The sequence below is a fragment of the Zalophus californianus genome, chromosome 6, assembly GCF_009762305.2.
Source record: "Zalophus californianus isolate mZalCal1 chromosome 6, mZalCal1.pri.v2, whole genome shotgun sequence".
Lineage (NCBI taxonomy): Eukaryota > Metazoa > Chordata > Mammalia > Carnivora > Otariidae > Zalophus > Zalophus californianus.
Genome location: NC_045600.1, coordinates 873,672 through 1,003,028, shown reverse-complemented (window position 1 = coordinate 1,003,028; position 129,357 = coordinate 873,672). Strand labels below are relative to the sequence as shown.

Sequence of the window (129,357 nt, the reverse complement as noted above, 5' to 3'; positions counted from 1 at the left end):
TTGGAAACTGCTTTTCTGCCATGCTGCTTCCGCCACAGGGCAGCGTCCGCCCTGGGATGTGCCATCATTTCCCAGCCTTTGGTGAAAGTCAGACTTGAACCCAAAATAGGCCATTCTGTGTTCTGCCTCCTCCCCTGAGTCACTCTCAGATGCGGGCACTGGACTCCCCACAGCTGCCTCCCTGCCCCGTTGCTGGCAGACCTCTCCTGAACCCCAGCCAGCCCAGCGCCCCCAGCTCTGTCCCCCACTCCAGAGGCCAGGGCTGTCCCTGTCCCTCAGTCCGCGTCCAAGCAGACATCAAGTCTGGCTCTGATGCTGTGGCTGGGTGTCTGGCCAGGCTGCTCAAGGAGGGGCCTTCTGAACCGGGAGAGTGAGTGCTGACTGGTCCCCTCTGGTTCAGAGGCTGCCCCTGTCACCCCGACCAGAATGTGCCCCGTCAGCTAGAAAGTCAGGGTTCAAAATAATCACAGAGCTGAGGATACCAAGGAATCTACATTAATGGAATTCAGTGCCCCCAGGGGCAGAGCGGGAGAAGGGGGACCCCAGAGACCCTCGTCCAGCTCTCGGCCTTTGCTGAGCACTGAGAGCAGGGTGCAAGGAGAGAAGGCTGATGGAAAATCCCCAAGTAGAAGCCAGCCTCTCTCAGAAGTAGGGGCCAGGGAAGCGAGAGACCCTTCTCTGAGGGGTGCTCTGGGGCTCCTGCCACCCGCTCTAGAGGCTCCGCGGGGCAGCTGGGCCCCTGCCTGGGCGCTCCAGGCCATGGCGGGCTGGAAGGACCTGGAATGGGGGCAAAGGGAGCCTCCAGTGATCTGCAAACATGGCGGCTGGGCTCTGCAAGGCAGGCTGATGTCCAGAGCCTGGCCAGGGCTCAGACCTTGGGCCCCGCTGAGCAGCAGCCCTGCAGGAACCTGGAGATGCGGGAAGCCTCCGGGAGCTGCAGCGGGGCCCGGGCCCAGCCCGACGGCGGACGAAGACTCAGCCCCTCCAGGAACCTGACGGCTCCTCGCTACAGACTTCAGTCTCTGCTGTTCTCTTACCAAATGCTTCGCAGTCAGCAAGACATGGCAAGGCCACAAAAATGCGAGAATCCCTGATCCCTGGTGGACAGGAGCAGAGGCAGAGATGGCCCAAACGGTGCAGGTCCGAGACCGTAAAATGGCGTTGGACGAAGTGGTGAGGATCCAGTGGGAAAGGAGAGCGCACACGGGAGAGACACGGAAATCACACAGGAGAACAAAACGGAAGCGCCAGGAATGAACACCATCACCCCATCCGCGAGCCATTCTTGAGAAGGGCCCGACGGCGGACCTGACACAGAACAGTCCATGAGCACGAACCGGTCAGTAGAAACCATCCGGGCAGGACGCAGAGGGACAGAAAGAGGGAGAAGACACAGAACGGGGTGCCCAGGACCCGGGGGCAGCGCCAGGCGGTGTGCCCCTGCGTCATCGGAGGCCCAGAAGCAGAAGCCCAGAGGAGAGAATGGCTAAGGACTCCCCGACGCTGGCGAGAGCCACAGACCGGCAGCCCAGAGCAGTACCCGCTGGAAGACGACCAGACCTGCGCTCTGAGCCTGCGGGAGCCCAGCCTGGAGGGACAGGGAGCTCCGCTCGCCCCAACGGCTCAGGCGCAGGCCAGCGGAGGCCTTGGCCGCCATGCAGGGCTCTGGCCCCTGGCGCCCGAAGGCTGGAGGCCGCGTCCGAGTGCCTGGACCAGCCCAGTGAGCGGCCCTGCAGGGAGGACACGGCGACGCGGGGAGGGCGCAGGCGGGCCGCCATGACCGTGGGCCGGGATCAGGGAAGGAGGCGAGCGTAAGAGCCATGAGCAAGGCTGTCACGTGTTGGCAAGAGAGAGATTTAGGTTCAAAGAAAGTAGAAGAAAGGAAATGAGGACAGCAGAAGCCAACGAGGGGAGCCAGGGCCCAGTCCTGAACGCGGAGGCCTGCAGCAACGGGCAGCCGGGACCGAACCAGCCAGATGTGCCCTGGTGGCCGGCCGCCCGCCCTCCCCCCGATTCGGCTGCGCGTGGCACCCCGCTGACAAAGTTACAGGGAAAGGACAGCTAGTGGGGACACGTGAGTATGACTGTGTGTCTGCCGGTGGGAAGAAACTGGTGTTCCTTTTCTGACCGCGACACGGGATTGCAGTCCTGAAGTTCCACACATATTTACAGGCAAAACGTTTCCACATCTCAGACCTGCGTTAAGCTTCTTTAAGGAAGAAACAACACGGTTCACAGCTGGTCACCACTGGCAACAGGCACGAGGCCGATTCCCTGGCTCTAGTGTGTCTACTCTTACAGGGGACCTTTCTCTGTGGCCAGAGGGCCCCCCCATCCTGAGAGTCATCGTGCCCCCGTCCCCGGGCTGGCCTGTGGCAAGCAGCACAAGCCCCTTAGCTGCAGGTGGGGGCCCGGTGGGCAGGGTTTCAGCAGGGCCCTTCCCCATCATCGGAGCCCCTCAAAGCCAGCCACCGGGTCTGTCTGCAAGGATGACCCAGGGCTGAAGCAGGGGCTCTGAGCACCAAGCTCCGGTGCAGGGCTTCTGAAACTCGGGGGCCCCGTGGGTGGGTACTGGGTGGGCGGGGACCAGGTGGGGAGGGCAGCCCACAGGAGGGGTGGGCGCCGGAAGGGACACTGCGTCTCAGCGGGCTCAGGCCACTAGAACAGAATGCTGCCACGTGCGAGGCTTGGACAAGCTCCTTCCCACCGTGCTGGAGGCGGGGAGTCACTGTGGGCCTCTCCTGGTTCACAGCCGGTTGCCTTCACTGGGCGTCTGCAGGGCAGAGGGCAGCCGGGAAGCAAGCTGTCACATCTCCTCTGACAGGGGCTCGAGCCCATCGTGAGGGCGCCTCCCGGAGGGCCCCTCCTCACGCCAGCACAATGAAGATAGATTCCAACATATGAATTTGGGGGACATGAACGGTCCAGTAACACATAAGCAAACCCCAAACCACCCTCAGGGAATCATTCTCTCTGTGCCTCCTCCAACAGCCACACGCACACACCCATACACGTCACGCATGCCAACCAAAGACTCCCCGGGGAGCCTTCCCTATCCCGCTGGGCAGGCCCCCACAGCAGGGTCACGGGCAGGGAGCTCACCCACATCTCTGTCCTCACCGTGAGGCCTGGGCTTTGGGCAGACAGGCGCTGGCTGAAGAACTGGGCCAGGCCCCTGACCTTGCCCCACCCCTGGACCTGGGGTGGGTGGATCCCAGGACACAGGGCAGAGAGGCGCCCCCAGCATGAGGGCGCAAGAGGCCACAGGTCACTGACTCGGGGTGCTCAGCAGCTGCTCGGGGCCACCGTCGACCCAGGCTCCCCTTGTTTTGCCCTCCCCAGGAGGGGGTTGTCCTGCATCTGGTGCCTTGGTGCTGATGACGCTCTCAGGCCAGTAGCCTAGGCGGGAAAAGAGCGAGACCCTGGCCAGGGGCTTCCTGGAGGCTGGCTTCCAGGGGTTTGGCCCCTCTAGTGCAGGGGCAGGAAGCACAGCCGGGCTTGTGCCCGGCTCTCAGCCCTGGGTCATGCGCCATCCGGTAGGTGGGGCCACCGTGGAGCTGCACCACCTTGGGCCCTGCGCCCGGCCACCCGGCTAGGCTCAGCTTAGCTGGCTCCGACATGTACAGCAGGTGCTGCCCACGGCCGGCCGTTCCGACGGTGGCCTCCGTGTAGGGGCAGTGCTCCAGGGACAAGGCCAGCGCAGGTAGAGAAGGCCACACTGCTCTGCCGGGCGACAGCCCCAGCGTCAATGACCTTCTAACGCTCCCCAAGGAGCGCCCTGCTGCAGTTTATAGACTTGGGGGCTTTTTTCCCAAAAGACTACAAAACTACAAGTACAAAATTAGCCACAAAAAGAGAACAGAACGAGAAAAGAAACAGGTTCCAAGAATTTAAAAAGGCGATTGCAAGAAACGTCACAAACTGCAGGAAAGCGGCACTCTGACTAACCACTGCCTGATCCGTCTCCATGCTCCCCCCGGGGTTCTTGGCTGCACTCCTGAACCCCCTCGCCCCGTGACAAAGCTTTCATCCTATCACTTGCTATCCAGGAAGGCAACTCCACGTACATTTACGACTGCTGGTTCAGAGGCTCTTCCAACGTAAGGCCCATCGGCGGCCACGCCGCTCGACCTTCGTGTGACCTTCGGGGCTGTCAGTCAAGGCGCGGCCCCCCTGGAATTTTTCACAGGCCGGCTGTCAACCCTGAAACCTGCTTCCCCTCCCCCCAGGCTCCGGGGGCAGCGGCGGGGCCCCCGCCCGCCCTGGGAGCCACAAGTCAAGACAGCAGGGGCAGCGGGGTGGCAGGCATGCCCGAGGCCCGTCCTGGCTGAGGAGGGCGAGCAGAGGCTCAGCCATGTTCGGGAGCAGCAGGAGACATGCACCCGAGACCCGCTGCCCTCAAGCCGGGGTTCCCCTGCCCAGAACCACAGAGCTCCCCTGCCCCACCGGAGAGGCAGCAGGAGAAATGGGGTGAGGACAGGAGCCTTAGCATGCTGTGGCCGACAGGGGCGCTTGGACGGCCGGAGTCCTGCACGTGCAGGTAGGATGCATCCCGGCAACTGGCCACCTGCCTCTGTCCCTCTCTAGAGGCGCTCACATGTTTCCAGGGCCATCCGCAGTCAGGTGCCCACCAGCCAGCCCGGCTGGGATGACAGAGGGCCTGCAGAGTTGGCCCTGCCCAGGACAGCTGGGCCACCAGGTGGGCGTGAGGCGTCCCACGGGAGGGAGCCCCTGGAATGCAAGCGGGCAGCTGGGAGACAACAGGAGAACAAAGGGGGAAAGGAAGGGCAGGAGCAGCTGTGTCAGCGAGGTGGGGACCCCCAAGCTGGAGGCCCTGCTCGGCTGGCCGTCCGGAGCGCACCGGTTCTCTGAACTGCTCCACCTCGGACAGGGGCAAGTGGGCGCTGCAGCCACTGAGACTGAAAATGTAATTTTTAAAGAAATCATATAAAGACACAAGGTACTTGTTAACCTTGAAAATAAAACTGCCAGTTATCTCACCAGCAAAAGATGGACTTATGTGGGAATAACAGTTTCAATGCAGGACAAGCAAGCTATGGAAAAACCCGAGAACGTGGCAGAGGAGGCGCCTTTCTGGGGGGCGGGGAGTGGGGCTGTTGTAATCGGAAAGCCCGTTGGAGTAAACTGGGAGCTCATAGAGGTTTCTCATTGGCTGGGCTTGGGGCAGTCTCTTATTGGCTGAGTTGGGACTGCCTCCCTTTGGATGGGCCGTGATAGTCTCTCATTGGCTAGGCTGGACCATCCGTCATTGGCTGAGCCGGGACTGTCTCCCATTGGCTGGGCCGGGACAAGCTCCCATTCGCCGGGCTGTTGCCAGGGGAGGAGGAAACCTCCCTTCCTCCTGCTGGGAAGGTAACGTAGTATCCCTGAGCAAGGGGCGTGTCTTCCCGTTGGGTCTGCAGTGGTCAGTGACGGGGGTGCAGGGAGCGCTGCTCCTGCCGACCTCCTGAGGCCATTCTAAATGAGGTGTCTTTTACTAATTTTTCAGTTTCAGGCTTGTTTATTAAGACACATAGACTTTATTTTCCACGAGGAAAAAGTACGTTCAGAATCCGAAGGAAGCCGTCCGTGGAAGTCTCAGCCTGCTGCTGGCTCCTCCAGGGCACTGTCCCTCCCCCCAGCCCCACAACTGGGGCAGAAGCAGGTGCTGAACGTCGAAGCCTGTGTGGTTGGCAAAGTGCCAATTTAACACATCCAAGTGAAACAGATAAGCCAGCTGAATTGACCTAGGAAAAAAGATCCACTCGTGGATTATGCTGTAGCTGATAATGAACACACTTCCATTTTGTTTGCTGGGTAATGTTTAATAAAGCAATGTGTACATGGTGGATATTAAAGAAAGGTCTTATGCAGGAAAGAAAACAGACTGTTTTGGCTAAAGGCTGGGTAAAGAAGAAAAAGCGCGAGAAGCAAGAGATGGGCAGGGGTGGGGCAGGGAGTGCAGGCTTACTTGTAAACCAGTGAAAAAATCAAAAAGGTGTGGGTGTTCCCAGTGTCCAGGGCAGGGTCACAGGGAGCACGCAGGGTACCCCAAAGCTCACTTCCGCGGCACTGTTCCGCCAACCCCACTGTCAACCACCCTCGGGATTGAGAAGTCATACAATGATGAGTGTCCAGATTTAATTATAGACTTCACCTCACAGTTCTGTCCCAGCACCAAAGCAAGCATGGGCACTCTCCAGTCCAGCGCCCTTTCCACACACACCTGGCACATGGCGACCTCCGTGCATGCCAGCCCGGCAAATGTGGGTCCAGCAGCTAGGCTAGTGTTGACCTTTTTACCAGTAAAATGGGTTTATTCAGGAATAACAGAATTACAACCTGCTACGGCAGAACCACACACAAGTCCAACAAATGAGAGGAACATTATTTATGGAGAAAGAAGGAAGCGGAAGGGCTGTTTGGAACGGAAGTCCACTGGAGAGAAGCGGGAGTCCTGGGTGATGAGGGCTTGTTTCTGGCTGAGGTGCTGGGGCCAGCAGTTTCTGGTGGGAGATGCAATGTGCACCTTTTCCTGTGGGGCCTGCAATTGACTCTTTCCTGTTGAGGATTCTTCTGCTGGGTCTGTGATCGACAATCCTTGATGTCCAGTGGGATGGAGTGAGAGCCCCCTCTTCAGGCCTCCCCACTCTATTTTAGTGAGGTTTCCCTTGATTAATGTCCATACCAGTCGGAGGCCCTCTACAGTGGTGAGGCATGCTGGCAGGCAGCATCTTCCCGGGAGAGGCCCATTGTGCTGGGAAAACCACACAAGAGGGGCCCCGAGAGTCAGATCCTCTGAAGGCACCACCTGAGACACCTGGGGTGCCCACAATCTGACTGACAGGATCTGACCTTTGCCTCCAACACATACACATAAATAGGCATAAATAAAACCTTCTGAAATCCCCACGTAACTCTAACGAAGACAGGGCTGGCACAGCAGATCTGGTAATGACACTCAAGAATAAAAGATGGGGCTGTGCAAGGTGCTCTAATCGTCACGGAGGACAGGAGAAGGTTCACACAAACGTCAAGTGAAAATCATGACCTAGGTACACTACATGAGTGAAGCTTCATGTAAAACAAGTCCTTACTTAAACCTTAAAAAAAGAAATACACCAACTGCAACTGTTTAGGTTATAAGTTTCTAATGTAGCAGCAGAAAATGTTTATAGAAAAAATATACTTTTAAGAAAATAGCTGAAAAAATCTAAAAAGATAAAAGTATAAAAAGTTTAAAAAATATATCTTAAGACAAAATATTGCCCAAAACATATAAAACTTAATTTAAAAAAATTCACCTATCTAAAGTTAAACCAGGCTGGATACAGAGCTGGCAACTCGAGCCCTCCACAGAGCTGCAGCAGGACAGAGGGGACGAGCGCCCAAGGCCAGCGGGATGTCAGACTGGCCCGGATGACCAGCCCGAAGGAAAACCGCCTAGCCCCCTTGGGGAGAAATGGGAGAGGGCAACTGGATGGTGTTCTGGAACATTCTCCTCATCACAGACAAACCAGGCGCTGAGCCCGCAGATGCAGGGCAGCAAGCATCACAGGCCAAGCACTCTGGATGCCTTATGAACCCATCCACGATGTGTCCCATCAGGGCACAGCTGCCCTCTCAAGTCTCCACCAGGATCTCCACCGCGTGGTCCAGCTCGCCCAGATCCGACCTGCAGCTGGAACTGGGAGGCGGGGCGGTCGCGGAGGAGAAGGCCTGGAGCCCGCTGCCGTGGCCTGACTGGGTGCTACCCACCATCCCCGTGAGCACCGCGTCCAGGTCGTAGTAGGGGCTGTCCACGTCTGCAAACAGCTCTTCCACAGAGCCAGAGGTTTTATTCTCCAGCGTTTCAAATATCTGATCCAGGGACTTCTGAAAGCCTCCTCTGTTTTCTCGAGAGCTGTCCACTTCCCAGAGGCTGCTCTGAGGGCTCCTCAGGGCCTGTGCAGATGGGACTGTGGCAAGTCCCGGAACCAGGTCTGGCGTGTGGCCATCTCCCGCGTCAGGGCCAGGGCGCTCCCCCTCCTGCTCCCGCACCGAGCGACACAGGATGTCAGTGGAGACGAGGCGGTCCAATGGCGCCCGCCCTGCCGCCTGGGGTGCCACCACACGCCAGGTCCCATCCTGGGCCATCTCTTCCTGGATCTGCCGGACTGTGTTGGCTATGAGGACCGAGCGGCAGAGGTTGGGCTCCACCAGCATGTGACACAGCTGCAGTTTGACCAGGGACATGTCCAAGAGCGACTGGCGCTGCAGGCTGTAGGAAGGCATGGCCTGGGCACCTGCCAGGCCTCCTTCCACATCCTCCCCGTCTTCGGCGCTTTTTCTCTTTAACCCCCGTGCAAACATCGTGCCCTGTGGAAAGCAAGGAGGATGCCATTTAGCACATTCCAGAGTCCCCAGCAGACCCTGCCCTGAGACTCAGTCTGCAACTGCCAAAGGCAGGTGTAGGAGGGGGACTGGCTGCGGTAACGCCACCGATGTGGTCCTGGGGGCACATGGCGCCCCAGCTTCTGGGAGGGAAGGCTCTGACACACAACAGAGCTCTAAACCACTCCCCGCCCCCATCTCCATCAGGAAAGACAAACGGACTACAAATACAGGAAATACACTTGTGAAGAGCAAGGCTGAAACTCTACACCCAAATTCTGGGCACTGGTGCCCACAAGGGAGGAGAGCATGGGGGAAGCGGGACAGGTGCTGGCCTGCCTGCCACCCCCCAGCCTGTGCCCAAGCTGATGACCGTGGGGCCCCGCCATGGGCAGCCGCTGTCCCCTCAGGGCTTTCCTGCCACAGCCCTGCCGAAATGTGCCCCTTGGGTCCAGAGGGCCCAAGTCTTCACAGCCCAGGGTCTTGGCAGCACATTCGGCTGGTGAGGGCAGGGGGAGAACGACACTTGGGCTGATTCCCTAGACAACTGTGTCCCCCCTCCTCCAAGGCACAGCTTGGACTCCGCCTCACTGGGCACAGGTGGGGACTCTGAGGCCAGCTGCCATTCCAGCCTGGAGGACCAGACACCTTGGGGCAGGTTAGGATGCACCTGGAGGCTCTGGGGTGGCACCGGTCTCATATACCATAGCAGGCTCACTAGATGTCTGCTTTCAGAAGCCAAAATAGGGGCAGACTGTTCTTTTGAACTCATTCTAGGTTGAGAGATCTCTGGAGAATTAAAAAGCAGAGCAGGAAAGGTCTGGGGCCCCAGCTTGGTACCTGCACCACCTGGCCAGGCACCAGGAGGGCTCCGGAGCCGGCTCTCAGGGCTTACCACAAGCAGCGTGTGAGGTCTACCCTTTCTAGAACAAAGGTAAGCCATAACGCATCAAGTTTCTCTCTTCTCAAGTTCGTAAAGTAGCTAAACATTTTTATTTCAAGTAACTTTTTTTTTTTAAAGATTTTATTTATTTGACAGAGAGAGACACATTGAGAGAGGGAACACAAGCAGGGGGAGTGAGAGAGGGAGAAGTAGGCTTCCCGCTGAGCAGGGAGCCCGACGTGAGGCTCGATCCCAGGACCCCGGGATCATGACCCAAGCCAAAAGCAGACACTTAACGACTGAGCCACCCAGGCGCTCTCAAGTAACTTTTTAAAAAAGATCTTATTTTTTTGACAGAAAGAGCCCAAGCAGGGGGGAGTGACAGAGGGGGAGGGAGAAGCAGGCTCCCCACCTGCCCAATGTGGGGACTTGATCCCAGGGTCCTGGGATCATGACCTGAGCCGAAGGCAGATGCTTCACCAACTGAGCCACCCAGACACCCCTTATTTCAAGTAATTAATTTGAGTTATTCATAAAGAGGATTAGTCTTTTAAATTTGTAAATTTTTAGATTTTTTTTTTTTTTAATCAATCCAGTGGCTCTCTGTGACTGCTGCTGGCCTATCTGGTGTGTGCCCAGGGCCCCCGAGAACCGTGGGAGGCGGGGCTGGTGCCTGTGCTGTCTGCACTCAGGCCCCCAAAGTTCTGCACCCCCGCCAGGAGCCCTCTGAGGACTCACTCCTGCCAGCCCCACCCTTAAATAGACAGAAAAAGGACCTCTGTCCCCAGGGTTTCCTTTCAATGTCAAAGATCTCACCCCCATACGTTTAACATTTTAAGAAATTTTTAAAATTAAGTGACCTTGGGGGCATTTATCCCAAAGAAATGAAAGCCAACATTCATGCCAAAACTTGCACAAGAATGTTCCTAGCAGCTCTACACATAATGACCCAGTGGAAACAAAGCCCAGCACCAGGGAGTGTCTGACACACTCGGGGCACCAGTCACACACTGCCACTCAGCAGGAGGGCAGCATACCCTAGAGAGACCCAAACCTGGAGGAGTCCTAGGGGAATTATGCTGAGCGAGAAAGCCCACCTCAAATTGTTGCATATGGCATACATTTCCGGAACATTCTAACACGACCTAGATAGGAAGTGGGTATAGTGCGTCCACGAAGCTCTCCATGTGCTCTGACCGCACAGAACCACGTGTGTGCACACAGGATCACTCAGCTCTGTGGTTACACGGAAGACATGTGTGTCTGCGTGTCCATTTAAATGTCAACACTGGGGAGGAGGTGTAGCTCCACATCATTTCTTTACAGTGGCCTACGCATCTGTTTACTTCAAACTAAAAAGTTTAAAATACTAAGTGACTGTAGCTTATTCCCCTCCCAGACTACTTTCCCCAGAACAGCAAACAGGTTACCAACTCTAAAGCCTGAAACCACTGCCATTTCTACCAGGACACCGGCCACACACTGACTTATCGACTATTTTTTAAACAAATGAATGAACAGGTTTACCACCACAACACATGAAAAAATTTCACTCACTACTGGTAGCAAAGGATTCAAGTTCTTTGTTGTAACTGCAAATTCAACTTTTACAGAAGCTTTTTTCTGTCAATATTTGTGTTAAAGCCACTTGCTTAAAATTGATGAGTATATTAAGAATTAATATGAGATTATGTCAAACTACAAGATACCCTGTGTTGGGGGAAAAAATTAAGTCTTCAGGGTTCCTCTGTGGCAAGTCACTTTACTTGTCTTTTAGTATCTCTTTTCAACCAAATCTAAAATCCCAACTCTGGGGGCACCTGGGTGGCTCAGTCAGTTAAGCGGCTGCCTTCAGCTCAGGTCATGATCCCAGGGTCCTGGGATCGAGCCCCGCATCGGGCTCTCTGTTCAGCGGGGAGCCTGCTTCTCCCTCTCCCTCTGCCTGCTGCTTCCCTGCTTGTGCTCTCTCATTCTGTCAAATAAATAAAATCTTTAAAAAAAGAAAATAAAATCCCAACTCTGTATGGCAACCGATTTAATTTAGAGCCCAACAAAACTCACTCAAATAACATAATGAAGCCCAAGTTACCAAGAGAATGACTCAGAGCCACCCTTTCTGCGAGCCCTGCATAGCGAGGTCGGTTAGCAACACCAGGGCCGCTGGGGGCAGCGAGAGACCCACAGCTCACATAGCTCAAGACGCCTCGCCAAGGACCCAACTCCCTGGGGCCCCATCTCCCTTTCCTCGAGGGGTCCTCAGAAAGCCCAAGACATGAGCTTATGCGTGGTCAGTGCAGTGGGAGCCTCCCACACCAAGGCTGAATTCAGTGCCTGCCACAGCTGCTCCGGTTAAAAACAGCCCAGAACAGCACTTAGGAACACAGCACATCAGGAAAAGCCTGGGGAGGGCCCCTGTTAATATCTGCTTTGAAAGAATGAATATACACAGGGTAGCAGCTAGATCCATCCAGGACGCCAACCCCTTACCTGCAGCAACCAGCCAGAAAAATTAATAAAGGCAAGCCTCACTAAAATGCAGAAGCTAGAAGGGGGAGCCAGTACCACTCATGTCAATGACAGCCCCCCCCCCCGAAATATGCACACTGCATCTCCCACAGGAAACCGACACTGCAACTCAGCCAGTGGGAAACCCTCACCACCCCGAGCTCCTACTTTTCTCCAAGGGACTTCGTTTCCTCCATCTTCCTCCTTACTCACCTTCGTTGGATTTGCCTATGGTTTCGCCGGAGCGTGCACGTTGTTAACCTTAGAAATAAACCTACCAGTTATCTCACCAGCAAAAGATGGATTTATCTGGGAACAACAGTTTCAATGCAGGACAAGCAAGCTACGGAAAAACCCGAGAACATCGCAGAGGAGGCGCTTTTCTGGGGGGCGGGGAGTGGGGCTGTTGCAATCGGAAAGCCCGTTGGAGTAAACTGGGAGCTCATAGAGGTTTCTCATTGGCTGGGCTTGGGGCAGTCTCTTATTGGCTGGGTTGGGACCTCCTCCCTTTGGAAGGGCCGTGATAGTCTCTCATTGGCTAGGCTGGACCATCTGTCATTGGCTGAGCCGGGACTGTCTCCCATTGGCTGGGCTAGGACAGGCTCCCATTGGTGGGGCCATGACGGTCTCTCATTGGCTGGGCTGTTGCCAGGGGAGGAGGAAACCTTCCTTCTTCCTGCTGGGAAGGTAACAGAGTATCCATGAGCAAGGGGCGTGTCTTCCGGTTGGGTCTGTCGTGGTCAGTGAGGGGGGTGCGGGGAGCGCTGCTCCTGCCAGCCTCCTGAGGCCATTCTAAATGAGGTGTCCTTTTACTAATTTTTCACCCAAATAAATCCATTTTCGCTAGTAAAATAACTGACTTTCATTTTTAAGGTTAACACAGACCAGGAAGTCAAGACTTGTATCTCCATGACAACCCAGGAAGCCGATGACGTCTGTAACAGTCACCCCAAGGGCCAGGGCTTCATCAATAACCGACGGCTGCCCTAATATTTGTCCCCACTTCCTAGAAAAATCCAAACGTGCTGCCCACGAAACCACAAGGGCTGCTGCCTCCCCAGCCTGCAGCCCCCATCAGGGGCCCTGGAAGCCGGTTCCAGCTGGCAGTGCTGCCACTCCCCTGCCTGTCCCCAAGTGTCTGCCCGCAAGCCAGGAGGTGGCCCACTCCCTGGCTGCAGGTGCTTCCAGTAAGCAGCCTTTGCTCTTCTCCCACAGGTGCCTTCATTGGTTTCTGCAGCTTACTGTACATAACTGGGAAGAGCATCAGAAAGTACAAGACAAAAATTACCATGGCCGACCCCTCAGAGAACCGGTTAGGACGCGGGTTCTTCCTAGCATCTCCCTAAACAGGTTCTTCTCTGTGCACGAGAGCTCACTACGGGCTCTGCTTTTCTTGCTTACACACTTTCCACCACATGCAAAAGCTGACCATCACTTCCGACAGCCTGGCGGTGACCCTCAGGTATAAACACACTACAAGGAACTGAGGCTTATTCCCTGCTTTTACACCACTCACAGTCTCCCCAGTTAGAGTGATGCTGGGTTCTGACTCTAGGTTCTGATATTGGCAGTACTTGGCTCTGCAGAGGTTCTACTAGGGCAAAGCAGGAGCATTTGTAAGGCACGTAATACACACCATCAAGTTGCTCTCTAGGAAGGCGCCATCAATTCGCCCTGCACCAGGCTTTTCTGTAGGGATTTTTTCACATTTGCTGGGAAGTTCCCCTCCACTGTAGTCATTAACCCAGCTCGATCTTCCAGGCCCCTGCCATTAACCTGTTTCATCACCCTGGATGTAAACATTATTTTCAGATTCAAAATAAGCAAGTCAAATGGGTAAGCTGGGGTGCTGACAATGGAACACCACCCAGCAAATCCACACGGACCTGTGCATCATGGACAAACCTCAGATACTATGCCTAATTACAAAGCAAAAACAAAGAAATAGGTACCATATGATTCCATTTATATGAACTTCTAGAAGAGGTAAAGCTAACCTAAGTTCTAAAATAGCAGAATGGTTACCAGCGGAGGAGTAGGGTCAGTCGAGAACTCCCCAGGATGATGGAAATTCACCCCATCTTGACAGGAGCATGGTATTTGTCAGATTCCCTGAACTGCACCACTAGTAACTGCTCATTGCATTGTATGAAATAAATGATACCTTGATTATAAAGAAAATACATAAACAAGTTGATGGGGGGAAGGCCACCACATTAGTTTAAATCTAAACCATTTTAGATATTGCCGCCCCTGCATCACTAAGTGCTTGGATCTCATTCCACATGCCAGGACAAGTATGTGTTCAAAGCCATTCTAATTATTCCCTTCAAATGTCCCGAACCCTGAGCAACTGTTAATTTTTGTTGCACTCTGTACAAGAAAATGCTGGCAGACTTAGGACTTGAGACAGAGTAGCTCAAGGGCAGCGCATCCAATCACACGAGCCCAGGTGCTGTCACCAGAGCCGTGTCGGGGTGATGCGCCAGGCTGAAGGTGGCCGGTGAGGATCACCCTCCTCAGACATTTGTGTTTGGGACAGTCAGCGCAGAGTACGGTTCTGAAGGCAGCAGAGGTGGGCACACATTCCCCCAAGCACAGCTCTTTGGGCAGCCCAGGATGGTGGTCTGGGGCGCTTGACCCTTCGAGCACAGCACACAAGACCCCACACTTCCCAGACTGTCGTAACTGCAGAGCCTGACTCACCATTCAGTTCTGAACAAAAAAGCGTTCGGTATTACGCACCTCCATCCACTTCCACAGATGGCCGGGAGGTCTTACTGAGTTAAGTCCCATCAACCCCTCAGGGTTAACAGTGTTTCGCTCAAAACCCTCCAAAGTCAGTGGACAAACAGGCCATTGGTGCTCAGCCCTTGGTCAGAGCACAAAAGCCTCCAGACCAAGGGCTGACCAAAGAAAACTGAAGAAGACAGAAAGACTGAGGGTCCCCTGTGGTGGGTGGAGCCAGGGAGGGGCACTGTCCTGTTCCCATCAGGACACCCCCAAGACAAAGGGGACCCCAGCCTGGCAGACTCCCCACGGTTCACGACAAGTGGCCTCTCCCTCTCCTTGCAGCTGCTCTCACATCCGGTGGCCAGCAAACCCCAGACTCCAAGCAGAAGACAGACTCGGCTCTGGCCTGACCTGTCACCACGATCTTCAGCCACCACCAAGCACACTCATGACACTCAGGTTTTTCAGGCAAATCCACATGAACTCTGTTTCTGTCACATGATCAGACTGTCTCTGAAATACCCCATCAAAGGAAAACGGGAAGACAGAGCAAGTGTGCCAAAGTCTTGAGAAGGGCTGCGTTGGAGTCCACCTGTGGGGGTTCATCTTCACTGTCTTGAAATTTTCCTTAAGCTATTACTAAAAAGGGCATTTCAGGTACTTTTGTTACTTGGAATGAAATACACAAACTTTCTCTGCCGGGAAACATGTTCCCTTAGGAAGCTGTAAAAAACTTCCTAGCCCTCTTTCCAAGATAAAACCTGTGATTCTTTTTAGAAAAAGATCATAACTGACTTTTCATTCTGAATTTCAACTTCAGTTGTAAAACATGGCAAAATTTGAAAATAAAGTTATGTGCAGAAAGTGTGTAAGACATTAAACTTAATTTTGTAAGCAGGCATTTTTTCTCTTTTAAAAAATTAACTCAGTCCTGCTGTCCTGTGCATGCAACGCAAGGGTCACCGGAAGAGGAAACAGAGTTGGGAAACCCTCCATTGGGACCAGAGCATCTCCCAGCAAACTATTACCTGGTAATCCTGTTTTGCAGACAATAAGCTTTTGAAAATGTGGAGTTAAGCTTGCTTCTGACTTCTGGAAGAGGTTCTGATACTTTCCCTAGTGACAGCACGGCTCCCTCCCACACACCTGAGTGGCAGGGCGGGAGGGCACAAGGAGCCCACTGAAGAGAGTTCACCAGCCAGGTCTGGGCATTCTCCTGTCCTCACTCCCCACTGCCCTCCCCGATGTCCATCTCCACTGCACTGGGCAGCTTCAGCTGGACTGCACAGGAGGCAGGCAGGGCGGGAGACCACCTAAGGCTGTCATCATTTGCTCCCCGATATTCCCTGGCCAGCTTAAAGAGAAGTTGGGTCCACTCGAGTACGGGGGACGGAAACCATTGCAAAATATCTTTAACGTTCCTTTTCAAAGCAATTAAAACCCAGAGACAAAGGAAAAGGAGCCAAAGTGAACACTCGAGAGGCCTGCAGTCCGCAGCAGAGATTGTGCGGCCCTCCAGGGTTCCAGAGAATGGTGCCCCTGGCTGGGCCATTGTGGAAGGCGTCCTAGTACCAGCAAAACCCAGCTTCGCTCAAGGACTTAGGACGCACCACGCACTGTGTCAGGAATGCAGAGCAGGACACGAAGACCCGGGAGCCCGGGCACCACAGGTCCCCGCGGAGGGGGGAGGGCGCAGAGGGCAGTGCGGGGCCCTCCGGTCGGCGCTGGAAACACCGGCCGGCCGGACGCGGGGCTCGGCGGGCGGCGCCGACCCGGGTCCCAGGTGGGGAGGCGGAGGGGCTTCCTGGGGGGCCGCGCCGCAGCCCACGGCCCCGGCTGGCGCGCTTCCCCTTCCCGGGAGCCCACAGCGCGCTTCCAGCCCGGGGCCAAGCACGGCTCTGAGCTTCAGACACAGCCGAACAGCCGAAGTCCGGGCTGCGGCGGCACGACCGGGAGTCCCCGGGCGCCGGAAGCCCCGCCAGGCCGGCCGGCCGGCCGCCCCGTGTCGCGCTCCCTCCTCCGCCGCGCCTCCTCCCCCCCCGCCGCGACCCCCGACCCCCGGGGCGCCCAGGGAGGCCAGCCTCTGCCGCACAAAGCCCGCCGCCCGCGCCGGGACGCTCACCTGGCCGCCACCGCCGTCTGCGCCCGCGTCCGCCGCCGAGGGAGGGGCGGGGCCGCGCGGGGCGGGGCGGGGCCGGGCGGCTCCGCGCCCACAAAGGGTCGCCATGGCGCCGGCCCTCCCGCCCGCCGATTGGCCGAACGTGGGGGCGGGGCCTCCGGTTCAAACCGCGGGCGGGGCCTAGCGCGCGAGTTCCCGCGCGGCCGCGTTGGCCGTTGGGCCCCGCGCCCTGGCCGCCCCGCCCCCGCCCACTCCCAGGTCTCCGCGCGCGGCCCCAGTGCGCCTGCGCAGGGCTAGCGGGGCGGGGCGTGGCGGGAGAGGATTGGGAAGGGAAGGGGGACCTCAGAGCGGTGAGCTGGAGGGGAGGGGACGGGATGGAAAGGAGGGGGAGGAAGGCAGAGGGACGCCTGGAAGAGGAGGGTGGGAGAGCGGTGGGCTGGAGGGGAGGGGACGGAGGGGGGCAAGGAAGGGGAGGGGGGAGGGATGTTAGGAAGAGGAGGGGGGTGGAAGTGAGAGCAGGGGGAGGGGAGGGGAGGGACCTTAGGAAGGGGAATCAGAACAGTGGGCTAGAGGGGAGAGGAGGAGGGGGCAGCAGCTCCCTGGGCAGCCGGGGGTCAGTACAGGGACTTCCCAGGCTTACATCCAAGGAATGAAACCATAAAAGTCCAGGGGAGGTTTCTTAGAAAATAATTTCTCCAGAGGTCTTAAGTAGAATATAGAGTCCTGACTCCGTTAATTCAAGCAACATTGCTTGAGTGCAGGCCAGGGCTGCAGTCCTAAGCAACTAGAAGCCTCTCTGCTCTGTTGTGTCATGTGCTGGGCCTCTGCACCCACCCAAGGAGTAAGTGGTGTTGGGAGAGGCCCAGGTGAGGTGGGCTCCCTGTGCAGACACCAAAGGGAAGGGACTGGGCTGGAGAGGAGGAGCCCTGGCATCCGGGGAAGGCGGCATGGCAGGGGCGGGGGATGGAGACCACTGGATGCTGGGCAGAAGAGGGGCAGGTCCTGAGCGGGGCTTGGAGAGCATGACTCTGCTAAGATCAGATGTGGGGGGTGGAGGGGGAGAAGTAGGAAGTCCACCTGGGTTCCTGCAGTGCTGGGGGTGGCACAGATGATGGGCTGTGACTCGCACAAATGTAAATGTTCGCCTGACAAACAGTGGGAAAAAGCTGGGGGAACTTTTGTTCCTAGCCATATGCCACACAGATTAAATTCCTTAACACACAGATACCCTGCAAATGAAAGCAAGATGAGCAAACCAATAGAAACTGGGCAAGGGATATTAACACAGTTCAAAGCAAAAGAGAGAAAATGCCCTTCCCTGGTGGAAGGGCCTTTGGCTGGGAAGAAGAGCCACGTGTGTTCCCGCTGTCAGACTGGCAGAAATAAAAAATATTCTCTGCAGTAAGTCTGTCTTCCAGAGCTGTCACTCTTTTTCACCCAGAATGTCCAGCATAAAATGAAATATTAACAGGCATACCGGGACACAAGACCAGAAAGGGGGGGAAAAAAACAAGGCAAAAAAACCCAAAAAACATACAGATAATAGGACAGACTCATGGGTGACCCTGACATTGGAGTTTTCAGACTTTTAAAAACAGCAATCATTTTATTCATGAGAATTAGTGACAAGGTGAATGGGAACGTGTTAAAACGACTCAAATGGAGGAAATAGCATCGAACTCTTCTCAACCAAAGGGCCAGCATAACCCCAATGGTAAAACCCAGAAAGGAGGCCAGAAGGAAGAATCGCAGGCTGACTGCTCTCACAGCCACACTTGAAACTTCCAAACAATGGTAGCAACTCCAAGTCCCACAATACACAGAAAAGAAGATAAAGCACGACCAAGTTAGGGTTGTTCCAGGAAACAGAAGGTTAACACTCCAAACCAAACCAAGTAATTCATGACATTAACAAAATGAAGAAATAGTTGGAAATCTCAACAGGTGGAGAAGTATCCCCTGGTAACATTCAACCCCCATTCATGATAAAATACTGAGCAAACTGAATATACAAGTGCAAGGTTAGGAACAGCCCACAGCACCCCCCTCACTTCTGACACCCACTGCAAGTTTGGGGCCACCAAGACCACCCTCGGTTCAATAATTCACTACAAAGACTCGTGACAACTCACACTTGCCGTCGTGGCTTGTTACTGTGAAAGTCCTGCAGGGACGAGGTCCAGGCGGCCCCCCTGCCACTGCCCCCCCGCACGGGGCTTCCACACCAAATGGCCCCTGCCAACAGTCACCCACAGGCAGGCAGGACATCCCAGGGGGTTGGGGATCCCCTCCCAGGGCCCAGGGGCAAAGACCAGACCTCCTTGGGGAAGGCTCTTTTTTTTTTTTTTTTTTTTGCTACACAACATAGGGACTCCCTTCACCTAAATAAAGTGTATTTACAAAAAACCTACAAGAAACCCTGTAGTGTGCAGTGCCATAGTGAAACCGTGCAAGCTGCCTCCAGTGATCAGGAATTAGGGGCAGATTTCTACCCAGCACCATGTGGGAGGGCCTGGGGGGCAAACAGGCAAGGAAAAGAAGTAGAAGTTACAAGGATTCAAAAGGAATTGGGATCATTATTCCCAGAAGATCAGTTTCTGAATGTAGAAAATCCAAAGAATCTTGTCCCAGCCGGCATGGTCACCCACAGATGGGTGACCTAGACCCGCCATGATTTGTTCTCTCTCTGTTCCGGAGTCTGGAAGGCCATGGGAAGGTTGTGATGTGCAGAGCAAGTGGGAGGATGAGAGAGCAGTCCCGCTCTGAAGCCAGCCGTCCCCGTGGAGCAGGGCCCACCCTAGGAGCTCTTGCAACCTCGATTACCTCCTAAAAGCCCTGCCTCCAAAGACAGTCCACCGGGGGCCAGGACTGCCACATAGGAACTGGAGGGGGACACCATTCCATCCATAGCAAATCTCCACATAAATGACTCAGATGAAGTATTAGGCATGACCATCAGATAATCCTATTTCTATATACAAGTAACAAGCCAGTATAGAATTTTAAAAAATGTTTTAATGACACCATTTGCAAAGCACCAAAAACATCAGCACCAGATGCACCTAGCTACAAATATGCACGGACTGTACCCGAAGGAGCACAAACCACCGTGGAGAGAAGTCAGGGACTGAGCTGGGGAATATGCCAGGTCCCCCACTGGAAGACCCCCCATTGTAAAGATAGCGGTTCTCTCAAACTTACCTGTAGATTCAGTGCGATCCCAATCAAAACCCTAGCTTGTTTCCTGGAAACTGACAAGTTGGTTCTAAAATCTGTGCAAATGGGACACTGGGGGGCTCAGTCGGTGAAGCATCTGCCTTCAGCTCAGGTCACGATCTCAGGGTCCTGGGATCAAGTCTGCTCAGTGGGGAGCCTGCTTCTCCTTCTACCCCTGCCCCTGCTCCTGCTCTCTTGCTCTCTGTCAAATAAATAAAATCTTTAAAAAAGGGGGCCCCTCCATTATAGCCCCAAAGTGAGAACAGCCCAAGTGCCCCAGCGGGAGAATGAGCTGGGCATATGCAAGCACGCACGCTGCTGGCTAAGAGCAGGCGTGCACATGGAGGAAGAAGACACCAGAGTGCACACCGGTTCCACGGTTACAAAGCTCCAAGCAGGTGGAGCTGTCCTGTGGAAGGGGAATGGTGGGGCAGGGGGAGGCCCGGAAAGATTTCTGGGACCCCAGGACTGTCCATACTGGATCTGAGTGCAGGGGGTTCACCTTTTTTTAATACGTTCCCATTGGGAGCATTCTCTGTTTTTGTGCTCCAAGAACTACGCTGATTGGGACATTGAAGGCAGGGTCCTCAGAAGCCCGGCCCCCAGGCCCCCAGTCTCGGGTAATGCACCGGCTGTGGTACCTCACGGTCTGTCGTAGACCCTTGGAATTACTGGACCACACGTGTGTATGACCCGGTCCAAGTGTCCAGCCTTTTCAGTAATAAAGAAAACCACACTGTGGCTCTGTGGCCTCACAGCAGAGCCCCTTCCTAGAGCCTTAGGGAGCATGTGCTCAGCCACCTCCAGGCAGGAGGAGGGGAGCCCCCACAGCCCCCACCTGCCCTGCCGCGCTCAGTGACACCTGGGCTCGCCTGGGACCACGCCCTGCAGGTCCACCTGTCTGCCCCAGTCTCGTGGGTAGAGGTGGAGTGGTGGGGTGGTGACAGGCCCAGGCATAGAGGAGACTCCGAGGCCATGGGCCAGGCGGCCTGTCCCAGAGATGCTCTAGGCCCGCCTGCTGGCGTGGACCCTTGCTGGACCCCAACCCTGAGGCCCCACCACCCTTCCTGGGATCTCCTGTCTGCTCTTAGAGGGGGTCCCACTGGGCAGGGCACACGTTTGCTGCCAAAGAAAATAGGTCAGAGGGTTTATGACCTCACCCATCTGGTGTCATCACTCAGTCCTTTGGATGTGGCCAGAGTTAGAATTACACTTTGACAAGTGGACTTTCTTTGAACATCGGGAACATTGTTGTGAACGTACCTGTGTGCCTTGTTTGGTGAACTTTTCCCATGAGACATCCTTAGGTATCCAGAATCCTGGAAGGTTCCTCATTGGACTCTGTGTTGTCTACAAAAAAACAGAATGACATTAAGAGATGCTTTCCTTTCTGTCGTTTGGTATTTGTATTAAGAGTGGCGGTCACTCACAGAGCTGCTGCCCCATGAGGGGTGAAAGCAATCTCACCTCACATCGGCTGGATCGGATCGGCTGCAGGAACACAAACCCTACCAGCTCCCTGGGGCTGGAAGAGAAGATGGGGCAGATCTGGCGGGCAGGGAGTCTGGCCTCTTCCTGGCACCCCCAGCTCACGTCTGGCCTCTGCCTGCACTGATCCCCTGCCTGGTCTCTGTCCAGGGACCATGTTGTCCTCTCCTGTACAGACCCCCCCCAGCTCCCCAGCTTCTGTGTTCCCGCCCAGGTGAACAGCCCAGACCCTCTCGGTGCCCCAAGAAACGGTCTGCCAGGGCCAGGCATCTGCCTTTGGTGCCACCAGCCCCAGCTGAGCAGGGGGACCCTCCCCTCTGTGTGGGTCCAGGCCTCAAGGGCAGGCAGAAGGGCATGGGCTGGAACCCCAAATCTGCCCATGGTTGTCCATCCCCCCAGCATAGCTTTGGGGTGCACACGGTCCCTGAACTCACAGACCACCAGACCTGGGTGCACGGCTGAGGGGGCGTCATCGGGGTCCCCTCTGGCCACCCCCCCAACACACATGGGGGCTTGCTTTCCCACGCACGACCTCCGAGGGTGAGCCCTGTAGGTAGGCGCCCTTGGAGGGCTGGGATGTGATTTTGTTGAAGGAGCCCTTGGTTTCCTTACACGGGTAGCCACTAGCTATTTCCACATGCACCGTCACCGACTGCATCAGCCACTGGGAGGGCCCCATCTACAGATTCCCTCGAGGCCTGGGGACCCACCTGCCTCTGCACCCCCTCAAGCCCCTCCTCTAGGGCCCCCTCGCTGGGTCCTCCTCTTCTCCCCCTCCAGATGTTGGGGTGCCCCAGGGCCTGGACCTCAAACCACTTCTGTCTACACCCACTCCCTGGGCTGCCTTGCCCAGCCCCTGATGAAGCACCGTCTACCCCACAGTACAGAGTTTACGATGCCCGACATCTGGTCCCCCAGTATGTTCACGTACCGCTGTGGCAGACGGGATTCCATCAGTGGCTCCCCAGGACTCCCTGCACCAACCCAGAACCTGTGACCGTGGCCGTGGCGAGATGCCTGTCCGTGGCTGCGTTGTTACGTGGCAGGGTGACCTGCATAGCCGGATTTCTGGGATGGCCTGACCGGGTCACATGAGCCCTTAAAAGAGGCTGACAGCAGAAGGGGAAGCCACAGAGGCCCAAGCAAGACAAGGATGGGGGCGCCTCCCACGCTGGTTTTGAGGAGGCAGGGGCCACATGAGAAGGCGTGTGGGCACTCCGCTCGGCAGAGAGCAGCCCCCCCCAGCAGGCCGGCAGCCGCAGGGGGTGGGGGCCTCCGTCTGACAACCAACAGTGGCAGGAATGGAGTCCAGCACCTGCTTGAGTGTGCGGCACCCCCGCTCCAGCCGAGAGGCTCCAGCCACCTGCCTGATCCGTGCCGCATGTCTGACCTACAGACGGCCGGCGGCGTCCCCCAGACCCACCCCTCCTGTCTCACTTCCCTCCGTGTCTCCCGGACGCTGGCAAACCAACAGGCCTGAAACGAAGCCTTCGCTGCACCCAGAGTGTCCTGTTTCCAGCACCGGTCCAGTCAGCCCCTCGCGGCTTTTGGCCAAAGACCTTAGGATCCTCCCAATACCCTCTTTTGCTCATATCCACCTCCAATCCTGTGCAGACCTCGTGGGCGTCATGGGCCAGCGACCCAGCCTTGGAACCTCAGTCATCCCCTGTGCATGCATGACGCGGGCCACTAGCTGGAGATCCTGGAGAGTGAGGGGCCGTGCTGGGTGTGAAGCCCGGGCGTGTGGCGGCTCGCCGCGGGGACAGGCGCCATCTGCTGTTTCCCCGGCATCTGGAACAGAGCTCCTCAGGGTCGAAGGATGGCTGGCGGAATGAAGATCCATTTTCAGCTGCGGGCACGGTGCTTGCCCGAAGGCCAGGAGCTGCAGTCAGTTCAGAAACTTACCCGAATTCAGGAAAGCCTGGCGTGGAGCTCTGGGTGGTCTGGCAGGGCCCCTGGCCCTGAGCCACCCCACCCCCACCCCCACCCCCGCCACCGTGGTGCCCAGCCCACGAGCCACGCCGATTAGGAAGAGCGACAGGCTGTAGCACCGGGAGTAATTATCCATGACAATGAAACAGCGCAGACCTGTGTGGAGGACAGTCCTCTGGGCCCCTGTGTTGTGTGTCTCCTGAGCAGAGGCCTTGCAGCTCTTTCCAGGGATGCAGTGAGCAGATCACCAGGCAGAACAGGAAGCAGCATCTTTCCCTCAAGGTGGAGGATGGATTTGCTGTCCAGGATCCTGATGACACCTCCGTCTGGGGCCAGGATGGGCAGGCTTGCCACCAGTGCCCTGGGAAGGTCGGTGTTCCCCAGACGCAGGCTCCTGCCCTGTGTGCACCGCACCCACGTGGGCCCGAGGGATGTGGCGTGAAACAGACCCGCTGCGCCGTGAGTGACGGGCTCCCGTGTCCCAGGGCTTTGGGCGGCATCCCTGACAGGGAGGCACCCCTGTCACTTGCAAGCAGGGTGAAATCTCAGACCCTTCCGCGCTTGACGCTCAGCTCCCTTTTCCGTCCTTCCCCTTCCCTCTGTGGGGACCAGCCTCTGGTAAATCCCGAGTGCATGGCAAAGGGCACTGTGTTCTCATGGGGGGAAGGGGGTGTGAGGAGAGGAAGACGCCAGGTTGGGCCGGCCTGGTGTTGGGCTGCAGCTGGAAGTCGCAGAGCACACTCAGTTTCACACACGCAGACGTAGAGAGGTACGGACGTGTGTGCGTGCGTGTTTGTGGAGGCCGGCCCCAGCGGGCATCCCCGGCGCCCAGCTCTTGCTCTCACCGCTCTTGGCAGCAAGGGGCCGGGTCTCCTTGGAGAAAAGGCTGAGCTGAGTGACCTCAGCATCCTGTACCAGCAGGTAAGGACGCATCAGAGGGACGCAGGAACTGACTGAAGGTTACAGACAGTATTCCCTCGAGCAAACCAGCAGTCCAGATGTAAGAGTGTACCCCCCCAAGACAGAAGGAAACACCAGCCTCGTCGAAGACTCTCACACTCTCTCCCCACAAACTACTTACTAACTAATGAGTATGAAATGCTCACAGCTCACCCCGCGGTGAGGGTGTCGCCAGGTGCCATCTCACCCCAGTGCCGGGACTCCACAGGAGTGGCAGCATGTGACGGGGAGGACGGGGCCTCCCCCCGAGGTGGTCCAGTAGACACGCAGAAGGCACAGGAGACTCTGCAGAGACCCCAGAGGATGTCACTGAGACAGTGCGTGTGTTAGATCAGTGGCGATTTCCCGATCTTTCAGGTTGCACCACAGTTATGCAGGAGAGAGTCCCGTGGCTCTGAAAATACTCTCTCGGGTGTTAAGGGCAACAGGCATCGTGTCTGCAACTTATTCTCAGATGGTGCAGGAATAAATTGTTATATGGAACAGAGAGTGAATATTAAGGCAAATGCCCTAAAATGCAGACAATCGGGGAATCTGTGGAAGGAGAGAGAGAAGCCAGTGTGTTTTTGCACTGAGTGTACCACTTTTCTGTAAATTGGGAATTATTCTGAAATAAAAAGTTGGATAAAAGCAAAACAATTCCACATAGTTTCCACAGGTGCCCACGTAGACAAGTGAATGTTTAGGAATAGTCTGGAGGGTTGTGGAAAGGTGTGTAACATGTGACCTCAAAGGAGAGCGGGATTGCAGGCAGTGGTGGGAGGAGCCTCAGCGGGGCCTGCGGTGTGCAAGGAGGCATCCCGGGCAGCTTGTGTGAGCCGACGTGGGGGTGACAGTAGGAAGAGGCAACAGCGGACACAGCGGGGGGTGCCGATGTGGGAGAGCCGAAGGAGGCAGGGCTGGGGGGACGGCGGCCTCGCCTTCCGAGTGGAGCAGGCCCGGGGAACAGGAGCTGGACCACAGGGGAGTGTCACTAGCCCAGACGAGGCCAAGCAGTGGAATGAGCAGCGGCAGGACACAGAGGCCTTCCCCTTCGTGCCGGCTTTCTGCTCCGACGGCTTTGCCCATAGTCTCAGAGCGGCTGCCGCAGCTCCAGACCTTGTACCTGGCCTCGCAGCAGGTCCAGGGAAAGGGAGAGCCTTCCCTCCAGGAGGCAGACTGAATCCCTGGCCCACCTCTCACTGGCCAGAACTGGATACGTGCCATTCCGATGGCACTGGGCTGAGACCAGAGGTTCTCAGTGTGTGGACTTGAATAAGGACCTCCTGGGCACCTGTTACAGATGCAAATTCTCTGACTCAGAAAGCGCAGGGCTAGTTCCCATCCCTGCTTTAACAGGAGGCCCCCTGGGTGATCTGGATGCAGGCTACGCACCCCGGGGCCACATCCAGGGGAAGAAGGGCAGACGGGGCGGGGCTGCTCCACTGCAGGCCAGTCAGGAGTGTTCATGGTCCCAGTTCTGCGCATTTCACAGAAATGGAATCCTACTGACTGTGGCCTCTCGGGTCTGCTCCTGTCACTCAGTGGTGTTCTCCGTCCGTCTGCCATGCCGCCTGTGTCCCACCGTGAGGTAGACCGCAGTTTGGCCTGTCTCCAGCCTCCGGCCTTAGTGAGTGCTGACGATCCATGTGGCTGCGTGCTTTCAGCCCCAGGCGGCACGGGGAGGGGTGCTGCTGGGGCAGGGCTGACCCCTGCGTGGCTCACTGAGGAACCACCAGGCTGTTTCCCTCTCCGTTCCCGCCAGCACCGTGGAGGGGCTCGGACACCAACACCGACACCTCTTACCCTCTGACTGGTTCTAGCGCACGAGGAGGCCCTGCCCTGAAGGAGGTGTGCAGGGGGAGCCTGAGATGCGGTGGCCGGCGGTGGGCGTTCGGAGGTGTGCTAGACGCATCCTGGGAGGGCTTCCTGCAGCCATGGCTCACTTGGCCGCCTCCACGCTGCCCTGCCCGGGAGCTCAGCCTCTGCCCTGTGGCCTCCACCCCCTCCAGGAGCCCAGTCCTGAGCTTCACCCCGCCCCTGCTGCATCTCACCAGCCGGGCAGAGGGCTGATGTCACTGCCAATAATGCCGTCACCAGGGCTCAAGGCCGCTCGCCATTCCTCTTCTTCTCAGACCCAGCTCTGGGCCCAGGGTGCTTTCGGGCTCAGCCGGCCGGCCGGGGAGGTGGCTGCGCTCCACCTGCCCTGTCCATAGGCCCCAGGAAGGTTCCTCCCCGAGATTGGGACTGGGGAGGGCCACACACCACCACCACCAGCCCCCGCCCCCCCCCCCCCCCCGCTGCGGCGGTGCTGCCCCCTGGTGTCCACGCACCACACCTCCAGGGGCCACCCCTGGGAACGCATGGCCCTTTGTCAGGAATTAACTTGGCATGTGTGCAGGACCCCAAGACCAACGTCTAACTGACTTTGAGCACACCCTCGTGTCAGGCCAGCTTAGGCCAGGGACATACACAACTCAGTGTACCCAGCAGCTCTGTGGGCAGGTACAGTGGCCAGCCCCGAAAACAGTGAGCTGTTCTCAGGAGACCTTCAGATGGTCTGGGGAGCCTAAGTGCTCCGTGCCATGTTGGGGTGCATCCCATGCCAGCGCTCCTCACTCCCTGGGCACCACTCAGGAGGACCTGCACATGGGCTGCCCCAAGGCCCTCCCCTGCAACATCCCTCCTGGGGTCAGGAGGCTTCGGGGGGGGACTTGTACCCCTTCTAGACCCACTGCAGACCACAGCAGTCCAGAACTCCCAGCTACCCCATTCTGAGTCCTCGTCCCCCCGCTGTTTGGCCTCTCCTGAAGGCTGCGCCCAGGTTGCCACCAGCTGTACCAGGAGAGTGGGGTGGGCTGAGGAGGGGTCCGGCCCTACACCTGACCAGGAGCGTCTGTCAGGGCAGGAAGCTGGAGGGCGTCTGGTCGAACGGTCCAGTAGGTTGGTTTACACGTGGGTGCTGAAATGTCGGGTGACCTGGCCGGGCTCCCCAGCTGGCATGGTGCTTGTCCATGCACACGGCCGGCTGTCCCCCAGGGTTCCTTGAGGAACAGGAAGGGGACTACCCAGGCACAGGCCCTGTCCAGGGAGCCGGGAAGGCAGCCGTGAGCCACATGAACGAGGGAGGAGCAAGGCCCAGAGTGAGTGTGTGCGTGTGAGGGCGCAGGTGGGTGGGCGAGGAAGGGTCTCACACACAGGTATCTGATCTGGTCACTAGCACTCTGCAACCCCACTGCTCACCAGAGAAGTTTCCATAAACAGCGTGAGTCAGATGAAAGGCGAAGGTCTGTGGTCAGTGAGTGAAGACAATAGCATGACTCATCAAGGAGGGGAGCACCACCAGGCAGGGGGCACTGACGCAGGCTGGGCCTGGGGTCAAGCTGGGCACTGGCGCCCAGGCCAGCCCTTGCCCACGCCCTCCCCAGCTGCCCCTGTCCAGCTGGCATTCGGACCTGGTGCCCTCTGCCTGCTGCCCCCCAGACCTTGCCCTGGGTGGCCCCGCACCCAGCATGCAGCTGGCCCATGGCATCAGGGTTCCCCTAGCAGCCGTCAGCTAAGGTAAGCGCGCCCTGCACACTGTGTACAGTGGATCGGTTGGTGTCTTAGTGCGGACACCCCAGCTGTTTGGGCCCTCAGCCCAGAGCTTCTCCTGGTCCCCAGGGGTCACTGTCCCTCCTCATACACATTTTCTCATTTCACGCGGCCCCAAGCCGTCACTGCAGACACCCTCCGAGACCGGCCGGCGAAGGAGACCCTCCAGGTCACCCCTTCTGACCTTGGAACCCCGCTCACTGTACCCTAGCCCCGCGCACCCGGCCCCAGCCACCTGATCCCGCCCACGCCGGCCCCGCCCACGCCAGGCCCCGCCCACACCGGAGGAGGCGTGCCCCGGCGGCTGGTGCGATTGGCTACCTGAGGAGGCCTCCAGCGGACCCCTTGCCCAGGGCTGGGGCCGCACGTGCCAGCGACCCCAGCCCACCTGTCGTCCTTCCCTCCTGTCCGAAAACACTGGTCCCAGGGCAGTACTGAGGCGCCGGGACCAGGTGGCTTGTGGCAGCTTCTCAGGCTGAAGCGTGGAAAGACCCAGGAAGAACCCCCAGGTGGGACACTTGTGCACCTGCCAGGGGCCCTCAGACAGCCTCGTCACCCTGGTGCCCGAGGGGCAGGCTCTGAGCTCCCCGAGGACGGAGGACAGAAAGCCTCGACAGAGCACGTCGGGCCAGACAGCTGAGAGGGCAGCAGCCCCTGCGCAGGTGTCCAGCTGGTCACTGGAGGCCGTGGGACAGAAAGGTGGGGACAGGCTCCCCAGGGAAGGGCCCGCGAAGAGGGAGGCAGAGACCGGAGGAGGGCCGGGGATGGCTGAGAGAAGAGCCGGGACTGGTCCTCCTCCAGAGCCCCCCGAAGGAACCAGCGCTGCCGACACCCTGATCTTGGACTTCCAGCCCCAGACAGAACTGGGAGAGAACAAGTTTCATGGCAAGCCCCCGGGCCTGTGTTAATTGGTTACAGCAGCCCCTGCAAACCAGCACAGGGCACCCCATGGAAGGCTCACGGGCCCCTCCCGCGGCACCCAGCTCTCTCCCTAGCGCAGAGCATTCTGGACAGTTCCCAGAAGCCACGGCACATCACTTCGAGAGCCCAGGGGCCAACACCCCTCCAAGAGAGCCCTGGAGGAAAGTGTGTGCCCGAAGAGGTAAAGGACATCATTTCATCGGAAAGGAACTTGGGACCGGCATGCATTTTTGCAACTTTATTTCCAGACTTATTTTCTAATTGTGTCTTTTCAATGTCTCTCACTGCAAGGAAGGACAGTGGACTGCCTGCTGCCTTCCAGACACGAGAACGTAACTTGGCACCATGGCCCGGCACAGCTCCTGTGAAGGGCAGGCGCCTGGGGGTGCCCGGGCCCCTCCGCGGGGCATGCAGCCTGCTGGGCTCCTATTTCAGAGTGCCTGAGCAGAGATAGTGGGTCAGCCCCCCACACTGACCCGGGAGGTGGGTGTTATTGACCCTGTTACAGGCGGGAAACCAAGGCTGCGCCGTGACCTGGGTGCGACGATGCTGGCTGGTGCAGAGCCAGGCCCCGACTCCAGGCTTCATGGTGGCGTGCTCTACCCGAACTCCATCCGCACCTTGCTGTGGGGATGGAGGCCTGGGCGTCACCTGCTCACTCCTGACCCCCCTGTTCCGAGCCCTCAGCAGCTTCCCCCCTGACAGTGAAGCCAGGAAGCCTCGATGCACAGGAATTCCAACTATTCTCCGAGGCTCTTTGGTGGCCGTGTCACCCTTCCTGGGGTGTCCGCCAGCATTCCCGGCTTGGGCACCCTCCAGAATATATGCCGGCCGCCCTGCTGGAAGCTCCACTGTAGGGTCCACAGCAGCCTGTGGCCTCAGACCCGCTCAGCACGGAGCAGCCCAGGGCCCTCAGGGCTGGGCTGCTACCCCCACCGCTCAGGCCTCAGCTGTCCCGCCGTGACCAGGCACTGTGTGAAGCTCCCAGTTTGCACGGGCACGTTGAGGCACGACACAAAGGTCCCGGGTTGTACGATCGCGGTCATCCAAGCAATGCTTTGTAGAGAAGCGCGGAAGATACAGTCATCACGGTGGATACTGACCGGGCACCTACTCCGTGCGTGGCCTGGGCCAGCTGCTGGCAGCACTAGGCGGGCACGAGGCCTCTGCCGAGGCCCTGCTGTTCGCTAATAGCCGGGTGAACCAACCAACTCGAGTGCAGAGGAGGAGACCATCCTGCCTGCCATGTGCTGCCAGGGCACCCCACAGCCTGGAGCATCGCCCTTCCCCTGGGCATGCTGCCACCTTCTGTGCGGGCCCCAGTGGGACCGCCCAGGGGTGCTGGGACCCTGAGGGGCAGGGGATTACGGAGGGCATGGCTCCAGGAATGAGAGATCGGCGGCGTGCTTTCCAGAGGGGGCTGCACAGCCAGCGCCATGAACCCTGGCTAGCAAGCTCTCAGTGGATGGGGAAGCCACAGCCCTGGCCCCTGGGCTCCCATGATGGCCATCCTGCCCTGCAGGACACTGGGCTCAGCGCGACTATTCATTCAGCCTCTCCAGAGTGTCCAGTGAGCCCCGCAGGGCCGGCTCTGACTCTGATGGGTGGACAGTCCTGGGGAATGTGGAGTCGTTTGTGAGCGACGTGGGCAGTGGCACCTCCTCTGAGTCCTTCGAACACGTGAGCTTGGTGACTTCTGCTTTTGCAGAGTACTTTTTCCATTCCTTGTGGATTCTGGACACCTCTTGCCGTGAATGGTCCGTGGCCAGCACATAGATGATGGGGTCGGCCACGCTGTTCACCGTGGACAGGCACAGGAACACCGCAGAGAGCTTGCACAGGCTGGCTTCAAAGGCATGCATGACGCCCGGGTCTCCCTTGTAGTAGGAATAGGCCACGGCTTTAGTGAGGAGCACCAGGTGGTAGGGGGCAAAGCAGACCAGGAAGAGGGTCACAACCGCTATGGCCGAGTGCTTCACCTTGGCCTTCTGGGCGTCGCTCAGGCCCGTGCTCAGCTTGATGCTCCTGAAGATGCGCTGGTTGGTGAACGCGATGATGAGCAGGGGGATGGCGAACCCCATGGTGAAGCGCAAGTAGCAGTACCCAGCGATCTTGGCGTCCATCGATGCCTCGAAGCATGTCTTCTCCTCGTCCATTTTAAACACCGGGCAGTGAGCGAGCCCGACGACAATAAAGACGGACGCGGAGATGAGGGCGGCGGTCCGCTGGTGGCGGCGGCCGCGGCTCTCCAGGGCGTACACCACCGCCGTGAAGCGGTCGCAGGAAATGCAGCACAAGAAGAGAATGCTCACGTACAGATTGCAGAAAAAGATATAGCCCGTCACCCTGCAGGCCCAGATGCCCAGAGTCCAGTAGTGCTGGTTCTGGATGTAAATGACCCAGAGGGGCAGGGTGCTGATGTAGAGCAGCTCGCAGAGCGCCAGGCAGAACAGGTAGACGGCCAGCACGTTGCCCTGGAGCACCTGCAGCAGCGTGAGCCAGGCCGTCAGGCAGTTGGCTGGCAGCCCCAGCACGAACACCGTGCTGTACACCACCACCAGGAACACTCTGCTGTCCTCGAAGGACCCGTTGCAGTTCGAGGTGACCACACCAGGGAGCACGGTCACTGGCCCAGGGCTGGTTACTGCACTGGCGTTTCCTGTGGGACAGAGACAAAGCATGAGGACAGGCCTCCCTGGGAACCACCTGGGAGAGACTTCATGGCGCTAAGAAAGGGTAAGATTCAGGCTAACTCCAGACTAGACACACCAGGTGCTTACACATCTCCAAGTGGGTTCCTTAAAATGACTCTCCGACCTCTGGTCTCCAACCCGACGGCGTTACGGACAGAATACACGGGCTGGTGCAGTACCCAGCCCTTGGGGCGGGAGGTAAGGCCGCAGAGGGAATTAAGCTTGCTAAGTGGCTGACAGAGCAACAGGGAGACTATCACGGATGACCCAGGGGCCCGATGTAAGCAGCAGCCACTGGTGACTTGGCCGAGGGAGGAAGGGGCCGCGGGCCCTGGGAAGCAGGCGAGGGAACGGATCCTCCCCTAGCGCCTCCGGAAGGAATGCAGCTCGCGCCACCCCATCTTGGCCCATCTCCCACGGCTCACCCCCAGGACGATGACGATAGTAAGTCTGCACTTTTAAGCCTCTAAGTTTGTGGGAATTTGAAGCAGCAACCACAGGAAAGAGGTCAAATTTCTGATAACGCTTTTAGCAGAAAGGCTTTTATTGCTTGAGTCAAAAATAGCTCTCTTTTGATTACTATCCATTTGGTGTGTTTTTTCCAGCCTTCTACCTCCGAACCATCTGCATCCCCATGTTTTAGATGTGACACTTAGGAGAAGCTTGTGGCTGGATTTGAAAACTGGACGCTCTGAGCTCTGTTACTGCGTGCGGTCCGTTAATATTGATACGGTTTTGTTTCCCCCTCATTTTGTGCTCTTCTGTCTGCCCTTTCTGTTCCCCTTCCGCCTTCTGTGACAGGTTGAATTGCGTTCCCCACCCCCAGAAAAATACTTGGTGAAGACCTGCCCCCAGCAGCTCAGAGCATGGCTGGAGGTGGTCAGGTTACAGGGAGGTCATTTGGGAGGGCCCTAACCCCCGGGGACATTCGAGCACAGGGACACATGCAGGGCAGACTCTGTGTGTGGGACACGGAGAAGGCGGCCATCCACAAGCCCAGGAGGGCGGCTGGAACACGTTCTTTCTTCCGCACCAGCAAACACACACCCCTTCTGGATTTGTTCAGTTCTTGAATGCTGTTTCCCCCCCACCCCAGTGGTTTGGAAATTACCATTAGGTCTATTTGTAGTCTTGCAGAGACTACCGTGGAAATGGAATGTGCAGGTTTGTAGCACCTGGAGCTCGTCAGAGCCTGCAGCCTCCTGAACGTGCAGGAGCCTCGGGCGTCGTCCATCCAGTGCCCCGACGGGCCTGTGTGCCACTCTGGCCTGGTGTGGCGGCTCGTGTGTTTGTATCCTCACACGTGGGCATGGTTGTCCGCCATGTGCAGGACGAGCCACGTGGCAGCCGGGCTCCCGCCAGCTGCCCTCCCTTAGTCTCTGGCCTCAGGACCTCCTCCGGCCGCGGAGAACAGGAGCCTGTGGGACGCCCTCTTCACGCGGTTCCAGCAGGTGGTCTCCTGGGGGTCCTGGCCTCTCAAGCCGTGAGGAGCTGTCACCCGTTGGTCTGACTTTGGACCCTCTGCATCCGAGAGCGTATAAATGCCACCGTTGTGCACAGACCCTGTGTCCGGCCCCTCGGGGCTCTGCTCTGTTTGTCTGCCACACGAGGCTCCTGGTCCTGCCCGTCGGAGCCCGTGGCCTCCGCCCTGTCCTCGACCCGCAGTGCCAGCCGGTGTCCCACGACGTCTCTCCGTCTGTGTCGGTCCAGGTTGTGCCTTTTTAGAAGTCAGTGATACACTTTCATCACCCGAGCTCGGGGGGCCAGAGGGCAGGGGTCCTGGGATTCACTCCAGAGCTGGTTTCCCGGCAGCTCTCACGCTGGGGCTGTCCTTTGGGGTCGTGTAGGCAGGTGTCCCCTTGCAGACCCCACGCCCACCCCACATGACAGCCCGGGGCTTCCCTGCCGCCCCCATCAGTTGGGAAGAGAACAGCAGTGAACCAGCACGGGAATGGAAAACAGGCTCTGGGGCATCACGTCAGTGAGCGTCCCCGTGCTGATTCTCCCTGAGTCACTGTGCGGTGCCATGTGGAGTCCAAGGCCCAGAGACGTTCAGGGCTCTGGAGTTCCGGGGACCCGAGGGGCCCCGTCAGTGCACAGCCTCGGGCACCCAGCCAGCCCAGTGCCCACGGGGAAGACAAGCTTTCACGGACCTCTGCCAACGGGTGACCCGGGCTTCAAGGGACTTCCTAGTGGGAACATGTTGAGGCTGGCTGATGGGCCACGGCGTGCCAAATGGGTGCCCCGGGGGAGTGCTCCCTGCCGTGTCCCATCCATGCCTGGACACAGGGACTCCTCCAGGCCCCACTCCAGTGCCCATTTGTCAGGGAGGACTCTGGAGGAGGGTGTGACCCGACGCCCGCCTGCCCATCACCACCCCGTCCAACAGCAAGGAGGCCCGACCCCATGCTCGCGCTGCCAGAGCCCGAGGTCGGTCCTCACCTGCCCTCCCTCCCGGGTGCTCCTGAGGGGCAGGGGACATGTGGGTGGATGAGTCATGAAGACAGAGTGCTGTGCTGCGAGGGGCGACCCCAGCGCTAAGGGTCAGGGACACGGCTGTGCCTCACGCATTGTCTGGGGACCTGCCGTGGGGAAGGAAGCTGCCACGTGCCAGGCACCGCCCGCTCCTGCCCAGCCTGCTCTCCTGGGCACCCTCTGAGCCCCCGACCTGCACCCAGAGCCTCCACGGAGCCTCTCCTCCCTCCCACCCTCCCCTGGGACCCATCATGGGGATGAGCGTCTGTGGCCTCCGAGGTGATGCGTGCTTCCCAGAGCCTGTGCCCCTGGGCTCTGCCTTTCCGTTCCTCCGGAGATGCCGCGCCATCCTAGCCCTGGACCCCACCTCTACTCCCCCGAGGTAAACATGCTCCCGAGGTCAGCAGGGAGCGTGGACAGCTGCCAGCCCAACGCCAATGCAGGCCGATGGCTCCTCTGGCCACGGCGTCCCCCCGCCCCCTGGTCTGGCCGGGCCTCGGTGAAAGCACGGAAGGGAGCTGTGGCTTCTCGTGCCCCTGAGTCACGACGCCGCGGCCTCCCCACATGGACGTCCACTGGGTTAGGAAAGCAGCACATTCCAAAGGCTAACCTCGCCGCGGGTGTCCGGCCAGGGCACCTCGCTGGGTCTCGGCAGCCTGGCCGGGCAGGGCCACTGTTGCAGAGTGCGGGCCGCCGGCGGCACCTGGCTTATTTTCCTGCTGGGGCTTCATGGTCAGGCCTCCAACAACGCGTCCCCGAGCGACAGGGTCCATCAGCCTCACGGCCGGACCCTGACGCCCGGTCATTCCACTCACGCATCTCCCCCAGTGCTCTGATTCTGGTAGAATGCACGTAATAGAAAAGTTACCGTCTTTGCATTTTTATGTGGGCAGCTCAGAGCTGTTGGCGACATTCCCGTTGCCATGCAGCCACCACCGCTGCCCCTCCACAGGACGCTTGTCATCTTGTGAGACCCATCCCCCATCCCCATGACGCCGGAGCTCCACTCGGCTGCCCGGGCGCCTGCCCCCCGCATTCCGGAGGTCCCCACGGGGGTGTTCTTGTGCCTGGCTTCTCTCCCTTGGACCATGTCCTCAAGGGCCACCCACATCCCAGCCGGCAGCACACGAGTCACAGTCCCGTGTGCTGGAGCCATCCGAACCTGTGTCCTTTGGCAGAAGGACGCCCGGCTCGTCCCCACGTCCATCTGCAGAGGGACGCCCGGCTCATCCCCAGGTCCGTCTGCAGCTTGTCCCCACGTCTGTCTGCAGTAGGGGCACCTGGCTTGTCCCTAGGTCCGTCTGGGGAGGGACACCCGGCTCGTCCCCACGTCCATCTGCAGAGGGACGCTCGGCTCATCTCCAGGTCCGTCTGTGGCTTGTCCCCACGTCTGTCTGCAGAGGGACACCCGGCTCGTTCCCACATCTGTCCGTGAGTCCTGCTGCCCGGGACATGAGGTGGAGCTTCACCTCAACACCCTGCTTTCACTTCTTTTGGGTAAATACCCAGAAGTGGAATTGCCGTGTCATAGGGAAGTTCTATATTCAGCTTTTTGAGGAACCGCCCAGGGGCTTTGCCCACAGCCGCACCGCCTTTTGCTCCCACCAACCGTGCTCGGGGTTCCAGTTCCTCCACAGCCTCGCCGACACTTGGCGACTGGATTTTTAAGAGTCGTCACTGTGATGGGGCAGGGTGGCCGTGTGGCTGACCCCCCCGGACCCCCCCTTCTGAAGGCCTTGGACAGGTGCTGCCATCCCCACGCGGAGGCAAGGGGCTGGCGCTCAGGGACGTGAGTGCAGCCAGGCCCAGTTATAGGTTCTTCCCCAAGACCGGGGTGGCAGCGGCGGGTGGAGGGGGCACAGGGGGTATGGGCCGCCGCGGATCTCAGGCAGGAGGGGAGGGCACCCTGTATTTGCTGGGGCTGCCCTGCAGGTCCACACGGGGGACCCTGACCTCCGGGGAAGAGAGCTCCTGGTTGGGGTGATGAAGCCCCGGGAGACGGGGTGAGAGGCTCCTGTGGGGCGTCTGAGACAGCTCTGGGGCTCTGCACTGCCCCAGAAATGGGAAGGGTGGGGGGCCCTGGTGCCCCCCCAGTCCTGTTCCTGCTCTTTCCTAGCACTTCAAAACAATAAAGAAACAGATGCCCCCTGATGTCTTGACGGAGAGTCTCCACCTTCACTGTTTATGACTTAGTTTTTATTTCGGTAAATCTATTTTTGCATGCTAGGTTTTGAACTAAGTATCCCCGTTTGAGGCAAAGCGCATTGTACAGAAATTCTTACAGGCTCCCTCCTAAATGTTTAAAGTCAAAGGAGACGGACGTGAAGGGAGGGCGCTCTCACCTGGCATATATGAGGGTTCCGATATCATGGTGGCTCTAAAAGAGTGCCTAGTACTCGTCATACATTCTGTCGATCCTATTGAGAAGTTTGCTCTGAGAATTTAAAATGACCTGGAGAAAGAGGAAAGTGAAATGACTTTGGGGAAATCAGATTAAATCACAAATGAAGCCATTCAACAGATGCTTAGTGAGCATTTACTTTGTGCCAAATCTTGTATTTATCCTATGGGATACAACAGCAGCTCCTTAATATATAAAGGAATATCTACAAATCAATTAAAATAAGTTTCAAAGCCAATAAGCAGATAATTCACAAAAGAAATTAAAACAGCTCCTAAAAATTCAAAAAGAAATGTTCAACTCCATTTGTAATCAAAGACACGTGAACATAAACACCAAAATGATAGTCTTTTTTTGCCTATGAGGTTGGCAAAAATAAAGAACTTTGATTCTCAGTGTTGGCAGAAGTGTGAGGAAGTGGGTGCCCTTTCCTGCTGTTGATAGGAGCATCAACGGGCACAAATGTGGTGGAGCACCGTTTTGCAACATGTATCCCAAATCCTCAACGTGCTTAACTTTCGATCATGTAAAATCCTTTCTAGGAATTTTTCCTGTTGAAATAATGAGCCAAGATGTGAAGTGCATGCGACCTGGAAGCACGTGACAGCACATCACCCCATGTGGGCAGGACCAGGACACCCAGACAGCGCCCACGATGCCTGCAGAGCGCGGAGTGTGGGCCGTTCTGAAGGCACAGCGGGTCCTGGCAGGTAAGGGGCACCGTCCAGGGTGCCTGCTTCCTCGCCTAAGCAGAGGCGCCTCGGAAACAGCCTCTGTTCTCATCAGCCAGAGTGTCCGGCGGGAGGCGAGTGCTCTAAACCCATCCTCTGACCGTGCGGACGGCACAGCAGAGCCCTGGGGGCCCGCTGGCTCCCGCCCCGGTGAGGCAGGTCGGAGGCTGGGCCCAGAGGGGCTCCTGCGCTGGCTCCCACCCCAGGCCGCATACTCAGGGGGAGACACCCATGGGGAGCCAACGGCTGCACCCTAAGAGTAGATTAGCCACCCAGCCGCCCTTGTCGCTGTTTCTCCGTTGACTAGGATGGCCGGGATATGTGCCTGAAGCTACAGAAACCTTGTTGACTTAGCAAGGACTTTCAAGGCCTACCTGGAAAATCCAGACAAAGGGGACTCTAGAAACAGTAGAAGGTTATTAACCTTCTGAGGCTGACGTTCCCAGATAGGCCGGGAGGCGCGGGCCTGGAGGGTCACTGGGCCTTGCCTGTCCCACCCCAGGTCTCAGATCTGCCCCCCGCCCCCACAACCTACGCTGGGAAGCGGGGCCACCCCTGGGCGTTCTCTGCCTGAGGTCTGTGGCCTGGCGCCGGAGGATCGCGTGCAGGACTCTGCCCCGTAAAGAGAAGGGCCAAGCTGCTCCCAGCGGTCACACAGCAGAGCCTGCGCAGGGCACACCGCAGAACAGAGACCCAGCCGGCTGGGGGGTACTGAGTGGGGTCCCCAAGGGAGGAGTGGCTGGGAGGCCACCTGTGAGGCATTCAGGTGCGTCTGAGCCCCAGGAGCATGGTTGGGATGGACACGCCAACCTCGCCCCGGGCCGGATTTCCTTCCTCAGAACGGTGAGCTGCCTGAGGCAGGGCCTCGGGGAGGTCTGCAGCGTTCTGGAAGCCGGGGTGCTGAGCGCCCCCACCCCGGGGCCTGCACTGCTCACTCTTCCCTGAAGCACACAGGAGCAGAGAGGGAGTGGTATCTCTGGAAGCCGCTTCTGCAAATGCCAGAGGAAGTGGTGGCCCAACTGAAAATGTGCGCTCTCCTCCCAAGTGAGGCCAGCTGGCAGAAGGGCCCTCTCCCAGGGCTGCCCCTGAGGCCCCAGGGGCCTGCACTCTGAGGGCACAGGTCAGGGCTGAGTGGGGCTCCCGGGGGGCCTGGGGGGCCCTGCTCACGTGGTCCATGTAATGCCAGGTGCTGATGTCCAGGTCTGGGGCCAGCCCGGCTGGACAGAAGGGACAGGGGCGGGGAAGGACCGCCAGGGAAGAGCCCGAGGGCCAGCACCAGGCCCAGGCTGGAACAGCTGGCTGCTGGGGTGGCCCGAGAGAGCAGGTCCTAGCCCTCCAGGGCGTTCTGACATCGAGCACCGCGGTCTCGCTGCTGCTCGCTGGCGCTCTAGACGCCCACCTCTCGTTCCTCAGAGCCTGTCCTGTTCCCTGCCTGACGATACACAGCTTCCAACCTCAGCCCACGGGCCTCCCAGGGTCTTCCTGTCTCCCCTACTTTTCCCTACTGCCCCTACTTTCTCCTGCTTTTCTGTGCCCCCCCCCTTCCAGGTGAGCAGGCCCCAGAGCGGGCCAGGCCTCACCCCCGCCAACCTCAGTGGGCTCTTGCATCACCCTTGCGGCTAGGACGTGGGGCAGCCGGGCCCAGATGTGGAGCCCGGGTGCTGACCACAGTGCCCAGCGCGGCCAGGGTCTTCGCTGGGCCGGGGTCTGGTGCGTCCTCCCGCGGGGCCGGAGGGTGTGTGGGAAGACGAGGGCTGAGGGGGTGGCTCTCTGTGCTCCTCCACACACAGCAGTGGGCCGTCCTGGGGACCCACAGAGGCAGGTCTCTGCGGCGGGGCCGGGGGAGTGACAGACCCCGTGGCGTGGGCCGACTCAGTGGCTGGCTGCTCCCAGCCCCAGGGCGCAAGGGAGGGGCCAGCCGGCCCCATCTGCAACGCCAGCCTGGGCCTGAACCTCAGGGGTCTCTGCGCTTGGTCTGTGCTCCGGGGAAAAGCCACGGTAGCCACAGAGCTACGGGGTGGGTGGGCGGGTCAGCCTGAAGCTTCTGTCCCCCTGCCGCTGGTCCCCTGACAGCCCTGGGCACGCCACCCCGGGGGCCCGCGGAGCCCCGCGTCCTCCTGGCCAGACCCGGCCTCTCTGCCTCCAGCTGCACCAGGTCCCCTTCCGGCCCTTCTGGTCTCGCGGCTCACAGCGTGCCTCCCACAGCGAGCCCGCGAGCCCATGGCCCACTCACAGTGCTTCTGAACCGGCCACTCTCCCCGCATTCGCCAGCACTGTGCCCGCCGTTCTGCGTCCTGGGTTTGCCATGCGTCCCTCAAGTCTTTCAAAATACATCCTCTAACTCGTATTACATAACTTTTCAAGCAGAACCAAAGCACAGCCACAGGGTGCACACGATTTTCACCCTGCCCTGGCTCCCTTGGCGTTTGTGCGTGGTTTCCCCATCCTGACACGTTGTTGAAACCCCCGGGGCCGGGATCGGCTGTACCATGGCTGGACATTCCAGGATCTTCCAAGTTCCCCACATCCTCACACCCAATGCTTGACTCCATTTCTTTTTCTTTTTTCTTTTTTTTTAAGATTTTATTTATTTGACAGAGACAGAGCACGAGCAGGGGGAGCGGCAGATGGAGCAGGAGAGGCAGACTCTCCGCTGAGCAGGGAGCCCGACATGGGGCTCGAGCCCAGGACCCTGAGATCATGACCTGAGCCGAAGGCAGGCGCTTCACTGATGAGCCCCCAGGCGCCCCCTTGACTCCATGTCTGTGTTCGTGTTTGGGGTAAACTCTGGGGACGGAGTTCCTGAGCTATTCGCCCCCACGCGTATCTCCCACGTGGGCTTCCCATGATTTTTTCTTTCCATTTTGATAGATTTTTTTTTAAGAAATCTCTAGGCCCAGCACGGGGCTTGAACTCAGGACCCTGAGATGGAGAGCCATGTGCTCTAACCCACTGAGTCAGCCAGGCGCCCCCAGCAGATTTTTAAATGCATGGTTTAAAATCTCATTTGCGTTTCTTTGATTGGTCATGAGGCTGACATCCCCCCACCGTGTCCACCCTTTCTTGTCCGGCCCCCCTCTGCCCCAGGGGGCTCTGCGTCCACCCTCTGCCTGACAGGTCCCCTCCAACATCGTCTTGTCACCCTCCTGAGCAGACATGCCTGAAAGAACAGTGCAGCCCGACTCCCCACCCTCGGTGGCCTGCCCACCCTTCTCAACAGACACAGCCCATGCCCGGCACCAGACAGCATCCTGAGAGGCCTGCCAGCCACCCAGCCCCAGGCCCATGCCCTGTGACCAGGACCGTCCCCCAGCAGAGATCACGTCACCCCCGTCCCTCCTCTTGTGCCCCTCAGCCCAATCAGTCCCTGGAGGCAAGGGAGCCAGGCCCTTTATATCTCACCCACCAAGCACCCCGAGATCCAGCCACCAGAAGGTTCCACCTCTCCACCCTGGAGAGTTTCCAGGGACGAACCTGCTCCTGAGCTCCGACTCTCTGGCCCCGGGGACTGGCAGCCGTGGTGAGAGCTTCACAGAAGGAAACCTCAGGGTAGGCAGAGACTTTTGGGTATGGACAGAAGCTGCTGCCCCTGCCACACCCACACCCACACCTTTACCACATCTGTGCACACTGACGCCCCTGGGCTCGCTCTTGGTGAAGGACCCCAGGCTGAGACCCCTGACCAAGCCCCCACCTTTACGCCAACAAATCACCTTTGCTTTCAGACCCCACCTGTCACGCACACTGCCACCCCACCACCCCACTGCCCCCCAGCACGTGGGGCCTATGACTTACTTAGGGAGGCAAACTTCACACTCACGCTCTGTAGGCCCAGCTGAGAGCTTTCAGGAAGTAGCCAGGTCCAAGTGTTTCCTTTAGAGCTCCCCTTACTGGGGCGCCTGGTGGCTGTCAAGCGGCTGCGTTCGGCTCAGGTCGTGACCCCAGGGTCCTGGGATCAAGCCCCGCATTGGGCTCCCTGCTCCGCGGGAAGCCTGCTTCTCCCTCTCCCATTCCCCCTGCTCACGTGGTCCATGTAATGCCAGGTGCTGTTCCCTCTCTAGCTGTCTCTCTCTCTCTCTCTTTCAAATAAATAAATAAAATCTTAAAAAAAAGAACTCCCCTTACCGTAAACCGCAGGCCCCAGGTTGGCCAGCCCGGCCGAGGTGTCATTTGGCTGCTGCCTTGGAACTTTCCTGGGGCAGATGCAAGAAGCCAGCCCGGACTCACTTCTCATGGCTATGCCAACACTCAGAGACAGGTTACACCATCTTCCCAGCTGGGGCCGGACCGACGGGACCAGCCCAATGAGCTGTGTGCCCAGCCTCCCCAGACAGGATAGGGCCGGGCACGGGGAGGCCCTCGGAGAGGAACTCAGCTCCTGCCCTAGGGCCCCCATTCGTCCTCCCCCAGGCAAGCCCAGCCACGTCACATGGTACCCTCCCTCCCCACTTCCCGTTCAGGGGTGGGGTCCCACCAGCGGGAAGGGGCCAACACAGTCTGTCCTTGGCTCTGCCTCTGAACCCCTAGAGCTGATAGCAGCCGGGCCCTGGGGACTCTGCAGATGAGTTTCTCTGGGAGGGGCCGCCTGGGTTCCCCGGGACACGGCATCCCTCGCCAAGGCACTGCCCAGCCCTGGCAGGCACGGCCGCTTGTCCCTCTCCCCGGCTTACAGGACCCCAGGCGAAAACATCTTGGATCCAAACACCCACCCCACTCTCCTTAGAAAATGCCCTGGGCTGTAGGCGGCCCCCTGTCTTACCAGCCACCCTCTGCCCAATGAGCTGCTTCTGGGTTTGGGGGTGAGACGAAACCACATCTCCCACCACCAAGGCCTGACTCGGTCCTGGCTCTTTTAGCCCACGGGGGCAGGGCTAGGCCCACCAACACTCGGGGTGATCTGTGCCCAACCCTGCAGCAGGGACAGTAAATGGTGGTGGACCCAGGCAGCTGCACCCTGGGCACGTTCAGGGCTGGGAAACCCCCCAGGAAGGTGCACCCCCACTCTGCTCTTTCCCCAAGACACATTCAGGTCACAGCCAGCCCCAGGGCTGTGTGCAGGGTCTTGTGGCTCTGGGCTGGTGTCCTGCTCAGCCCCACCCTGAACAGTGATTTCTCACGGGTGTGGGCGGCTGCCGAGTACCTAGAAAGCTGGGCATGGAGTATGTGTAGGTCTGAGCGTAGTGCTTACCTCAGCCTTCCAGAAACACCCGCCCGGGGTCTGGCCACTGCCCTCCCTGGGGCTCAGGCCCAGGACACCTTTTCCCAGATGGGCAGCAGCAGGCAGAGCTAAGGCTCTGGGTGGGCTTAAGACCCACCCTCCCTTGGCAGCAGCCGCCAGAGGTCCAGGGATCCATGGGAGGTAGGGCCTCCGCAGACGCAGAGCCCACATCAGGCCAGCTGGGCCAGGGGTCTCCAGGGACGCTGGGTGTCCATACTCGTGGCCCAGGCCCCCCTCTGGGACCTGCTCCCCTCTGGAGCCCTGCTCAGGAGTCTATGTTTTCTGTTGATGGATCCAGGTGTGAAGCATGGCTCCAGCCCAGACCCTTATCATCTCCGCGCCATGGTTGGTCGGTCAAGGATGGCTGCTGATTCAAGTTAGGTCAGCTGAATTCTCCCCCGGAGGCCCACCTCCACCCCCCGGGTTTTGCATCGTCTCTTCCAGTGCACGAATTCCTGAGCTGCGAAGGAGGGAGGAAGGCTCCTGGGGAGAACCAGAGATGAGCTCACCCGGCCAAGGGGTCTGGGCCCTGTGCCCAAGGGCTGGCTGCTTCCAGGCAGCGGGGAGGGGGGCCCACAGCCTCCTCACAATAGCCCTGGGGGTCACTTACCTCCTGACTTCTGCTGGGCACTTGCCCACAAAACCTGGAAGGGCTCTTCATTTATCCTGACTACAACACCACGCTCTTCCTCTCTCAAGGAGTGAAAATTATTCACCATTTCAAATAGGTCCTATGGATTTGAATTTCAGAAGGTACAAAGTGTGGGCGTTGACGGCTCTCTCCCCCCTGCCCTGCTCCTGGCTCTCTCGGGACATCTGCGTACCCAAACAAGGGTGTCCGTTCTCTTCCCAATTTCTGAAGTCTTTATAATGAGAAGGAGGGAACATAGAGCCCTCCTGCAACCACTACCTAGATTCAAACCAGTGTGTAGATCTTAGACGGGCTTCATCTAGAAACAGCCTCAAAGAGGTCTCTCCTCAACCGGAGGCCAACGACATGCCCCCGCCGGCGGTGGCGCTCTCCACGGGCAGCTAAGGACTTTGAGTCTCTCTCTCTGAATATCATCAAGGACTCATAGATTTGTGTTTTTGTTTTTATTTTGTTTTGTTCTGTAAGATTTCATTTATTCATCTGAGAGACATCCAGAGAGGGAGCACGAGTGGGGGGAGGGGCAGAGGGAGAAGCAGGCCTCCCACCGAACAGAGAGCCCGATGCGGACTCGATCCCAGGACCCTGGGACCATGACCTGAGCCGAAGGCAGACGCTTAACGACTGAGCCACCCAGGCGCCCCAGGATTTGTTTTAATGTGGTAAATTACACATAACAAAACATTTACAATTCCAACCACTTTGAAGTCTTTTAAGTGTACGGCTTGGAGGTATTAACTGCACTCACCATGTGCGGCCGCCTCGAGCATCTCCAGACTCTGTCAGCTTCCCAAATGGAAGCCCTGTCCCCATGAAGCACAAGCCCCCCTTCCCTGGCACACATCACTCTTCCGCCCGTGTCTACAGATCTGACCCCCCTGGGGACCTCATATGTGTGGGTCATGCAGGCTTTGTCCTTCTGTGTTTGGCTGATCTCACTCAGCACAGGGTCCTCAAGGTCCAGCCATGTGGGAGCAGGGGCCAGAACGCCCTTCCTTCTGACGGCGGAGTAATCGTCCATCGTGTGGATGGACCACATTTCCCTAATCCATGCTCATCAGTGGACCCCAGGCTACTGTCACCTGTTGGCTGCTGGGGAGGTGGGGGCACCGGGCTCCATGTCCTCAATGTGTCTCAGTGAACCACAGTCATTAAGCTGTCCCAAAGTGGACCCATGACCCACCCTGCCTCTGGGGGGTTAATTATATGGTTTGTCTCTTTGGATTTGTTCTCATGGTAACATTACCCATCGGTTGCCATGTCTTCCTTCCCCGACTCCGATCGGCATCTCCCCCCCTCCCTGGAGCAGGGCTGAGTCAGGGGCTGGAGGAGAGAAAAGCAGGGGGCTGCTGGGGTTTCCAGGGGCTCGGCGGTCCTCAGAAGAGGGCAGGAGTTTCCCAGGCCCCAGCCCAGAAGGGGTTTTCGGGGCAGTTCCTAAGAGAGCCGCCCTGAAAGGGAGGAGGCTGGGGGAGGAACGGGGCTTTTGAGAGCTCAGTGATTCTGAAAGTCTCTTTCTCAGGCCATGTTCCTCTGACCAGGGCACCTGCTGAGTGGGAACCGTGAGTCCTGGTTCAGCCCAGGACAGGCTGCCCCCATCGCCCCAGATAATCACCCTCCACACACAGGGGTTGTCTCTCTTGGGGCTGGCCTGGCAGCTTCCATAGCCTCGGGAAACTGGTGCCTTATCTCATGGCCCAAGAGGCTACTTGATTGGCAGCCTTCGCGTCTGTACCTCAGGTGTCGGGAAGGAAGAAAGTGGACGACAGCGGCGCCCCTCCCCTTTGAGGAGACATCCCAGAATTCCCACCCGGACCCCTGGTCCTACATCCTTGGGAATGCAGGGCTGGGACGATGCCTGGCTGCAGGGGAGGCTGGGAAATGTGATCTTTGCTGTGCCCGTCCTGCTGGGGGCTCTTCCTAAACGAGAAAGGGCGTATGGGTTATGGGGCCATGTCGTGCCTCAGGCACACGGGGTTACCAGCTTTGCTTTGACCCGCAAGGGCAGGTCCCAGGCAGGTGAGTGGGGTGCACACGGCCAGGCCCAGGGATGAAAGTGCCTCCAGATGAGGAAAGGGTCCAGAGAAGCTGGGGAGAGGAGGTCTGGGGGAGACCCCTGAAGGGTTGACGGACGAGTGGAGGCCCTGTGGAAACCACGGGAAACCCCCTGCCCTCGGACCTCTGGAAGCAGGATCACTGTGGAGAACTGAAACCATCCGCACGTGACTCCTGGCCCACCGGCATTAGCGGGAGCAGCTGCCTCTGTGTCCACCCACAGAAGTCTGTCCTTCTAGGGGGGAGAGTGATGCCGGATACCCTTGCTTCTCACCCCAGAATCTCCAGGAAGTGCCATCAGCTCGTAAGCAGGAAGTGTCAAGTGACACCTTGGGTGATATTTTGGGGATACACAGCACCAGTATCTACTGGGGGCACCCGAGGATCCCAGAGCCCTGCAGAGGGGGTCACAGCCACACCGGGTCCTGCTGGTGTGACAGGCCGCGGGCCCTGCCTGTCCGTCCCTTTAGTCCATGAGCCCCGCCGGCGGCAGGGTCCACACCCCATTTCCTTTGGTGCTTCTGAGCCCGCCATCGCCTGAGTGGATGCCCCATCAGTGGAACCCGCTCTCGGAAGGTTACGTGTAGGCCCAGCACCCTGCCATTCAGAGCCACCGCTGGGTGGGCGGAGGAGGGCGCCCAGCCCAACCTGGGGGCGGGGGAGGCATTTGGGACACAACAAGGGGCTCCTCGCGCACAGGAAACCCCGCACCAGAGGGTCACAGAGCAGGTGGGAAACGGAACTGTAAAGCTACAGAAGAAAGCAGCGGTCTTCACGCCGTGGGTGCCGCCCAGGGGCAGAGGATGGCGGGGGGCAGCGGGGGGCAGCGGGCTCTGGCAGGACGGGCAGCGGACTAACAGACCCGCTCACTGCATGTGAAGCCACAGACCCAGGAAGTACATAGAAAACTGTACTGGAGGACATTTCGGCTGCCCCGGACAAAGAAGGACCTCAGAAATCCCCCAAAGCACCCAGGAGGCCCCTTCTCCCCTGGCCACTTCAGGAAGCTCTGTCCAGGCACCCACGGGAGGCAGGGAGCCACGGAGACTCAGGGTGGCCCACCGCGTGGCCGGGCGGCCAGCTAGGCTCATGGAACACAGTGCCTCAGCGTGAGCCTTCTTTTCTGGCTCATTCCCCCAGATCCTCTGTTGCCAAGGTCAGCAGCAGACCGGAAATGAAAACCCGGTCCTTCCTGCTGGATTCCTCCTGCTGCGGGGAGACCCCTGGCCACCCCCACCCCCTTGCAGCATGGCCAGGCCAGGGCCTCGCCTGGTGGTCCCCGACCAGGGCAATGCCTCCCCCAAGGGGGCATCTGGTCTTTCTGGAGACATTCTTGGGTTTCACTGGGGGGGGTGGTCCTGATGTCAAAGGGGGTGTCTACCCATGACGCTACACAGCCCATAATGTACAGGACAACCCCTCCCCCCATGATTCATCGTGCTGCGGGGGGAGCCCTGATGGCGGGTGGGCACCAGGGAGGGTTTGGGGTCGCTCTGCACAACCCCCACCCCCATGAAGAGGCTGCCCGCTGCAGCTAGGAGGCCCCCCTGGGCCTCACACCCCCGCCCTGGGGAAACCCCGGAGCTGTGGACGTGAGGAGTTCGGCAGCAGCCAAAGCTGGGGCGGCTTGCCCTCGGGGCCCGGACAAGACCCGGCCTGCAGAGTCTTCAGCCCTGGGCTCTGGGACCCTGTGCCTGCTTCCTGCCGGTACCCTCTGCAGTACAGAAGAAAGCAGAAGTGAACTGGGGAGGGGAATGCCACAGGGTGGGGCTCCCCCTCCCCCCGACCCCTCCGCAGGCTGACGCGTCCTAGATAGCAGTCACACAGAAAAACACTGTTGGTATCTGAGCCCAGCGGAAGCAATTTGGTTTCCTCTGCAGGGTAACAGTCCTCCAGCCAACCTCAGCTCTCAACAGTCTGGGTAACACTCAGGGTGGGGGCCCAGGACGCTGGGCTGGGGGTGTTTACGGAGCACCTGCTGTATGCACCACCCTGGGCAGGTTCTGGAGGGTCGGGGACCTCCCCCGGGCCTCTGGGAGCCTGCAGCCCAAGGAGGGGGCCCCTCACGTCAGCAGAGAGAGGTCATGGGGGCCACCCGGGCGTGTGGTCCTAGGAGCACGGCCACAGTCCTGGAGGGTGACCGGAAGCACTGCAGGGCACTTGGGGTCCGGAAGGATGTCAGGGCAGAGGGACAGAGAGGAGGCTGGGAGGAGTGCATGACCCCGGGGCCCACAGGGGGGGAGAGAGGGCCAGGACTGTGCAGCCTGTCTCCCAGGGCGGCCAGTAGAACCTTCCAGTGCAGGGCTGTGCAGTCCCACGAGCTGTCCTGCCAGGTCAGGGTGAGGACAGAGCCAGAGGGCAGTGGCCAGGCCTGAGACCGCAGGGCCAGGAGACCGAGAGGAGGTAGGGGCAGGGGACCCACTGGATACAGGCAGGAGAGGCCAGAGCTGGGCACTGCCCAGGGGACAGCGATGCCAGGGGTCACAGAGGGGACTCTGGGGCCTGAGGGCCTCGGAGGCCGGTCACCTGCCCACAGTAAGATGGGAGCAGGTCAGAGGGCAGGGGGTCCCGCTGACCTGCTCAAGAGGTTATGCTCAGGGCGGGGGGAGAGGCGGGCGGGGGCTGGAGGGCAGAGGGAAGGGGTGCGTGTGGGTGTGAAGCCATGTCTCGCATCTGATGGGCTCCTGGACATCCCTCCCCTCACAGAGAATCCAGGTCAGAGGCGGGAGCAGCCTCTGCTTCCTGCCCTTCACCTGCAGCCTCCACACTCTCTGCCCGCCCCCGCCGCCTGGGCTGAGGCTTCCTTCCAGGGTGGAGGGGCGCCGCCTTCCTCCCCACCCCTGCCAGCGCCCCCTGGAGATCACGGCTTGCTCATGTTTGCCCACGCACACAGACACGTGGCTGTGCGCACGTGTCGTGCGCACACGTGTCGTGTGCGCACACGACACACACACGTGCACAGAGACGCACACTCACACACGCAGGAACCCCGCACGGGGCTCCGGGTGGGGCAGGAGCGTGGGCAGTGCTCAGGACTCCTGGACCCATCTTCCTGCTGTGTGACCCCAGCAGGCTGCCTGGCTTCTCTGGGCTGGGCTCCTCCGAGGTAAGCAGCAGGGGAGAGCAGTTCCCCGGGCGGTGGGGGGAGGGGGGGCGGATGGGATGTTGTCTGCAAAGCGCTCAGCAGCCCCGCTAGGTCCATGGGGCGGAGCAGCCCCTCGGGCAGGGGCTGTGCCGAGCTGGGGCAGGGCATCAAGCCTCACCCTGTCTGCTCCCCGTCTGGCTTCCTCCCCACACGGTCCTGCGTCTCCCGGGCCTGCACCTGCCCTTTGCCACCGCCCCTCCACTTGGTCTCTGCTGGCCGGGCTGGGGGCAGATGGGCAGGCGTCTGTCTCCACCCCAGCATCAATTCCTTTGCTGTTGGTGTCTCATGAGACTCCACGTGAATTTTAGGATGGATTTTTCTATTTCGGCAAAAAACATCACTGGGATTTTGACAGGAATTGCAGTGAGTCTGAAGGTCACTTGGGGCGGGTCTCCCATCCACGAACATGGGACATTCCTTATGTCTTCTTTCATTTCTTGCCACACACTGAGTAGGTTTTGCTATGCAAATCTGGTAGGTCCTTGGAGGCATTAACCCTTGAGTATTTTATTCTCTTTGATGCTATAGAAAAGGAAGTTGATTTCTTCCTTTCCAGTTTGCTCCTTAGCCGTGCAGGGGAGTGCAGCTGGTGTCGGTGTGCTGACTCCATATCCTGCCGTTTAACTGACTTCATTTCTTCTAATGGGTTTCTCGTGACATCTTTAGGGTTTTCTACGTATAGGATCACTTCATCTGCAGACAGAGAGAGTTTTTCTTCTTCCTTCCAGGCTGGATGCCTCAGATGGCCCACTGAGCTCGTTCTGCGCTGAGCCCTCCAGTCCTGCTCACGTGCGTGACCCCACCCAGCAAATTAGCACCCTAGCCTTATTCTGCAAAATGGCACCCCTGCTCCCCTGCAAATTGTCCTTTCTTTGTTGGAGGCTGTGCACCACTCTTGGATCCTTGGGGTCCTCACTGGCTCCCGGCACCGGCTGTCCAGCCCTGAGGCTTTCCTGCAGGGGGAGGCAATGGCCATTCTAGAAGACCCAGCCCTACTGCCACCTTCCGCCTCCGCAGGGCCTTGTCTCGCCTTTGGATGCCGGGCTGTGGTCAAACCTCCACTGGCCCCAGGCTGAGCCTCAGAAACCCTGGTCAGTGTGGTGGGGCGGGGGCGGGGGACAGGCTTCCGTCCCCAGCAGCATCCCTGGGTCCTAGCTGCGGTCTGGGCGCTGGGCTCTGGTTGGCTCCTCTCTGCTGTGGGTGCAGATTGTCCCCGGCAGACGTGGTCAGGAGAGCTGACCCTGCGCTGGCTTTGGGGCTCCGTGCTCTGACGTGGTCACCTCCACGTCCTCATTTGCAAAACGGGCCATTCCGGCCCCAAGTGCCCACATGGGACCACTTTTAAGTATTGCCTCCATTGACCTGCTGGCCATACAACTAGTCAAACTTATTAGTTCTGTTTTTCTAATAATGTTTCTGTCTCATCTATGTTTTCAGAAACACTGACATACAGTTAGTCACAGTATTCTCTCGTTAACACTTTTTTGGAATTGATTTTTTTTGCCTTTTTCAATTTTTTAATTTACATGCCGCAGAATTCACTCTGTGACATTCAGTCCTATGCGTTTTGACAGATGCACACGGCTGTGTCCCCGGCAGAGTCAGCTCTGTCACCCCCAAACTCCCTCGGGCTGCCACCCCTTGGCGGTCAGTGCTGCCCCCCACCCTGACCCCTGGCGACCCCTGCTCTGTGTCCCCTCTCTCTGCTCCTGCCGTTTCCAGGACATCTCCGTCTGCCCCCAGCCTGGCCTGCCGTTTCCAGAACACCATGAGCAGAGTTATAGAGGCTTGCGAATCCACCCTTGCCCACAGAAAGTGCATTTGAGATCCGTCCGTGGTTTGCACATGAATAGCTCCTTCCTCTTCAGTCCTGGACGGACGGTACTCATGTTGCGGACGGACAGCCGGCTGTGCATCTGTCAATTGAAGAGCCCCTGGTTTTCTCCAGTTTGGGGGATCATAAACCATATGCTGCTGTAAAGATTCACATGCAGGCTTGTGCACGAACACAAGTTTCCATTTCTCTTGAGGGAGCACCTGGGAGTGGAGTTCCTGAGTCATCACAGGGGGAGAAATGACCCAGCCGGCGCCGCGCCCACAGCGACCGCACCGGCTGGCTGCGTGCTTGGCAGCCGGGGGCCTCGAGGCTGCCTCTGCCCACAGGGCTCGTGTCCTAGCGGGGGGTGGGGGGGGGAGCCGGGGGACCCTCCTACCCCCGCCGTGCCTTTAATTTGCATTTGCCTGATGACACAGGTTGGGGACCACCCTCTCGTGTGCCACCTTCCTTCTGGATGCCTTCCTCGGCACCTCGTTCAGAACTTAGGCCCATTTTTGCCAGTCTGTGGCTTATTATCTTCTAAATCTGCAATTACAGGCTCTTGTTGATTCATGTTATTTATTGGTGTCTTTTCTTTCCTTTCCTTTCCTGTTGTTTTTATTCCTCGCAGACATTGGTCTGCTTCAGTGGGAGATGAATTTCTGGAAGAACTAACTTTTGTCTTCATCGCCGTCTACCACACCTTGTTCTTTAGTTCATTGATCGCCAATCTTGTTTTTTATCTCTGTCACCCGCCTCATTGCCTTGAGCCCCTTTACAGCCACTGCCCGCCCCCAGGCCAGCCCCCCTGGCTTCCTGAGGTGGGGTCCCAGCCTACAAAGCCCGAGGCTTCCCCCTATTCCAATATAAGTGTTTGTACTCATTCCCTGGGAGTGCCGCTCTGCTGCCCTCGAGTCTGGACATGCACTGTTTTATTATCATTCAGTTCTGGGTATTTTAAGTTTTCCATTACGATCTCGTCCTTTGCTCATTAGTTATTCAGCAGTATGAGGGCATGTCTTACAGCTCCTGTCTATAAAAATTTCTCTAACGTTGGATTGTATTTTCAGACACTCAGCACAGTTAACAGAATTGTACGGCGAAACCCCTCAAGCTCACCCTGAATACCCCACAGTTCACCTGTCCCTTCAAACATCCCTCCATCCACCCATCTGCTGGGGAGGAAATATTTTCCTCTACCCTTCAAAGGTTCTTCCAGGCGGTCTAAGAATAAAATGGACACCAGACAGATCAACAGAAGAAAAACAAATTAATTTTGTCTGTACAGGAACCACCACCCACAGGAGAGGTTCCAAGACAGAAGGGTAAAAGGAAGGATTTATGCCATCCTGAGCTATAGATTGGGACGGGGGCCCGGGCTCCAAAGTGGAGGAGGGCAGTTCACAGGGCCGTGAGAAGGAGAACCGCTGTTTGCTGATTAGATGCCTGCCCTGCCACAGAGATGGCTCATTCACATAAACTGTATCTCTGATGATAACTCTTATTCTGGCAAAGGCTCCCAATTTAGGTTCTTCTAGGTATTTAGGGAAGGGACAAAATTTTCCCTGAGCCCACGGGGTCTTAATTACCCTCAGCTCAAAATAGCCTTCATACCAAAATGGCATATCTTGGCAAGACTTGTCCTGAACCCCTTCACATCTCTCCACCCATCTATGCCTCTGTCCCCCTCCATCTGTGCCTTACCCTTCCCTCCCTCTAGCCTGAACTCCCCCCTCCATCTATCCATCTACTTATCCATCCATCCAACCAACCACCCACCCATTCTTCCACCTGCCCATCTCTCTATCTCTGCCTGCCCTCTCTCTCTACCCCACCCCCTCCCTTTTCTCCACAAACCCCACTTTCTTCCCTTGGAGGGCTGACTCCCACCGAGAGCACTGCTTCGAGGGCCTGTGCCCTGGAGAATGGGAAACCAAAGGAGAAACGTCCTGTAGTTGGGTCCTTGGGGCTGCCACAGATCACTGCTGCCTGCCGGCTACCCACCCCCAGGGCCTGTACTGCTTCTTCCTGTGCACAAATTCCTGACCAGCAAAGGGACAGGGGTCTCAGATGTTCTGAGGGCTCAGAGGTCGCCTCCTAGGTGCCAGGCAAGGGCCAAACCTGTCTTTGAGCTGTGCAGGGTGTGGACAACCCAGGCCTGCTGAGTTAACCCTACACTGCACGGTCTCCAGAATGGGTAGTCGGATGTTGAGGCCAAGCTCTGTGGGATGAGCAGAGGGAAGAGCTTGGGAAAAGCAGAGGCCCTGATGGCGGGGACACGGGGTGGGAGCGAGGTGGGCAGGAGAGGGGCAGCTGGGCAAGTCTGGGGCATTGAAGGCAGTATGCATTCTGCTGAAGTGTAGATTTGGGTTTGGATGCATCAGTTTAAGTTACTCCATAATAAATATCATTTCAGCTTACCCAGGGGTCTGCGACAACTTTTTCTGCCATCAAACATTTGTGCATTTCTCAGGATGGGGAGGCTATTAGAGTGTGTGCCCCGCCTGCGATGTCATGGGCCTGGGTCCTCGAGGCTTGACTTGGGGTGAGGGGTCATCTGTCTGCTGATCATGCTCATTAAACCAGTCTTGGGAGAGCCACCCCATGTGGCTTCCAGGGGTCACAGCAATCATTTCAGCCCAAAGTCTGAGTTGGCAAGTAGGGCACAGAGGGGCTAGAGGCAGCCCCAGAGGGCTCCCTGGGGACGAAGACCTGCCCTCTCCCCTACTTCCTGCCTCCCCACAGCTGCCAGGCCTTGTCATGGGAAAATGAGACCCCATATCCCTGCTCCCCACCTGGCCCTGAACTACCGCCAAGAACACCAGCAGAGGAGGAGAGAAGGGACCAGCATCAGCTAGTATCTAGGACCCTCTAGATACAAAGACCCCCTGGCCCTTCACCTCTCCTCTGACCCCTGATCCTGCTCCCGCATACAGGTGCTCTGGCTCTAGACACAGGTGCTGCTGCTGGTGGCCTGAAGATGGAAGGCCACTAACTCTGACCTTGTGCTGATGCTGAGTGATGGCAGGACTCTAGGGGGTCCTGCCCAACCTGCTCCTGCCTCCATGGAGCTGGGCCATGGTGGGGCACACGTCTGGGGAGAGGGTCCCCGGGAAGAAGGCTGGCAGCATCCACTGGAGGGAGAAGCCCACTTCGGGGACAGTGCCCTCAGGCTAGTACCTCAGCTAAGCTTTGATACGGGGTGGGGGGGGCCCTGCTGCAGGCTGACCCCCCACCTCCCAGGCTGCTCCCCAGACAGTAGATGGCTAATGACTCAGGCTGTGCCACCTTCTGGGAAGTTTGCTGGGAACTTTTCTTCATGATTCTTCATGGAATCCCCCAGCTGCCCTCAGATAAAAGTCTACCAGATCCTTTCTATGAAGCTATTGACCTTTCCTCAGACCACAGACTAGGAAGTGGTGCTGCGGTCAGGGTCAGTGACCCTGGTGGGCAGGAAGGTGGCCCAAGCTGGCCCGAGCACAGAGGTGTGCCCCTCTCCTGCTTTCTCTGAGCTGTGGAGAACCTCTGGTCCACAGATCCCTCCATGCCTCCTCCTGGCTAAGTGCTTGTCTATGGGGAGACAGGTCACAGTGCTTGGGCCAGGAGGGACAACATGCCTGCCAGCCCGGGGCCAGCAGGTGGGGGCATGCTCAGTGGCATCCCCATCTGTGAGTGGCCAGGCCCTGGTGGAGATGTGCCTTCCTAGCTGCTTGGTCCCAGACCCCCATGGCTGGGCCCTGATCAAAGCACCCCCAGGGTCAGGTCAGGAGCCTCTAGTCCCAGAGGACCCTCTCCTGGCCCAGGGCTCACCTTCCCCTCCTGCAGCTCAGCCTGGGTCAGCCCTCCCGGGACCCCCGCACCGACCCCCTTTTTCCTAGGAACAAGGAGGAACAGCAGCCTAGGAATTCCCCCCTCCCTGACCCCCACTGTATAGGGGAAACAAAAGCACAGGGAGCTGAGTTGCTCAAGGTCACCCCATAGAGGCGGGGGTTGGGGGGGCCTCAAGTTTCTTTCACCTAAGGTCCCCAAAGAGCCGCCTCCCTGTTGGGCTCCTGCACAGGGACTCCAGGATGAGAGGGTTGATGTCAGGGGCCTGGTTCCCCACCTGTGACCCCCCCAGGCAGGTCCCTGGAAGGGGTGCTCAGGTCTGGACACAGCCCACCTAAGAAATTGCGTTTGCTGGGCTCTGGGGCCCCAGCCTCCGTCACTCCCGGCGCTGCCCTGCCCCCTGGTGGCTGCTGCCCGCGCTGCGCCTCCGGGCCTGGCCCCGGGGGTCGCTCCACGCCGACTGCGCGGCCGCGGGCTCAACCCCCCCAGCTCCCAGCCTAGCGCCTCGGCGGGGTAGGGGACCACCCGCACAGCCCAGGCTCAGGGCTTGCTTCTCCCCTCCAGTGCCGCCCGCAGCCCCCCAGGAGCTCCTGGGGGCTCCTCAGCACCCCTGCGCTGGGCCGACGCCCTCGCCACAAACCCCCTACTCCCGCCAGATGCGCTGCAGACCTGAGGCCTCGGTTTCTCCAGCAGTGAATGGGCCTGCTGCGCCCAGAGGTACAATGGGGGGGGCACGTGTCCCGGGGGAGAGGAGGGGTCGGCGGTACCAGCGGTCCCGGAGCCCTCCCCCAGCGGATTCAGAGATTCCTTGCTCCCTCCCCTCACCCTATCCGGGCCCGGAGCCTGCCAGTCCGCGCCCCGCCCACCTCCCTGCCCCCTCCACTGCAGCCCCCCCACCACCCCAGCCTCCTGGCCTGGCCGTGGGCGTCTTCGTGCCCACGCGGCCCGGCGGGCAGGCTAGGGGCAGGCAGGGCAGGCCGGCGGCAGCGCGCACACCCACCCTGGCCCCGCGGCCGGCCCGAGCGCGCCGGAGCCTGTCGGGGCCGCGGGCAGAGCCCTGCCGGGGCGGGGAGGGGCGGGCGGGGAGGGGCCCTCGGACGTCGGCGGGCGGACGAGCCGGGGATCGAGACCTGACCCCGGAGGGCCCGCCCTGCAGCCGTTCCCCGGCGGGACCGCCCCGACGGCGCGCACGGCGCTCGCCTCCGTGGCCTCCCCGCACAGTAACTGGGGGGGCGGCGCACCCAGGCTCCAGGCACCGCCCCCCACTCACGTAGGGGTTCGCACAAGCAGGCCGGCGTTCGTGACCCCGGGGGTCCTCCCTCTGACCCGCAGGACAGGGCCTGCCCCCCAGGCGATGAGTGTGGGTCCCAAGGAATGTCCCTCCCCAGCTCCCTCCTCGGACGCAGAAACCCGCTCCCGCCAAGGCCGCTCTGGGGGTGCAGGGGCGGACCCCCAACTCCGCCCTAAGCCCTGGGGTCACCCGTCCCCTCGGGAATCCAGCGCTCCGCGCCAAACCGCCGGCTGCGGCCGTGGGGGCGAAGCCCAGCGCGCTGACACACGCGGCCGGAAGTCCCCGCGGAGCCCGCGGCCCTGGCGGCCCCAGTCAGCCCGACCACGGGAGGGCGGCTCCGCCTGCTCCCGGAGCCGGCAGGCCCCGGCCCCTCTCGCCCCCCACCCCAGCCCCACCCCAGCCCCCGCGGCTGCCCCAGGGCCCTGCGCCTGGCTCCCAGCAGCTTGGGAGGCCTGACCAAAAGGTCTGTGCCTCGGTTCCCCACTGTGCAAAGGGCGTTGCTTCCATCAAATCAGGGTCGCTGAGGATTCCCCGGATACATAACCGCGTCTGGAGCTCTGGAGAGGTGCCTGGTACCTGCTCAGTAAGGCGGTCTTGGGGCAATTACCCCGGAAGACAAACGGGGGCAGGGAGGATCCAAAGCCACAGAGCCCACTTCTCCTGCCCTCCCTGGGGTCAAGCTGGGTAGGCTCACACACGCGCGTGCACGTGTGCCCTGTGCTCCCGCCTGTGTGAAGCTGTGTGCTGGTGTGCGTGTGTGCTCGCCGAAGTGTGCACGTGCCTGTGTGTCCGCACGAGTGTGTGTGTGCGTGATTTGCCAGTCCCACTCCTTAGGTGGGGGACTGGGTAAACATCGCCCCGATGCCAGCCCCTGGAGACACCGGGCTCCCCCTCAGCCTGCCGGCTCCCCTCCCCCGGTCCACCCTCCCCTGGAGCGCTGGCTCCTCCGGGATTCCAGGGGGGACGCAGCACCCCGTGCCAGGGGAAGGCAGGCTTGTGCCCCCAGCACAGATGTTTAGCCCAGTGGTCCCAGGTGACAGCAGGGCCCAGGAAGGAGGGCCAGCCCTGGCAGCCACCCCCAGCAAGGGACAGCCGCTGACTGGCCCCAGGACCGTGGGGGGCACTCAGCAAAGGCCTCTGATCCACTGCCCCCGGGGAGGAAGTGTCCCGCTGGGGGTGGGCCGGGGGCTGTCACGGCCAAGACCACAAGTCCTAGGGTGCCGGGAGCCCCTTCCCCGCGGGATGCTGAGAATGCCCCTGGGCTGAGCAGAAGAGGCAGGTGCCTTCCCCCACAGAACCCACAGCTGCTTCTCAGACCCCTCCTGTGCCTGCCTTGCCACCCAGCCCCTGCCCTGTCTCACACCCCACTGCCCTCACAGTGAAGGGCCACAGAACGACAAGCCAAGACTTGCCCCTTTGCCCTGTGCCCAGAGGCCGGACAGGAATTGCCCCCCGCCCCAGCCTGACCCCTAGCTCAGCCCCGTGCCTGAAGGCCAGAGAGGGACTGGCCTGGCCCGTTTTGTCCCTGTGTGATGGTGAACCCCCCTGCGTGGCCCTCCCCTGGTGCTGTGGGGCCGCTGGATGACCCTGAGTCTCCCCCGCCCCCAGCTTCATCCCTCTCCCCCCAGACCCCTCAGCGCTCGGCCATCCACAGCCCACTGGCTCTGACCAGGAGGGGCAGCAGTGCCCGCGGCTGGACCCCCGGCTGGGGCAAGTGAGGAGCCGGGATGCACTGGGAGCCCCACGTGAGGCTCCTCATTCATTCATTCATCAAAGTCCCCTCCAGTCATTCACATCTCCAGCAAACACCGACTGTGGGCCTCCCGGGCCAGTGCTGGAGGCCACAGCGGACAAGGTAGGGTCAGGGTGGGCCTCTGAGGGTGGAGGGGCAAGGGGAGGCCTCCCGAGGCCACCCGAAGGGGGGCGAACGTCACCATCTCTGAGGAGGCTCCAAGGCCTGGCCTCCACTTCCCCCCGCTCGTGGCCCCGAGGCCTCAGACTGACGATGCCACAGCTGAGCACTGCCAGGGCCCGTGGGGTCATCTGCCGGGAGCCTCTCCAGCTCCCATGGGTCTCCAGTGCGGCCCCTGCCCCAGGCCCTGCCACCCCTGCAGCCCTCCTCCAGGGGACAGTGTTCCCCAGTCCTCATGGCCTTCAGCTGCCCACAGGATCTGCTCCGAACTCGCGACCTAGCACTTGCAGCCTGCCCTGCAGACGCCCCGGGGGGAGTAGCGTTCTCCCCAGGCCCTCCATCTCTTCGCGTGAACCAGCCCCCAGGGACGCCACTCCAGCCCAGCAGCCCCTCTGCCCCTTGGCCCCCACAGGTCCCCACCCCCCACCCCCTGCCCAGGCCTGTTCTCTTCCCTTCCCTTCTTCTGGTGCCTTCTGGACCACTTGGTAGAGGCCGGGCCGTCGCCAGGGGAGAGGACAGGGCCTCACACCATCGGTGGCCACCAGGGGACGCCTGCTTCAGATGCAGCCTCAGGGTGCATCCGGAGAGCTGAGCTGGGAGCTGCGAGCAGGCCTGGCAGCAGAGGAGACTGGCCCTTGGCCGGCGCCTTCTGGGCTTCTGGAGAACTCTACCAGGTGGTCACTGCGAGCCTACCTCCCAGGTGAGGAAACAGGTCAGAGAAGGGGGTGCCGCCCCCCACCCTGGGCCCTCAAGAGCACAAGGTCTGGGTCTTCAGGGTTTCTCCAAGTCCACCTTGAATCTGCTGTGTTGCTCCTACCTTGCTGTGTGACTTTGGGAAAGTCACCTGCCCTCTCTGGGCCTGTGACTGTGAAGCGGGGGTGGGAGGTGGAGAGGGCCAACTTCTGGGCAGAGAGCATGGTGGCTGGCTGGCCTCTGCCCTTTGGGGGCAGGGCTCCACCCGCACCCGGCTCAGGCTGTCTCTGAAGGCCGCCGTCTCAGCAGGCCCCTGGCCTGGCTCCCACGGCGTGGGGGTCCCAGGGCCGAGGCAGCCCTGCTCCAGCCAGCGGGGGACTGACCGTCCCGGGAGCTGTGGGGCTGCAGCAGGACAGGCAAGGCTGCTTTCCTGCCAGAGAGCAAGTGGCCATGTGTGTGCCAGGATCCTGTCGCTCCATGTGGCACCTGCCGGGCATGGTCCCCCAATAGGCCCTTCCTGCCCCTTGCCAGCCAGGGCGGGGCAGGGTCTGCCAGCCCAGCGTGCTGGTGCGGGCCAGGGCTGCATCTCCCCCGGGAAGTGAGGGGCACTCAGTCCCCACCCTCCTCAGGAATCCCCACCTCCCGGCAATGTGCACCCCTCTTGGGTCCTCCTGAGGCCCTCAAGGGAGGGCAGAAAGGGTAAAGGCCACAGCAGGGGCCGGGCAGAGGGTGCCCGCCTACCTGGGAGTTGGCAGAGGCATCGTTCCCACGCTCCGTGGTGCCAGTCTTGGCACCCCAGCCCTGCCCCACCCTTGCCTTGTGGCGACCAGGGCACCCGGAATGTGGCTGTGGATTCCGTCCCCTGGGGCCACGGATTCCTGTCTCAGTGGGCGAGGGCGGAGGGCGGCTTTCCGCCCTTTGATCCCTGCCAACTCCAGGGAGCTGGGCGCGCCCAGGCCTTGCCAGCCAGGCCACAGGGGAAGCTAGGAGGGGGGCACCCAGGCGGGTGCCCCAGGAGTTCCTGACTCCCCTCTTGCCAGCTGAGGGGTGGTCCCGGCCCCTCACCTGTGGGCCCAGGCCTGTTCCCCACCTTCAGCTCCACACAGCTCTGCCCCTCCCGTAATCTGCCCTGGGAGGCCTGGCCCTGACTCTCTGCCAGACTCCTCTACCTGCCAGGCCGAGCCCCGATCACCTCCCAGCACCCCCACATCCCCTCTTGAGACCAGCCTGGTGCTGGTCAGGGCGTCGGACCATCCAGTACCAGGAGGGACCCCGGGATGTCCTGGGCCTCATCCCAGTGTCCCACAGCCCAGCAGGCAGACCTGAAGGCCCTCACCTTCACCCTCAGATGTGCTTGTCTCCTGCCCCTCACAGCCTCTCTGAGCCCGTGACAACTGCCCACTCAGTGTACCCTGTGTTCACCACCGGGCACCCCTGACCCTGGGACAAGGGGCTACCCTCCGAGCCTGGGTTGGGGGCAGGGGGGTGTTTCTCATCAGGAGCTCCTGAGAGGCAGGACAGGAAGGCAGCTGGGCTCTGCTTTGCCTCCTCTGCCAATTTGGCCCCGGGTTCCCTCACCTGCCAGATGGAAATCAATTAGCAATTAGCACCTCCTCCCGGAGGCCTGTCTGGGACCCGCTCCACCCGCCCCATGCAGCCAAGGAGAGGGCACTCAAGCTGGGCACCCACACCTGAGGAAGGGGAGGGCCCAGACCCGGCGCAGGAGCAGCCTGGCCCTTGGGGAACCTTCCCCTGCGATGGTCTGGGCTCTGCAGCGTGTCTCGGCAGGGCGTGGGGTCTGCTCAGTTGCCCCCCCGCCACGTGTGGGCACGCTCCCCAGCCGGGCAGTCCTCTGGCCACGGGACTGCCAGAAACCTGGAGTGTCCTTTCCCGGAGGGGCGCCTCCCTCTGGGGATGTGGGAGAGGGGCGAGCCAGGCCAGGTCCTCAGGTCCACACACAGCGAGATGAGGAGGAGGCCTGTGCCCACCGAGCAGCCCCGGATGCTTTCCGGCCCAGGGGCAGGGCACGGTCCTTTGGGTGCAGGGGCGCGTTCCTGACAAAGTCTCTGCCCATGTGGAAGAATGGAGTGTGGCAGGGCCCACGGGGAGTCCGGGGCCTTCCACGAGCTCCCAGGCAGTGTGGGTGGCAGAACGCACCCCTGTGTGCCCTGTCCCAAAGTGTGTCGCCGCAAGCCCGGCGGCCCGGCCTGCTCCAACGCCCGCCCGTGGCCCGCGCCGGACCCTGCGCACATTCCTGGGGAGGCCAGGAGCAGTGGGAGGGGTCCACGGGCCGGGCTTGGGCTGCGCTGTCGTGGGCGGACGAAGGGCCCTCGGGGAAGGGGTGAAGACCTCCCGGAACAGCAGCCCCCAGATGGTGGTGACCCGAGGTCGGGGTTCCTTCCTGGCCACGGCGGGTGTTGACCCGCACGCTGGGGCTGGGACCCGAGGGGCCGGGGCGGGGGCTGTGACTCGGCTGGCCTGGGGCAGGGGGAAAGGAGGTGAGGCCGCCGGGGCCCAGTCCGCGGAGGGGTGGGGTGCCTGGGGCCAATGGCTGTTGGCAGGGGTGGGTGCAGCTGAGCCCGGAGGCCTGGGAGCAGCACTGGAGCATCGAGGCGGAGGTGCGGGCAGCCTGTGTGGTCAGAGGGGCAGGTGGGCGCTGGGCCAGGCGGGGCTGGAGGTGGGAGGTCCGAGAAGGCACCAGGGTTGCAGGGCCTGCAAGGCTGAGAAGCTGGTGTCCAGGCTGGGTGCGCCTCCACCCCTCAGCCCTGCCTCCACGCCTCTATTCGTTTAATTCAGACCTACTGGGTGCCAGCGTCCCGTCCAGCACAGCAGGACACTGGTGCCCCCTCTGCCTCAAGGGGCAGGAGTTGGGGAGTGCAGGAGAGATCCTGGGGCCCTGGGGGGCAGCGCGCACCCTCCGGGAGGACTGGGCCAGGGATCCGCTGCAGGGCTGGCTGGGCTGCCCGCTGCTTCCTCCCAGCCCGGGGCAGGCCCCCACTGCAGGGCTCCCATGCCTCCTCGCTCCCAGGTGCTCAGCTCACCTGGGCTGACACCCCAGCCCCAGCCCCAGCCCCAGGTTGGGCACTGGACACACCCACATTCCACAGAGGGACCTGATAACAGAAGGGGTGCTGGGGTGAGAGACAGAAGAGAGAGAGGCAGGAAGTGCTCAGAGGGCAGGGGGAGTGAGGAGGGGTCGGTCTTGAAAGGTACAGGAAGGGCCCCAAGGAGCAAAGCAGACCAGTAAGAAAGGCCTGGTTTCCTGCGCAGAATGCAATTGTGGACGTCAGCATGGAGGAGGAGGCTAGATAGAGGAGTCTGGGCTCCAGCATGGTCATGAGGGCAGTGGGGAGCCACGGGAGGTGTTTGAGCAAGGGCGCAGTGACATTGTCAAATGTGCGTTTCAGAAACATCACCCCAACACGGAGAAAGCATGCTACGTAGGGTTGTGGAACAGTCCATCCTTCAGGCTGGCCCAGTTTTTACTGAGTAAATCTCCTATTGTTGGATATGAAGGTGGTTTCCACATAATTCTGCAGTGAAAATCACTGTCCGTCACTGTTTGCATTTTGAGGCATTAAGACAGATTTCTAGAAGTGAGTAAAGACTCTTCATGATCATTGCCTGTCTGCTGACGGAGCCCTGCCAGCTCGAGACTCTACCCGCAGGGCCCCTGCAGGCCCACAGCTCCCTCTGGCCCTCCCCCAGCCTCCTCCGTCGCCAGGACGCAGTGCCCCTCCCGGGTTCCTCATGGAACCCCCAGGGACTCCTGATCCCTGAAGGGGCACCAGCTGGCCTCAGGACCCTCTCAAGATCCCACCCATAGGCCCCATCACTCAACACACCCTCCCACCCCCTCCTCTGTCCTCTAGCCTCCTAAACTCCGGTCTGCCGGGGGGGGGGGCAGTCTCTCCTCACCTGCCCCTGCCCTGCCCTGTCTCTGCTCCCCCGACCCCCTTCCGTCCTGGCTGGCTGCCAAGAGACATCTGGCAGGGTCCTCCCTTGCTTTAAAGCCTGCAGCAGCTCCCCAGAGACCACAGCTCACAGTGCAGCACCCAGGGGGCCCCTGCCGCACCGCACCCCACCCCACCTCTGCTCAGCTATCTGCAGAACCCCCATCCAGTGTCCATCCCCCCCTTCTGCAGCGGAACTCAAGGGTGGCCTCTTCTGCTGCTGCCCCTCCTCTGTATCCCTCCGTGCTCGCACACCCCTGGCATGCTCCCCCTACAGCCCCACACCTCTTCCCTGCCCTGGGACGGGAGGAGGTAGCTGCTCCTGGCCCAGGCTGCATCTGAATCACTGGGCCTCCCCAGGGCCTGCAGCATCGCCACATCCCACGTCAGAGCCCAGGTCAGTGGAGAACCCTCACCGAGGGTGCACAGAATGCAACCCTTGGCTAGGGCCCTTGGCTGGGATACAGCGTCCCAGAGAGGTTTAGTGACTGGCTGAGTGTCATGCAGCAAGTCCAGGGTCCAGGTGGCTGAGCAGAAAGGAGCATCCTTTGGCCTGCCCACTGCCAATCCTCCTGGAAGTTCAAGCCCCCATATCTACCCCCGCTCTTTAGGCCTAGGGAGGTACTGACTCCAGTTCTCCTACAGGGGTCCGTCCCAGGCCCCCCACGCCCATCACAAGCGTGGACACACACACACACACACACACACACACACACACACACACACACACACACACACACACACAAAGAAGCTCGGTGAGCCAGGCCGTGGATGGGCATGCTCTAGCACGCCCTGGCATTCCTGGCCTCACAAGCTGGGAAGAACTCAGGCAGGCCTGGTCACCACCCGGATGTCTCTCTCCGGAGTTCAAGGCACGAAGGTGCTGAGCAGACAATGCCAGCACAGCCCAATGACCTGTGACCAACTGTGTGGGGTAGAGGGGCCAGGATGTCTGTTCCTGGAGCCACAGAGCCCAGCATGAGAGGGGCAGCCATAGGGAAGGCCAGGTCCCAGCACCACTACTGGGTGGGCAGAGGCCCAGCCCATGGAGGCTGGTGCTGGGGGCCAGGGCAACTCAATCCCGCCATGGGCCAGCTGGGATCAAAGGCACACCCAGAAGGGCCATGATGCCAGCAGAGCAGAGAGCTGCTCGAAGCCTCCCACACGCCTCCCAACCCACAGGAATTTGGGCACTGGACCTGGCAAGCGTGGCTGAAGCAACAATGGACCAGAGTGCACTGGCATTGCCCTCACAGCCTGGCCCCACCCACAAACATGGCAGAAAGAGATCATCCATCCCAGTCTTCTGTTAAGGCCTGGAGAGAGGTTTTAGGTTTTGGGGGTTTTTGGGGGGGAGTTCCCCCCAAAAAGAACTTGTGGGTCCCAAATTAATTTTTTTAAGATTTTATTGTTAAGTTATCTCCACACCCAACTCGGGGATTGAGCTCGCAAGATGAGGAGTTGAATGTCCCACTGACTGAGCCAGCCTGGCGCCCCATACATATATTTTTTAAGTAACATCTTCCCTGTTTTTTTTCTTCCCCAGTGACTTAGGGAAACTCTATTGATTTTCGTATCAGCAACCCTTTTGAACTCAGATTACTACCAGTAGTTAATCTGTTGATTATTTTGGCATTTCAGTGTAAGTTAGCATGTTATCTGAAAATACATGATATTACAACTTGGTCTCTTTTCATCTAGTTCCTAAACCACTGATTTCTTTTTCTTCTCTTATTGCATTGGACGTCCAGAATAACACCGAACAGAAACTGTGAGAATGAACATCCTTACATTAAATGTAACGTGTTTCTCTCACACCTGCCAGGTTTGAAGGAGGCAGTGCTCACCACATTAAGGAAATTCCCTCTGGTTCTTATTTTCTAAGTTTTTTTTAAATCATGGGTATGTATTAAACTTTGTCAAATACTTTAATCTGCATCAGTGTAAGAATGATCTTACTTTCCTTCTTTAACCTGGTGAATTGCTGTGTTTAATCTTCCAGTTTGAACTATGCTTATGTTCCTGAGATACACTTTGTGTGACCTTAACACACTGTTGGATTTGACTTAGCTAATACTTTAAAAACTCATGCTCATACAGAAAACTGGTTTAGAATTCAGCGATATAATGCTTCCTATTCTATCTCTATACTGGCTTCGCAAGATGGGTTGGACCACTTTCTCCCTATTTCTCCTTTTCTGGAACACTTATACATCATACGAGTTATCTGCCCCCAAGGGTTTGGTGGATCTCACCCATGACGTCCACGGGATGAGGGGCTTTGGGAAACGTGTTTGTGCTGGGAGAGAGGTTTGATTACTATTATAATTTTTTAATGATTATTAAACCCTTGTGGCTATTTTTTCTTGTCCCAATTTCAGTGTTTTTAATTTTCTATAATCTGTGTTTTGCCTGGGTTTTCAAATTTATTGGTGTGTACTTTTTAAAAAATGTCTCCTACCTTTGGAATAACCAGAGTTATAGCTACTCCCCTTTGCCCTCCGCTTTATTTCTTTTATGTTGTTAGTCAGTCTTGAAATAAACTTTTTAGGAGCCAGCTTTGATTTTGCCATCATTTCTTTTTTCCTTTTGTTCCATCTTCATCTGTGCCTTTGTTATTTCCTTCTGTCTTTATTTCTAACAAAGCTATAAAATTGTCTCTAATACTTTTAAACATGTCCCACAAATTTTAACTTGCAAAGCCTCCATTACTGTCAAATTCTAAGCATTTTGTGATTTACTTTATGAATTCCTCTTCAACCCGAACACTGTTTAGTACTTAAAAAGTTTCCAAATGTGGCATTTTTAAAGCCATGCTTTAGTTACTGGTTTCTTTTTTGAAAAAAAAAAAATATTTTTAAGGGGGGAGGGGCAGAAGGAGAGGGAGAGAGAGAATCTTAAGCAGCCTCCTCACCCACAGCATGGAGCCCGACACGCGGCTTGATCTCAAGACTCTGAGATCATGACCTGAGCTGAAACCAAGAGTCAGACGCTTAACCGACTGAGCCACCCAGGCACCCCTTGAAAATTATATTTGTATTTCTTCCTTGTGTAGCTAATAAAGGCACTCAGTATTAGATTCTGAGGATAGAGTAGAATCCCCCTTCCCCGCTGCAGACACCCTGTTTCCTTTCCAGAGCCAACTGGCATCACCAATGCCTTATGCATTCTAGGTGCGGCCAACATGGCCACTGTCCCTGCCCTTCCTTAGTACAGACTCCTCACAGCCGGTTGGCAACTCTACTGCCCAGCCTCCCCTGCAGCTAGGAGCGGCTCTTCTGTCTGGGAAATAGAAGCAACACCCACTGAGAGGAACAGAGAAAACATTTGCTTCTCCAAAGAATGTGGGACAGGTGTGACTGACCCTGACTTTTCCTCTTCTCCTTTCTTGCCGTGAACACTGCTGTGATTTGGGGAGAAGGGGCAGCCATCTTGGATGAATAGTCTACAAGGCTGAGGGGAAATGCCAGGCTGCCAGGAGACTGGGATGCAAAGACAAAGTCCTTGACGGCACTGCCTCGAAGTTGAGCCGGGACTAGGCCACTTCCTTTGGGCCTCTTGGGAGGAAAATAAAGCCCTAGTTGGTGACAGCATGCTAAGTTAGGTTTTCTTTTCCTTGGAGCCAAACCATTTCTAACACACACACACACACACACACACACCCCTCTCACAATGATCGAACACCATTCCCTCAGCGCCTTGATCTTCTTCACGCACCATCAGTCTGGGAGACACGCCTGTATCAATACCAGACAGCGACCTTGTTCTTCTTGTTAACAGTGGAACGCCACCTGCCGTACACGCACCGCGGTGCACTTCGCCAACCTGTCAGCCCGTGGAGACGTCACCAGTCTTCTGCTATCACAGATGAAGCTATAATGAATAGCCCTGCACACGCTTCATTCCACACATGTGAGATCACATCTGTAGGATAAATTCCTGGATGTGGAGACTGTTGTCTTTATGAGGCTGAATCTCCTGATCCTAGAGCGGTGCTCCACCTTTCATGCATTCACGTCTCCATGTGTGTCCCTCAGTGGGGCTTGAGCCCTCCTGCTCTGAATCTGATGAGTGTCTTGTTAACTTTATTCCTGGGCACCTTCACTGTTCAGTGCTACAGTCAACGGGATCTTTCCTCTCCTTACCCTTCCTGCAAACAAGCCGTTTTTCGTACAGACCAAGGCTCATAATTACATTGCTTTTGTCCCGGCCACAGGACTGAGATATTGTTTGTAACAGAATCTAAATCAATCCTCTTGGACTTTCCAGGGATTTAATCATATCATCTGCGAAAAGTAATATTATACTTCCTTCTTTGCCATTTTTAAAAAGATTTTATTTATTTATTTATTTTTTAAATTTTATTTTTAAGTCATGTCTACACCCAACATGGGGCTCAAACCTACAACCCAGAGATCAAGAGTTGCACACTCCACAGACTGAACCAGCCAGGGGTCCCTACAACTTTTATACCTTATTTTTTTCTCTTCTCCAATTGCAGAAATATTAAGTACCAGTGATAACAGAAGACAAGCGTCCTGAGACTTGGCTTTAATAGGTAGGGCTTCTCCTGTCCCCCCAGGATGGGGATGGCTTGGGGCTTGTACAAATGTATGGTTTCATACTGAGAAAGTTTGATCAAGAATGCACGTTGGTTCTGGCCTTCATGTTGTAACTGGAGTTATACTAACCTTCCCACCATAAACAACTATAAAATTGAGCCACCGTGTGAGGCAACTATTTACAGGAATTGAACAACAGGCAGAGTGAGTTTGTGACCCTTGAGAGAAAGGAAATATGTGAGGTGAACCCTATGTTTGCCTGTTTTTTGTTTTTTAGCTTGCGCTCCTTCCAAGCTGCAGAGAGACGCAGCCAAAACAGAGGTGGGCAGCCTCACAGGCTGAGGAAGCAAGATCAGAGCTCGCTGCTGCTGGAGGGTGCAGTGGGCAGAGGACAGTGCCGGGCAGGAGGGCGCGGTGTGCCCCAAGGACACATGGTATGAGTCTGATGCCAGTTCCCTTGGGAGGGGCTTTTCCCCACACCCCAAAATCCTCCCCCACCAGCTGGGTGTCCTGCAGTTCAGCTAAGTTTGGACCATGTGGAGACAGCCTCAGACCCCTCAGGACTGTCCCCTGCCCCCCCCACTTCAGACACCAGGCACAACTCCAGGCTGTCACCTGTGCTTTCTGACCACCTGGCTGTAAATCAGAGGTTCCCATGCCCCCCCCCCCCCCGCCCGCCTTGGGTTCGATTAATTTGCTAAGAACTCAGGACACCAGTTTCTTAGAAAAGATAGTAAAGGACATGAATCAACAGCCAGATGAAGGGACACATAAAGGTCTTGTGAGGAGCTTTTGTCCCCATGAAGTTGGGGGCATGGCACAGGTGGCTCGTGGAGGTGTCATGGTTCACCTACCTAGAAGCTCTCAGAACCACATCCTTTTGGGTTTTATGTAAGTTTCATTATGTAGGTCTGCTGGATTAAATCATTGGCCATGGGTGATAGATTCAGCCCCTCTCACCTACCCAGAGGTCAGTCCCCTAATCACAGGGTTGTTCCCCTGGCAACCAGTCCCCACCCTCAAGTGGTTTCCGAAGTCACCTCATTAACATAACAGGAGGCACTGTCGGCACAGGGAATTCCAAGGGCTTTAGGAGCTCTGTGCCAGGAGTGGGGACAAAGCCAAACACAGATTTCTCATTGAGTAAATCACAGTATACAGCACGTGGGCATGGGGGTTCTCCTCAGACCCCTGCCAGGGCCCAGGCTGTTGCATGCAGGTAAGGCCTCCAGAAAGCCCGGGGGAGGAGGTGCTGCCAGGTTAAAAGTGGTGGTGCCGGGCTGGGCGGGACTGTTCTTGCCCAGCTGGGGTAGTGTCCTCGCTGGGCACCTCGGGCAATCAAGTGAGACCCCAGCAAGGCAGGGTTTGGGAATAAGAACCACGCTCCAAACTAGGGCCAAAACCTATGACTCAGAACAAACCTGAAACAGGCCGACCCTTCAAAGCATCCAGCCAAGCCTGACATGACCAGACAATCTTCCCGGACTTGAACAGCTGCCCAGAAACAAAATAATATCGTTTAAAAGAAGGCGGCATCACTGAGACCCCTCTCAACATAACAACCACAATGTCTAGCACGTAAAAAACAATTACCAGATAGAGAAGAAGTGGGGGGGGGAAAGATGATCCGTAATCGAGGGGGGGAAGTCCTTAGAAACAGATGCTCCGGTGGCCAGATTTTGCAGACCAGAGCTTTAGACCAGCCGCTGGAAATGTGTCCAAGGGTTTAAAAGTGCAAATGAACACTGGGAGGTGGGGGGGACAGTGCATTTGTCACATCTTGTTGAATTATGTACATCTGTCTGCTGGAACACTGTCCTCCACTCAAGGGAACTGGGGGTCCTGGAGAAAGGTCTGATGTGGGGTTGGGCAGGCGGAGCCTGAGCGGGGCCCAGGGAACCTTATTTGTAGAGAGTAAGGAAGTGCTCAAAGAATGAAGGGGGATGGGGCAGCATCTGTTGTGTGGATTGCTATTGGGATGGTTGTGTCTGAGTGGATAGGATAATATCCTTGCTGCAGGTACTACATAATTAAGCATTTGAGGGTGATGGGGATCGGGTCAGCAACTCGCTCTCAAATGGTGCCGTAAAAAAGCTTGACACTTTTCTGTGGGTTTAGAATTGTTTTCAGAGGCACCCAATTGCCTCAGTAGGTGGAGTGTGTGACTCTTGATCCTGGGGTTGTGAGTTCCAGCCCCACCTGTAGAGATTCCTTAAAAAATTAAAAATTCTAAACTAACTAAGTAAATAAATAAATAAGAAATTGTTTTAAAAATTTGGAAGAACTGCCCATTGACTATATGTAAATTTTACTTCAATAAAAGAAAATACTTGTTAAATTCTATCAGAGGCCTCTTCAAACATCTGAGGAGGTGTTAACCCGACTTCTGTCTTCAGATTTACTAATAGGATGACTTGAATTAAAGTGTTTTCTGTTAATGAACCATCCTTGCATGCATGAATAAACCCCGCTTGGTTTTAGAGTATGATTCTTTTCATGTGCTTTTTGAGCCTGTTTACTAACATTTCAGTGTTGAGATTAATGACACTGGTCTGTAATTTTACATTATTATGCTATATATTTGGAGTTTTGATATCACTATTATTCAAGAAATATTTTAAAATAGGAAATTGCCCTTAGCTTTCTATCTTCTGTAATACTTCATATAGTATTAGAGATATACCCTTTCCCTGAAATGTAAGGTACCCTTACAAAACTGTCTATAGCACTGATGGCTTTGTTTGAAAAATGGTCTGTGTTACTTGGCACACTTGGATGTAAAAAAAAAATTTGTTTTTTAAAGTAGGCTCCACACCCAGCGTGGAGCCCAACGTGGGGCTTGAACTCACGACCCTGAGATCAAGACCTGAGCTGAGATCAAGAGTCGGACGCGCTTAACCGACTGAGCCACCCAGGCGCCCCGGTGCACTTAGATTTTTAAATCTCGGGGCCTTGGGCGGCTCAGTCGTTAAGCGTCTGCCTTCGGCTCGGGTCATGGTCCCGGGGTCCTGGGATCGAGCCCCGCGTCGGGCTCCCTGCTCGGCGGGAAGCCTGCTGCTCCCTCCCCCACTCCCCCTGCTTGTGTTGCCTCTCTCGCTGGGTCTCTGTCTGTCAGATAAATAAATAAAATCTTTAATAAAAAAATTTGTTTAAATCTCCTCGGGCATCTGTTTTAATTATAATGATCAGTTATACTATTTTCTTAGAAAATCGTCTGTTCCAACCTTTATGTATTTGCTTAGTATTCATCAGAGCGCTTTCTTAACATGAAAAGCAAATTCCGTCTCTGTGATGATTTTTCTCTTCTGTGTATTTTAACTTTCTTCTTTTCTTGATGGGGACTTCTAATAGTTTCTCTACTTCCTTGTGATTTTTGTCCCCAGAGAATTAGCTCTTAGGATGATTTATTAGTTCTAACCGTCTTCTCGTTTTCAAATCCATTCATTTTTGTGTTTGTCTTTATTTCCGACTCTTGAAAAAAGTTTGCCCATCGTCAGCGTCACAGTCGGCACCCTCCTCCCCCTACCTGGAGAGAACAGCCCCCACCACCCCGCCGCCCCGGGATGCCAGCGCCTCGCTCGCCTGCCCCTCAGGGAGACAGCGGTGAGCTTGGGGTCTTCGTGGGACCCCCTCTGGGAGACCAGTGACCTCTTCCTCCCTTACGCTGGACTCCTGCCTCTGCATCAGGCCCAGCCCCTCCAGCCTCGCAGCCTCAGCCGGCAGGTGCTTGTTGGGCTCAGGTTGTGGTCAACCACCCTAGAAGAAAGTGAGCTCACCTCCAGCTTCTGAGTTCAGAACATGGAATTCCAAATCCCTTGTAACTGCACATACCTCAAAACAATCAGTCTGATCCATAAGCTTGTTCTTGCCTTGCTGGCGTAGGACCTGCAGAAACCACTTCATGCATCCCTAGTCACCTGACAACAGAAGTGACAAATCTTGCAAATCTTTTGATGTGTCAGCCTTCTTTGCCCAAATTAGGTTTGTACTCCTCCCCCACCGGACATGCTGGGATTTGATGCTAATTGTAGGTTTGGAAGCAGAGAGGGGTGGTAGAGGTGGATCATGATGAAAATCGGCACCTGCTTGCAAAGTAACCACATCAGGTGAGGTCCACGAAGGTCTTCAAAGGAGGCAGGACCAGACCCATCAGAGGGCAGGGAGAGGCAGTATCTGCTCAGCATGATTTTCCTGCTGTTGTGGAGATCTGAATCTTCTTCCCCCATGTCTGCCTCCCAATTCTGGGGTCCAACTCCATCCTGTCAGGGCCCCAGCCTTCCCAGAGAGACCTGGGGACGTCAGCAACCCTCCAGGTAATCCTGCGTCTCATTTGGGAGCATTAACATAACGGCCTCGAGAGATCAGAGATTCTTGGACTGCTTATGGGACACGCTTGTTCTCTTCCTGTGCCTTGAGCGCAGAGTTCAAACACCCCGACTGCATCATGTTATTTTCCTCAGCCTGCAGTGCAGCCCTGAGCCCGTCCCACTGTCCTGGGCTGCTTGCTCGCATCGCCAACGCATGCCCTTCATTCCAGTCACCGGTCCACTATGTGCCTGGGCCCCAAATGTCCCACCACCCAACGTGCCTGGAGTCCCACAGCCTCCAAATACAGTCGTGTGGACCCTCCCAGAATCTCCCCCTGGATGGTGTAGGAGGCGGGAGTCCCTGGTGGCTGACGAGACTCTCCTGGCTCCTGCGGGCAGAGGGGAAGGGATTTAAGTGTGCAGGGACAGCGGAAGCTTGGACCTCGGCTGCAGTGGGGTCTGCGTGACCACAACCCCTCGTAGTTCCTCCGGGCAGGAGTTCCTGCTTCTCGAATGGAGACCGGTCAGCCGCCAGGCCCGTGCGTGAGGCCGTCAGAACCGCCAGACCCTGGTGGGCCTGCGAGTCCCGCAGACAAAGGTGCCCCCTCCAGCAAAGGACACGTTCCTGGGTGCCCACAGGGACCACATGTCCGACCGCACCCTCCATCCAGCCGGACACGGACAGAGCACACACTGTCCTACCCACCAGCTTGACTCGCGGGTTGCATTTGCTCCCAACTCCAGGGGGAAAGAAAGGGCACGAAGTACACAGTCCCCAGAGCCACAGAGAGGGCAACCGACTCGACAACCTCTGACCACAGAAGAGCCACAGGAACACACATGGAAACGCTCTCTGCCTATCCCAAAGCGACCGACAGGTCTGACCATGTAGGTTGAAAACTTATGTTCAGCAAAAGGAACCACAGTTAACCCTGAACTTGAGGAAATATTTGCAGCACACGTTGTGGAAGAATCAACAGATTCCGGCATGTAAAAATTAAACATATCGCGTAGTGAAAGGCGCCACGGACACGCCCAGCAGGGACGACCTGCTCCTCCAGCTCGGGGCCCACAGGAGGTCACATATTTCTGTTCCTCGCAGGAGCCCCGCCCACACGCACCGCAGCGACCTCTCCTCCTGCTGACGACTTTCCACGGGAGCGGGAGCGCAGCTCAGCGCCGAGTGCCTCGCCCACCCGCCGACGTCCCGAACGCGTTCACTCCTGCCCTGAAGCCCCCACAGGGACACCACCGCCTCTGAAGTGGCTGAGCAGCGGGGCGCCGGGAGAACGCCTCAGGAGCTGTGCCCGGGCAGCTGGCCACGCCAGGGGGATGCACATGGGCTCAGGCTGAGCCAGGGGTCAGCGGTGCTGTGTCCCCACCCCCCCCGCTCCCGCACACAGAAGTGCTGAGTTTTTGGAAGGGTCACAAAACAGCGGGCTAAGCTGAAAGACCAGAGGGAGGGATGATGGCGACCGTGAGTGTAGGTGTGGAGCCCTCAGGGACAGGGCTGTCGGCCCCACATCCACACGGGGGCTGGAGCTGGGCTCCCGCCCACAGCCAGCCATGAGGGTCCAAGAGGGGACACAGGTGCCAAGCGTGGGGTCCTTCCACGGAAGCGCAACACCCCTGAGAATGCTGTTTGCTCTGCGTAGATCTGTGCCCATCTTGTCCAGGTATCAGCTCGTTTAGGGACCAGATCAACGCTGAGGACAGAAGCGCCATCCCGGGGCCGTGCTCCTGGCGCAGCAGGCGGGAGCCATGTGCAGTCAGCCCTGCGCTGGCCACGGGCCCTTGGCCACTCTGTGACCTCTCCGCCCCTGTTCCTTACCTGCACGGTGCAAACGGTAACTGTACCCCCAACATGGCCATCGTGGGTCATGGGGACGGGGCACGAGGAAATGAGTCCCTCTGTACGAGGTTTGGAAGGACGCCCTTCGAACAGTGAACGCCACCAAGCATCTGCAAAGTGGCTAAACGAAGCTGGGCGGGGGGCCAGCCAGGGTGCAGGAGGGGCTGACGGGCCCCCAGCCCAGCCCTCCTCTGTGCACCACCTCGGGCAGTGCAGACCCGCGGGCCACCCCGCCGGGGGACCCTGACAATGCAGCAGATGTCGAGGACTGCGACCTGACCCAGCCGATGTCCCCCCTCCTTGGGTGTCCCTCCTCCCGGGCGTTCCAACCTTATGCCAAGATCGCCCTTAGGTGGTGTCCCCCAGGCACGCTGGGGTCTCCGTTCTGAGTCTAGACAAACAAGGGGGCCGGGGGCCTTGGGACAGGTCACCACAGGGCAGTTGTGAAGGCAGAGGGACAGCCCAGGACCGCCCCCACTTCTGATGCCCCCTGCAGCCTGGGGTCCCTGAGACCACGCTCGGGGTCGATAGCTCACTACCAGGGCTGGTGGAACTCACACGAGCAGCTGCCCTCAGGGTTAGGGTTCACCGCGCGCAGCCACCAGCTCACGTCAGCCAGGGAGGGGGTGCAGGGCAGGGTTCCCATGGGCCCACACGCCACGTCCCCCACCGGGGTCAGGAACAGCGCTACTTTCCTGATGTGGGTCTGCAGTACTGCCCACCGGGGTGCCCACCGAGCACCGGTGTCCGAGGTCAACTGACCCTCTGAGAGCCACCCAGGCCCCCACCCTGAGCCCCACTGTTAGACCAGCTGGCGTGGCCCAGACTCCCAGATAAAAAAAGACCGTCTTATCATGCAGGACATCCCAAGGGCCTAGAGACCAACCAGGGGCTGAGGGCAAGGCCAGACCTCCCCTGGGCAGTGTTAAATCCTCTCCTACACACGGGTCAATCAAAGGAAGGCAGGTCTACGCGGACAGGGAGGAGGGGCTGCTTCAGCCGGCCGGGGGCCCCGTGGGGGCTCAGGGTTCAGGGCTCAGGGTCGTCAGATTTATTCAAGCCTACCTAACGCTCCCACGCCAGCCCCAGGCCCCCGAGCTGACGTGCAGAAACGCAACCAGCGGAGGCTCCCAATCCCGCCTCAGGTTCCCTGTGCCACCTGGAGAGAGGCTGTGGCCAGAGAGACTGAGCAGTGAACGTTGGCCAGGACAGGACCCTCAGACCCTCGTGCGTTGCCAGCAATGCAAGATGGTGCAGCAGTTCCTCTGGGTCTTACAACATTACACGCACATTCCCCACATGGCCCCACAGCTCCGCTCAAGGCATCCGCCCGAGAGAAACAGACACACATCCACTCACACCCTTGTGCGCGAATATTCACAGCAGCTTCACTCCTCCTGGCTCAACACTGGGAACAACCCAGATGCCCACACAGGTGAATGGACACACACAGTCTCAACGCCGCGGCGGACGGTCCACCACCTCCCAGACGTGTGTGGGACCATCCCAACCAGCCAGCCCTCCGGTGACCTGCCAGGGGAGCCCTGACCTCAGGAGCTTGAGCCACGGGCGGGCGGCAGGTCGTTTCACGGCCACAGCTGACGGATCCACCCCCGACCACGGCAGGGGGGCATGCAGGGAGGGGCCCTCCCATCCCATCGTCCAGTGGCATGAGGCCGTGACGACCGCAGCACCCAGTTGGGCGGGAGAACCAAGCCCAGACCGCAGTGAGGAGTCCGGCTCCACGTTCAGGGTCTGGTGGCCAACACCTCCCCCTGCCTTCCCCCTGCACCTGAGCAAGCCTGTGAAGTAAAGGCTTGGGTTTCACAGGCTTGCTCAGGTGCAAAAATAAATATAAAATCTTAAAAAAAACAAAATTGATTTTTGTTTTTTTAAACACAATTGATTTTTTTTGTTTTTTAAAGATTTTATTTATTTATTTATATGACAGAGAGAGAGCAGAGTGAGGGGCAGAGGGAAAGGGAGAAGTAGACTCGTCACTGAGCGCAGAGCCCCACGTGAGGCTTGGTCTCATGGCCCGAAATCATGACCCCCGAGATCATGACCTGAGCTGAAATCAAGAGTCCGATGCTTAAACGACTGCTCTCCCCAGGCGCCCCAAAATCGATTATGTTTTTATATACTACTAGCAAGAAACACTTGGAAATTGAAAGTTCAAAAAATACAATTTACAACGGCATCACATAATAAGAAACATTTAGGATATACCTGGCAAACGATGGGTCAGATCTGTAAAGTGGGAATTACCAAATGTGAGCACCTTGAGAGACTTAGGATGGTAAACTTTATGTTGTGTGTGTTTTACCACAATGACCTGTATATAATCACACATCTATTTACTATACACACAAAAGAATGGAAAATTTAAAAGTTCCAAACTATTAACAGTGTTTGTTTCTGGGTAGTGAAATAATTAATTTCCCCCCTTCGTTTCTATACTTTACGGCATTGTCCACACTCTCTCATCAGCAAGTAGTCCTTTAGCTTGGAGAAGAGTACAATTAACTTTCAGATTAAAAGAACTATAAACAGCTGCTGAAAGAAATTCACCAAGACCTCAATCAGCAGAAAGCGGTGCCATTGCTCTTGGGTCACAAGGCTCAATTTTGTAAAAATGCCGAATCCCTCCAAATTCAACACAGTCCCAACAGGAGTGGTACAGCCCATCTGTAAACCAGTCAGACCGTTTCTTGAAAAATTAAAAACACACCAAGCATACCACCGAGCATTTGCAACCCCTGGGGCATTGATCCCGGAGAAATGAACGCTTACCTTCATACAAACTCCTGTAAGCTCTCGTGTCCACGAGCTTTAGGAAGAGTGGCCCCAAATTGGAAACAGCCCCAATGCCCTCGGACAGGTGAACAGTTGAATGGACCCCGGCACGTCTGCGCAATGCAACAGCACTCAGCACCAAAGATGGATGGGCCACTGACGTGCACAAACACTCGGGTGGACATTAAAGACACTAGGCTACGAGAGAAAAAAAGCCAATCTCAAAACATATTGTGGAATTCCAACATCTATAACATTCCTGAGATGACCAAGCCAGCGAGATGGAGGACAGATTAGTCAGCCGGGCTGGGGGAGGCAGGCGTGAGTGGGAAGGGGCGGCAGGATGGCGTTCTCGGTGCTGGTGGAGGTGACCTTGGCTGGATCTAATGGCGGTGGTGTTTGGGTGACTCTCACCAATGATAAGCAGAACGCCACACCACAGGGAGTACCTGCGCAGCCCAGTGAGGTCTGGGATGCGGGTGTTGCAACATGTCCGCCAGCGGCCGGTTTGGATGATCTGCGACACTTTCCTAAGACAATGCCGCCACGGGTTGGGGAGGTAGGGCCATGGGGATGCAAGACCTCGCTCTCCTACTTCTTGCAACTTCTTGTGAGTTTATAATTATTTCAAAATAAAAAGTCAAAAAACAAAACCCAATCCCAGCAGGTTGTGGGGTGTTTTGTTTTGTTTTTTTGGTAGAAATTGACAAACTGATGCTAAAATTCATATAGAAATGCAAAGGACTCAGGATGGCCAAAACGACTTTGGAAAAGGAGAACAGAGTGGGACAACTCACACTACCTGATTTCAAGACTTATTATCATAAAGCTACTGTAATCCAAAAAATTTGATTTTGGCATAAAGGTAGACAAAATGCTCACCTGATTTTTAACAAAGGCATAAAGGTGACGCAGCGGAGAGAGGATCGTCTTTCTCATCAGTGGTGCGGGAGTGGCTGGCCATCCATGTGCAGGAAGGCGAGCCTCAAGCTACGTGTCTCATCACATGCACAACAGTGACCCAGAATGGATCATGCAACTAAGAGCAAAACCCAGGATGATACAAAACAGAAGAAAACCTTTCTGACCTGGGGTTAGATGAAGATTTCTCAGTTACAACATCAAAAGGATGATTATCTCTAAAAAAAAAAAAAAGTTAAATCAGACCATCAAAATTAAGAACATCGGCTCTCATCAAAAAGAATGAATCTTACCGCTTGCAACAATGTGGATGGAACTAGAGGGCATTATGCTAAGAGAAATAAGTCAATCAGAGAAAGACAATTATCATATGATCTCACTCATATGTGGAATTTAGGAAACAAAACAGATGAACACAGGGGAAGGGAGGGAAAAATAAAACAAGATGAAATCAGAGAGGGAGACAAACCATAAGAGACTCTTAATCACAGGAAACAAACTGAGGGTTGCTGGAGGGGAGGGGGGTGGGGGATGGGGACACTGGGTGATGGGTATTAAGGAGGGCATGTGATGGAATGAGCACGGGGTGTTATATGCAACTGATGAATCACTGAACTTTACCTCTGAAACGAATAATACACTATATGTTAATTAATTGAATTTAAATTTTAAAAATTTAAAAAATGAATAAATAAATCTTAAAAAAAAAAAAAAGTCAGCTCTTCAGAATACTCTGTTAGAAGAAGGAAAGACCATCCACAGACTGGGAGAAATAACTTGATCATTGTGTATCTGATAAAGAACTTGCGTCCAGGATATAGAAAGCACTCTCAAAACTCAACAATAAAAAAAAAACAACCTAATAAAAAATGGGCAACAATTTGAACAGACATTTCACCCACCCAAGAAAGTGTATGGGTGACAGAGAATCCACCACAAGATGTGGAGCGTGGTTTGACCCCGGCAAGCCGTGGCGACCGCCCGCCAGGATGGCAGACCGCCCAAGTGTTGGTGAGGACGTGGAGATGCCCGAGCCCTCGGACCATCGGAATCCTGTGGCAGTTTCTGTAAAGCCAAACATAGAATGCCTGCATGAGGGGCGCCTGGGTGGCTCAGTCGTTAAGCGTCTGCCTTCGGCTCAGGTCATGATCCCAGAGTCCTGGGATCGAGTCCTGCATTGGGCTCCCTGCTCAACGGGAGGCCTGCTTCTCCCTCTCCCACTCCCCCTGCTTGTGTTCCCTCTCTTGATGTGTCTCTTTCTGTCAAATAAATAAAGAAAACCTTAAAAAAAAAAAGAATGCCCGCATGACCCCACAGTCATACTCGTAGGGAGACCCCCCACGAGAAAGAAAAGCACACATCCTCGTGAAGATCCATACACAGCTGCTGCTTGTGAGGGTCCACACTGGCACCGATGCGCACGCCCATCAAGGGTTATGAACGCACTAACACTCGGCAGGGCGTCCATACAGTACGATACTAGTCAGTGATGAGAAGGAACGAGCGATTGATTCCTACAACGGGAATGGATCTCAAAATAATTAAACTGAGTGAAAGAAGCCAAATGGAGAGAGAGCCTCCTGAAGGACTGCATGTCTCTATCAGATGCTGGGTCTTGTGCACCCATGTGTGGCGGAAGGAAGCACCTGAGAAGCTCTCTGGGTCTGGGGGCAGCCATAGCCCAGTAAGGCTGTGTTTAAGAGCAAGGAATGGGTGATGGTCCCTATATGTTTTTATCCACAAATGAGCATGTCTTCTGTTCCTCAGAGAACCTATAGTTCCTACAGCAGAAGTGTGCAGGTAGAAAGCATCTGGGGCGCTGGTGTCCCCGGATCCTGCGTGTATGATCTGCCAATCTTCAACACGGCTGCATTCTGGGCCACGTCTCTGTTTGGGGTGCATGGAGGGAGGAGACCTGCTCTTCTGTGTCCAGCAAGGCCTGCGGAGCACCCAGCCACCCTCCAACGCCCCGTGAAGGCCCGCGGGTGTGGGGGTGCCGGGCCTTGCCATGTGACCCAGGGCCCGTGGACCCAGCGGGACAACCTCCGAGACTTGCCAGGGGCCCCCGGCCATCTCGCCACCCTGCAGCACCCGTGCTCGTGTAGGAGAGGCTCATTTACCTTCTCTCCAAAGCTGAGCACAAAAGAGATGGAAAAAATGTGTTTAAATGCCCTTTTGGGGGCCTGGATTATTAAGATCTTACACAAGTTTATCACCAGAAACTAAAAGAGAAGACCTTGAGAAAGGAAAAGAACGTGAACGCGGTTTTTTGTGTTTGAGGTTCACCGCTATGCATGACCCAGCAAGGGTCCATGTCGCGATCAGACAGCGACAGAGGGTGAGCCACCTGTTGAACCGCGATACCCTGCCTCTGAAACCAGTGTAACACCCTATGTGACCGATACTGGAATTAGAATTGTTAGAAAGGGTGAGCTACCCTGGGAACCCACGTGCCTAAAATTCACCCATGTAGAGTGGACCGCTGAGTGGGGTTTGGCAGATCCACAGAGCTGTGCGGCCACCACCACCACCACCAGTCTTAGACAGTTTCACCACCCAGAAAGAAGTCCTATACCCATTAGCAGTCACTTACCATCTTTCCCTCCCCCTGGCGGTCACTGCTCTGTTTCCTGTCTCCGTGGACTTGCCTCTCCTGGACATTTCATGTGAAGAGAACCCTACAACATGCTGCCTTTCAGGGTTCATCCGTGTCATGGTGCGTGTGAGAGCACTGTTCCTTTTTCTGGCTGAAATAACAGCCCGTTGCATGTGGAGAGCCTGTTCTGTTTACCCATTCATCGGCGGATGGACGTTTGCACTGCTTCAGGTGTGGACTATTACAAATAGTGCTGCTGTCAACATTTACATACACATTTTTTGTTTGCATATATGTTTTTATTTTTCTTGAGGAGACACCTAGGGCTGGGACCTCCAGGTCACATGGTAACGCCGTGTTTAACCCATTGAGAGACGGCCAGCCTGTTCCCAGCGCGGCTGCCCCATGTCATGCTCCACGAGCAGTGTACAAGTGTTCCCGTTTCTCCACTTCCTCACCCCCCCCTTGTATCTGTCTTATTATAGCCATCCTGATGAGTGTGAAGTCTGTCTCAGTGCGGTTTTGATTTGTATTTCCCCGACAGTGACGGCTGCTGGCCAACTGTTTAGGTGCTCGCCGACCACCTGTACGTCTTCTTGGGGGAAATGTCTGCTCAGACGCTCTGCCCATTTTTCAGTTGTGTTGTTTGTCTTTTCATTATTGAATTGTAAGAGTTCTTTCTATACTCTAGTCTAAGTCCCTTCCCAAACATATGATTAGCAAATATTTTATCCCATTCTGTGGTGCGTCTTTTCATTTTCTTGAGGGTGTCCTTTGAAACACAAAAGTTTTTAATTTTGATGAGGTCCCATTTATCTATCCTTTTCTTTGGTTGCTTGTGCTTTGGTGTCGGGTCCGTGAAACTGCTGCCTAACCTAAGAGCACAAAGCTTTCCTCCAATGTTTTCTGCTTCTTCATTGCTTCAGCTCTTGCATTTATGTCTTTGATCCATTCTGAGTTAATTTTTATCTATGGTGTGGGGTAGGGATCCAACCTCACTCTTTGATGTGTGGACGTCCAGTTGCCCCAGTACCATGGAATGAAAAGACTATTCTTACCCCTGCTGCACCTGTCTTGAAAACCAGCTGACCGTGGGGCGCCTGGGTGGCTCAGTTGGTTAAGCGACTGCCTTCAGCTCAGGTCATGATCCCAGGGTCCTGGGATCCAGCCCCGCATCAGGCTCCCTGCTCAGCAGGGAGTCTGCTTCTCCCTCTGACCCTCCCCCTGCTTGTGTTCCCTCTCTTGCTGTCTCTCTCTCTCTCTGTCAATTAAATAAATAAAATCTTTTTAAAAAAAAGAAAAGAAAACCAGCTGACTGTAAACATCAGAGTGTATCTTGGATACTCAGCCCCTCTGTCAGTCCTCACGCCAACACCACACGGTCTTGATTACTGTCACTTTGTGGTGAGTCTTGAAATGGGGAAGTGTGAGTCTTCCTGCTTCATTCTTTTTCAGGATTGTTTTGACCATTGGGGGTCCTGTGCAATTCTAGGTACATTTTAGGATCCACTCCTCTATTTCTGAGGGGAAAAATATCTGGGATTTTGCTGGAGATTGTGTTGAATCTGCAGATCCACTTGGGGAGTGTTGTCATTTTCAAACAGGAAGACTTCCAGCCCATGAACATGGAGTGTCTACCATTTAGATCACCTTGAACTTCTTTCAGGGAACACCCATTATTCTTAAATTGTTAATTTTCCCTCTTCGAGTCTCCTCCAACCCTCTCGTATTTTCTTCTGACTATTCTTTGGGCCCCGAGTTTGTGGTTTTGTGGCTGCAGGCAATGCTTTTTTGCTGTTACATCCTTGTGTCTGCTTTTCTCCACTGCCACAAATGTGCGAATGTCGAAGGACTGTACATATTTGAAGCTGGGCTTTCTCCCCCTTCCTTGTCATCCAGCTTCCCCTCCAACTTTGTCCTCTTTCCTCCTCCCCGGGCCCCAACCCCATCTTCACCATGTCACCCCCTGGAACTTGTGCACCCTTCTCTGTTTTGTCTCTGAGCCTGTGAGGTTACTGCTTGCACATAATACACGTGGATGTGTGTGCATGTGTGACACAGTCATGATTCTTCTAGAATAACACGGATCGTCTCAACATTACTAGTCATTAAAAGCAGACCAAAAGCACTCACACTCAATAGGATGGCCACTGTCAAAAGAAAAAAAGCAGAGGGCCACCTGGGTGGTTCAGTCATTGAGTGTCTGCCTTCGGCCTAGGTTATGGTCCCAGGGTCCTGGGATCGAGCCCTGCATCGGGCTCCCTGCTCAGCGGGAAGCCTGCTTCTCCCTCTCCCACTCCCCTGCTTGTGTTCCCTCTCTCGCTGGGTCTCTCTCTGTCAGATAAATAAATTAAAAAAAAAAATCTTAAAAAAAAAGAATAATCAGTGTTGATGAGGATGTGGGGAAATCGGAACCCGTATGCACTGTTGGTGGGAACGTAAAATGGATCGGCCACTGTGAAAACCAGGATGGAGTCTCCTCAGAAACATTAGCAGTAGAATAACCACACACCCAGCCGCCCCACTCCGGGCATTTATCTGAAAGAATATGTATCTGTCTTGAAGCGCTATCTATACCCCCACAGTCACAGCCACACCGCTCCTGAGAGCCAAGAGCTAGAAGCAACCGGAATGTCTCGGCACAGACAAGTGGGTAAACACAGTGTGGCACATTCACGTGATGGCCACAACAGCCGAGGGAAGCCTGTCGCCTGCTACCACGTGGACAGACCTTGACGACATCATCCCCAGGGAAACAAGTCGGTCACGGGAAGACCAAGGCTGTGCGATCCCACTTACCTGAGGGACCGGCAGCAGTTGGATGGATGGAGACCAGGGTGTTGATGGCGGATGCTGGGCGCAGGGGCTGTGTGTGTGCGGGGGGGGGGGGGGGGGGAGGGTGGGAGGGTTTCACGGGGACAGAGCTTCAGCTCTGCAGGAGGAAAAATCTCTGGAGATCTGTTTCATAGGAAGGTGAATGTACTTAACACTGACCTGTGCGCTTAAAAATAGTTAAGATGGGAATTTTACATTATGTGGGGTTTTTTTTTTAACCACAATTGAAATGTTTTAAAAAGTAAGTCGTGAGGGCTGCACGACAGCGTGAATGTGCTTGACGCCGCTGAAGTGCCTGCTTAGAAACGGTTCTGATGGCAAATGACATATATGGTGCCATAGTGAAGAAACTAGCACCGATGATATGACGACCTCTTTTCTGCGTCTTTCCAACTCAGCCATCCGGCGGGGACATTGCAGCAGGCCCGCTGACAACGGTGGCGCTGTCGGTGGCCCACTGTAGCGCAGACAGCGGGGGTGGGGTCTGGCTGTGTTCCCCCAGGCCATGTGGCCACACACAGGCACCCTGGCCTCAGGGCCGTCAGCTGGGTGCTCCCACGTGGCTGCCCTGAAGGCCTCATGCCCTGGACATGGAGGCAGAGGTGCGGGGGGAGGGGGCTCTCCCCGGGGCGGCAGCACCTCACCTGCCCCCGAGTCTGTGCGTCCTCCCTGCTGGGCGCCAGCCTCCCAGGCACCAGCAGCCGGTCTGGTTCGGACAGATTCAAGGTGCTGCTTCACAGTCGCCTAGGTCAGCAGGTCTCAGACCCTTCCGGAATGCAGCAGCTCTCCATGCTCTCCCTGCTGTGTTCGCTTCCGATGGCAGCAGCCGCGACAAGCCGCCACAGACAGGCTCAGGGGCCTCAGACCCCACGAGGGTAGTGTCTTCCCGGAGGGCACGATCGAGGTGTCGGCAGGGTGTCGTTCCCTGTTGGAGGCTCTGGGGGACAGCGGCTTCCTTGCTCTGTCCCCTGCTGGAGGCACCCACGGTCTCCTCTCCTGTCTTCCTGACTGGCCATCGCGTTCCTCAGGCCACCCGTGCCCAGCCAGTTCCCCTCAGCGCAGCCAGGGGAGGCTTCTCTAAGGCTCTGCCACGAGACCCCACGGGGCCACCATGCGGCCCAGGACCTCCTCCCTGGCTCCGGGTTCTCCCCCCGTTGACAGTCCTGGTGAGGCCGCATGCTGATGGGTTCCGGGGGTCAGAACATGGAACTGCCCACCATGCTTTCTTCTTTGTTGCAGTTGGATTCGCTCCCTGGAGAATTCCTCATCCGTATTCTTCGCTTGCTTCTCTGTGGGACGTCTGTTCCTTGTTGGATTGTAAAGGGCAGTGGTGACTTCTCGTCAGCTTTCCTGCTTACATCAAGCCGTCGTGAGTTCTGTTGTGCGACATGGAGCCACCTGTTAAGCGATCCATCCCCCCAATTCCACTGAACACCGGCCTCTCCCGCGGGCAGCGTCCGTCATGCTCTCCGGAGTCACGGCCTCTGCAGCCTTTCTTCCTGTCCTGACTCGGCGGGTTTGCTGCACCTGCTGCTGCTCACTTGGGAGCTCTGCTCTCGGTCGTCTCCCGTGAGCAAGGACTTCCCTGCTCCCCTGTGCACGCCCTGCAGATGAGCCTAGGGCGCACCCCCTCCCTGCCATGAGCCTGGGGGACCCCGTCTGTGTGCAGGACCCTGACCAGCGCTGCCTTCCACTGACCCTGCCTCCCAGCTGGTGCAGCAGCCTGGGCACTGGCTCTTCTTTCTGGCTCCTTTCCTGCTGGTCCCGCTCAGCCCCTCACTCCAGCCCCAAGCATGTCCCTCCCTCCATTGGTGCCCGACAGACAGACAGATGGCCACAGGAGGAAGAAGAGGTGGCTGGGCCCTCTCCCCACTCTTCCTCAGCCTGTTTCCTCCACCAGGGCCTCTGGGGAAGGGCAAGGCCTTTGCTTGGCGCTCTGTGGGCCTCTCCGGGTTGCCCCTGCTGGCCACTGTGCATCCATGTGGCTCTTGGGGGGCCCATTTTGGGTTCCTTGGAGCCCCCACCCCAGGGACCACCGATTCAGGCTCTCCATCCTGGGTCAGGGTGTGAGGCAGGGCCGTCGCGCCTGCGGGGTCACACTCCCACACCCCGCTCCCATTCAGAGCCTGTCTCCTGACCCGGTCCAGAGGCCCAGCACCCACACTGGCCTCCTTGCTGGCCTCAAGCCCCTCTGAATGTCCTCTGTGGATGGGAGAGCCAAGCCAGGTTGAGTCTCGGGACAGCCAGTGTCGGGCCACCACGAGGCCACCACCAGCCACCTGTAGCCTCACCTGCAGGGGTTAATGGGCCCAGCCGCCCCAGGGACATGTGCAGGATCCCCCCCACTCCCCAGGGCTGGTTTCTTCGGAGACTCGGCTGTCAGAGCTCTCGCCGGGCAGAGCCAGCTGGTGCAGTCCCCAGGGCCGAGTGCCAAGGATGCAGCAGGCGGCACCAGGGTGGCAGGTGCTGGTCCTGGTCTCCAGGCTGCTCAGCGCCCACAGTAGGTGGTCTGCCAGGGCACTGGGTCAGCCCGCTTGGGGGGGACGTGCCCCTCGGTCCAGGCACTGCTCCCTGCTCGGACCACATGGGGATGGAGGAGGAGGAGAGGACCATCGGACCCCAGCCCAGAGGAAGCAAGCATCTCCAGGGCAGGTGTGCACGGACGCTGGCTCTGCCCATGCCATGGACCTGCATTGGTGGTCACTGTGGACAGGCCACTCTGCACCCAGCGGGCACAGTGGGGCTCTCTGTGTCCTCTGCTCTCAAAGAGAGGGCCTGCTGCCTGGGGCTGCCCCAGCCTCCACACCTCTCCCAGCACAGCCTGGCCGGGCACCCACCTGGGGCCTCACACCTACCCCAGCCCCCAGTGCACACCTGAAGCCCATTCCCTCCAAAGGCTGCCCTAATCCTATCTCCATTTTCTCTGGACTGCACAGCGTTTGGGTCCTAGACGCAAACGAGAGGGACACAAAGACTCTGCTGGGCCCATGCCACCTCCCCAGCCCCTGGCTGGGACCAAGTCCAAAGGTCCTGGCTGGGCTGTCAACTCAGGGGGGTCCTGGCCCCCAGGGCCCATGCCTCTGAGCCTTGTGCCCCAAAGCCCACTGTCCACCGGGCCTTCCCAGACCTCTCTTATTGACACCCCCCCCCACAGATGGTGGACAGCTTCCTCAGCCGAGCCCTCGGGCCAGAGCCTCACGCCTCTCCCGCCCAGCTCTCCCGGACCCGCCAGCCAGGAGGGAGAGGTGGGGGGCAGTGGGGGAGACCAGCCACCGGCAGGAGCACAGCAGGCTCGTGGGAAGGCGGTGGGGGGGACCCGTGCTCAGGAGGGCCCCACACTGGTCCTGCACTTTGCATCCTCCCAAGTAGCTGAGCCTCAGCTGGGGGTCTGCTGACAGTGCCCACGGCCACAGCTTCTTCCTGCTCAGCCAGGGGAGCTCCCGAACTGGGCACCGACCTCGGTCGGGGTAACTGCAGCCTGGCATCTGTGAGCATGTTGTCCTCGCTCTGAACTTCCTAATGGAGCAGCTGCCTCTCTGGGGGCTAATTACCGGCCCACCCACCCCCCGGAGAGCACAGGGTACCGGCCAGGGCAGGACAGAGGGGCCTGACCCTGGCCGTAGCGTCCTGGCCTCAGCTCGGTGGCACGAAGCACAGAGGGGGGCTGGCAGGGTGAGCGGCACTCTGGGGTCCGTGGGGCAGGCGGCGGGCCAAATTCCCGGCCACGATTCACAGCCACACCAAGAGCAGGCCTGGAGAAGTGTGCGGGCAGCCCTGCCGCCTGCCCCTGCCAGGCACCAGGTTACCCAGCCAGGCCCAGTGGGGAAGGAAGGAGAGGACCTGGGGCGGGGGGGCAGGACTCAGGCAGCAGGCTCAGAGGAAGGGCCAGGCTGCAGGGCTGGTGCAACCCATGGGCACCAAGGGCACAGGTGCATCCACACGACCACTCACTCCCATGACAGTTGGCCTCCCAGAGCGGGTGGCAGCCTGTGAGCCCAGGACCCCAGGCCAAGCCTGCCCCTCAAAGTTATGGGGGGGCCTCCTGCTGACACCCCCCCCATCCCCACCTCCTGGGACTGGGCTCTGCGCGGCCTCAGGACAGCCCTCCGGGCTTCAGCCGCCCCACTCCGCTGCTAACGCTCTTCCCACCTTTGGTCGCTCTGGACCACATCCCAGGGCATTGTCTCGTGGCCTGTCTTCTGGCTCATGAGCTCTGTCCACCACAGGGGCTCAGGGCGGCTGTCCAGTTCTTAGTCTGGGATGGCGCTGGTCATTTCTAGGAGTTCCATGTGGTTCTGTTTCAGATCTCCTAGGTGGTTTTTTCTCTTTACTTCTTTTTTTAACACTGAGAGAGTATGTATTTGCCTATGTACCCAGGGGTCTGGCCCCTAAACTTAAACACCAGCACAGAGCCCTGGCCCTCCTGGCCGTGGCTGCTAGAGCAGTGGAGCCCGGAGCCCAGGGCTGGGAGGCCCTGAGCCGGCAGCTGCCAAGGGTAGCAAAAGGTGAGAAGATGGGAACCGGCCACTCACCCCGATCACAGAGGCGCCACGGCCAGGGCCCCACCACCAGACTGAAGGGTGGCCAAGCTGGCATGCACACCCGTGGGAGACCTGGAGGTCTGGTGCCGTGGACTGTGGGCCGCGTGCCCGCCCCGGAGCCAGCTAAGCAGTCAGGAGAGAGGGGCCGGGGCCTTACCTGCCCGTGGGGCGTGGTGGTCCAGGCGAAGGCAGGCACCATCAGTGTGAGGACTTCCTCAGGGGTGGGTTTCTTTTGCACGGCGCATGCTCCCCCACTTACCAGCTGCTCAGAGGCTGGTGAGTTAGGCTTCATGCGTGGGGGTGCTGCAGGTGCAGAGGAGCTGAGTGCAGGGGGATGACCGGCCCCACCCAGGCTCAGGTCTTGGCACAGGTGCTCATTGTCTTGGACACACAGCCGGCCGGGCAGGGACAGGTCCAGCGGCCACAGCCCTGCCATCTCCTTGCGCGGCGCCGCTAGTGCAGACTCGGACTGTCAGGACGATGCAGGCCGGGGGGACCAGAGGCAGATTCTGCATGGTGCCCGTGGCAGAGTGGGGCCCATCAGGGCTGTGGAGGGCGCAGCTCCTCGAGCAGCGGGTCGCACGGGTTGTTACTGAGTTCCAGCTCCCGCCAGGGGCCGCCTGAGGCCACATGGAGGCGGAGGGCCCAGCGTCTCGGCGGAGGGCGACCCAGGCCGCCTCCTTCCCTTCAACACTCCGCCGGGCCGCTGCCCCGAAGCCTGACCAGGCCGCCACCGCCTGGTGGCGGATCGGCCCAGGCGGCGCTCTATCCCTTCCCTGACCCCTCCCAGACACAGCCTTCCCGGCCTGTCTTGTGTGAGCACAGTGGCACGTGCAGCCTGTGCCTGCGTCCGAGCCCCGGCTGCACCCCACGTGTGGCAGGCTGCTTCCGCCGGCTCGGCCTGCCATGCCCGCCCCCATGTGCACAGGTTTGCACTATGCGGCCTGGTCCCTGACCCTGAAAAGCGACTTCGACACATTTAGAGATCTCGGACAGAGCCTTCTGTGCTTACTTCTACCAGGCACCGAGAGGCCTAAGCTAGGTGTTTGCTCTGGACTGGCCAAAACCGCGCCTTCCCAGAGACAGGCGTCCCACCTGAGCCAGGGGAACAAGCCCCTGGAGATGGGCAGAAGGAGGGCTGCAGCTGCCCCGCCCCCTTCTGGAGGGACCGCTGCTCACGTGGCATCTGGAGAGCCCGTGATGAGACTGCAGGACAAGTGTCCCGAGCCAGGTCTCCACGCAGCTGTAAATGTGCGGCCCCTCACAGCCCACCCCCGGGCTGTCTGCAGTCATGTCCTTGTTTCTTAACAAACATCGGTCTTGGTTGGCTTTGTTCCTTGACTTAGTGACCACCTGCCCCTTCGAGGGGGAGCAAACAGCGTGTGCAGGACACTCGGTAGTCATCTGAGTCAGTCTCCCACAGCCGGCCCCGATGTGTCCCGCCAGCCAGACGAACGGTGGCCTTCAGCCTTGTGGTTTCATTCTCTCAAGGCTTGACTTGGTAATTTCCTAAAACTTTGATAGCTTTTAATTAATAAGCAACTTTAAGCTGTTTTATAAAACATTTTTTTATAGCAATTTTTAGTCGGGGATGCAAAGCACCTCCCTCCCCCCACTTCCCGGACTGTTTCCGCCAAGCCCGTGTCAACCACACAGGATAGCAATGCGTTCCTGGCCTTGGGCCCCCAGGGGTGGCCCCCAGGACCCGCCGGCCATCTCCCCACCTGTAGTCACCATGGCCACGTGGCCCGACACACAGCCTGCACCCCAGCCTCCCTGCACGCCTCCAAATGACAAGGAACAGCACCAAAAAGAACAAGGAAGGCCAAAACGTTTAAGTTATTAAATCAAATATACAGAGTGATTCATTTAATATGTACATATTTACAAAAACGCACTTTCACGAGGAGGGGGCCGGGGCCAGCAGGTGGGCAGCGGCCCGGAGCCCACGGCAAACGCTGACAGTTGCAAGGGGAGGGTCTGTGTGAAGGCACTTGTCACGAGCTTCGATACTGCCCCCGTCCCGGGGAGAACAGAGCAGTCGGGAAGGGCACTTCCGGAAACACAGTTGAAAGATCTCTACGGTGGGTGCTCCAAGCGGGAGCAGGCAAGGACAGCGGGCGGAAGGGACCAGCCAGCGAGCCGGCCAGGGTTTGCCCGCGGGCCTCGGGCCATGCCAAATACAGCGGGCCCCTGCAAGAACCTCAAGCCCCACTGCCCACCACAGGTGCCAACAGCCACAGGCCATGCCACACTCCACAGGTCCCACCGACGGCCATGGGCCACACCGACAACCGTGGGCTGTGCTGTCAGCCACAGGGGGTCCCACCGATGGCCACGGGCCACTCTGTCAGCCACAGGTCCCACCAATGCCATGGACCACGCCAGTAGCCTTGGGTTGTCCCACCAAACGCCACAGGCCACACTGACAGCCACGGTCCCACCAAAGCCATGGGCCACGCCAACAGCCACGGGTCCCACTGGCTCTTTGGCCTGGAGCCACTGAGAACGCCAAATGAGGAATAATGAGGAAGATTCTGTAAACAGTGCACCACCTCTGGCAACAAACAAACAATCTGGTGAGGACACACACACCCTTTGCTCTCTCCTGACACGCGAGTGTGACACACAGAAACGTTACAAAAATAGCAACTACCCGAGAATACTCCATTGTTTCCCGCCTGACAGTCCTCGAATAATTTATACAAGGTCAAAGAAACGTAGAAAATAAACATTTGTTTTTGGTTTTTGGTGTTTTTTACACAAAATAAAGAAACTATGCACACGGCCTCGGCCTCCTACGGTCCGGCGGGTGGTGTGGCGCCCGGTGAAGGGTCCTGGGTCCCGTCCCAGCTGCTGGCCCTGCCCTACTCCTTGCCGGCGTGGCGTAAGTCACTGATGCTCCTGACCGCACGGTTGTCCACTTTGGGGCCCGAGGCCCAGCAGGCCGGCCTCCCGGGGGTGCAGCTAGAGTCTTTGGTGAATTTGTGCGAGAGGAACTTCTCGGCCTCCAGGCAGTCCCCCTCACCGCGGCCGGACTCCTCCTCCTCCTCCTCCCGCCCCCCTTCCCTGGGGCCTGCAGGCCCGGGCAGCACCTCGCCCACCCTGCGCGGCGGGGCCGTGAAGTTCTTGCACGGGTAAAGCACATCTTTGTGGCCCCCACACAGGCCTCCGCCACCCAGCCGCTCGATGGGGTTGCGGATGGGGTTCAGGGGGGCCCACTGGTTGTTGGCACTCTCCTCCCGCGGCAGCCGGCTCCTCTCCCGCTCTTTCCTGCGCTTGCGGGTCCACCACACGCAGATGACCACACACGCCAGACACAGCACACTGAACACAGCGCACAGGACCGGCACCAGCAGACCTGGGGGGGGGGCATGAGAGGGCTGGCCGGGTGTGGGGGCCGGGCACATGCCCACACCTGGATGCCCCGTCCTTTGGCTCCTGAGGAGGAGGGACCCAGGGGAGGGACCCAGGGGAGGGGCCGGGACGGTAGGTGCCACGGGCGGCCACCGGCGGGGGCAGGGCGGAGGACCTGAGAGCCCCCCCCAACCTGCGCTCAGCCTGGCCCTGCCGCTCTGAGCCACGTGTGCCGGAACAATTCCCACTAGGCCCCCAGACCCCCTGCTCACCCACGGAAGAGCCACCCACGATGACGGTCTCCACTTTGACCTCGGTGACGGCCAAGAGCAGTGAGCTATTGCCCCGCTGGGTGATGGCGGCCACGATGGCGTGAGCTGTGCTCTGGATGAGGCTGCTGTCGGGCAGGTCCCTCGCAGGGCTGAAGGACTATGGCAGAAGACCGCGCTGAGAGGCCCTCCCTCACTGCAGGAGCTGCCTGCCCCACACCCGGACCAGGGAGCACCGAGGCTCCCGGCCAGCTGCCGAGAGGGAGGCAGGTGACTGCGGGCTGGGGGCCCCCGGGGCTTCTCGTGGGGAGACTCGCCGGAGGAGAGGCCTGCAGGAGGCCTGCCCCCAACCACACGGTTCAGGGGAGGCGGGTGTGGCCTGGCCCACCCTGACCCCCTTGCATTTGGGAAGAACGCAGCTGTCCTTCCCAGGCAGGCACCCGGCCCCAGCAGGCTGCACCCAAGGGCTCCAGGGCTCTGTACAAGCTCACCACCCCCAATATCTGCCTCTGTCTCAGTGGCCCCTGGCAGCCCAACAGCAGCAAGCGGCCGGTGTCCTGAGAATCTGCCCTCCCTTTCGCCCTTCTCTCCCTGCACTTCCCCAGGGCCCAGCCTCGTGACACTCACGGTTACCCGTTCACACCTGATACCCACCCAGGGCCCAGAGCAAGGCCCCGAGGACGCCCACTCAGCCACATGGATGTGGTCCGGACCCCACATCCCAGGGTGACCCGAGCCAGGGGCACCCTTCCTGCACAGACACTGGGGGATACAACACAGGCAGAGCAAGGGGGCCCGGTGAGAACGAAGCATCACCACCTAGAATCTCACCTGGCCCAAGCATCCACCCCACCTCTCCGTCTCAGCCCCCTGGCTCGGACTCTGGGTTCCAGAAGAAGGCTCCCACCCCCACAGCACTGATCCCGGGCCTACAGCCTCCCTCATCCCTGTCCAGGAGAAACCCCACTGCTATACCCTACTGCGGTCTACCCTGGACCCCGGACATTGGCCTTCCTTCTCCGAGCTTCCTCAGCCTCAACTGCTGCTGCCTGGGGGGCCTCCCACAGCTCCAGAGACCCCTGCCCAGAGCCCTGGCCTCCACGGCCTCAGACCCCAGACCTGAGAAGGGGTGGGAGCCAAGTCCGATGTCCCAGCTGCCACTCCATCGACACTGCCTCTGAAATCCCTGTGCTGGAGAGCTAGCCCCCGGCAGCTCCAGTGACCTGTTCCTGCGGCTGAGCCAGGCCTCCTAGGACCTCCCCCTACTGGCACCTCCACCCGCAGTCTCCCTCCATGCCTCGTGGGGCACCGCCCCTCACCCGCAGATAAGCTTTGTCTGCCCTCCGCCAGTTGTCCCAGACCCTTCGTTTCAGATGGGACAGGGGACCTGACCCTGCACCCTTGCTCCCATCTCTCGAGAAGCTGACCCCACTGACTGCCAATGACCATCTCTGCCAGCCCAGAGCTGCCTCCTGGTCCTCCCTGCCCCGTCTCAAACATTCCTATGCCCCCTCAGGCCCTCCCACCTCTGCCTTCCACCCCCTGCCAGGCTGGCTGTACGTGCTGGCCCCACCGAGCTGCACACGTGCCCAGCCTGGTCCCACCAGCCCCCGGGGAGGGCACAGGGTGCGCCGGTCCCCCAACATACAACCATACTGGAACCGAGCCCTGGGTCCCTGGGTCACCCTATGCCCCCAAGCACCTGGGGACAAGCCTGGCCTGGGCCTCTGTCCCCAGCACCTCCCAAGAACGGAGACCGGATGGGACTCTGGAAAAGGGGAAGTAGGCAAGAGTGGCCACCCGTCAGCCCAGGACTCACCACAGCCACCTCGACCGCACTGGCGCCTGAGGACGGCCGGTCACAGAGCAGCACCAGCAAGTGGTCCCGGGCCACCGCCCTCGTGGCCGGTAGGGCACGGATCCCAGAACAGATGGCGCCCACAGTGGTGCCCTGCACAGGGACGAGCGGCACGTGAGCGGGATCCTAGGGGCCGTGGACCTGAGGCTGCCCGTCACACCTTACGGCCCACGAGGAGCAGGCCAGGAATGCAGGGGACCCAGGAGGGAGCTGACTTCCTAGTGTGCTCTTGCACGCCCCCCCAAGACGCAGACCGCCACCACCAGTCGGGGTGGGTGGGGCCTGGAGGTGCCCCCACTGCCCGGTCCTCGCTGTCCTGCCAGAAGGAGCTCTACGCAGGCCCGAAGGGGGAGGGGGCAGGGGGCCTCACCTAGTGCTGAGCCCTCCTTCCCGGACTCCGAGTGCTCACTGGGCTCAACCCTCCCTCTCGACCCCACAAGGCCAGGCTCCCTGAGCAGTTCCTCAGGCCATCGGAGTGGCCGCTCTGAGAACGGATGGAAGCGTCGGGGTTCTGCAGACACTCAGTGTGCCCAGCATCTGGGACCACTCACCTGCGGCACCTGGTCACGGTCGAAGTGCAACGTGAGGCGGGCGCAGTTGTTGTCCAGGTGGCTGGAGCGCGGCAGGCACAGGGTGCTGGGGAGCAGGGGCTCCTCGGTGCCACACTCCCCCCAGGCCGCGCAGGGCGGCTGCAGGCACTGGCCCGGGGCCTTCTCTTGGCACCGCTGCCCTGGCGGGCACTGGGCACTCAGGGTGTCGGGCCGGCCGGCCAGCAGACAAGGCTTGCGCCCACACCACACCTGGGTCAGGCACACACGTGGGACAGACGCAGGCACACGCAGACGAGGACCCACAGACACACATGGGCACCACGCAGGAGAGAAAGACGCGCTTGGGGTCAGCAAGGCCCAGGGTGCCCGGACCCAGCACGGCCTCCCAGGACGGACTCAAAACCACAACGGACCCCCACCAGGGCAGGGGTGGCCCGAGGAAGGACAAGGCGAGGCAGGGCCCCTGCCGGCAGCTTCAAGAGCCTCAGCAGGCCGTTCCCCCAGCTGCACAACGAGAAGGGTCTGCTTGTGCCCCAGGGCCCTCCTCGCAGAGGCAGCGGGCGCGTCTCTCCGCAGCGCCCAGCGGCAGCCCCCCCGGTGCTGCAGGCAGGGCGCGGCGGGGCGCGGCGGGGCGCGGCGGGGCGGCTCGCGGGCGGCCGCTCACCTTGCTGCATTCCCGGCGGCCGTCCACACAGCGGCAGCTGTTACAGTCTTCCACCCAGGAGCTCCCGTGCGCGAAGGGCACTCCCTGTGACCAACAGGGCCTCCCAAAGCCAATCACTGTGGGGAGAAAGAGGAGGGGGGCATCTGCAGGCCGGCCCTGGAGACCAGGTCCTCCCCACGCCCCACCAGCACGGCCCCCCCCCGGGCGCGGTGCCCCCCCACCTACCATCCTGGCACCGTGGGCCGGTCCGGCCTGGTGGGCAGCTGCAGTGATAGCCGTTGATCTCGTCCACACACGTGGCCCCGTAGGCACAAGGCGAGGACTGGCACTCGTCGATGTCTGCAGAGAAAGTGCCCGGCTTAGGGGGCAGCGAGGGAACAAATGCCCACACGCAGGGCCCAGAGGATGCTCGGGCCAGGAGAGGAGACCCCTGCAAACCAGTGGAGCCCCCGACAGCCCGGGCCTTGGTGTGCCCCCCGGTGGGCCCCTCAGGGCCTCTGGGCCAGCCAGCACCGGCTCTGTCTGTGGTCGAGGGCGTTGATGAGCACCTGCCCCGTCCTCCACGCGCCTCTGGCACAGGGTGGGCAGGAGCCTCCGGGGACCCCTGCCCTCACAGGGCAGCCCCCAGCTGAACAGAGAGAACTGCTGGCGAGGCCCAGACTAGCAGGCGGGCTGGGAGGAGCCCCCAGGGCGGGGCCCCGCGGCACCCCCCTCCCCGCCCAGGCGCCCCGGGCCCCTCACTGATGCGGCAGTCGGGACCCGCGAAGCCAGGAGCACACTCGCAGCGAAACCAGTTGATGCCATCGACGCAGACGCCACCGTTGTAGCTGCAGGGCAGAGAGCAGGTCTCAGGGAGGCCCCCCCACAGGCCGAGCTCCCTGGGGTCAGCCGGCCTCCGGGGCCGCCACTCACCAAGGCAGGGGGTTGCAGTCGTTCGTATCTGCATGTGAAAAGAGAGAGAAAGGCTGGCACCGCATCCACCCACCCACCAACCCCTGTGCCAGGCCTGGGGGGCACCGTCCACACCAGCCCACTGACACTGGGTGGGGAGGCCAGGAGCAGCTAGCTCCAAGAGGACGGGTCACGGGTGTGCCTATCCTGGAGAATGCAGTCCATTGGGAGTGGGGGGGCCGTGAGGGAGATGAGGGGCAGAAGTGTGGCTTTGTAGCCAGTGCCTGGCATGGTGATACAGGCCAGGACTCACCAGGAGTAGGGGTGAGGCTACAGGGCTAGGCACGGAGATCCTGGGGTACAGCGGGGCTTTAGCGGACAGGTGCAAGGAGAAGGACCAGGGAGCCAGGTAATGAGGCCCCAGCTCCTACCCCACAGGCCTGCGCCCATTCCCCAGGGCCTCCCTCTGCAGCCCCCCACCCACAAGCTCACTGTGCGTGCAGGTGCGGCCCTCCCAGCCGTCCCGGCAGATGCAGGAGAACGAGTCCCCGCTGCCCACGCACGTGCCCCCGTTCACGCAGGGGTTGGGCAGGCAGCTACTATTCTTGGCTGTGAAGGGGGAGGGGAAGAAGAGAGGCTCGTCGTCGGCCTGTGGGCAAGTGCGGGGCCTCCGATCGAGACCCCAAGGCGCCAGGGCATGCGGGGCCGGGGCGGGCGGCCGGGCAGTCCGGGGAGCGCAGTGCCCGCCCCGCCCGCCGCCCTCCGGGCCCGCTCACGCACCGATGGTGCAGGTGCTGCCCTTCCAGCCCGGGGGGCAGGCGCAGCGGAAGGTGTCCCCGCTGTCGTAGCACGTGCCGCCGTTGCTGCAGGTATACGCGTCGCACTGGAACTCGCCTGTGGGCACACGGCCGCTCAGTGCGCAAGCCCAGGGCGGCGGGCGGCCCGGCGCGCCAGGGCCCGGAACACTCACGCGAGTGGCAGGTCTTGCCCTTCCAGCCGTCGTCGCACGCGCAGTAGAAATCATTGACCAGGTCGTAGCAGCGGCCGCGGCTGTGGCAGGGATCGGGGAGGCAGTCGTTGGGATCTGGGGGCGAGGACGCCGGTCAGCGGGGTCGCCGGCGCTCAGGGAGGGTGTGGGCGCGGGGGGGGGGGGGCCGCGGGGAGCGACAGAGGGGCGGGGACACCTGCGAGGCACCGCCCCCAGCCCAGGGCCCTTCTGGGCACAACCACCTGGAGCTGGGCACGGGGACCGAAGGGGCAGCGCAGGCCCACTCACTGGTGTCGCAGAGCTCGCCCTCCCAGCCGCTGGGGCAGAAGCAGCGGAAGGCGTCCACCTCGTCGATGCACGTGCCCCCGTTGCGGCACGGCTGCCCCAGACAGTCGTCGATGTCTGCGGGAGGCGGCGGTGAGCAGGGCCGCGGGGGGGGAGGGGGGGGTGGTCCCGGCCGGCCTGCCCCGCGCCCCCCCGCCCCCCCGCCGCGCAGCCCTCGGCCACTCACTCTCATGGCAGTAGGCGCCCGTGAAGCCACTGTCGCACACGCAGGAGAAGTTGCCCCCGGGCAGGCTGACGCAGTGTCCGTGCGGGCCACACACGCCCGAAGGGGTCACGCCGGCAGCTCGGGGCCCCGCCTCAAACCCGCAGCCGTCGATCACTGCGGCACACGGGGCGGGGTCAGCGCGCCCCGACGGCTGCCGGCCCCGCCCCCACAGGTGCCGGCCCCGCCCCCCCGGCTGCAGGCCCCGCCCCACCTCTGCAAGCCCCGCCCGGACACGGCTCCCTGGGTACAGAGCAGTTCTTGCCGCCCATGTCGTCGGGGCATGCGCAGTAATAATCGCCCTCCAGGTTGTAGCAGCGGGCCCCGTTCTGGCAGGGGCTGGGCTCGCAGAAGTCTATATCTACCTGTGGGGCGGGAGCATCTGTGAGGGCCAGAGGGACTGGGAGACAGCCACGCCTGGTGTCCCTCCGAGGAATCCTGGAGGCCCAGGCCCCCGCCCAGTCTGCACACCCAGGCCTCTGCTGCCAGAGCCTGTAGGACCGCCCATCCGAGACTGTCCAGGCCCATCAGCTGGACGGAAACACCTGCAGGCCACCAGGCCCCTCCCGCCACCGAGGCGGCCCACTTCCTCTGCCTCCCGAGGCAGCATCCGGCCTTCGCCCCTCCTGCTGGCAGGAAAGCCAGCTCGTGACCCCCTCCCCAGCCAGCACAGCCACCCTGAGCCCAGTCTGTGGGGCTTTCCCAAAAGCGTCCCCACCAGGATCCACAGGCCCAGGAGGAACTTCTACCAAGGGCCCCAGGAGGCCTGCCAGTCAGGAGGCCTGCCCCTGGTGCCCCCTCATCCCCAAAGGCCAGGGCAGGTCAGAGGAAGATGGGGTCATGAGGCACCAAGGAGCATCACCAACCCCTACTGGGACACACGTGCCAGTGCGGCCCCACACACCCTTGGGCACCCCATCCCACCCCAGGGCCCTTCTCTGACGCTGCTCACATGCTCTACTGCATTAAGATCCTTCCGGCCTCCTGCAGCCAGCTGACCTGCCCTGGCTCCTGGCCCACCCCATCAGGAGGCACGCGTCATGACAACAAGTGACCCTATGACCCCCCGCCCCCACCCACCCAGGGCTCTGACACCAGGTCTCCATCCAGAACCGAGCCCAGGATACTCTGTAAGGCCCACCCCGACTGCAGCCAGTCCCGCTTGCTGGGGTGGCCTGGGGACGACGGTGCGCCCCTGCAGCTCCTGGGGCAGTGGCCCGGGGCCTCACCTCGCATAGTGGCCCGGAGGTGCCCTTGGGGCAGTGGCAGTAGAAGCCGTCCACCAGGTCCTCGCAGAGGCCGCCACGGCAGGGGCTGCTGGTACATGAGTTCAGCTGCAGTTCACAGTGCCGGCCACCGAAGCCCCGCGGGCACACACACTGGTAGCCAGGCATCAGGTCCTGGCGAAGGGTGAGGAAAGGCCGGGGGGGTGAGTCTCAGAGCACCCCCCCGGGGCAGCTCCCATGCGTGTGCAGGGCAGGGCAGCTGTGTCTTACCTTGCAGGTGCCACCATGCTGACACTGCCCACGGCAGTCGTTGACGTCTGGGGACAAGGGGCGGGGTCACCGACGGGGTCCTTGCGCTCCCCAGCCCGGCCCACCCGCCGCCCGCCCACCCGCCCATACTGACTGATATGGCAGTTGACGCCCTTCCAGCCCGGAATGCAATCACAGTAATAGCCACCAATCAGGTTTTTGCAAGAAAAAGCATTAAGGCACGGCCTCCCTTCACATTCATTGGCGTCTGTGAAGGAGACAATGGGAGCGAAGGGGCTCAGCCCCACCTGCGCCCAAGCCTGGCACCCACAGCCCCAGCACCGCCAGCAGCAGCCGCCACATGCAGAGCAAAGTCCAGGCACACGTGTGCCCCACGCAACCCTTACCCAGCTGGCAGGTGGCCCCCACCCACTGCTCGGGGCAGATGCACTCGAAGCCATCCACCTGGTCCACGCAGGTGCCCCCTGCCGCGCACGGGTTGGAGGCGCATTCATCGATGTCTGCGGAGGAACACAGCAGGAGGCGTGGGGGCGTGGGCCATATGGGGAGCTGGGTCCGTGGGGGGAGGCAGGGCCGTGTGCCTGTCACTCCTGCCCTGACTAGCAGCCCCACAGCTACATTTGTGGAGTCGACCACCCTGCCCCCTCCCCACTCCCACACCCCCTCAGATGCCGGGCTGGAGCCCCCCCACACTCGTGGGAGTGAGACTCACCAAGTGCACAGGTAGGTCCGCTCCAGCCTGATGGGCAGTGGCATTCAAACCCGGAGGGCACCTCGTGACAAGAGCCTCCATTGGCACATGGGTTGGAGGCACAGGCGTGCTCAGCTGCATTGGGAACCAGAGGCAGGGGCGGGGGTTGGGGGTGCAGCAGCACCGGCTCCCCACCTTTCCACGAGTGCTCCTCCCCAAGCCCCTTGAGGCCCCGGGGCAGGGGCCAGGGAGTGCCCACTGCACCAAGAGGCCAGAGACATGGGGCCCTGCCAGCCTCCCTGGGCACCAGCCCAAAGCCAGTAGCTGGCCGCCGACGTACCCCGCTCACAGTTCTTGCCCGAGTAGCCGTCGGGGCAGGCGCAATGGTACTGGTCAGGCTCGGCGTTGATGCACGTGCCCCCATTGGTGCAAGGGTGGTGGCTGCCACAGTAGTTCAAGTCTGGGGGCAAGGGTAGGGTCCTCAGATGCCGGGCCCAGTCCTCGCTCCCCACCTTCCCCAGAGGGCATCCTCTTTCGGGCTGGCTGCCCGCCACCAGCTACCTTTGTTGCAGAGTAGACCACCCCAGTTGGTCTCACAGTTGCACTGCCAGGGGTCCACGCAGCTGCCGTGCACACAGCCAGGGTACGGGACACACTCATCACAGAACCGCCCCTGCCAGCCGTAGCTGCACCTGCAGGAGGCCCGGGAGTGTGAGGCCTGCTGGGGGGAGGGCAGACTCCAGGAGCCGTGGCTGCCGTGAGGGTGGCTCGGGACGCAGGCGCGGAGTCACGTGGGCCTCCCCCAGGGCTGGCGGCCTCAGCCTTTGAAGCGGAGCAGGCCCTGGGCCAGGCGGGGGTGACGGTCCCGCCAGCCAGCCCGCACCCTCACGGGCACTTCCAGGCCGCTGGCCTCGGATGGCCGGCCGCAGCTGCCCAGCCACTCCTCCCTGAGCTATTTTGGGACTCACCCCTGAGCAGGGCCCCAAGAGCAAGCACCGAGAAAGGAAGGCCCTGCCGGGACCCCGGGAACAAGCGTGCCAGCCCTAGCTTGCCAGGTGCCACCAGGGCTGGGCGGCACCCGGGGCCGGGCAGGCTGGCAAGACATCAGGAGAGGGCTCTGGGCTCAGCCCCAGCTCTGAGACCTCAGGCACCGTGTGTGACCCCACCCGGAACCCAAGGACAGTAACTTCTCTCTCCCCACGGAGCCCTATCAGGGGCCCACCTCACAGATGGGGACACAGAGGCCCACAAGCTGCATCAAGCCGGCTGTGCAAGAGGCCCATGCAGGGCCATTCCTGCCCCAGGAAGAGTCACCACTCCCTGGCAAACGGCCTAGAGAGGCCTCTTGGCTCCAAGGCCACGACCCCAAGGCCTGGCCCTGCCTCCAGCTATGGGCCAGGACTCTCTCTGGGAAGTCCTTCAGGAGGAGGCAGTCGGCTGGGGCAAAAAGGGCACCTGGGCCACTAATGCAGGTCCCCCTCCAGGTGGGGCCAGCCTTCCACGGGCCCAGAGCTCAGCCCGACTGGGGGGCACTGCCGTCAGGAGAAGGAGCCCATGGTCCTGCAGTGGACTCCCTGGGGACAGCAGGCTGCCCTCCAGGCCCTGGACAGGCCCCCCAAGGGCCCCTTCCTAGAACTGGAAGGTGCTGAGGAACAGGACTGTCATCTAGGCCACGTCCCTTCCATGCGGGCACCTGCTATGTGAGTTTATTTCTGTAAAGGAAAGAGCCATGGCCCTTCCTGGGCTGCCCCGAGCCCCACAGCCAAGGGCTGCTGACAGGCTCAGCGGGCAGGCCCCAGGGAAGCCCAGGCTGAAAAACGGCTCCACCAGCCCGCCCCAGACATTCGAGGAGGGGCCACGCACACAAGGGCTGCGCATCCCCACCGGGAACCCTCCCTCCAGGTGATGTGAGGAGACCAAGGCTCGGGGCGGAACCGTGACAGGCCTTGGGTCACCCACCAGGAAGCCACGAGGCCAAGCACAGCGCCCAGATGCCTGTGGTCCCGAGGATGTGTTCTCAGCCCTGGGTGGGGCAGCCCTCACCAGGCCCCACCTCCCCAGCCTCCCTGGCCTGTGGCTCCAGAAGCCCAGGGAGGAGGCGGCAGGAAGGCAGGGCCATCTCCGCAGCATCCGGTGGGGGGTGTCCTGTACTGAAACCTGAGCCCTGAGCCACCAGCGGCAGCTGGGCCTCACCCTTCGCGGTGGGCGGGGGCGCATCTACGGCACCCCACCGTCCACACCAGCAGGGGAGAGGGAGGAGGGAGACCCACCTCTCTCCCACCCTCCTCCCAGCCGGGCGGCTTAGTCAGTGGCCCTCTCGGCTGCAGAACCCGCATCAAGGTGGTGCGTGGCACTAGGGGGCAGGGCAGACCCAGCCCCTCCGCACTCACTGCCCCGGGGGCCCGTCTGCCCAGAGTCCCCAGGCTCACAGTCATCACACAAATCAGACGGCAGGGCCGCAGGGGATGGTCCTGCTGCAGGCATCCAGCCAGCCTGGTACCCACCTCTGCCGCCCAGGATAGGGCGCTTGGGGGTGCCTGCCCCCCAGGACATGAAGCCACCCTGGGCCAGGCTCCCACTAGGTGCCCCCTTACCCCTGCCATGCTCCCTGTACTGCCCAGAGGCCCAACTTGTCTGAGAGATGGCAGTAGGGTGGCTGGGTCAGGGACCCCCTCCCCACTTCCAACCTCTGCCCTTGCTGGCAAAGTCTGCTTCCGCCTCCCTGCCCCGGGGCTGGCCAGGCTGCTCTTCGTGCCACCTCCTAGGCCAAAGCCACCACAGGACACGCATAGGGGTCCCCGCCCCTCCCTTCCTGTCTCCCGAGCCAGCCAGCTCCCGAACCAACACTGGCTGACCCCGAGGCAAATTACTTCGCTTCTTTGGGTTCAATGTCCTTGCTGCAAGATGTCCATGACAGCAAACCCACCCCCCAGAGTGAGGTCCTGGGGTCAATGAGCCCCACGGCTGGGGCAGGACTCCCTCGCCCCTCCCTGCTTGGCTGACAGGTTGCAGCCCCTCCTAAGGATTCACTGAGAGCATCCACCTGTCCCCCAGGCCCCGGGCCATCCTTGTGCATCCCTGGAGCCCACCCCGGCTTCCACACTGTACCCCTCACCTGCTCCAAGCCCAGCGCCTCCAGCTGCCCAGCTCCCCTACACCCCCCAACAGGCAACAAGCTCACCCACAGCTCCCAGCCCCCCACCCTACCCAGGCCCTGCTCAAGGTCTCCAATGGTTTCCCCTGCCTGCAGGAGACACCCAGACCTCTCACTCTCCTGGTGCCCCCAGCCAACACCCAGTCCGGCTTTCTCATATCGAGGTGACCCTACAACCCCCAGCCTGTCCACGTCATCTCCCGGTGTCCCTATGACCCCCAGCCTGTCCTTTGTCATCTCCCGGTGTCCCTACAGCCTGTCCACGTCATCTCCCACTGACCCTACAACCCCCAGCCCAACCCGTGTCATCTCCCGGTGACCCTACGACCCCCAGCCCAACCCGTGTCATCTCCCGGTGTCCTGAACCCTCAAGTCATCCCGTGTGTGGGCTCCTTGACTTCTCCTCTCCATCTGCCCCTGGCCTGGGGCTCTAAACCCTGCCTGTATGCCACCAGCTCCCCACCGTGTGTCTCGGGTCCCACTGACCCTCTGCTTCGGCGGTGTCTCCCAGGACTGAGGACACGTGACCCCCAATATCACCTCCCTTGCTGTGCCCTGCCTACTCCGCTGAGGCCATCTGGCCTCAGTCACGGCACCTCTGCTGCTCAGCGGCCCTGGCAGGAAGACTTGGGTTCCTCCCTGCCCCCCAGCTCGTCTTCCCAGCCCCGCTTCCAACCCACTGCAGGATGCCTGTGGGTCAGCCCACCTCCCCATCCCCTGCTGGTCATCACCCACCACCTCCCGGCCCTGCAGCAGCCTCCCAACTTGGCTGTTCCCACATAGCAACTGCACTGTCCTTCCACCCCACCCCTCCAACACCCCTCTTCTTTCCTGGGTCCCACTCCCACACTCGGCCTCTCTCTGTCCCCGCCCGTGACATGAGCCCCCGTGCCCTCCGTGCCTCTTGTGCTCTGGGCACCCGTCTCTGGGCAGCTCCTGGCCCCAAAGTTAGGTGGGATGGCCCGGGCCACCCTCCCCGGCCCCTTGCTGCACCATCCCGAAGGAACTACCTGCATCAGCACCACCCAGGCACCAGGACAGGTGTCTGCCTGTGCTGACTCTCAGCGGCCGGAGCAGGGAGCCCCCAGCAGGGCCAGGTCCCTGACGTCCAGCTCAGCCTCAAGACCCGCTTCTGCTGAGGGGGCCCGCGAGGGCAGGAGAGGGGCCAGCGGCGCACTTACCTGCACTCCCCGGGCACGGCGCAGCCCCCATGGAGCAAGTTACATCCTTGCTTGCACACGGCTGCGGACAGAGGGGACCGTGTGAGGCTTCCGCGCGGGCCAGCCGCCCGGTCCCCCGCCCCCCGCGCCCCTCCCCCGCCGCACCCCCGCCCGGCGCCCCGCCCCACCTCGCGTCCGTGCCGCTCACCCTCCCTGCACTCCTTGCCCATCCAGCCGTCCATGCAGGCCTTGTTGCCGTACTGGTCGCAGGTGTAGTGGCCGAAGAAGTCGTTGCGCGGCCGGCAGAACTTGTTGCAGGTGGCGCTGTAGTAGTTCTCATCGCAGCGCACGCGGATCTGCAGCTCCAGGTGCGCCACGTGGCCGCTGAAGTGCAGGCTCTTCCAGCGGTCCTCGGGGTTGATCATGCCCGCGTGCGACACCCGCTCGATCAGCAGCTCCTCTTGGGGGGGCAGCAGAGTCAGCCGGGCCAAGGCCACCCTTCCCACTGGGGCCACGGCATTGGCCGGCACAGAAGGGCTGCTGTGGCCAGGGCGGACAGGCCGCGGAGCAGGGGCAGCAGGGACACTGGCCGGGCCAGCGCGGGGGGTGCAGGGCTATGTACAGACCGCGGGGGTGCACTCACGGGGCTGCCCTCCCTCTCCCTCGGCTGCGACTCCCTGTCCACAGAGCGCTATGGCCCGTCCTCAGACAAGCCACCTCTCGGCGCCAGACGCGCGTGGGACCCGTGCTCCAACAGCCCCGCCTCACTTCAGAGGAACCCGCTAGAGGGTGAGGGGACAGGCTGACCACCCTGGGCACACACGCTCTTAAAACCATTCCCAACGTCTCCGTACCCATTTGGGATGTTGCCGATAAAAGGCCGAGGAATGCGGGCCACTTCAGCCTCCCGCAGCACTAAGCAGAAGCCCGGGGAGACCACCCGCTCCGGCCCTCCCTTGGCACAGCCTCGCACCCTGCACCCGCCCCCCCCCAACCTCTCTGGCCCAGCTGCCTGGCTGGCTGTCCTTGTACCCACCTGGCCCCCTCTGACCACTGCCCCCCGCCCGGCCCCTCCAGGCCCCAGCATCATCATCAGCGGGGCGTGGGGCTCAGCCTGCCTCGGCACCCACGTGACACTGTCCACGAACACATCCATCCCTACGGTGGCCCCTCTGTCCTGCCAGCTCCTCGGGCTGTCCCTGACCCCTCTCTCTCTCACAACATCTAGCCCAGCAGTAAGCCCCACGCTTCTGCCTCCAGAGTGGCCAGAGCCCCACTCATGCCACAGGCTGCCCCTGGGCCCAGCACCCCACTGCCTCCTGGAGGCACAGCAGCCTCCACACCGGCCTCCATCCCAGCCCTCCAGTCCACCCTGCATGCGGCAGCCCGAGCAGTCCAGCCTCCCGGAAAAAGCCAGCATCCTCACGGTAGCCCACGCAGCCTCTGCCACCTGACCTTGGCCTCACTAACCTCGTCACTCCCCCGCCACGCAAGCCCACGCTGCTCACAGACACACCTGCTCGCTCCTGCTGCCTGCACTGCTCCTCCTGGTTTGTCCACGGAGACACCCTCTGCCCTGTCACCACAGGGCCCAAAGACCCCCATGCACAGGCTGGCCAGCCAGCATGTGAGCCTCAGGGAAGGGCCATCGAGCCCCACATTCCAGGACAGGCCGGCAGAAAAGGGGCCACAGAGGCGGAGAGTGCCTCAGGGGCGCCCAGTCCACCGTGCGCCTGACGTGGCCCCAGGAGAACATGCTCATCAGGAGAACTGCACAGATGAAGCCAAGACGGAGGTTGCACATACAGGCACAGCTCTGTAGATCACACACACAGCAGAGCTTCCGAGCAGCCAGGGCAAAGAGGGAAACCGCACACCAGATCCTTGGGGGCGGGCGCAGCCTTCCTGGGACCTGGGCCCTTGTCCCCAGCAGGCAAAGGACCAGGAATCTGGCCATGTGCATCTCTGTGGCTGTAGGGGTCAGCCTCTCTGTGCCCTGAGGGGGGGCCTGCAGGCAGAGCCCACCCCAGTCACCCAGCTCCCAGCAAACTCACCATCTGGGGTGGTGTCATTGTCCCAGTCCCAGGCCTCCACAATGAGGGTGAAGGAGCGCTGCAGACACGGGGAGTGGGCAGTTAGGGTACCGGCGGCCCCTGCCTGCCCCACCCACCACAACCCAGCCTTGGCCACCACCCTCCACCATGCCCCCTCGCTGCCCCTGGGTGGCTGAGGGCTCCTCCTCCTCTAGGCCCACCCCTACCTCACCCCTCTGCCCCGAGGAGCAGCCTCATGCCACATCCCAACAGACCCCAAGATGACCCAGAGGAGGAGGCTGCGCCTCCATGTGACGGAGGCTCTGGGCACTTGAGCTCCTGCGGCCCCAGCGGCCCCCACCTAGCCGGCTGGACCGGCTTGATCAGCACACAGAGGGAGAACGACCCAGGCAGAGCAGGGGACTGAGGGCCCGCACAGCCCAAGTGAGCGGCCACAGACCCGGGTCCCCTAGGCGGCCTGGGCCTGCAGGATGGCCAGTGGGCGTCCCCCTGGGCACCTCACTGGGGCCTGGAAAACGTGAGGTCCTGCTGCTAGCAGAGACTCAAGAGGATCGAGGCCCTGTCACCACCCCAGCTGCCCCCCCAACACTGGGCACCCAGGGACGGAGGGCAGAAGGCACAGCCACCACAAGGCCCCTGACCGGCCCATGCTCCCATGCTGCACCCAGGCTAGAGCAGGTGCCCAGTTCAACGGCACGCAACCCACAAGCCTGCCTCCTCCTAAGAACAGAAGGGGCGGGGAGGGGCCCTGGCTGTGCAGATGGGGAAACTGAGGCCCAGGGACTCCCCACTCCCGCCTCCCAAGACAACGTGAGGGGGTGACATCACCAAGCAACCTCAGGACCACCCTCCCCGTGAGAGTGACCAGAGCCCGCAAGCGGCCCCGCCCTGGTCACTCACAGGCACAAGCTCTGGCAGGAGGGGCAGCCTCCCCTACGCGAGCCGCTCAGCCCTTCCCGACCAGCCGTGAGCACGCTGGCCACCCCTCCATCCGGCCCTGGCTGCCCCGGGTTGGGGGCCCACAGCACAGGGCCACCTGGGTGGCCACAGGCCGTCTGGCTTCCCACCCAAGGGGGGACCGCCCCAGCGAGGCCAGCCTCATCCCCGCCCTCGGCGCCCCCCATCTTCTGGCCCTTGCAGTATGGCCATGCCGGGGAAACCATGCTTCACAGCCGAGAGTCGAGTGCTGCCGCCGGAGCCGCTCCCCGAGCCCCCCAGTCTCCTGCTGATGCCCAGACCCAGGCCTTCGGGTCCTGCCCTCGGGACGCTGCAGCGCAGACAGGCCCCGGCCTCCCTGTACCCCGGCCCCACACTAACCACACCCACAGCCTCCGGGTATCCAGAGCACGGCCCTCCCTTAGGGACCCTCTCCTGGTCCCCACCCCAGGCCTGCGACTGTTCCCGCAGCGAGACAGCCCCAGGACACACTGGCCCACCCTCAGCTACACGGGGCCGTACCTTCACTGCTGACCCTGCCCTGAGCACAGCCTCCCAGATGCCCCCGGAAAACCCACAGGACCTCACAGCCACCCGGGGGCCCAGGCGGCAACCCAGGGCCCATCCGCAGCCTTCTGGAACACTCCCTGCCGTGTCGGGCTGGTCCGGGCTCCTCGTCCCACTTCTCGAGTCTCCGGTCAATGCATTCCCCTGGCCACAGCCAGGCCAGCTCCCTGCGGCCGGGGGGGGCCCGACGGCCCCCGGGGCTTGCCTTCCTCCCAGCCCCACAGCCCCTGCCCTGCCTCCCCCTCGGCCTGCCCACCCTGCCCCTGGGTCTTTGCACACACGGCTCCCCCCCTGTGCCAAGAAGGCCTCCCTCAGGCCAGCCTTCCCCGCCACTCCCGCCACTCCTGCTGACGGCTAGAGGGTCCAGCTCCTTCCCAGGCCCCGCCGCATTCTTCCACTCGCGGAGCGAGCACCAGGCGCGGCTCTGTTAGTGGATGAGGCAGCGGGGACCCAGGGGTGAGGTGCTGCTCTGAACAGGCGTCAGGGCCTCGGAGAGGGAGAATGCACTTGGGACAGGTGGCACAAGCGTGGCAGGCCCACGGGGCTGGAGGAGCAGGGACGTGAGGACAGAGGGAGCGGGGCAGATGGCGCACGGTCGCCAAGGCCGAGCCGAGTGGGTGGCTGCCGGTGGGTCTGTGAGGCTGGGCACAGGCAGGCGCAGGGGCCGCGGGCTGGGCACGAGAGGACACCAGGGGGACAAGCACCTGGGCTTCAGGTGAGTGGGGAGCTCCTCCTGGCTCCCAGGAGACCCCATGCCAGCCACTCAGGTAGGATTACCACCACCTTCGTCCGAGCCCCGGGCTCCAGTTACCTGCTCCCACAGGATGCGCACCCAACCCGCCCACCCCAAAGGGCCCCAGCGCCCGCCAGCTGGGCTCCCCACACACAGACAGCAGGAAGTCATCCAGGGAGAACCTGAGCTGGCAGGCGCACCTCCCCCAGCGCTGGGCCCCCAGCCTCCTCTCCTCCCACGGGGCCGGCCTCCAAGACTCAGTTTCCCCGATGCAAATGGCAACCTCCGTTCCTGTGCTTCCTGACGCGCGTCCTCGGGCCAGGACAGGGTTTTGTCAACCCAAATCCCCAGACGGCAGGAGAGGCAACAGGCCTGGGCTGGAGGCCTCTTCGGTGTCCTGGGGCTCCAGGGATGGGGCCGGGGCAATGAGAGCTGAGCGGGGACGGCTGAGGGCATCCCTAGTTAGCACCCAGAGGAGCTCCTCCCGGGCCAGCCTCAGCTGGGCCACCTGCCTGCCTGGCCGAGAGGCCCGCCGGGCGAGCTGGCCTGAGTCCCTGAAGGCCCAGCCGCACCTCTTCCGGAGAGACTGCCCTGACCCACCTGCACCACAGAGGCGGACCCCCAGCCTGACCCCCAGCCCAGACCCCCGAGGCCAGGTCCGACGCTTCACGGAAGACAGCACAGCAGCCCGAAGACACGCAGATGGTACAGGGCGGGCCTGGGACCTGTGCACCACACCCCAGGGCCTGGGGCGCGCCATGGCCAAGAAGGCCCAGCACAGCCCCCGCTGCCCACTGCCCAAGCCCATGGGCTCCAACCTGGCTTCCTCCCACAGCATCCCGCATCAGCAACCCAGCCCCCCGCAGAGCAGAGCATGGTGCCCGGCGCCAGGAGCTCTAAGCACAGATACATTTCCTGAAACCTGAGCCTTGGAGAAGCCAGGGCCTCTGCCGCCATTGTCCCCGGGGAGAGGGGGAGGGGGCCACCTCCCCCCAGGGCTCGGCAGGAGGAATGGATCACACGTCCACCCCATACAGGAACCCAGACACCCACACTCCACACCAGAGAGCAGCCAGGGCCTTGCCGGGTGCACCCATCCTCAGCCCAAGATCTCCCCACGCCTTGTCACATGGACCCTATAGGATCTCTGTAGCAAAGCCCATAATCTGCTGATACTAGGCATACCTTCCTCACGTGGGGTCCTGGGGATGGGGACCCTAGCTCACCTGGGGTCTGAGGTTTAGGAATGGGGACCCCAGCTCACCCAGGGTCTGGGGATGGAGACGCTAGCTCAGGCCTGGAGATCAGAGATGCTTGTCACCCAGCCTGCCCCCCTGCCCACCCCAACTAGATTACCATAGAACAGCTGAACGAGGCCCTAAAAACCAGTCTCTCCCATCAAGCCCCTGCCACAAACCCTCCGGCACCCCTGTTGTACTGCAGTCTTCCTTCCCAACCCACCCCCTCCAAGCCTAAAGACAAAGCCTCCAGGCCGTTCCCAAGCCCTCCACTGGCTAGTGCAGCCCCTCCAGCTCTGTCCTGCTGCCCCCACACCAAAGCCTCAAACAAGACTCCGGACACCAAGCAGGTGACGAGGCGCAGAGTGGAGTGTGGCCTGCTGAGCCTCAGCCAAGCAGGACTCCCCGCCCCCTCTGGGATGGCATGGGAAGGATGCATGCAGGGGCCCCAGTGTGCCCCAGGGGTAGGGTGAGGTAGTAGGGTGGGGACCAGGGCCCATCCTGCCCTGAGCTCCTTAGGAGGGGCGGGGAGCACAGGCAGGATGGAGTCTCACACCACCAAGGGCAGCTCAGGTGCCCCTGGCCGCAGACCCCAGCCTGGCCCATCTTGGGCTGGAAACTCACAGCTGACAAGCTCCTGGGGCCACTGGCCACAGTAGAGTCAGGCCCCGTGTTCACAACCCACCAGATCCTCCCTAACTGCCCAAAGACGCCACACACACCCCAAGCACGGCCCCTAACGGACTCTGGCCTTCCGCGGGACACCGACGGAAGAGGAGGCGAGGCGGGCCAGGGAGTCAGCCTGGGGGCTTCCCCAAGGCCGAGCCTGCACCCCGCAGCCCTGCCCCCTTCATGAGAGCCCACTGTGGCCCCATTTCACGGGTGGGAAAGCCGGGCCCCAGAACCTGCTATGGCTCAAGGTCTCGGGTGGCTGCACTGTCAGGGTCTGTCCCCACACACAGCCCTCTCCTTGAACCCACGGTGCACACCACAGGGGACACCTATGGGCGGGGTCCCGGGGTCCTGGTAGCCCGAGGCTGGCCCAAGTAGGAAGGGGTGAAGCTCCTGCTGGCCCCTCCCTCAGGACGGGGCCCTGGCTGCCACACTACCCCCCAACAGCCAGCCCCTCTGAGTTCACCACTCACAAGGCGCCCCAAACCCTCCACTGGCTACCTCCCACACCCAGAGGAAGCACACACACACGCTTGACCAGACGTGGTCTCCACCCTGTCAACTGCTGCCTAGGCACCTGGACCTACCTATGAGGGGTCACTGTATTCCTGGGGGGCCAGGGGGAGGCGTGGGGCATCTGTGAGGAGCAGCCGTCCCCCCACCCCCAGGCTGCCTCCCAGCAGCTCTACCCTGACCTCCCCAGCTCCAAAAGCCTGGGCCCGCTCCTCTCCAAACACGGAGCCTGACCCCAACCCGGAACCACACACCATAGACAGCAGAGCCCGTGCGACCAGGTCAGGGAGCAGAAGGCTTCAGGACTGGCCGAGGGCAACTTGAGGGGGTGGAGGTGCAGAGCCCAGACTAGCTCCTGTCCTCCTGCCTCCGGGGGTGTGGACAGGGGGCAGGAGGGGCCGCTTCCCACGCCCTTCCACAGATGCCCCCCTTCCCGCTCCGGCCACTTTCGAGGCCCTCCCCCCACCTCCTACTCCCAGAGTGCAAGCTGGTCCTGGGCCGGAGCCCCCCCCCATCCCCACCCTCCCCCATGAGGCCCAAATGTGGTTTAAAATGCGCCCCAGCTCACAGGACGGAGCTGGACTTGCAGCAAACCGAGGCAGCGTGGCCGCGGGGCGCGGAAATACCAGGGCGCTGGCATCACAAACCAGCTAGGCACCCAGCAGCCAGGCTGCGCCGCCGGCGGGGAGCAGAGAGGCTGAAGCTGCCCCCCAAACACACAGCCGCCCCACGGCCTGCCCGGGGCCAGGACTGAGCCCCCTCCTGGGAGAAGCAGCAGGAGGGGGACGGGGGCGGTCCCAGAAGCTGCTGCCCAGGCTCCCCGGCTCCCAGGAAGGTGAGGGCCTGCCCTGTCCCGTTCCCCTCCCCGCCCCCCCCCCCCGGGGCCAGCCCGTGGGGCCAAGAGCCGTGAGGGGCACGCGCTGGCCCCGCCACATTCCTCCCAGCCTCCCTGCCCCCACCCCCAACGCTGCCAACTCGAGCAGAAAACACATCCTCAGGTAGCGATTTGGAGCCACGCTGGCTCAGGCCCAAGTGCAGATGACAGGCTGCGGGCTCTGCTCAGACCTGCCTGCTGCACCCCTGTGGGGGCGAGGGGGCTGAGCTTATCCGAACTGCCTGGGGCCCTCCCAGGCCTGCCCCTGCCTTCTCCATCAGGGAAGCACTTCCCACCCAAAGTCCCGAGGTCAAGGGAGACCCCAGAGGCCAGCCAGGCACGCAGGGGCGGCGCCCAGGCCAGAGGGGACCCTGGCCATCCGCCCCATAGCTCGGAGCTCAGAAAGGAGCAAGGATGGGGTAGGGGGCAAAGCCACCTGGCCTAAGCTTAGGAAAAGGTGTCTAGCCTAAGACTCAGAGCCAGGGTTGGGTCAGGAGGGCCCAGCCCCCCACACGGTGGGTCCTCCTGGCCCAAGCTTGGCCAGCTGGGCCTCAACTCCAAGCCTCCCCGGGACCAGGGCACCAGGTGGACACGTTCCCGGTGCTCCCCGCTGGCTGGTCCTGCCCCAGTCCTCGGTGAGAAGGTTGGGCTGCCAATCGCAGCCCGGCATGCTATTCCAGGCCCTCCTCGCTCACAGATCCTCTCCCAAGCCCACCCCGGCCGTCCCCGGCCAGTTCCTGCACACTGGGGTACCTCTCCGGGGTCTTCTCCCATACCTGCCCCACCCAGACTTGCCGCAAGAACCTCGAGCGAGGGGGAAGGGGGCAGGCTCTGCTTCACAAAGTGGACCCCCTCAGGCGTCCGGAGGCCTTGACTGGCCCACCCAGATACTTGGGCACATCCCCCTGCCTGTCTGCCCCAGGACAGCCCACAGGGCTGGGCCACATCCCTCCCAGCATTCCCAAGCCCATGGTTCCCGCCTGCCTGGCACCCACCCCACAGCCCCCTCAAAAAAAGAACAAACAAAACGAAAAGCCTACAAACGGGTGATACCATATAGAAGATCACACCAGGGCCCACTGTCTCTTCCCTGGAGCGGGGTGAGGCAGGGCGGGGGGTGGGGGGAGGGTCCCGGGCCGGCAGCAGGGGGTGCGCCAGCACTCGCACACTGGGTCCTCCGGGGCCCAGCTCCCCGGGCGCCAGCCCGAGCTGCCCCCCACCTCCACCCTCGGGCATCCAGGAAACAGCAGGGCGGGCGAAGGCTGGCCACGGGCCCGGGGCGGCTCCGCCAGGGCCTGCCCAAGACCAGCCCCAGCACGCGCGGCGCACATGCCTCCGCGGCCTGCCCGAGCCCCGGGCGCCGCGCCTCGCCGCGCCTCGCCTCCCCCCACCCAAGACAGACACGCGCAAGGAGACGCAGGCACACGCCGCAGGCCGCCGCAGGCCGCCGCGCACGCGGGCCGCGGCCACCACCCCCAGCCCCGCCCCTGCCGCGACCCCCGCGCGCCCACGTGGCCAGGCGCGGACCGAGCCCCACGGAGCACGCGCCCCAGGCCGGCCCGCCGCGCGGCGCCCCCTGCCGGCCCCGCCCCGTCCGGGTGCGCGCAGTCGGCAAGCAGGGCCCGGCCGCAGGTGCCGGAGGGGCGGCGGGCACCGAGGGAGGGGAGGGCTGGGGCGGGGAAGGGGGGCACGTACCGGCCAGGCGAACTGGAAGGGGATGACGACGAGACCGGGGTCCTGGTCGCCTCCGGCCCGGGCCCGCGCCCGCGCCCGGTCCCCCGCGGCGCCCGCCGGCGGCAGGTAGAAGGAGTTGCCGCCCAGCACGGGCGTGGCGCCGTGGCCGTAGCTGCAGGGCCCCGTGGGCGTCACCTTGGCCTGGTACTCCTTGAGGCACACGCGCACGTACGTGTCGCACTCGTCGTGGCCGCAGCCCCCCGCGCGCGTCGTCCGGCCGTCGCCGTCACAGCAGGCGCCGCTCAGCAGCTCCCCGTTCACGTTCCGCAGCGCGCTCAGCTGCAGCTCGAAATAGCCCATGGGCCGTGCCGCCTAAAAATAAGGCAGAGGGAGAGCGCGTGGAGGCGCGGGCCGGGGTCGGGGAAGCCGGGGCGCCGGGCTGGGGGACCCGCCCAGAGCCCCCGCTGCGGCGCGCAGCCTCGAGGGCTGCGAACGGCGGCGCCCGCAGCGGAGCCGCCCGGCCCCGAGGGGCGGCCCGGTGCGCCCCGTCCGCGCCCCCCGCTCACCTGCACGCAGAGCGCCAGCAGCAGCAGCAGCCTCCCGGGCAGGCGCCCCCCACCCCGCGCCCGCATCGCTGCCCCGGGTCCCTCCGCCGCGTCCGCCGCCCCGGCCCGCGCCGGCTCCCCCAGCGCCCGCCTGCCCGCCCTCCGAGCGCCGGCGGCAGCGGCAGCGGCAGAGGCGGCGGCGGCGGCGGGCGGGGTCGGGGCGGCGATGCGGGCGCCGGCCTGGACGCGGGCCTGGGCGGCGGGCGCGCGGGGCGGCGGCGGCTCGGGCTCGCAGGCGGCCGCTCTCCGGCCCGGCTCCCTCCCTCGCGGCGGCGGCGGTGGCGGTGGCGGTGGCGGTGGCGGCGGCGGCGGCGGCGGTGGCGGTGGCGGTGGCGGCGGCGGCGGCGGCGGCGGCGGCGGCGGGTCCCGGCCTCGGCTCTGCGCGCCCGCGCTCCCGGCGCCCGCAGCCAACAAGTTCGGGACGAGACTGACAGCTCGCTCGCCCATTCGTCACCCGCGTACCTGCATATGCATGAGGGGGCGGGGCCGCGCCGCGGGGTGGGGCTGGGGGGCCGGGGGCGCCCGGCTTTAAAGGCGGCGGAGGGCGCTCCTGCCCGCGCCCAGACCCGGCGCGCGCTTCGCCGGGCTCCCGGGCGGCGGGGGTTCCGTCACGCCTCCGCCAAAGCCGGCGTGCGGGGGCCGGCGCCGCCAAGCGGCCTCCCTTCGCCCGAGCCCCGCCGGGTGTCAGGAGCCGGGGGTGGGGCGCCCCTGAGGTCACCGCCGAGGTCCCCTCCCATCAGTGCGCCGCCGCCGCGCTCCTCGTCGTCCCAGGGGAGAAGCCGCCTCCGGCACAAATCAGGGCTCTGCCCCCACGCGGGGCGGGCGCGGCCTGGGACCCTTCCTTGGGGAATGTCCCCCGCCGCGCCGCCCCTACCGCCTCCACGCCGGCCGCCGGGGGCGCTGCTCCTCTCCGACACCCCTGCCCTCCCGCCGCACGGCTCGCGGGTCGGGCCGCCAGGCAACAGATGCTCCGCGGCGTAAGCTGGGTGCCCGGGTCCGCGCCGGCGCAGGGGTCGCCAGGCCACGCTCTTGCGGGACACCCAGGCCGGAGACTGGGCTCGGGCGGGGACGCGGGGACGCGGTCAGGGAATAAGAGACGGTGGTGCACGTTCAAAAGGACGAGGTGAGAGCTACCCAGAGGCTCCTCCTGGTCGCCAGGTCCCCACGTCCCGCCCCTCCGCCATCACCGTGCTGCCCTCTGCCGGGGTAACCTCGCGACGCCCCCCCACCCGGGGTCAACAACAAGGGTTCCTTGTCTGCAAACATCCGCTCCCCTCCAGCAAGCAGGGCCCCTTCCAGGGCTGGCGGCCGCCCGCGCAGCTAGGGACCCCGAGGTCCGCAGGGGTCCGGCCCCACCCCGCAATAACTGGGCTATCTTCTCTCCTCTGGCTCCTCGCGCAAGTCTGTCGTGGGCCCCTTGGCTGGGTGCTAGGTGCTGGGTGCTGGGTGCTGGGTGCTGGGAGTGCAGTCCCTGCTGCCTGGAGCTAGAAGCTGCTACGGCCGGCGCCAGCGGGGGCGGGGTGGGGCGCGGAAGGCTTCCTGGGAGAAGCGGCTGGGGGGCGGGCCTGGCAGAAGGGGCTCAGGAGCGCAAGCGCTGCCCCCTCTCACCAGGCTGTGCAGCAAGCTGCCCAAGGGGCCCCGAGGTCAGAGAATACCACCCCCACATGGGGTGCCTGGGCGCTGCCGCTCAGCAGCCCCTCCGGGACCCATGCATTGGGGGCAGCTGGATGGCCCTGAAGGGGTGGGCCTGGCCCCGCTTCGGGGGCCCATCTCTCCCTACCTGAGCCCCTCTGTCTGCTGGGATGAGGGGCAGGACACAAGCCAGGCCTGCCACACTCAGCGACCCCCGCCAAATAAGGGAATGTAAGCAGTGTTCAGAGCCTTCCAGTCACTGCCGGCCTGGGAGGGGGGTCACTGTGGGGATGCTTCCTTCTCTCTGCCGTGGCCCAGATGCAGGCACCCATGTACTGCAGACCCCAAGACAAGTGAGGAGACCCCCCCCCCACACTCACACACACACATGCACAGCTCCAGGGGATCAGGGCTCCATCCCGGCCCATGCCCACCACCGCACTATCCAGGGAAGCCCTGGGTGCCTCTGCCCAGCATTCAGCCAAGTGGTGAACCCTTGGGGAGGGGGCTGGCCCAGGGGTGAACAGAGCTAGAATGACAAACTGTAAGGGTGAGGCCAACAGGGCAAACTGCGCAGGGGCCCTGCTAAGACCCAAAGGCAGGTGAAGGTCAGCCGGGTGAGGAGCTGGGAACAGCACATGCAAAGGCCCCGGGGTGAGGAAGCCTGACCCCCATGAAGGCCTGTGACAAGGACACAGTGGCAGAGGCCGAGCAGGTGAGGGGCCTAGGTGAGGCTTCTGGTGGTAGTAGGTGCCGGGCTGCAGGGGGCCTCCCCACTGGTGTTCATGCTAAGACCAAGGGAAGCATGGAGAGCAGCTAGCTGGGTTGGGCTGCCTGGTGGTGACTTACATTCTCACAGAGATCCCCGGCTGCGGGCACAGGGGCAGCGGGGGGCGAGGGCAGGGCCACAGTGCAAGTGAGAGGGGACAGTGACGGAGCCAGGGCCTGGCAGCAGAGAGACCCAGCAGGGGGAATTCCTGGCAAAGTGAGAGGCGGGATCCAGAGACCAACCCGCCGGTGTGCCCCTCCCTCAGCCACCTCTGCAGCTTCCTGCCCGTGGCCACCGCTTGGGAGGGAAGGACAGCCCAGAGACTTGCTGTGCGGCCAGCTCCAGAAGCTGCTGTGTTTCAGCAACGGTTCTCTCCCCGCCCAGGGCTGTCTCAGCTTGGAGGCACCCGTGAGGGATGCTCACTCCATCTTGAGATTCAGGCTCAGCCTGTCCAAGGATGCAGCCTCCCCGGGGCCCTTCCTGAGGGCCAGCCCTGCCTCCGGGATGCAGAGAGCCCCCACCTGCCCTGCAAAGCTAGGGAGACAATGGTCTGGCCCCATCTGCCTCCCCCCAGGCCTCGCGGGAGCGGGACGGGGGTCCTCCTGGCCCAGAGCAGCTGGGTGAGAATCAGGGCAGTACCAGGCGGCCAGCAGACCCAGGATGCCTGTCGGGGGCTGGCTCCCAGGGTGCCACCCAGCAGAGCATGGAAGCCCCCTCCCACTCCCTGTCCCCTTTCCCTCCTGTTCCCTAGGAGCCACAGCCCAGACTGAATACCCAGGAGAGGCTCAAGTCAGGAAGGTGGCCACTTCAAGCAAGGGGTAGGCCTTGGGGGCTGTGGGGAGATGGGGAAGTCCTCCCCTTTGGGGTCCCCCCATAAGGATTTCTGCAGCCCTTGGGCTGGAGGGCTGGGGATCTGACGGGGGCTGAGGCTTCTGCTTCAGGCCAGGCTGCCCTGCCTCTTCCAGGAAGACCCCGTCCCTGCTCTGGGACCCACTGGGTCACAACACCTGTCTCCCACCCAGCTCCACCTGCCCTCTAGTCTGGGGGCTCCCTCCCTGAGCTCTCCAGTAAGAGGGGTTCTCGGGCGTGTTCCAAGGTGGGTGCACCGCTTGTGCCCAACAAGGCGTACATAGGGTGGAGGCCCCCATGCTGGCAGGGGGTCCTCAGGACCAGCCTGGGGTGCAGGCTGCCCGGAGTTCGGACAGAGCCGGCTTGGCTCAGGAGTGAGCTGTGCTTCCGCCCGCGTTCCTGCTGCTAAATATAGCGGCCAGGGAGGGGAGTTTCCGGTTACAGCCCCCCCCCCCCAGCCCCCAGTGCCGGGAAATCGATGCCAGCTCCATTAGGCCCAGCAGCAGTGCCTGCTGACCTGCCTGGTCAGGCCGCAGAGCAGCCTGAGGGGGCTGGGCTGCACCCACGTCCAGGGGCTCTGTCCCTCACCCCCCACCCTGCCAGTTCGGAGCCTCCAGCTTGCTCCCCACAGCACAGGGAGCCGCCAGCACCACCCATTCCTGCCAGAGGCCGATCTGAGGCCGTGGGCAATGCCTGCAAGCCTGCCAAGAAGGACAGTGGAGCGCTAGAGATGGGCACTAGGCAGGCCGCAAGGGAGGAAGCCAGGGTGGGGTGGTTCTAGGCTGGGCAGTGAGTTGTTCTCCAGATGCAGTACAGCCCCGCTGGGCTCCTCTGGACAGGGTGGAGCGGGGCTGCCCAGGACCCCACTGCAGCCTAGCCCTGCCAGCCACTTGGGCACAGCCTCCACGGGGCAGCCTCCGTCGTCAGGCCCAGGGGCTGTCTGCACTGTGCCGGTCCCAGCTGGGCTGAGCCCCCAAGCACTCCCCAGGCCAACAGGAGGGACAGACCCTCCATGCATGCTCAGAAAAAAACATCTGCCTGCATGGGGTCAGCCTGGGGCCAGGGGGGCAGGTGGACCTCAGCCCAAGTGAGGTGCCCCCACCTGACAATGGGGTCTCAGTGAGAGCCAAAGGCATGGCCTTGCTCAGCATCTTCCACCATGACAGCCTGAGGCCCTGTCCCGGGGACACGGTGGCTCAGGGCTCTAAGTGAGGTTTGCAACACAGCTCCTGGCCACTCCAGTCCCCACCTGCCTGTGACGGCAACAGCCCCTGGACACCTTGCCATCTCCAAACCGCCCAAAACCCATCACCCACAGCATGGCCCATGGGGCTAGCCAGAGGACTTGGAGGGCTCAGGGGAAGGGTCAGGCTGGCCCTCCCTCCAGGAGCTTCCCCAGCCCTCAGGCCAGGCCCCCATCCTGCAAATGCCCGAGATTGTGGCATTCTCTCCACAATGGGCTCCAACCCACCCATTACCTATAGAGGCCTTACTGGGTGTGTAGCTGTGTGGGCACTGGGCCCTCCTGTGACCCCAAGTATTTAAGAGGAGGCACGCGAGTGTGCGGGGCAGGGGTCCCTCCGGCCTTGCAGGCCCACGCGCAGACTGGCACAAACTCCCAAACGGCCCAGGGGATGCAGGGGCTCCTGGGGGCACGAGACCCAGATCCAGAGCAGCTCTGGCTTCGGGCTCCCGGAGAGGGGCTCTAGCCCTGCCCCGGAGCTGGGGGCATGTGCCCTCCAGAGTGCACAGCCCCACCCCTGCCTCCCGAGGGCTGGCTCAGCCACCACTACCATGGCCATACGCCCACCCCGTGGCCCACCACGCAGTCCTCCTTGAGTGCTTGCCCCCGAGCCGAGGGGGCATCCGAGCCCCCATCCCCACCTCTCCTGCCCTGGGAGGTGGCCTAGCCTGGCACCATCCTCCGTCTTTCCCCAGGCCCCCACCTAAGGCCTGACCTTAGCCCTCTGCCCACCACCGGCCGCCCACAGCTGTCCCTTCCCTGCCCGCAGCCAGGGCTTCTCAGTGGAGCTGTGAGGCTCTCATGGAGAGCCCACCCTCCCCCAGGGCCCATCTGGGAAAAGATCCACTGTCCCTCCACCTCCCCCAGCCCACCCCTGGTCACAGCTCAGAGCCAGTGGACACAGGCTGGAGCCACACGAGCCTTTATTTGATCTGCAGGGCGAGTGGCCAGAACCAGCCTTGATCTTGAGCCCCTGGAGTCTCACTGGGAACCCAGGCCAGGGGCCACATGGCTGAAGAACCATGAGATGCCAAAGATGACGCCGAGGGTCTTGGGGACATCTGGGTCATCCGCGAAGGCCTGGGCACCATCCAGGGGCAGGTGCACCACCTCAATGAGCTCGCCTTCCTCTGCCAGGCCCCCGCCAGGGCTGCCCCGCTGGGCATCCGTCACCTCTGCGTAGAACATAGTCTGGCTGGAGCCAGTAAGTCCCACACCAGACCTACGGGTTGAGACAGCATCTCCTGAGCCACCCATGCAGACCTCACAGGCCACCCTCGCCCGTTCCAGCCCTCCTTCTAGCCACTCCTGCCAGGGAGACCCGTCTGGCAGGCAGGACTCCAGGATACACCACCCTGCGTCCCCCACCAGATTCCCACCACCCTCAAGTGTGGCAGAAACCTGGCAACATGCTATCACTTCTGTGGTTCTTATGTCACGTGGCAAAGGTGGAGGAATTCTGCACGTGTAACTGAGGGCCTTAATCAGTTGACTTTCAGTTCATTGAGAGATTATCTTGGTGGGCCTGACCTAATTAGGTAAGCTCTTCGGTGAAGGTTTAGACGACAGAGATGGAGGAAATCAGAGAGGCACTGTCCTGCGGGCTTTGTAGACAAAGCAAAGCTGCCATGGGAGAGGGCCATATGGTCCAGGCCTGCCGGTGGCCTCAGGGAGTGGACGGTGGTCCCCAGCCAACAGCCAGCCAGGAAGCGGGGCCCTCAGCCACAGGGAGCTGGATTCTGCCACGACTGCGTGAGCTGGGAAGGGGACCCTGAGCCCCAGATGAGCCCCGGCCCCGGCCGATGCCCTGACTGTAGTATGGCCAGCCCATGAGCACCGGGCCCCGTTCCCAGGAAGCAGACTGCGGACCCACAGCAACTGTGAGGTTGTAAAGGGGGGTTGACTGAAGCCGTTAGATTTCTGTGGTGTTAGTCTGCAGCACCCTCGTGCAGGTCGCGGCCCCTCTGCCCACGGAAGCCCCTCAGCCAGGGCCTCCCTTCCCAGCACAGACCGTGGCCTGCACCCAGGGCTCCAGGCTGGCCAGAAGCAAGGACCCACCTGGCAACCGTGTGGCCCGGCCTGTGACAACCCCCAATGCCAGCCCCGCCGGGATGCCACTTTCAGGTTGGGGATGGCCTGTGCTGAGGCAGCCAGGACGTGGAGGGGTGAGAGGGAGTCCCCTCCCTCGGTGGCTGGTGGCTATACCAGGAAGGGGACAGGCACCCAGGGGCAGTGCCGTGGCCCAGAGTGGCAGCAGTGGAAGGCCGGTGTGGGCAGCCGGGATGGGACATCCGTGAGGACAGAGCAGTGGCGGGCCCGTCTGCATCCTGGGACCGAAGGGAAGAGTCAAGCACAGGTGTGCAGGGGAGAGGGGGACCAGAGGGTGTCTGAGGCCAGCCAGAGACCTGCAGGGTGGAGGCTGCTCTTGCAAGCGGCCCAGCACACAGGGAGGCTTCTGTGCCCCACTTCCCAGGAGGGGAGCCCCATCCAGACGTGCGTCACCCAGCTGCTTCCTCCACCCCCAGCCGCTTATCTGCCACAGTCCCTCCTGACGGCCTGTTTCCGGCGGGGGCCACGGCCTGCGCCTTTGATGGAAGCGCCAGTCTGTGGGGCTTCCAGGCCCAGTTTCCACCGGTGCGTGAAGGAGACGGGCACAGCCTCTGACCCGGAGTAAGAAGAATATGCCCAGACCCATCGTCCACTGGGCGATTGCAGAGGAATGCCTGGGCCTTGTCACCTGTGACCGGCAGGTGAGTGGCCTGGCTCTCGCTCTGTCTGTCCAGCCCCCAGCAGACCCCCAGGCACTGCTGCCCTGACCTCTACTCCAGCCCCTTCAGTCCTGCCTCCCCACAGCCACACCTTGTCTGCAAAATGCAAGCCTTCACAAGCTGCTTGCTGCCCAGAGCCCTCCTGGGCTCCCCAGCACCCTCGGGATCAGGCTACAGCCCTGATGCCCTGCTTGTGGAACCGCTGCAGCGGGGGTTGTTCATCCACGTGCCCCAGAGCAAAGGAGGCAGTGTAGCCCCTCTGCCAGGACTCCGCTGAGGCTCATCTCATCCGGGGTCCCCCACCCTGCCAGGGTGCCTCCCGCTGGCTCAACCCCGGCCCCAGATCAGGACCCTCAGATGCTCCTGGCCCCCAGCACCAAGGACACCTGCAGACAGCAGGCCTGCCCCTCAGACCAAGATGCTCAACCACTTGGCACCTATGTTGAACATGGGAGCTCCAAGCCCAGGCTCCTCTCCTTCCTCGGCCTGGAGGTCAGCTCCAGCCCCCCAGCCCCCAGGCCAGGGAGACACCCTGACAAAGCCCTTGGGCTGCTGAGGCAGAGGACCTGGGCCCAACGCTGAGTGGCCCCTGCGCTGGGCTGCGAAGCAGAGCTCCCCACCAGCCCCCTCCCCAGGGGAGCAGCCCCTCCCGTCTAGAGAAGGCTGTCAGGGTCCATGCTCACTGTCGTGGTGGGGGGCACCCTCCTGCTCCCACACTTCACCAGGCTCAGGGACCCATGACAGCATCCCTGGGGCAGGGGATGCAGGGGCTTCACCCCAGCGTCCCGTCCCGTCCCGTCCCATCCCAGAAGGACAGCCACATGGGGAAGGTGGTGGGGGACACCCGGGCTTCGGTGGAGGCAGGCCCTGAAGTCTAGGCTCCAGGCCACACCCCTTCCCCTCCCCAGGCACGCAGGAGCCCCTGCCCCCCAGCCTCATTCCTGAGCCGTGTGACAGCAGATCTGTGACTCACCCCCACCCCCGGCGCCCGGTGCTTAATCCCACAGGAGGTAGAGGCATCTGCCAGCAGCAGCTGGGCCCAGAGCCGGCCCCGCACAGCCCCGCACGGCTAGGGGCCGAAGGGTGGGGGCTCGCATGCTCCAGAACTGCCCCCAAGAGCCCTGGGTTCCGGCCTGGAGCACCATCTGAGGTGGTTCTGCCCAACCTTCCCCCGACACCATGTTGAAAAACGAGGATGAACTGCCCTGCTTGCACGCCCCCGGGGACAGGGCGCTCACTGCCTCCCAGCCTGTCCCATCCCCCAGGTGGTGCCGCCAAGATGCCCTTCCCCAGCTTTGCAGGCCTGTGGCCCAACCCCACTCACTTGTAGGTGGCGACCCGGCGCAGGCTGGAGGGAGCCAGGTGGTAGCCACACTCCTCGCAGGCCTCCGTGCAGGCCACTTCCTCCAGCGAGAGCCCAGGCTGGTCCACAAGGCCCGCACACAGCTCGTATGTCACCCCTGCTGAGCCAGGCAGTGCCACCTGCAGCTCCTGGGGTCCATCCTGGTCTACAGCTGCCAGGGACCCTGGGAAATGGCGTTCCACCTCGCCCACGTACACGGCTGGTTGGGGAAGGGCGGACCACGGTCACAGCCACGTAGTGGATGCCAGACCCCTCACTGGGCTTTGGTTCCCACTGGAGCCCCCTCCCCACATTGACACTCGGACCCTAGGCCCCAGGGGCCTCTCCCCTCGCCCCACAGCCCATGCCCGCAGGCCTCACCTGGCCGGAACTGCTTCACCAACACCAGGCTCTGCTGGGAAGAGTTGAACATGAGAATGGCCACACTGCAGGGGGATGGACGGAGCTCAGCACAGAAGCAATTCCTCACCTCACCTCCCCGGGGCCCCTGGCTCCCAGCCCCCTGGCTCCAAGCAGGCTCAGCCCACCTCCTCTCCCCAGCAGTCTGGGAAAACTGGTCCCTTACTCAGATAGGGAGACTGAGGCCCAGGCAGGGCCAGAGCGTGCCAGGGCCCCACAGTCAGGCCAGGACGCAGGCCTACTGTATTCCGGCTGGCAGAGTGGGGGCACAGGGGTGGGGAGGACATGCTGGGCAGCTGGGCAGGTCGGGGGTGGCAGCAGCTGAGGCCGGCTGACTGACAGGACATGCGGTCCCTGCTGGCCGGCTGCCCACCAGCCACACTCCTCGCGCCTCACCGCCGTTGAGCCCACACCCCCGATGCTCAGGGCAGGACGAGGGCACCCAGATGGAATCTTCCAGGTCCAAGAGGGCCTGCGGGCCACTACGGTTCAGGCGGCCTGAGCCGGGAGCCAGAGGGCACACCCAGAGAACATGAGGGGTGCAGCAAGGCAGAGGCAGGGTGCGGCTCCCTGCCCCTGGGCCCCAGTGTCCCAGTGGGCATCAGCCTGGGGCTTCCCAGCAGCCAGGCCAGGCTGGGCTCTCACCTGTCATGTGTCTTCATGAAGTCCCATGACTTCTGAGTGCCATTCTGAAAGAGGGAGGCCAGCGGTCAGGGGTCAGGGGGGCCAGAGGGCTGCCGGCATGTGTGCAAATGCTCGGGGAAGCTGGGAAGGCCAGACAGACCCACTGCACTGGTCCCTGCCCGGGTGGCCCCCTCAAGGCCTGGGCCCATCAAGAGCGGGGAGCTGCAGCAGGTAGGGGAGGGTGGTCAAAGCCAGCCTGATGCTCTCCAGGGGTGGGGCCGAAAACCAGAGCACATGGTGGACAGGCAGCTGCCACCTGGCACAGGCTGAGCTCAGAGAGCTGCAGAGATGTACACTGTCACCAAGTGTAGGCAGGACCGAGAGGGGCATGGGGGAGGAGCGGTAGGGGGCAGGGGTGGGGTGAGCAGAGATCAGGTTTTCAATGTCAAAGCTCCCTCAGGCCAATGGACAGGGCAGACAGGAAGGCGGGAGGGGCAGGCCAGCCTCCTGAGGACACCAGCACCGGGAGCAGCTGGGGTGGCAGTGCCCCAGCTAGGTGGGGGGACGCCCCTGCCAGACATGGTGATGTGGTGATGGTGACTGGACGCGGCCAGGCTTCTGTCCCGGGCTGTGTCTCTCGTGCGTCTTGTCACCCTGCTCTTCTGCAGCTTGCCTCCATCATCCTGCTCCCAAGCCTGGGCACCACCCCCTGATGGGCTCGCAGGGCTCCAGGCAGCAATCAGTGAATGAAGGAGGCAGTGTGAGGCAGCAGCTGGACCAGGCCCACTGGGGGAGCCAGAAGGAGCATTTGTGGGGTTCTGACAGGCAGGGTGGATGAGGCGCCCAGAATCCTGCCAGCTGGACACCACTAGGCAAGGCGGGCTCCCATCCTTGGGGCTAGAGTGGGCATGGACAGCGGCCACTGCCTCCTCCCCAAGGGGTCTCTGACAGTGTGGCCAGACCCAGGGCCCTGGGGCCCTGCCCTGGGGCTGTCCCTCGCCAGCGTCCTCAGCCCATCTGCCCTCAGCCATTGGGTCAGCCCTAAGGCACTGCAGAGCCACAGGCCCTGCCGTTGGGGCTCTGTCCAGGAGGACATGGACCTGAGCACCAGAGCCACGGCTACAGAAGAAGAAAGACTTCCTGGAAGAGGTAACGCTGTACCAGGCCCCACAGAAGTAAGGGAAAGGCATTCCAGGCAGAGGGGCTTCACAGGCAGAGGCCCATATGCTGGTCCAAGAGGAGCTGGGCGAGTGAGTTTGAGCTCTCCTGGAGGAGTGGCAGGGGCCTTTGTTTCAAGGGGATGGTTGGGCTGCCTGGGAGGCCATCGGGAGGCAGCACCCCCAGGAGGCAAGCCCAGGCCTGCCTACAATCTGGCCACCCCGGGGCCAGCCACCCACCCAGGATGCACTCCAGAGCAGGCCTGCCCCCCCACCCCAGGCCTGCCAAGCACCTGCTGTGCCTCCCTTGGGGTAAGTGGCACCTGGTGCAAGTCTCGGGGACCCTCCCAGCTCAAGATCACAATGTCTGTCGGCCCTTCGGTCCAGCCAAGACAGGATGCAAGGGATGGGCCAGAGAGGCCCTGTGAGGCCTAGCCAGCCCTGTCCACAGGACCCCCGGACCAGCTAGGTGGGTCCTAGGCCCGGTTAATCTTCCAGGGGGGGTGGGTGACCTGCCTTTGGTCTGTCCGGCCACCACGTCTCTCCGGGCCAAGAATGGCTGCAGATGTTCCCCCCCCACCGCCGGTGGCATGCATGGCCCAGCCCCATGTCCCACAGCCCCTGAGGAATGCTGCCTTGGCTCCCCAGCCCGTGCCCACCACTGCCTCCCACCTGCCCTGGCTCTGCTCTGGTCACCACAGCCATCGGCGGAGCTGCACTGACAGGCTTCAACTCGAGGAGACAGAACAGAAGCCATAGGCCACACAGCAGGTGTGTGCCTGGACCGCCTGTGCCTACCCACTGCCCACCCCTCCCCAGCCCCAGCCCCAGCCCCTTGGTGGCATCAGGCATCCCCACCCAAAGTCAATGCCAAGGAGAAGGGCAGCGACCTCCATGTCCCCACACTGTCCCTCAACTGACCCCCTGCTTCTGCCCCGGGCCAGCACTGCCAACCAGGGCCCATCCCGGGGACATGATGCCCCTGTCCCCCTGGAGCCAATGGGGCTCCACGGACAGGGCGAGTGAGGGTGGAGGCTAAGAAGGCTTCACGGGGCTGGTGACCGGAAGGTCCGGTGAGCCGACAGGGAGCTGCCAGCCCAGGGCGGCCGGAAAGAGGAGCACCGAAGACCTGGACCACCTGTCCCGGCAGCGAGGCAGGAGGGCAGTCCTCGTCTGGAAGGCCGGGAGATACTCCAAGAGCCGGCAAGCACAAGGTGGGGCGCCCAAACCCCAGAGCTGCTTCTCACTCGCCCAACAAACACTTCTCGTGAACTCGCTATATGCACGGTGCCCAGGGCGTCAGCGCGGTCCTGCTCTCGCTGGGGACAGGGGGGTGGGCCGGAGGAGAGGGTTGCCTGGGGTGCAGCCTGCCAGCACCCCTGCGAGGTGGGGGCTCTGAGGAGGTGCCCTCGGAAGGGAGCCCACCTGGAGAGGGCTCTGCCAGATCCCTCTCCTACCTCCTCACGCCACAACCCTACCTCGGCTGCCGCTGCCGAGAATGAAGACCACCGCCTCCAGGAAGTTTTCCCTGACCCCCGGGGCGCCCCATAGGTCCCACTGCAAAAAGTGCTGGGGCCCGGCAAAGCCTCCTCGGAGGGATGGTCGTCCCCAGAGCTGCCCCGACTCGGGCGCTCACCAGGTCTGGGAAGCGGACTCGAACCGGACCCGCACGCTGAGCTGGGGGAGCTCCACGAGGGAGGGGGGCGGGGCGGGGGCGGGCCCCAGGCTGTGGGCGGGGCTCGGCGGGGCCGGGGCTGCCGGGACTGGCGGCCGCGGAAGGCGCGCGCGGGCGGGGCGGGCTCACCTGGCGGTAGTGCAGCGTGAACGGCCGCAGGTAGGGCGAGGCTGCGCAGCGGCCCAGGGCCGCCCCCTCAATGCGCTCCATGGCAGCGCGCAGGGCAGCCCGGCCTGGGGCGGACGCGGGCAGAGTCCCCACCGGCCTCGGGCTGGCGGGCGCGTGACCCGGCTCTGGGCATGCCCAGTGCGCGCGGGGCGGGGCGGGCCGGGGCGGGCCGGGCGCGCGGGCGGCACCTGCCGGGTCCGCGCGCAGGTGGGGCGCTCCCGGATCCGCTCCCCGTTTGAGGGGCGTGCGGGGCTAGCCGGTGCGTCCCGGCTGCGGGGCGGCGTCCAGGGGGTGTGCGGGCTGGCGGGCGCGGGCGTCGCTGGAGGGGACCCGCCGGACAAGCGATGTCCCGTGCTCGAGGGACTTGGGACTTCGCGGTCCAGCCCTGGCGGGAGGAGCCGAGCGGCTGTCCCACCCCACCCTGGTTGACCGCCGCCCTGAGATTTAGGTGATGTGGGGGCGAGGTCAGGCCCCAGGGAGGAGAAGCTGGGCCCTGAAGGGAGCGGTCGGCGGTCGCGGCTGCCCAGTGGAGCCTGCCAGAGGAGGAAGGAAGGGGTTGGTCGGTGGCTGCGTGCAGGGCCACTGCGCGGGCGGTGGTGGGGGACAGTGCAGACACCTCCGGGGAGCCTGATGGCCGGGAAGACAGTAGCCCTGGAAGGAGGGCGAGGCCGGAGAGCCCGGGAAGGGGGCGGGACCAGGGCCGGGGCGAAAGCCAGGCCCTCCTCTCGGGGTTCCTGGGAGGGACTGCCCACCTGCCCCACTTGGGAGGAGCTGCCGCTCCCAGTCTCTGGAGCTGCGCCCCCTTCACCTCTGGGGCCTGCTGCTATTCCCACTCTGAGGAAGGCCTACCCTGCTGACACCCCTCCCTAGCTGTGAAGAGGCCCCAACAGCTGGACTCCTTCCTTGGGTGTGGATCTGAGGACCCCTTCCAAATGCAGCTGCCTCCCCGGGCCGCTAAGAAGGTGGGGTAGGGGAGCTGAGCCCTGCACCTGCTCTCTGGACTATGGCCCCACAGCTAATAACCAGGCAGGACTGGCCACCTGGCCTTGAAGCTGATTCCTGTGTCTCCTTATCTATTGCCGTGTAGTGTAAGGAAGTGCCCGAAAATGTCGTGGCTCGAAGCACCCATTTGTTGCTAAGTGTCCGGGTGCACGGAAAGCCCTGGCTCAGCTGGGCAGCTCTGCCGTGGCGTTTCTCTGCACGTGTGGTCAGGGGGCTGCAGGGGCTGAAATCTTCAGGAGGCTCCGCGGGCTTGCACGTGCAGAACAGCTTCATTGCCGCATGTCTGGCAGCTCAGCTGGGCGGCCGGAGCAGCGGGGCTGGCTGGCCATCTCCCCGCACGGGTCCCTTCTGTGCAGCATAGCGGTCTTAGAGCAGTGGGGTGCTCCCCCAGCACAGGGTCACCAGGCCAGACTTCCTGCGACCCACCTCACATGTCAAGCAGCGCTTCTTCGCTGCATCTTGTGTCAGAAGGAGGGTGGTGGGGCTGTGCAAGGGAGGAGGCTTCACTGGGTTCTGGAGCCCCGGGAAAGCACGGTTCCTGGGGGTTGCTGTCAGAGAGTCGCCATCACACCGCCCAATAAACCTAGGAGTTTATGCTTCACAGCCTTCACCGGCCGCCCCGTGTCCTATGGACCGGAGAGACGCACACCAGGGCCCACCGCCCCAGCAGCCAGGTGGGCGTCTCCTCCACTCGCAGAGCCCCAGCCCCGGGGAAAGGAGGAGGAGCTGCGGGGAGCCAGGAGCATCTGGGAAGAAGAGGCAGCCTCTGCACCCAGCATTGTTTCCCTTGCAGCAGAAGGGAAGTGACATTTTCATAATGCAAGCAGAGGTGGCTGGTGGTGTCCCTTCAAGCTATCCTCAAGGTGCTGCCCCTAGGGGAAACGGTCTGGCCATTCCTCCAAAAGGAAGCCATCGAGTTGCCATGTGATCCACTAGGTACCTTCCTAGGGCTGCACCCAGGACGGGAGAGTGGACTCAGCCGGCGGGTCAGCTGTGCAGTCGAGCCGTGTCATTCAGCCACAAAAAGTAACAAAATTCAGGTAATTCAGACAGAAGAACATTCCATGCTGACCATGGCCACCCAGCCCATCTCCCCACGTTCCCCCCCGTCCAGGACGTGGCCAGCACAGCCTCACCGTGGTCCTAGGGTCAGGATCCCGGGGCATGGGCCAGTCTCTCGGGTGAGGTGTGAGTATGGCCATTTCTCTGGAGTGCCTGCTGCACGCCCGGGGGCCTGGAAGAGGGACTGGGACAAGTGCCCCATGCCCGTGCAGGAGGGGCCCAGGCTGTGGGGTGGTCTAGCCAAGGAGCCGACGTCCCAGGGACCTGGAGAATGAGGAAGGGCCGGGGCCGGCGGACTGAGCTGGCATGGAGCCCCTGCGTCTGCACCCCGCACCGCAGAGACCTACGACCGCAAACGTGATGGCTGAAGACCGCTTAGATGTATCATCCTGCAGCTCTGGGGGCAGGAGTCCGACACAGGCCTCCCTGGGCTAGGAGCAGCCGCCCTGCGTTCCTTCCGGAGGCTCCAGGACAGAGCCCGTCCTGGCCTTTTCCGGCCCCTAGAGGTGCCCACACACCTGGGCTCTCTCCCTGACGCTGCTCCCATCATCACATCTCCTCCTCCTCCTCATAAGGACGCTTGTGATGACCTCGGCGCACCCCAATAACCCAGGCTTGTCTCCCCATCTCACGTCTGTGCCCCGTGAAGTTCCACAGCTGCAGGTCTGGGGGTCAGGATGGGGGCCCAGGGGGCACCGCAGCCAGGCAGGACTCTGTGTTGGGGGGGCCCTGGGACCGCTCAGTGCCGCTGGAACGTGGGCAGGCGCTGTTGGGACCCCCGGGAGGCTTCTGCTGGCCGCTACCTCCCTTCTTTGGGTAGGAGCTGGGGCCACCTGCTGAGGCCGGGATGGGAGGGAGGGTGGCTGCACGGTGGTCCCCACGGGGCAGGCTGGGAGTCCCGATGGCCTGGCCAGCAGGGCTTCCTCGTGGACCAGGCTGGACGGTGCTCTCAAGCAGCGTGGACCCTGGCTTCCCCCAAGGTTCAGCCTTCTCCCAGTGGGGGCGGTGGGCAGCCATGGGTCCAGAGAGGTGAGGATACTGGTCGGCGGTCCTGATATGAGAGACTCCGGGGATGGGGGCTAGTGCCAGCAGGGAGGGCCGGAGGGGTGGCAGACCAGCGGGAACGGTGAAGTCAGGGCTGGGCGTGGAAAGCAGGTGCAGCACTAATGTCTGGAGCTGATGTGTCTGCTCGATCTCTCCGTGTGTCTGTGTTCATGGGGCTGCGTCTTGATCGTGGGTTGAAGGCATCTCCCCCTGGCCGTGTGATCCATGTAATGCCTTGGTTGGGACAGGCTCAGCCACAGGCAGCCAGGAGGCCACCCGAAGGAGCTCACACCACACGGGGCTGACCATGTCACGGGAGCAGCCCGCAAGGAGGAGGCCCCAGAGCCGTCCCCTGAGTGCTCCACCGTGCATAGCGCATCAGCCCCACTCACCCGCATGGTCACAGGGTGGCTACCGTGGCCCCGGCATTGCCTACAAACCCAGTGGCATCAGGAAGGGGGAGCGGTTTTGCAATTGGGAGGAAACGCTTGCCTGGAAGGCCCCACTGGGAGGTCCAGTGACCGTTCTCCTGGAATGTCTGGGCCAGGGCGCGCACTGCCTTCCCCGAGCACGTGCCGCAGAGGGGGAGGGGGAGGTGAGGTGGCCTGGAGTGGATGTACTCCCTCAGCCCCACAGCCTGGAGAACTTAGCCGTTGCTGGCTTCCCGCGTGCAAGCACGCACGCACGGCCCCGTCTTCCCCTCCCAGGGTGTCCAGCTCAGGGGCCGTGCTACCTCAGTGCTGGGCGTGGCGTTCCTCTATGAGAGTGTGCACTTGGTAGCCATTAAGAAGTGCACCCTGCTTACATTTCCTTCCACACCTAATCCTCTGGTTTCATCATCGCGTCTTGTTCCTTCTTTCCTGATGGCTCGCTTTACCCGTCCGCGTGGCTGGGCCGTGGGCGCCCAGGGATTTGGTGGAACATGACTCTGGTGTTTCCAGATGAGATGGGCATCTGACTCTGTGAACCGAGTAAAGCAGATGCCGGCCCGGTGTGGGTGGGCCTCGTCTGATCAGATGCGGGTGCGAACAGAACATCAAGGTGGAGAGAGAATCCACTGGTGCAGTTGGGACACGGGTCTGCTCGGCCGGGGTGCTCAGAGTGGAGCCCATGGCTGGCTCTCCTGGGTCTGCAGCTCACCGTCTGCAGATGGTTGTGGACCTCGCGGCCTGCACCCCGTGACCGGTCCCTTAGAGCGACTTGTATATGCACCCACATGTGTGTATCTGTCTGCTTCTCTGGAGGACGCAGGTCAACGTGCCTGGTCGTCTTGCGATGGGTGTTGTGTGGCAGCCGCCCCGCTGGTGCCCCTTCTCCAGGACCCAGGGGGCCCTCATCTCCCGTCCCAGTGTCACTGACCCCTGCCTTCCTCGTCTGAGAAATGTCTCCTGAAAGCCGACTGGTTGGGACCCTCCCCTGATGGAGGTCTGACCAGGTGGCCCATCCTGGCTTGGCCAGGGGCTGCACATTGCTTCTGGCGTCATTGTAACGGCTGGGCCAATCCCTGACCCTTTGTGTCCCTCAGGCTGTGTCTGGGTCCTGAAATTCCATCATGTCCCAGTCAGTGACCCCGTCAGTCCGTCAATGTGTCTGTGTGTCCCTGCACCTGGCATTTCCCCCTTCTCCTTCTGGTGTCTCCGAGGTGGTCCACATGCCCCGTCCCGTTCCCTTTAACGCAGGGCCGTGGGGGCCTCGTGTGCATCTGGGCAGGTGTGTTCTTCATGGGGGGCAGCAGGGCAGGTGTCCAGCCCGCCCCCGGGGGGCCCAGGTTTTAGGATCTGGGTCTTTTCTCCAGAGGGGAGACCTCCGGCCTCTGGCCTGAGCCGCGCAGACGGAGTGCCGCAGAGCCGGCCTGCAGTTCTCAGCTCGGGTTCCGCAGAGAACCCCAGAACCGCAGAGGGCCGGGCCGCTCCGGCTTCGCCTCCTGCCTCTGCCAACTCCCGTGCCCACACCGCCCCATGTCCCTGCTGCACTTGGAGACATGCCCTCATATCCGATTGTACAATTCCACCCCTTTGCTTAGCTTTTTCTTTTTCCCTCTTCAAAATCAACCTCTTTATCATTAACCTTCACTCTTCCGTGCAGTGTTAGAACGCGTGTGGTAAAGACAACAACAAGAAGTTGAATCGCAACGGGCGCT

At 60.8% G+C, this 129,357-nt stretch overlaps 4 protein-coding genes across 7 annotated transcripts; all 4 read right to left on the bottom strand.

Moving 5' to 3' along the window:
* Window positions 1-5,575: 5,575 nt before the first annotated feature.
* On the bottom strand, window positions 5,576-16,668 carry CDCA4 (cell division cycle associated 4). 3 transcript variants are annotated; one of them, XM_027570719.2, is made up of 2 exons: window positions 13,398-13,517; window positions 5,576-8,358 (listed from the first exon to the last, which is right to left on the bottom strand). In XM_027570719.2, the coding sequence occupies exons 1-2, from the start codon at window positions 13,398-13,400 to the stop codon at window positions 7,624-7,626; spliced, it is 738 nt and encodes a 245-aa protein (XP_027426520.2). In that variant the 5' UTR covers window positions 13,401-13,517; the 3' UTR covers window positions 5,576-7,623. The 3 variants fall into 3 exon arrangements, with proteins under 3 accessions (XP_027426520.2, XP_027426522.2, XP_027426521.2); XM_027570721.2 differs by lacking the exon at window positions 13,398-13,517 and adding an exon at window positions 11,975-12,076; XM_027570720.2 differs by lacking the exon at window positions 13,398-13,517 and adding an exon at window positions 16,617-16,668 and having other exon boundaries at window positions 5,577-8,358.
* A 12,273-nt stretch (window positions 16,669-28,941) lies between these two features.
* Window positions 28,942-41,329, bottom strand: GPR132 (G protein-coupled receptor 132). Its single transcript, XM_027568750.2, has 3 exons — window positions 41,129-41,329; window positions 36,214-36,323; window positions 28,942-31,362 (listed from the first exon to the last, which is right to left on the bottom strand). Exons 2-3 carry the CDS (start codon window positions 36,272-36,274, stop codon window positions 30,245-30,247), a joined length of 1,179 nt encoding a protein of 392 aa, XP_027424551.1. The 5' UTR covers window positions 36,275-36,323; window positions 41,129-41,329; the 3' UTR covers window positions 28,942-30,244.
* Window positions 41,330-87,816: 46,487 nt separating this feature from the next.
* JAG2 (jagged canonical Notch ligand 2) lies at window positions 87,817-111,489 on the bottom strand. Of its 2 annotated transcripts, XM_027572785.1 has the most exons (26): window positions 111,424-111,489; window positions 110,879-111,229; window positions 103,651-103,708; window positions 101,805-102,056; window positions 101,618-101,678; window positions 97,844-97,974; window positions 97,623-97,742; window positions 97,304-97,417; window positions 96,978-97,091; window positions 96,725-96,838; window positions 96,592-96,638; window positions 96,325-96,495; window positions 95,310-95,460; window positions 95,060-95,212; window positions 94,837-94,950; window positions 94,531-94,644; window positions 94,341-94,454; window positions 94,053-94,169; window positions 93,582-93,609; window positions 93,411-93,496; window positions 92,895-93,008; window positions 92,670-92,785; window positions 92,006-92,254; window positions 91,416-91,547; window positions 89,600-89,756; window positions 87,817-89,331 (listed from the first exon to the last, which is right to left on the bottom strand). In XM_027572785.1, exons 1-26 carry the CDS (start codon window positions 111,487-111,489, stop codon window positions 88,838-88,840), a joined length of 3,738 nt encoding a protein of 1,245 aa, XP_027428586.1. In that variant the 3' UTR covers window positions 87,817-88,837. The 2 variants fall into 2 exon arrangements, with proteins under 2 accessions (XP_027428586.1, XP_027428587.1); XM_027572786.1 differs by lacking the exon at window positions 96,725-96,838.
* Window positions 111,490-116,861: 5,372 nt separating this feature from the next.
* NUDT14 (nudix hydrolase 14) lies at window positions 116,862-124,231 on the bottom strand. The gene is made up of 5 exons (XM_027571345.1): window positions 124,071-124,231; window positions 121,131-121,174; window positions 120,447-120,511; window positions 120,048-120,285; window positions 116,862-117,177 (listed from the first exon to the last, which is right to left on the bottom strand). The coding sequence occupies exons 1-5, from the start codon at window positions 124,149-124,151 to the stop codon at window positions 116,937-116,939; spliced, it is 669 nt and encodes a 222-aa protein (XP_027427146.1). The 5' UTR covers window positions 124,152-124,231; the 3' UTR covers window positions 116,862-116,936.
* Window positions 124,232-129,357: the final 5,126 nt, after the last annotated feature.

What these genes read in the sequence shown, in the direction of transcription:
- GPR132 (XM_027568750.2), bottom strand. Translation starts at nt 36,274, where the DNA reads ATGACGAGTACTAGGCACTCTTTTAGAGCCACCATGATATCGGAACCC. An exon ending in GGAACCCTCATATATGCCAG is followed by an intron (nt 31,363 to 36,213) that starts GTGAGAGCGCCC and finishes TCTGTCCCACAG; the next exon opens with GAAACGCCAGTGCAGTAACC.
- JAG2 (XM_027572785.1), bottom strand. Translation starts at nt 111,489, where the DNA reads ATGCGGGCGCGGGGTGGGGGGCGCCTGCCCGGGAGGCTGCTGCTGCTG. An exon ending in CCTTCCAGTTCGCCTGGCCG is followed by an intron (nt 103,709 to 110,878) that starts GTACGTGCCCCC and finishes CCGTGTCTGCAG; the next exon opens with CGCTCCTTCACCCTCATTGT. An exon ending in GGGGGCCACCTGCCAGCTGG is followed by an intron (nt 96,839 to 96,977) that starts GTAAGGGTTGCG and finishes TCTCCTTCACAG; the next exon opens with ACGCCAATGAATGTGAAGGG.
- NUDT14 (XM_027571345.1), bottom strand. Translation starts at nt 124,151, where the DNA reads ATGGAGCGCATTGAGGGGGCGGCCCTGGGCCGCTGCGCAGCCTCGCCC. An exon ending in TCACGCTGCACTACCGCCAG is followed by an intron (nt 121,175 to 124,070) that starts GTGAGCCCGCCC and finishes TCCCTCTTTCAG; the next exon opens with AATGGCACTCAGAAGTCATG. An exon ending in TTCATGAAGACACATGACAG is followed by an intron (nt 120,512 to 121,130) that starts GTGAGAGCCCAG and finishes ATCCCCCTGCAG; the next exon opens with TGTGGCCATTCTCATGTTCA.